General features: G+C 32.8%; 10 protein-coding genes and 1 long non-coding RNA gene across 12 annotated transcripts in view; 4 read left to right on the top strand and 7 right to left on the bottom strand.

Annotated features, from left to right (window-relative positions):
• LOC129949383 (glycogen phosphorylase) overlaps window positions 1-14103 on the top strand; it is a 17527-nt gene extending 3424 nt beyond the window's left edge. Inside the window, exons 2-4 of the mRNA XM_056060812.1 lie at window positions 11587-12115; window positions 12179-13785; window positions 13847-14103. Of these exons, the coding sequence (XP_055916787.1) occupies window positions 11587-12115; window positions 12179-13785; window positions 13847-13999 (2289 nt within the window). The 3' untranslated portion in view covers window positions 14000-14103. The remainder of the gene's footprint in view (window positions 1-11586; window positions 12116-12178; window positions 13786-13846) is intronic.
• A 9436-nt stretch (window positions 14104-23539) lies between these two features.
• Window positions 23540-61250, bottom strand: LOC129948803 (NF-kappa-B inhibitor cactus). Its single transcript, XM_056059848.1, has 6 exons — window positions 59440-61250; window positions 56558-56735; window positions 55168-55378; window positions 33401-33489; window positions 33077-33337; window positions 23540-24316 (listed from the first exon to the last, which is right to left on the bottom strand). The coding sequence occupies exons 1-6, from the start codon at window positions 60258-60260 to the stop codon at window positions 24245-24247; spliced, it is 1632 nt and encodes a 543-aa protein (XP_055915823.1). The 5' UTR covers window positions 60261-61250; the 3' UTR covers window positions 23540-24244.
• A 3802-nt stretch (window positions 61251-65052) lies between these two features.
• On the top strand, window positions 65053-66065 carry LOC129951534 (39S ribosomal protein L4, mitochondrial). The gene is made up of 2 exons (XM_056063741.1): window positions 65053-65762; window positions 65824-66065. The coding sequence occupies exons 1-2, from the start codon at window positions 65131-65133 to the stop codon at window positions 66038-66040; spliced, it is 849 nt and encodes a 282-aa protein (XP_055919716.1). The 5' UTR covers window positions 65053-65130; the 3' UTR covers window positions 66041-66065.
• Window positions 66038-79787, bottom strand: LOC129951535 (uncharacterized). Of its 2 annotated transcripts, XM_056063743.1 has the most exons (3): window positions 79733-79787; window positions 69290-69763; window positions 66038-66505 (listed from the first exon to the last, which is right to left on the bottom strand). In XM_056063743.1, the coding sequence occupies exons 1-3, from the start codon at window positions 79770-79772 to the stop codon at window positions 66330-66332; spliced, it is 690 nt and encodes a 229-aa protein (XP_055919718.1). In that variant the 5' UTR covers window positions 79773-79787; the 3' UTR covers window positions 66038-66329. The 2 variants fall into 2 exon arrangements, with proteins under 2 accessions (XP_055919718.1, XP_055919717.1); XM_056063742.1 differs by lacking the exon at window positions 79733-79787 and having other exon boundaries at window positions 69290-70097.
• LOC129951533 (protein chiffon) lies at window positions 69951-81494 on the bottom strand. The gene is made up of 2 exons (XM_056063739.1): window positions 80832-81494; window positions 69951-74236 (listed from the first exon to the last, which is right to left on the bottom strand). The coding sequence occupies exon 2, from the start codon at window positions 74218-74220 to the stop codon at window positions 70123-70125; it is 4098 nt and encodes a 1365-aa protein (XP_055919714.1). The 5' UTR covers window positions 74221-74236; window positions 80832-81494; the 3' UTR covers window positions 69951-70122.
• Window positions 79508-80830, top strand: LOC129951537 (uncharacterized). The gene is made up of 2 exons (XR_008782198.1): window positions 79508-79847; window positions 79979-80830. It is a non-coding gene; the product is annotated as an uncharacterized LOC129951537 (long non-coding RNA).
• Window positions 81495-84507: 3013 nt separating the features above from the next.
• LOC129951536 (uncharacterized) lies at window positions 84508-85494 on the top strand. Its single transcript, XM_056063744.1, has 2 exons — window positions 84508-85007; window positions 85133-85494. The coding sequence occupies exons 1-2, from the start codon at window positions 84968-84970 to the stop codon at window positions 85489-85491; spliced, it is 399 nt and encodes a 132-aa protein (XP_055919719.1). The 5' UTR covers window positions 84508-84967; the 3' UTR covers window positions 85492-85494.
• Window positions 85495-95272: 9778 nt separating this feature from the next.
• Window positions 95273-97249, bottom strand: LOC129950992 (protein disulfide-isomerase A6 homolog). The gene is made up of 2 exons (XM_056062972.1): window positions 96938-97249; window positions 95273-96875 (listed from the first exon to the last, which is right to left on the bottom strand). The coding sequence occupies exons 1-2, from the start codon at window positions 96951-96953 to the stop codon at window positions 95590-95592; spliced, it is 1302 nt and encodes a 433-aa protein (XP_055918947.1). The 5' UTR covers window positions 96954-97249; the 3' UTR covers window positions 95273-95589.
• Window positions 97250-106008: 8759 nt separating this feature from the next.
• On the bottom strand, window positions 106009-107121 carry LOC129952534 (juvenile hormone acid O-methyltransferase-like). Its single transcript, XM_056065151.1, has 3 exons — window positions 106649-107121; window positions 106321-106595; window positions 106009-106240 (listed from the first exon to the last, which is right to left on the bottom strand). The coding sequence occupies exons 1-3, from the start codon at window positions 107029-107031 to the stop codon at window positions 106080-106082; spliced, it is 819 nt and encodes a 272-aa protein (XP_055921126.1). The 5' UTR covers window positions 107032-107121; the 3' UTR covers window positions 106009-106079.
• Window positions 107122-108105: 984 nt separating this feature from the next.
• LOC129952535 (adult cuticle protein 1-like) lies at window positions 108106-108926 on the bottom strand. The gene is made up of 2 exons (XM_056065152.1): window positions 108809-108926; window positions 108106-108749 (listed from the first exon to the last, which is right to left on the bottom strand). Exons 1-2 carry the CDS (start codon window positions 108812-108814, stop codon window positions 108201-108203), a joined length of 555 nt encoding a protein of 184 aa, XP_055921127.1. The 5' UTR covers window positions 108815-108926; the 3' UTR covers window positions 108106-108200.
• A 989-nt stretch (window positions 108927-109915) lies between these two features.
• Window positions 109916-111234, bottom strand: LOC129952533 (juvenile hormone acid O-methyltransferase-like). The gene is made up of 3 exons (XM_056065150.1): window positions 110646-111234; window positions 110299-110579; window positions 109916-110234 (listed from the first exon to the last, which is right to left on the bottom strand). Exons 1-3 carry the CDS (start codon window positions 111017-111019, stop codon window positions 110056-110058), a joined length of 834 nt encoding a protein of 277 aa, XP_055921125.1. The 5' UTR covers window positions 111020-111234; the 3' UTR covers window positions 109916-110055.
• Between the last annotated feature and the right edge of the window lie 32945 nt (window positions 111235-144179).

The following is a 144179-nucleotide window of genomic DNA, read 5'->3' as shown; positions in this document are numbered from 1 at the left end:
TCTGTAGTCCAAACTATCAATTAACTAGAGATTGTGTTTAAATTTAAAAAAAAACCTTTTCAGTTTTATAATTTTGTTTACCCAGAAACATTGCACACATATATGTATGTAGTTTTCCAATGGGAAGATTTATTTTGAATAGCCCGTTATTTGAGCAGCTGTGATTTTTGAATCCGTCACCTTTTGACAATTGACAAGTAAAAGCTATGCCATTGCTCGTTTTTAATGAAAAATAAAAATGAAATATCTAAACAAAAGACATCACTTTCTATAACAGAAGTAATGCAAATATAGGCATACATAAATCCATCAATTTAAAACTATAGCCTGCCCCCATTAGTACCCAATGTCCAAGTCAAAAGAAATTTAGCACTCTGCCTTATGCCTAATTGAATTTATTAGAATTTCACAAAATAAATTTGTCCTTCTCCAATGTCAACAATAAAATTTAAGGCACCATAACACAGTTCTATTTCTTCTCCACCACTATCATCATAAACGTTTATAAGAAATACATATTTTTATTTTCCTTCAAATCATTCTCATGGATATTTGAAAAAAAAAGAAAGCTCTGTTTACATGCACTAAACAAATATGTGTATTTTTAAATTTCTCTCTAAATTTTGGTAAATTTTTATTTTTTTCCACTGTCTCTAATAAATAAAATTGCTGTATATTCAATGCCTTTGGTTTTCTTCTTCAATTTTCTTCTTTCTATTAACTTACTTAATTTCAAGGTCACCAGAGGTCATTGAATTGTGGATCTCAAGCTGAGAGATAAGAAAGAGAGAGAGAGAGGGTAAGAGATTGTCAAAAGGAAAAAAGCTTTTTTCTTTTTGTAGGAGTAGCTTTTTATTTCTGTCACCCAAAAAGCTGCACAAGATAAGGGTGAAATTTTGAAAAATTAAATTGAAAGAAACACACAAAAATAAAAACAGCTCTAGATAGAAAGATACAAAGATTAGATGTTATCCACTTGTTGAAACTATCTAATTTAATAAACTTTTGAGAGTGACAGTGCAAAAATTTGCAGAAGACCACGAAATAGACAAAAAATAGAAAGAAATAAAATTGGCAAATGGAAATTTTTATTTTTCAGTCGGATTATTTGTGAAATTTATTATGAAGATTATTTGGCACATATTTTAAATTTAAAAAATATACCTATTTTCTGACAAAAATGTTTAAATTCTATAAATTCAAGACAATATTTATTTGAATTTAAAACCAAATAATTTACAGCCAAAGATTAATACATTTAATTGAAAGTAATTTATGTCATCTTTTTTATAAAATTTATTATAAAAAGACATCAATTAATATTTTTAAATTTTAATTTGAACCATGGTATAAATTTAGGATTTTGGAATGAGGGTTTTATAGTTGAATGAGTCTTTAACTGTAGTAAAACAAAATTTAAACCTTTCTGCTAATTTAAGTTCATATATGTAGCTGTCCATTAGATTCTTTTAACTTGCTTATACATATATTCAAATGTCAAATTTTCTCGAATTTGCAACTATATAAACTCTATATTTCTTTCCTAATGAAAGGAACAACTATATAGCATAAGCAATTACTTTTTCTTTATTGTTACATCTGTCAAATTCTATATCCCATGAAAGCAACACGACTCTTACAACAATTATTTATTATTATTAAAAACACTTTATAGTAATCCATTCAAGCTAAGAAAAATCTTTAAATTCAAATTTCAAAACTTCAAATTATGACAGCCCTTTGACATATGATCAGTGATGGGACTTGGAAAAATCAAAGTGGTAGTAAATAGCCCAAAAAAAAGTTGGTAGAAAGGTGGTGCCAAAAAACAAAACATAATCAGTCCATTCAAATTAATTTTATAATCACATATCTTGCTTACAACCTATAACATAATATTTTAAGATTGATATTTCGAAGCATATTTAAACAACACCTCTGAGGGATCAAAATGTTCCCGTTGACCAAAATTTCTCTTGCAGCTAAAATGTTAAGTACAGTTTTATGAAATTGTTCATTAAGTTCAACTTAAAAGATTTCATACTTTCGGCTAAGAGGTGGATTTGTGTTGTCTCACATTAAAATATTCTGTTCAAGTCGTTAATTATTTTTAAATAAAATAATTTGTTTGTATTTTCTAAAAAAAATTTTAATACTGGTAGCCTTAGGATTAGGCTCTTCAAATGAACTTAAAAAGAAAAAAATCAAATAAGGGATTCCACTGCTCTATATACCATTTCTAAAAAAAGCCACCGAGTTTGACAAACTTTTTAAATTTGATGTTCATCGACACCAAGTGCCTTCTGAAAGTTTATGAAATCTTTTTGATTTTTTTATCTATGACAGAAGTAAAAATATATGTCCCCAATACAATGATATTAAAGAAAATTATTTTTATAACAAGTGAATGGTAAAAGGTGGTAGATTTTGAGTTGTAGGTGGTAGAATTTCAGATACAAAAAAAAAGTGGTAGAAATACCACTTAAGTGGTAGAAGTCCCATCACTGCATATGACGCAAATCATAAAAAGTGTTCATAAATGCAGTGCGTAAAACAAGTGCGTGAATATTTGGTATGACATTAATATGATTGATTTATGAAAACCCTTTAACTTCTTCAGTTGCATTTTAATTAATTTGTGAGTGTGACAGACCTTTTATTGCGAAATATTTTTCATATGAATTCTTTTTAAACTTACTTAAAAAAATATTGTGAAAGCAACATTTCATAATTTATTTGTTTAAATAAAAGACATTGCGAAAAAAAATACGTGCTTTTTAAAGAATAAATTATATTGCTGATTTTATTGCAAGAAGGCATGCAATTTGATTCGTAAAGGTACATTCACATCATTAAACGTGATAAACAAGCCGTCTTTTCTTTCTAGTAATTGACATTTCTGCATTATAATAATTTATTTGAATTGAATAGGAACCATTTTTGGTGTCATTTTAGTTTTTGACTTTAGTTTATATCGTGGGCGTTGATTTCTTTCAACAAACCATAGAACAGAAATTTATTCCCTAAAATAGGTTCCTTACAATATTTTTTGTGATACAGATTTTTATAAAACAGAATTCTGTCTTTTTCAATCAGGTTTTTTTTTTAATTTGGAAAAGAAGAAAATATTTTACACCACATTGTCTCATTTTATATCATATAAGGGGTTTCATTGCATTTGCAACAGCTTTAGTTTGCCAATTTGGCTAATTACCAAAAGTCAGAATAATTAAACCCTAAGAAATTCTTTACAAAAGGTATACGATAAAGACAGAAATAATCACGTATTGTTTTATATGTATGTACAAAGTATTAAAATAGAAAATTTGTTTTCTAAAGATTATACAAAGAAATGGTGGTGATTTTGGTAATAGAATGTTGATTTTTTAGTCCAATATGAACTTAGTCTTAATTTTTATTTACCGACAATACCAAGAGCATAATTATTTTAAATTGTGGATGGTAATCCTAAATTATTGCAATTTGTTTATGCAAGGGAACCAAAATTTGTCTAATACTTGTCAAATGACTGCTTCAATAGTGACAGCTGCCAAAACAGAGGGCTATTAAAAATAAATATGTCATTCTATTCGTGAATTCATTGAAAGTGCAAAATATTAATTAAAAAACACTAAAAGTTTCCTTCTATTAATGTCAACTAACATTTATGACATTTTTTGACCCTTACTTATTCTTCTACAGCGGAAGATATTATGGTAAATTCGAAATAAATTGAACAATAATTTGAATATATTTCATAGACAAATTAAAAATGAAATACCAACAACATAAATTAAAATAAATTTAAGCGTAGTAGGTATATATTTTAGAACCACTCAAAGAAAAGATTTTAATGTCTTATTTAAGTTACATGTATTTCATATTTCGCCCCACTGTTAAGCTGTTACAAATGTTGCGCAATCTTTAAAATTGTGTTTGTTTGCAAACCCATAATGTTTTATTTTTGTTAAAACAAACAGTCCCAGCATCACCAGACAGTTTGACATTCCCTTCTGTCAACAACAAACAAAACTCAATCATTATCACGAGTGTTATGTGATATTTCCATCATCTGGACTATGAGCAATTAAAGAGCAATAACTTCCAAAATATGGCATTATTAATTGAAAGTCAAGGAATTTGATCATCTTCAATGGCCGGCAATAAAAACAAAACACTCCTCACAATCGTGATAGTGAAATGAAGCATCAAGCATCCCCACAAAAGGGCAGTTGGTTATCGATGATGATACTAATCATTCCTATGATATTGTTTATTTCATAAAAACAATAAATATGCCAAATGGGTTTTAAGTTTCAATAAATGTTATGCAAATATAAATAAATGTTTGTTTCTAACTGAAAGTTTATTTTTAAAATAACTTTATGCAATTTATTGCATCGATTATTTCATACTTATTAACAGTTGACCTGGTTTTTCAGCAGAGCAACAAGATTTATTTTGTAATCACTCTGTCGCCAAACTATTCTCGGATGAAATATTGTTTTTTTGTTTTTGTATAGTGTAATCATATTTATTGGAAGCTTATTATCGCTTGAGCTAATTATGGCTATATTGTTTTGAAAAATATTTTGAAGAAAATTTTCCAATACTGCGAAGAAGACCCTGAACTAAAATGATTGAAAATAAATTAAAGCTAAGTATAGACGATTGTCTGATTTTACAATATTGACAGATGTCAGCAGACAATAAGCGGTTTTCTTTGTAAGTTCAAAGCAGGGCACTGATCAAAGCCACACCACGTCGAGTACGGGCTGAATGGAGATTAAGCAAAGCTCTCCAATTTATTTAAGAAACACACTGCACAACTGAACTGTCAATAGTTTTAGAACTATTCATTTTTCTCTTTGACAGATGTAAAATACATTGACAGATGTTTTAGAATTTGACATTTTTCTCTTTCATACCAAACAAAACAAACGTGAAGTTAGTCACGCTCAGCTGTTTACCCCATTATGTCTGATTTTTTATTTAGAGCTAATAGAGAGCGCTTCGAGCTAGCTCTGATTGAAAAAAGAAACACAAACTGGGCGCTCTAAATGTCTGAGTTAAAAAAGAAAAAACAGATCTTTTTTGACACCTCAGTTTTCTGCTCTGAGTATAGAAAAAAAAAGTCTAATATTGTACCACAATAGCTGCGTTCAATCCCGTGTTAGATAGGTTAACTTGGATAGGTGAATTCTTAAAAACTTTGTTGAAGTAGTTGGATATATAAATTGAGATAGCAGGCCAAAAATAAAAACAACTTTCAGCTGTTCACAAAAGTTTACAAAATGGATAATTTTAATAATTTCCTGAATTTTTACCAAAAAGAACATGAACATTTAAAATAGGTTTTTAAGTTTTTTTTTCCAAATTAAACCAAATGTTGAATCAGCTGCTCAGTCAAATACCATATAACAGAAATTATTGGACAGCTTTGAATTTTGGATTTTTTTAATGAGCTATATTTTCACGTAAAACAATAATATAAAGGCATGCGGATACCTTTTCTGAGATTGAACACATCCAATATTGCGAGAAACGTCATTATCAGCAAGCATCATAGCCGTGACATTTTAAATTGTCAAATGTTGTTTAATAAGACAGCTAACATTGTAAAATCTGTCAGCAAATCGAGAAAACCAAAATAAATGCAAAAACCTTACCGAACAGAAATGTCAACACAGTTTGACCAAACGCAAAAACCATCGAAACACTCTTTTTGTTGTTAATTTTAACGGAATATGATATACAGCTATGAGTAATGACTCTCAACTGTCAAAAACAAACCATCTGTCAGATCACATATTAACTGACATAGTTAATAAAGCATTGCCAAACCGTTTGAAATAAATACTTCTAACTATAATATAACGATTTTTGTTCCTCAAATAATATTTATTAAATTCAGACCTATGAAGCCAGTAAAATATCTATCACAGATTGGTAGATAAAGTAAATAAAACATAAATTATAATCTTTAGTTACTTAATTAGAGCAAAATTTCACACCGAAATGATAAGAAATCCCGTCATTCATTACCAACGTGGTACCTAACCTATACCTATGTACATATATTGAAGAGATAACAAAAAACAAAATTTAGTCAAAATAAAAAATAAATAAATTGTTTAACAGAACTTATTAATACATATGTTAACTAGCAAATATTGGCAAAATCATGATTATTTTCACGTAAATAGCGTGATTTTTAATAGCTACCCATTCATCCATCGTTAAAAAAAGAAACGATTCAATGCCAAACAATATAACCTTTTCTATCATAAATTATTTGGACAAATTTTGTTTATTTATTTTCCTTTTGTAGTACATTATTATCTGACCTTTTGCAAATAATAATCTATGTTAATACTTCCACGATCGAAAAAAAAACTAGGTTATCAGGTGAAATTTTGATTATTCTTGGTTCCTTATTTTCTGTTCTCTTAAAAAGTGACTAATAAACATCGATTTGGAATAATTCTGGTTTGGTTATTTAAATACGATTTTGATAAACAAGTGGATTGATTAAAAAACATAATACAAATTTTTAAAAACAAACATAACCAGATATCTAATCTTCGATATTGAAAAAGCTTCGATTAGTGACCTGTCAAAATGACATTCACATGTGTTCCCATGTCAACACCTATATTTTCGTAATTCTTAAGGTTCAGGTCAGACATAACGTTTTGGAAGAAGAGTTAAATAATTTCCCCTCCCTACAAATTCTGGCTAAGAAGGTCAGGTGTCATATTGCTGTTCGTAAATTTAATGTTTTTTTAGTTAGTTTAAAAAGTTGGAAAGATTTTTTTCCAAGAAAACGTCTAATACATACTTCTTCGACAGTTTTCCTCTCTCTAATACAATTTCATGACCACTCTTAAAAATTTGACAGACCAATATTTTCTGCCCAAAAAATGTTAAAAAATGTTGGGAACAAATCTATTTATACCTATATTCAGCTGAAACAGTACTCGTAGACTTAAAAATGACAAAACAAATGTCAACTTGACAAGTACAACAAATCCTCTGAAGAATGTGGATCTGTTCGTTTGTAATTTTCAATGCTGCTATACTCTGCAACTTGTTCTGTATACTCGTATGACTGCAAGTTATATTATATGTTTATAAGTTTTGAAAGTATAAAAATTTGTTTTCGAAAACATTTTTAATTTTGTTTTCTTGTTATCGCCAAATTGTCTACGAGATGTTACATAAATTGTCTTCCTTTTCTCTACACTGACAAATAAGAAATTCTTAATCTAATTTTAAATCTCATGATCAAGTGAAGAGCAAAAAATAAAATATAATACAAATCTTGGCACCTTACTAATAAGACGCATTGCACTACACAGGCTTTATGTCATGGTCGAAAACAAAAACAATACCAAAAATTACTATCTAAGAAAAATATATCTATCTAGCTACAAAAATGTATCTAATCCAATCTAATTGTTTCAAATGAGTTATGAGAATACAACAAAAATAAAAAAGAAAGAAATTTGTAGCGGAGTGTTAAATAAACTGAACTAACAAACTGATAGTAAAAGTTGCTTGTTTAAATGTCAAAAGAAACATACATTGGATTTGAAATAGTCTGAAAGATAATGTTGTGATTTTATGATATTCTATGTAGATAGAATCACTTAATTTATTTAGGCTTACTTTTAATCTTAAACTTTAAAATCTGTCAGAATTGATTTTAAGATTATCGGAAGCAGTTATTTAAAAGTTTATTCGTCTAAAGATGGCATTATTTGATTTTTATAAACAATTTCTAAGATCATAACCAATTTACAAAAATAATTTTGATTTTTATGATAACTGGCTAAAATTTCATTTAAAACTCAACTGAAATTAAATCAAATATTAAACGTTCGTTAGTTTACACGCCTAAGCATTTCCTAAACACACCTTTTCTGGCATAACTACGCAATCAATTACTACCTATATTGTATGTTCCAATAAGAGGTTTTATATTGAATAGCATGCTATTTAGACAGCTGTCACTTTTAAAGCTGTCATCTGTTTACATTTGACAGTTAAAAGTACGGCATTGCTAAAAATGGAACCACACATTCTTCAGCAATGTATCGATACTTTCAAAACTCTCTACAAAAATGGTGAAGAGTTGATAACAATTCGCCACCCAGATCTTCCGATTTAACACTTTTAGATATTGGTTTCTATTGCTTACATATGTCATACCTTCCACTTTACGATTTTGTAGATTTTCATTTCTCTCTTAAAAAATACTCATTTTTCAATGTCAAAAGAAAACTTTTCATTAAAAAACCGTATTTAATATAGTTTAAGGTCTTAAAGTCTCTAGAATCTTCATACTTACATTTATATTTTTTAATTATAATTTTGTTTTAGTAGTAATTTTTTCGAAACATTGAAACAAGAAACTTAAAATACAACCCTACCTCCTTGTCTACTGAGACTTAGTCTCTTGTCTTGATAAGATTTAAAATTTAAGAGAATCAATTTAAATTTAAATTAAAAAGAGATTATAAAATCTCTCCACTCTCTTTCACATTTACACATGCAAATGCATTTTTGTTTTATTTGTAGAAATATTCTCAATTTTTGTCTTATTCCTTTTATTTTTTATTTTTTGAGGTTTTGTTGTTGACCTTATTCTAGATAGAATTATTTTACTTTCTTATACTTATTTTTGTTCTCAAAAATCTTGTTTTGAGATGCAGCTTTGTTTTCGTTTGGTAATGATCTTGATTACGATTAGGTACAAGTTGCATTGACAAGATCGAAATATATATTGTATGTCACTGCCAACGTCAAATTTTTGGATCTATTTTATGCGACAATGAAAGTAAATTCGATGTTTTAATTTTGTGTTGCACTGTCATGTTGGTATAGATCAAGGAAAATAAACAAAGAAAAATGAAATGATTTTTATTTTAAGAAAAAAAAAGTTACGTAAAATGTTGTTCTTTAGTAACTCTCGTTAGTTTTTGGAAGACATTTCTAATTTGCTAATAAATTTTATTATTAAGCACTCGCATTAACAGCATCTTAAACATTCTCATTCATATTTGCGTTGTTTGAAATAAATATTTGAACAGTATTTTAAACAGACATAATTTGCCAGTTTGGAATAAAATCTATAAAATTACAGCCTTTTTCTCAATGATATTCAACAACGCACCTGAAACAATTCTTAAACGCAACTTTTTTGACATAAGGGCCAAGTTTATATCGTTGTCATTTTGTGGAAAAAATGGTTATTGTGTTTGTTCATATCACTTTGCACTTTAAAAATTTGTAATTGATAGAAAAGATATGTTTAAGAAGTTGTTCACAAGTGCTCTGTTCATTTTTTAACCATGCTGCTACCCTGGATATGTTGATTTTTAAATACCTTATAAAAGAAGTTGGATAGCAAAATTGAGACTGTTGGACAACAACTATCAGCTGTGTACAAAATGTAGACAAACATTTAGATTTCGAGATCCTAATTTATTGAACAACTTAATTTTCAATTGATAATTTTAATAATAAAAATCACCGGATTTTTACCAAGAAACATGCAAATTTTAAATCAATTTTAACATCCCAGTTGCTTTGGATCAGATGTTCTTTTGTACGTCGAACACCAACAAAAAGGCAGTCGGATAATCTTTCTGTCTGAGATTGAACACAGCCATTGTGCAGGTTCAGACGACATTAAGGACTTGAAAGTTAGGCAAGTTTCAAGTATCTAATTGGCTAGCTGCCAAAAAATTACCTTCCAATTAAGGCAACTTTAATGGAAAGTCCACTGGAAAGCTCGTCAAGAAAAATCTCCCAAGTCCCCTATTACATGTTGACTCATGACTCACGACTCACTTTTGACTTTCCTTATAAATTTGTATTCGGTGAGGCAAGCGCTATTAGATACACGTTGACTCGTGCCCCATGCTTCAAATTTGACAATTATTGTTTGTTTTGTTTTGAGTGCTCCTTTTTGTTGGCTTTAATTTTTTGATAGTTTTTGATGTTGAGTACAATTTATAGAACAATATAAATAGGATTTTGGAAATGGATACCGAAAATTTACTAAAGCTGTTGAAGTTACGCACTTTTCTGGATTTCAAACAAATTCGGTGTTGTTTATCCCAGAAACAAGAAAATCGAATGAAAAAGAACAGCATAAAACGAATATGAGAAAAAAGAAACGTCAAAGTGAGTCTACTAAAAATTTGCCCGAGACTCACCAGACATTTTTTTTTGATCTCATTTTCTCACATCTTCTTTCTTTTTCGGACTCATGTGAGTCGTGAGGCATCGTGTAATAGCAGCCTAACTATTAATTCAAATGTACATACTTCTATCAAAATGGCTGTTGATCATGTTTTTTCATTCAACTTAAAGCTGAACTTTATTACTCTTTGATTATTTATTTTCTGCAAAAGGGTTCCTTGTCAATTTAGAAAAGAAATAACTAATATTTCTTAACAATACAAAATACAAATCTAAATGGACTTGTAGCTTGCCTGAGGAGTGTTTTGTAGACAATAATTTATTTGTTACTTTTTGTATTATGAACTTGAGATTTGCCAAGTAAAGTTCGGAATTTAAAATTCATGACGCTTGAAAAACTAACTAACCTTGGTCTAAATGTACGTTCAAAGAATGAAGTTGACTGCAAATGAAGTCCCCTATGTTTCCTGAACCTGCCCATTGTTACCTATGGTTGTTATGTCAAAAGAATTTGTTCAAGTGTTATTGTTACGAATTGTTGAAATTTGTTAGAATCATTTAGGAACGACAATTGTTAGAAATTGTTGATTGTCAATCTATCAATATGAAAAATGAAACAAATTATATATCCTGAAGAATAAATAACTGCACATTGAAAAATTAAAGCTGCTCTTAACTTGTTCAATAGTTTTAATAAAAAATAATGAGGAAAATAAAGAAACAAGTTGTATATATGAATATATGCGTTTCGCCCGCCCGAATGTAATGGTTGGGTTCATCAGAAGATGACCATTACACCTTGTCTTGACGCATATTTTCCCGAGAAAAAATTAAAGATTTTGAGAACCCTACCAATAATGGAAGTTTTCAATGACTTTGGCGCTATATTTGAACGGTGCCATAGATTATATTGTCTTTGATATGTCAATGGTTGACAAATGATAATTATTTGACACTCCAATTAGTCTAGGTTCGATTAAATCACGTCTTATTGTTACAAAGCATAACAAACTAACGCTTAGGAGAGAAAATAGTTTACGATTGTTAACAATAGTTAAAAACAGTAAAACTTGGAAATTCTGGAAGTAAAAGAGAATTTGACAATTCTTGTCATAAAGTCATTTCAAATTTACCGACGATGTATAATCTCACGTTGGGCGCCAACGCTGTGTAATATTAATATAAACAATACAAAAAATGGCAATCTTGAAAAAGCAAACACTTCGTTAAAATTTAATTTTGTCCATGGATATTAGTTGTTTCAAAGAAAAACTAGGTGCAAAGAACAATAATCTAAATTCACTCTTTAACAATTATAAAGCAATGCTTAATTCCCAAAACTTATTAAATTTGTATATTTATTTCTCTTTTTAGCGTGTCTACTATCTCTCTCTGGAGTACTACATGGGTCGTTCCTTACAGAACACCATGATTAATTTGGGAATTCAGAGTGAATGTGAGGAAGCCATGTACCAAATTGGTTTGGACATTGAAGCCCTCGAAGAAATGGAAGAAGATGCCGGTTTGGGTAATGGAGGATTGGGCCGTTTGGCTGCTTGTTTCCTTGATTCCATGGCAACTCTTGGTTTGGCTGCCTATGGTTATGGTATTCGTTATGAATACGGTATTTTCGCTCAAAAGATTCGCAATGGAGAACAAGTGGAAGAGCCCGATGATTGGTTACGTTATGGTAACCCATGGGAAAAGGCCCGTCCCGAATTCATGTTGCCAGTTAACTTCTATGGTCGTGTCATCGATGAAGCCGGTGGCAAGAAATGGGTTGACACTCAAGTTGTCTATGCCATGCCATACGATAATCCAATCCCTGGATATGGCAACAATGTTGTTAACACTCTCCGTTTGTGGTCGGCTAAGAGTCCAATTGACTTTAATTTGAAGTTCTGTAAGTAAATTTAAATTCTCGTTGCAAGGGTCCCTTGTCTGACTTTTTGATTTTCTTTTACAGTTAACGATGGTGATTATATCCAAGCTGTGCTGGACCGCAACTTGGCTGAGAACATCTCTCGTGTGCTCTATCCCAACGATAACTTCTTCGAAGGCAAGGAACTCCGTTTGAAGCAGGAATACTTCATGTGTGCTGCAACCCTTCAAGATATTATCCGTCGTTACAAATCATCCAAGTTCGGATCACGCGAAGCTGTTCGCAACAACTTCGATCACTTCCCAGACAAGGTTGCTATCCAATTGAACGACACACATCCTTCATTGGCCATCCCCGAATTGATGCGTATTCTCCTCGATGAAGAGAGGTTGCCATGGGACAAGGCATGGGAAATTACCACCAAGACATGTGCTTACACCAATCACACCGTCTTGCCAGAAGCCTTGGAACGCTGGCCCGTATCTTTGTTGGAGTCGATTTTACCACGTCACTTGCAAATCATCTACCACATCAACTTCTTGCACATGGAAGAGGTTAAGAAGCATTTCAATGGAGACATGGAGCGCATGCGTCGCATGTCCTGCGTTGAGGAAGATGGTGAGAAGCGTATCAACATGGCTCATTTGTCCATTGTTGGTTCCCACGCTGTCAACGGTGTGGCCGCCATCCATTCTCAGATCCTGAAGGATGCCCTTTTCCATGACTTCTATGAAATGACTCCCAAGAAGTTCCAGAACAAGACCAACGGTATTACCCCCCGTCGTTGGTTGTTGCTCTGCAACCCTGGCTTGTCCGATCTGATCTGCGAGAAGATTGGAGACGAATGGCCAGTTCATTTGGAACAGTTGGCTGCTTTGAAGAAGTGGGCCAAGGACCCCAACTTCCAGAGGAATGTTGCCCGCGTCAAGCAAGAAAACAAACTTCGTTTGGCTGAACACCTCGAGGCCGATTACAAAATCAAGGTCAACCCCGCTTCCATGTTTGACATCCAAGTCAAGCGTATCCATGAGTACAAACGTCAACTCTTGAACTGCTTGCACATCATTACCATGTACAACCGCATCAAGAAGGACCCCTCAGCCAAGTTCACCCCACGTACCGTGATGATCGGTGGCAAGGCCGCTCCAGGTTACTATGTAGCCAAGCAGATCATCAAGCTGATCTGTGCTGTAGGAAACGTCGTCAACAACGATCCAATTGTCGGAGACAAATTGAAGGTTATCTTCTTGGAGAACTACCGTGTCACCCTGGCTGAACGTATCATGCCTGCAGCTGATTTGTCTGAGCAAATTTCCACTGCTGGTACTGAAGCTTCGGGTACCGGAAACATGAAATTCATGTTGAACGGTGCTCTGACTGTCGGAACTCTTGATGGTGCTAACGTTGAGATGGCCGAGGAAATGGGCAATGAGAACATCTTCATCTTCGGTATGACTGTCGATGAAGTCGAAGCTCTTAAGAAGAAGGGATACAATGCCTACGATTACTACAACAGCAACCCAGAAATCAAACAGTGCGTTGACCAAATCCAGGGAGGTTTCTTCAGCCCAAGCAATCCCAATGAATTCAAGAACATCGCCGATATTCTTTTGAAATATGACAGCTATTACTTGTTGGCTGACTTTGCCGCTTACATCAAGGCACAAGACTTGGTCTCCAAGACCTATCAAGTAAGAAGAAAAAAGACTTAAACATTTTTGAATGAAACTTAATTTTCTGTTTTTTGTTTAGGATCAATCTAAATGGTTAGAGATGTCAATTAACAACATCGCATCCAGCGGTAAATTCTCATCAGATCGTACTATTGCTGAATATGCCCGCGAAATCTGGGGTGTTGAGCCCTCATGGGAGAAGCTGCCAGCTCCAACTGATGCAGCAAACTAAATTGTTATGTAATTTTTTATTTTAATTTATAGTAAAAGCCATATAATAAAACTCGAAAAACATAGAAGAACTGCCAAAAATTAAGCAGGTTTCGCAAAATAAAACAAACTAACGTCCAACTAAATACTAACTGTTTTAAAAATAATTTGAAAATAAATCAACTCGGTTAAGTTACTATTTTAAATAAAAAGTAATAATTTAAAAAAACGGTCGTTAAACGCAACACACCACCTCTCGAAACAAACATGACCTCAGGCAACCAATTAAAATATACCTATTTTTATAACATACAAAAAATTAATTAAAACAAAATATAATCGAAATTTTTAAAGAAAAAAGAAGAATTATATTTACTTTTTTAGGAAAAATAGAAAAACACAACACAATTAACTTTAATTTTTTTTTAGAAATTTTAGATTAGATGCTTTATTGTTAAAGTTATAAAATAATAATAATTATTAAAAATAAATAAATTACGAGATGATTCTCGAAAACAAAAACAACTATAAAACAAACCCTCAGCACTCTTGTTATTGTTTTATTTCTATTTTTCAAGGCACATAAATTAGATTTTAGAAAAAGTCTACGTTTTTGAAATAAAGAAAAAGTATTAATCAACGTATCTCCTCAAAATTTTGTTTCGATTAATTGTTGATTGTTGTTATATCTCTAAAATGTTAAAAATAAAACATTTAACTAAAAAGTGTGAAACAAAAATGTTCTTTTATTTTTGGCTAAAATTGACACAGATCTGGGGATAGGATGTTGAAGATAAAAAAAAATGCCGAACGTAAAAATTACTTAACACAAATTAAGTTTAAAATACGACCAAAAAAGATTCAAGTTTAGGTTATAAAAAACTTATTACTATGTCCAGAGTTGAATTGAAGAGTCAATTCATGAGGATGAGGAAAAACGAAGATGTTTTCCTAAATGATCTAAAGCCTGATACGAGGCTTTCTAAGCCGTTTTCTCTCTGCTCATGCGATCTAGATGACTTACCAGCTGTTGTTTCTTTTTTGGTGTATTTCCATTTGTCATTTATGTGACAGTTCGAGATTGACTAGGAGTGTGGTTTTGTGATCATAAAGCTCTTTGAATTTTGACTACGTAGTCACTAGCTTTAGGAACTCGCCCAATCAAGTCAAGTCTACTTATTTTAAAATGACAGCTGATCATGTTTTTAAATTAAAATAAATGCCGAACTTCAAACTCAGTGATTTATTTATTTAGAGCCAAATATTATTTAAACTTTGGGTTAAAAGGTATCCTTGTTATATTACAAAAACTAATAAGTACTTTTTCTTTACAATACAATGTAACCTGTGTAAATGCTTTCCAAGTAAAGTTCCTAGTATCAAATTTATGATACCCTATTTTTCGTTAAAAAAAAAGTACGACTCCAAACGGAAGCTCTAGTTCAATTATCTTAACATTTGCTTTGTCTGACAGCTTAACAGCTGTAAAAAATGTCAACAAACAAAATATTTGCTCTTTGGAGGGATGAAATAATAGAAATGTCCTTCAAAGCAACCTCGAAGCAGGCCCACCGCAACGCAGACGAAGCTGAAGCGTGTTTATGATTCAGCCATAATGGTCATGACATTTTTGGCAGAAGGTCGATACCAACTTGGTGTTAGTAACGAATATGAGGTCTGCCCATTTCTCTGTATATTCTTTTGTCCTTGTATAAGAAACGGATCAAAAGATAAAGATTAAATATACAATGTTTTCGTGTAATATTTTCAGCAATATTTTCCGCATGATTTACTCCGTAGTACTTCTCTGTTTTTGAATACAAAGTGTTTTGCACCTATACATATATCTACTTTCTTCAGAGGTAGGCAATATCAGAAACTTGAGTTAAAACCTGTTTTTGTCCATAAGTGCCACGATCGGAAGACAAGGACTTTTTGCGCTGTTTTGAAAGACTCCCAATCCCAGCGGAGATACCAAAACCAATAAAGTATATTTGTGTTATTCCTAATGTGGAAGTTTGATGCGGTTCTGTCAGCTTAATGACTCCTTCCTCCAGCTTCAAGAAGGAATGTTGCCGGTACACCCCGCCAGCAGTCTTTTTTGTTATCGACCTGTTTCATAGTAGGTATATAAGGTTTTTTAATTTTCGTGTATAGATTTTGGCGCCCCTTGGCGGCCAATTTGTTTAAGTAACATCTGTCAAATCTTTTGTTTATTATTCAGTTGATTATGCACAAGAACTCGGCCTTCGCAGACTTTAACTTGGCGAATTTTACGTTGGAACTTGAACCTATACCCATACAAGATCCAACTAACCCAGGAGCTCAAAGTTCATGACCATAGACACACCCTTTATAAAACTTCCAATCCAACCAAACTTTCCAGATGGATTTGAGCATGTTTTTTCTTTAACTAAATCTGTCACCTACTTTTACCCTAACCAAAGCTCCTTTGGATGGTCCCAAGAGCGTTTAGAACATATTTGACTTATTCCCAGAAAAACTTCACATCTTCTTTTCTAGTTTTTATGCACCCCAATGCCATTTCAAGTTTCTCTCAACAAGAATTGATAAAGCCTTTCCTATTGTACCTTATTTGCTGTTTTTGCAGTTTTGAAGCAATCAATTATTTTAAAAAGCAAAACAAATGTATAAGAACTTAAGTACATATTTATTCAAAACACAAACGTTGTTCTTTGATCCCGACACCTGACATTATCGTTGAAAAAAGGGAACATTTTAAGTTAATTCGGTAAATTCGTAATAAATCCTTAGAAGATATTCTACGATGAATTAAATTGGTATTGATAATTATTCTGTGTTTCAATTCAGTGAATTTTATTTTTCATCTCTATCTGTATTGGTTTTAGACATTTTTTTTATTTTGCAATGACTGGACAATTCAGAGTAGATTATTGTAATATTCGTGGGCTAAGGGCAAATTTTTTGTTACCATACCGCCATACTGTTTCATACAGGCCAGCTGTTTTGGCACTAAGTGAAACCCAAGTAGGTGAGGATTCCGATCCTGCTGAATTTTTTATTCATGGGTATAGCTTGGTGCCTTTATTCTTTTCCCACCATGGCCTCGCCATATACATTAGGAATGATGTTGCTTATCAGCTCTTACCACAATATGGTCTTTGCACCAATTCCTTTTTTAATTATATGTGGTTTAAATTCTCCGTGAATAAGCAAATCATTCACTACTGCTTCCTTTATCGAAGCCCAAATTTAGACAGAGTATCAACTTCTCGTGAATTTGATGCTTTGTCTGATTCCATCCAAAGAATTGTTTCGTCCTATCCTCGCACTGAAATCGTTGTTACGGGCGATTTCAATGTACACAATTCTTCATGGCTTCAACATTCAGGCCAGACAACACCCGATGGAGTGTGTGCAGAAATCTTCGCTGAGTTGAACCACCTAACTTAGCTTGTCAACGAGCCCACCCGAATATCGGACGTTGAAGGTCGAGCAGAAAACACTCTTGAATTGTTTCCTACCTCTGACCCTGATAAGTACACTGTTAGTGTTCTATCTCCTCTAGGCACATCTGACCATTGTGTTATATCAGCAAATTTATCGTGTCAAAACTGTTCAGTTAAAGAAAGAGCTCCTATGAGAACCGTTTGGCAATACGAGAAAGCCAACTGGGACGGCCTCAATAATTACTTCAGGATCTTTAACTGGTCACTATGCTTCCTCGATAGTGACGTTGACGCCAGCGCTGATATGATCACAAGTTTAATTCTCCTGGGAATGAGAACTTTTATACCAAACAGGGTTAAAAGTATCAGACCCAAGGGAAACGCTTGGTTTGATGCGAGCTGTAAAGAGGTTATTAGGGCCAAAGAGGTTAGTTTCCGTTTCTATAAAGCCAACCGTACTGAGGAAAGCCGGAAAAAGTTCAAACAAGCCAGGAAGGCCTGCAACGCCCATATTCGACGGACCAAATTTTTACATGACCAAAATTTACGGCAAAAAATACTGTAATGTCCCAAAGGCAGTAAAAATTTTTGGTCATTTGTAAAAAACATGAGGAATTCTTCCTCTTCTTCGGTTCCTACGCTCGTTGATAATGACACTCCTTTTGTTAGCTCTTTAGAGAAAGCTAATCTCTAGCTAGGCAGTTCGCCGCCAATTCTACGCTGCCAGTGAGTGTTATGACTCCGCCTGTACTTGAGCGAGTTAGTGATTCTATGGGACCAATCTTTTTTCGCACTCGTACTGTGGCAAGAGTCCTAAGAGATCTAAATACACATACATCCGCTGGTCCGGATGGTATCCCCGCTATTGTTTTGAAGAGGTGTTCTTCAACGCTGGCAAACCACTGCGTAAGCTTTTTTATCTGTCCTACTCCTCAGGTCTCGTTCCGAGCGGATGGAAATATCTTGAAGATCGAAAGCTTCTTAATGACCGGCAATACGGCTTTCGTAGCAATAGGTCCACTGGTGATCTCATGGTTCATCTCACCGAACAGTGGAACAAATCTTTACATCGTTTTGGAGAAAGTAAGATTATTGCACTTGATATTTCAAAAGCATTTGATAGGGTTTGGCATCAGGCTCTCTTATCGAAAATGCGTGCATTCGGTTTTCATGAATCCCTGCTTCATTGGATTAGTAATTACCTTTCGGATCGTTCAATACAAGCAGTATTGGATGGATTCAAGTCTGAAAACCATAAAATAAATGCTGGTGTGCCCCAGGGCTCTGTTTTATCTCCAACACTCTTTCTCATTTTTACTAATGATCTTCTGTCTGTAACATCTAATCCAATACATTGTTTCGCTGACGATAGTACTCTTAGCTTTTCATATTCGTTTTCAGACTCACATCCCTCTTCTTCGGATGTGGAACTGCAACGACAAAATATGATAAGCTCATTAAATTCCGATCTAAACAGCATTGTTCAATGGGGATTAAAAAACCGCGTGGAATTTAATGCTTCGAAAACCCAATGCTGTCTTGTATCGTTAAAGCGATATATACCCCCATTGCCATTATCCATGGATGGCACTTGCATCAATGAGACTGAACACCTCGATATTCTCGGTATGTGTGTCACCAACCACCTCTTATGGAATGATCACATACGCGATGTCGCCAAAAATGCCGCAAGGTGTTTGGGTTTTCTTAGGCGATGCAAGAAATATTTCACCCCTTCTGATCTGGCGTCCTGCAACTTACTTAAGCCTCTTGGATAGTATTGAACGTAGAGCATTTAAATTGATAGGTGATAATATCATCATAAATTCATTTACTTCGCTTGAACATCGTCGTAAGGTCTCTTGTCTGACCCTTTTTTACCGTTATTTTAACAGCTTATGTTGTAGTGAAATAGCCAGTTGCATTCCTCCCCTTAAACAGTTCAACCGTAATACTCGCGCTTCTAGGAATGCTCATCAGTATACCCTCGAGCCCAACTTTGCTCGTACTGTCAAATACAGAGATTCGTTCTTTAGCCGTACTACGCGAATGTGGAATGCCTTACCACACTCTGTCTTTCCTAGTCATTGCAATATTCAGGAATTCAAAACCAATGTGCACCGACATCTCCTTTTAAACCCTCTCTCCTCTTCCTAGTGCTCACACTGTGCATCTTCATAATAAGGGTAGTAATATCCCCTTGAGTGTGTGTTTATTATTAAAAAAAAAAAAAAAAAAACATTGAATCCATCAACGAAAACGAAATTATTTCAAAACAACACACTCTCCTTAAAGTAGGCAGCGGCGTTTTTATAAAACTCAACTAAATATAGACTTCTTCCATAATTATGATTAATTTAAAAAATTGGCTTCCAAGATCAATTCAACTCAACTTAAATTTTGATTATCGTTAATAACACACACTACAAGTAATCTAGCATGTGTATAGTATAGTATATGGGATATGTAAGTTTATAGCAGTTAACATTCAAACATTCCGTTATATTTGAATTAATAGGACGAAGCACTTAGGCGTATACTTCCTTTTTCTTACTTGATCAATATCCGTCTAAAAGAACATTCAAAAATGTTGTTAAAATTAAATTTCACTCAGTGTTTTATTTTCGAATTTTTAACACGATATAAATATACATACAAAGGCATGAACATTCTACAAATGTACGTATGAACTTTGTACACTTTAAACAAAATACGTAAGACTTTTATTTTTATTTAAACGCAGAAAAACCCAATATAAAAAAATATCTACAGATTAGGTATGAATATTGAACAATCAATAATAATTTTGATTGGGTAAACCAAAATAACTGCCAAAATTGTTTCAATCACAAGAAACTTAGCTATAAAACAATATTTTTTGATAATGACTAAGCAGGTTTTTTGTTATACCCAGACAGATCATAAATTCAGAAAATTGTTCCTTGAACAACTAGCACACCACCAGGTATACTAAATTGTATAAAAATGGACCTACATACACAGCTGGAAAAAAAATAGGTTTGATAATTAATTTTGTATTCCTTTTGTATTTTAAATATTAATTTTACGTATATATTTTTAAATCTCTTATATTAATTAAATAAAAAACACTTTAAGGCTTTGAAATACATTACAATTATAGATAATATAGCTCCGAAACTGCATATGGAGGTTTTTTCACTTCGACAACAAAATAGGTGCGTCTTCCCAAATTAGTAATTTTATCGTTTTTAACAATAATTTCTGTATCTTATCACAACTTTTGTTTTACTTACTTTAATAACCTGGGTATCCTCCGTTATTATCCAAAACTTGTCACGGCATTGACTCTATTAACTTTCGGCATTTTTACTGGGGTATGGAATGCCTTTCTCTTTGAATCGCTTCCCACAGTTGGTTTCCATTAGTGAAATATTGACCCCGTAACTTAAGCTTAACCCTGCAGTCGTCGCACACTAAAATAAAGGGTGATGAGGTTAGGATTTTCATGCATTAGTATTTGACAGATCACGCGGGATTTCAGACATGGTGTCAAAGAGAAAGATGCTCAGTATGCTTTGACATTTCATCATGAACAGACTTACTAACGAGCAACGCTTGCAAATCATTGAATTTTATTACCAAAATCAGTGTTCGGTTCGAAATGTGTTTCGCGCTTTACGTCCGATTTATGGTCTACATAATCGACCAAGTAAGCAAACAATTAATGCGATTGTGACCAAGTTCCGCACTCAGTTTACTTTATTGGACATTAAACCAACCACACGAATGCGTACAGTGCGTACAGAAGAGAATATTGCGTCTGTTTCTGAGAGTGTTGCTGAAGACCGTGAAATGTCGATTCGTCGCCGTTCGCAGCAATTGGGTTTGTGTTATTCGACTACATGGAAGATTTTACGCAAAGATCTTGGTGTAAAACCGTATAAAATACAGCTCGTGCAAGAACTGAAGCCGAACGATCTGCCACAACGTCGAATTTTCAGTGAATGGGCCCTAGAAAAGTTGGCACAAAATCCGCTTTTTTATCGACAAATTTTGTTCAGCGATGAGGCCCATTTCTGGTTGAATGGCTACGTAAATAAGCAAAATTGCCGCATTTGGAGTGAAGAGCAACCAGAAGCCGTTCAAAAACTGCCCATGCATCCCGAAAAATGCACTGTTTGGTGTGGTTTGTACGCTGGTGGAATCATTGGACCGTATTTTTTCAAAGATGCTGTTGGACGCAACGTTACGGTGAATGGCGATCGCTATCGTTCAATGCTAACAAACTTTTTGTTGCCAAAAATGAAAGAACTGAACTTGGTTGACATGTGGTTTCAACAAGATGGCGCTACATGCCACACAGCTCGCGATTCTATGGCCATTTTGAGGGAAAACTTCGGCCACCAAGATCGTGCGATTTGACACCTTTAGACTATTTTTTGTGGGGCTACGTCAAGTCTAAAGTCTACACAAATAAGCCAGCAACTATTCCGGCTTTGGAAGACAACATTTCCGAAGAAATTCGGGCTATTCCAGCCGAAATGCTCGAAAAAGTTACCCAAAATTGGACTTTCCGAATGGACCACCTAAGACGCAGCCGCGGTCAACATTTAAATGAAATTATCTTCAAAAAGTAAATGTCATGGACCAATCTAACGTTTCAAATAAAGAATCGATGAGATTTTGCAAATTTTATGCGTTTTTTTTAAAATCACCGTTTATTAGACCAATGGTCACGTAAATTACATATGTAATCCATTTTAAAATTAGAACAATACCAAAATGCTTTAATTTTCAAATTTATTATGGCTTTAAAATGTAATTACTTGTTATATTAAGTTAAGTTAACTACCTGTTCTAACTATTTACCTGTAAGTACTAAAAGGGACGAAAAATCCCCACCACTAGTTTCTTAGCAATGCTCCATTTTGTATGAGTGGATTACAATAGTAATCAGGGCGAAGACCGCAGGGTTAAGCTCATTCCACAAGTTCTCAATAGGATTGGGATCAGATGATTGACTTGGCCATGGCACAACGGATAATTGTTTCTCTCGAAAGCAATCTTTCAAAAGACCTGCAATATGTTTAGGATTGTTGTATTGGTCTAAGTGCCATCGCAGGCAAGTTTTCCTCAGAAAACTGTAACATGACATCTTCCAAAATATCACTATATCCGTATTTTGTTAAGAACTTATTCAAACGGAATATAAGACCTACACCGTACCAGGAAAAACAGCCCCACACCATTATATTCCCTCTTGCGTGTTTAATAGTTTTCGGTGTATAGCGGTTATGTTAGTCCCTTCCTCTTGGTTGCCTTAAATTGAGCCCAGAATCCGATAAAAAGAAATTTACTTTTGTTTCATCACTCCTTAAGATATTTCGCCATTTTTGTACGCCAATAATTTTCTGGACCTTATATTGCTAGCCCCAAGGAATGGAACTTTCCCGGTGATTCTTCCTGGGATATTCGAGTTCTGAAGCCTTCTTCAGATCGAGCGTGCACTGACCGCATTATCAATTTGAGCACCTATAGGCCTTGACGAAATAAAAGGATTAGATTTAGCTAAAAATAGTTTGAGGCGGTCAGTGGTAGCTGATGTTTTCTTCGGCAGGCATCTTTTCGCGTATTCCTATTTGCTTGAGAGCATTTGTTATTAAATTTTGAGAGCTGCCTAGGACCTCCGCAATAAATTTGTAGGTCTTGACCTCATCTGAATAAGTATGTATGTATATAATAAAGACGCTTTGTTTGAAGCCAGTACATCCTTAAAAAAGAACTTTGATTTGAAATACATACTTACGATTTAAATAATTACATCTTTTGTTAGTTAAGTTGCCTTTGCACCTTCTTCTTTATAAAAATTATATTTAAATATTTAATTTACAACAAAAAAATAAGTATTTTTACAATGTTTATTATTTAATTTCTATAAATTAAGAATATTTTGATGATAAATTCCCTTTTTCTTCTCGAAAAATTGAGTTATTTTATAAATACAAGAAAATATAAAAACAAAGTTGTACCTGTATAAAATGATATATTTATAAATGTGTGTTAGTGATTAATGAAACAAACAAATAGAAATAAGTAGAATTAAGTTCATGAGCAAAGAAAAAATAAACATAAATAAATAATAATTAACATTTTTGTGTTCTCCTTTAATCGCATTTATTTTAAACAAAATTTTTAAAATACAACATCAATATTTTTGTATTGGCAATTAATTTGACATTTTTGTTTTTTCCTTAAAATTTGTTTAATTCAATATTATAATCTAATTTACTACAAAATACCTTACATGATTTATAAAATGTTTTATTTTTTTTTTAATTTTGTTGAACACATCATTTTCACGCCATTTATATAAATGTAGAGATATTTATTTTTGTTTTATTTTGTTTTTAATCGAAAAATTCGAAATGTTTACATTTTACATTTTAGTTAAGAAACAAGTTCATTTTAGATATAATATAATATTTTATATATGTTTTTTTTTTAAACTGGTAACTGCGTATATAATTTTTATTTAAGAATATAATCTTCCTTTGGAGAAATTGTCTGGATTGTTGTTAGTTTTAAATACTGATGTGCTCCCATACTACTTGTTAGGTATACAATTTTTGTTTGTTTTTTAAATTTAAAATAATATTTTTTTTTCGAAATTTTGGATTCTAAAATTATACATATATTCGTTGAATTAAAAAACTTGTTTTAGACAAATTTTAAATTCTTTTGTTATTTTTTTCTATTTTATGTTTGTATTGTTTTTGAGAGAGAGTGTTGTGTTTATGGACACTTTTTCGGAAAGAAGAATTTTGTTTAACGTCATTGAAACAAAACATTATAATTTATGCGACATTAATTGGATTTCCTCCATTATATTGGGCAAAATAACGTGGATCTCCAAATCGACTGTACATCTGAAAAATAAACAAAAACAAATATTTTATTTTACTATTTTTAATGCAAATTTTGAAAAAAAGATATTGAAAACATTTTAAAACGGGGTCATTTTCAGAAATTAATATACTAACACTTCTTTCAAAACCATGTGTTGTAAAGTTTTTAAAGACTATCTGCATGTTCTTTCAAGTCTAATTATGATTAGGAAATCAACTGTAGCCAGTACGCGTTTTCCACACCACTAAAGAACTTGGAGTTCTAAAGATCAATCAACTTTCAAACTACTGTGATCGACACACACTTCCAACATCATGAATGACCTATCTTTCGATAACATGGACTCTAAACAATGCCTCGTTGTAGCACATCGGGTTTCAAGGCCTTAAGGCAAAACAGGGTGATGCTACGAGAAAATATAACTTCGAATGGCCACAATCAGAAGAGATCTCCAAATCCTTCTCCAACCGAGTCACAAGTTACGTCTTTCGAAGTTCTCTGCCGCCAACACATTGTATCGAGAACAAGTGCCAACATTGCCAAGATGCGATCAGAGAAGTGCTGAGTTTCAAAAATCCAATAAGAAGAAATCCCTGGTTTGATGAGGAATGTCGCAAGGCAAATGGAACCAAACATCAGGCACACAATGCGTCGCTTAACAGAAGGTCGAAAGCTGCTCACGAATTCTTTGGGCAGAAGAGGAGCGACAAAGACTGATTTCCCGGAAAACAAATCAAGAGAAGATGTTGAGAGATTCAGAAGTAGATATGAAGTTCGAATGTTCTATGAGGATGTGGAACGAAATTCACAACTTCGAACCAAAGGCTACAAAGACGAAAGTGGAAACATCATATTGGAACCACAGTCAAAGCTGAGAACGAACCGAATTTCGTTGTCAGGAAAGATGATTCAATATAGACGACGACATCCAACAATCCTGGCTTCGCGACTGAGACAAAGTAAAGAATGCTATACCTATGTTAAAGTCTAACAAAGCTACTGGAACAGGTGGCTTCAATGTCAAGAAGTTGGAGATAATTTGGTTAGGAGCGTGCACCAACTTATCTGTAAAGCATGGTGGGAAGAAAGCATGCTTGAAGAAGGGAGACTCTCATGCTTATTTTGAGATTCGAACGAAACGTTGATTCGAGTGACTAGATCTATTCGTTCGAATGAATTTTGATTATTTTTAGATTCGAATGAAAATATTCATTGCAGAAAATGAACCGAAATTAACCTTATTTTGGAGATCAGCTGTTCTAAATGATTTGACATTTTGCTTTGATTTAGTGTGACCAACCTGACTTCTTTTGCAGACTATTTAATTTTGTTATAAATGTTCGGAAAATTAATCTTCCATATTCCAAAAGCATAAAGGGAAATGCATTAACGAAAAAATGAATTTATTTTTTTTGAAACCGTATTACAAGTTTATTGACATGAAAAAGAATAAAATAAACTATAAAACATTTGTCTAGTTTAATACTTAAGTTGATTTGACTATTGGAGTCATTTTTGTTGAATCAAAGATTTTCAATAATTCATCTGGAATCATCAAAATGACGTTTGCGTATTAATGGTTTCACTATTTATTTCACACACATCTAGTCACACCTGTGAATTTTTAAAAAAAACAATGGTTTACAGAAAACCCTTTGCTACCTTCGGATTCTGCTCCATCAACCTCTCTACTGTGCCCTTTATAAAATAACAAAAAAAAATCGTCAATATAACCAATTTTGTTTAATTATCGTATATAAATTGTTAAAACTTATATGTTATTCACCAGAAAATATCTGAACGACACAAAAATGGCATTTAATTTGAATCATTCAAAAGTTAAAGTTGAATCAGTTTTTTTTTTAATGAACTATCGATTGAATCAGCAAACTTTCGAATCGATCGAATCTCACAATGAAATCTTCTTGAATTCGAATAACTTTCGATCAAAAACGAATCTCAAAATAAGGTCTGTAAACTGCACAAACTATAGAGGTAACATAGCTTACAAATTCTTCTCAGCCGTAAAATGTAAACATCTAAAGCCGATCGTCAGCAACCTGATATATCCTTACCTAAGTCAACCATCGATCAAATATTCACATTACTACCGATCTTGGAAAAACATAAGAACATCAAATCGACACCCATCTTTTCATCTACTTCAAGGCCGCTTATGACAGCATCTATAGGAACGAACTGTGTAGTCATTTCTATTTTTGGTATCCCTGCACAAACTTGTTCGGAAGAACTCATCTTGATGTCAATGGGACTTTAGTGAATATTGAAAGAGAGGAGGCAAAAAAGGGTATAAAAGTTTATGAAGACAAAAGAAAGGACCTACAACACCGACGCAACGTCTTGGTCAAAACGTCACCATCTACGGACGTACCATTGAGGTACCTGGGTTCCTTTATGAATGTGGAAAACAACACCAACCGCTGAGATTTACTAACCGCTGTTTCTTTGGGCTAAGACTAAGAGAGCAGTTATAATAAAGCTTTCTCTCGTGCAATTGAAGTATCGTTATATAAGAGTCTCCTTATCCCCGTCCTGATATACGGTGAAGATATCAGATGAAAGGACCGTGTGTCGTTTTGAAAGAAAAGTTCTTCACGTGATCTGATGCAAACTGTACAGCGACGTAGACTTAGCCAAAAGGATAAGTCCAACCCCTGAGATAGGTGGATGTGTCTGTGTAGTTTGTAGCGCCATCTTATTAACATTTCAGGCCAAATAATTGTATTCCGGGGTAAAAAAATGGGCCATGGGACCTAAACCAAATGTCAATGAACTTTATAGGTTACTCATAGATAAATTGATAAAATCCTGGTGGTAAATTTTGTTAGCAGAAAAAAAGAATAACTTTAATTTGATTAATCATACCTTTTTACTTTCACCTCACACCACAAACTCATAATTATGGAAAAGCCACGAATTGATGAGTAAAACAAACATATCGTTTATAATTTTTTAAGCCAACTGTTTCAAATTTTAACCTGGTCAAAAGTTCCCAAATTATACATAACTCAGATTGAATCATAAATTTGTTCTCAGGAATTTGTCTATACACATCGAAAATTCATCAAAATAACCCAAGAAAATCTTGAGGTTAAATTTACCAATAAGTTAAATGAGTTTTGAATTCTGGGCAATCATCATTGGTAAAATCCAAAAAAAAAAATACAATTCTGCAAACAATTCACTGAGCCGGGGGTAAAAATATAAACAAACCCAATTTATGATTATTCATAAAACTCCTAACTAAGTTGAAATTATTTCTTGATGTTATGATGATTATGCAGTTTTATAACTAGAGTGGTTAGGTTATTAATTCAAGAATATTAATGATATGTTGGTATAGTTCTATTTTTAAATAGAAAAGAAACAAGTTCGTTCTTCTAAAAATAGAACATTTCTTCTGTGTTTAAATGGCAAGACGTTGAAAAGGGAAAAACATTGTATTTTGATAGGAATTTATTATAATTATTAAAATATTGAACCAGAATAACTCAAGAGTGAAATATATTCTATCTCTTGGAACTTAAAGGGTAGGGTTTTTTTTGCAAATCCTCACAAATTTCCTATTTAATCTTTTAAAAATGTTCATGATATTTTGGCTGAATACTTTAGCCAACAAATGGTCTAAAGCTAAGTAGGTATACACTATTGGAAGATTTTCCAATAATTGTAAGATTTTTTAATATTGGCCAAACTGTCGAATTAGGTGAAAATTGCCAATTTTTTTATTGAAAATCTGCCGACGATTGAATGTAAATTTTTTTTCTGTCACTTTTGACAGATGAAATTGGTTTGTTACATGGTTGATTTAAAATTGGTTGAAATATTTTGCAAAAATCTGTAAATATTGGAAGATCTTCCAATCGTGTGTACTTTGCCTTACTATACTCAGAAGACAATTCTTTCGCTACACAAGATAAGAATTAACCTAAGATTGTCATAGTAAAACTTGATCTCAACGGTCGAAAATGGTCCCTATCGCAAACGAGATTTCCCTGTAAATATTGCCCATGTTCAAAGATTTGTACCATGAAAGTTGTTAGAAATGTCCCTCGGAATTTATCTAGAACAATTTTACAATGAAAAGTTTTGTGTCATTTCTCGTAAATCTGTCCACATTTATTTTTAGCCATATAATAATTAAGAGAGACGCAGAAATTGGCAGGTGAGGACAACATAAGGGACTTCATTCCAGTCAACTGTTTTTTTTAACGTGCATACTTTTAACCAAATTAAATAGTTAATTATTTATCATGTGCCACAAATTTCAAACTCAGAACCTTACTAACCTTTAGTTAATAGAGTAATAAAGTTCAGCTTTCAGTTCAATACAAGAAAACATGATCAACTGTCATTTCGACATAAGTAGACAAGACTTTGTAATTAGGAATGGGCAGGTTCAGACGACATTATAGACTAGAAAGTAAGACAAGTTTCTAGTCTCTGATTGGCAACCAAAGAATTTCCTTCCAATTAAGGTAACTTTATAGGAAAATTGTCCCTAATTATTAAGTCAAGTCAACTGATGTCAAAAATACAAAATTACAACAGAAAGCTGAACTTAACTACTCTATGATTTACTTATTTTCTGCACAATTCCTTTTAATTTTTTGTGTAAAAGGGATCCCTGTAAAATTGGAAAAGAAATAACAAATATTTCTTAACAATACAAAATGCAAGTTGTGAAGGGATGGAGGCTTGCCTGAGGAGTGTTTTGTAGACAATAATGTTTGTGATATTTTTTGTACGATGAACTGAAGGTATAGGTAAGTGTAGTAAAGTTCCAAGTTTAAAATGTATGTCACTTGAAAAACTAGCTAATTGCCTTGGTCAAAATGTACGTTCAAAGAATGAAGTTGATTATGTTTTCTGAACCTGGCCAATATCTTTCATAAATAACTTTCCAGCCAACTTTCCAATAAAGTTATCATCAAATAATAATGATTTGCCAACATTTTGGAAGGAAACAGAGCCCGACCTCAATACTTTTGGTCCACGAATCAAATCGTCTCTTATTGGAAAAATGTGATAATAAATTGTTAACAGAATTATACTGCTTGGAACTCTAGAGTCGATGTTTTTTATACAAAAAGAAGATTAAACATATTCGAAATAAAATATCAGAAAACAATTAACCAAATATTCGTCATCGCTTCCTAATTGAAAGTTACTTTTAGATTCAATCGAGTAAGATGCGATATCGTCTATAATCGTTGAGTCAATCTGGTATTCCATTCGAAGGTTACTTTTGAAAAATATGGTGTTTTCATAAACGTCGAAAATCTGCGTGAGAACAATCATCTCTCAGCTTTATTACATTAATGAACGCAATAATTCTGTGCAGGCGCTCGAGTACGATTTCAAATAGTCACAGAATATTCATAAAATTCAGACAAAAATCAAAAATTGCCGCCACGAGATGTCAAAGCGCGACGTTGATGTTATTTATGATGTTTATGGCAGAAACACAAACGCGCTTCAGCTTCGTCTGCGTTACGTTGGGCCTGCTTCGAAGTTGCTTGGAATGACACTTTCAATATGACATTTCTAAAATGGAACTTCTGTCAGCTGTTTTTTTTTCTCAAAATAAAAAAAATGAGTTTTGAAATCCAAAAAATTAAATTTATCGCGGAAGTAGCTTACACAGCCTATTGTAACCAATGGGAATCTCTCCAAAAGCAAATGTATTTCGTTTGTTGACTTTTTTTACAGCTGTTGAGCTGTCAGGCAAAGGAAATGTTCAGCAAATTTGAACAAAAGCTTCCGTTTGGAGTCACATTACATTATTTCCTCACGATTGTCAAATGAATCATGAGGTCAAAGCTTCATTGTGATAGCATGCATTGAATTCCTATGGCTGAACCCGTAAACGTCAGGCGAAACCGAAACGTGTTTGTGTTTCTGCCATTATGAACATATCGTCTGCAAATAATCTGAGTTTGTTCGATCCCAAAGCTGACTTTATGAACATATCTAACGCAAGTGTAAGTTAGGGGCTAGTTATAGCTATCATTGAAATCGATCCGAAAAAAGTTTTCGAATCGATATTTGACCGTGTTTCCCTTTGATTAGAAATGAAAATTATATATTGATCGATCGGAAACCACACAAAGAATTTTTTTTGGAAAAAAAAGTGTAGCTGCGCATTTATTTTTCTCTAAACATTTATTTTCCTATTTTTCAAACGGAAATTAATTTTCCTGAACAGCTGATACTTTTATGTTCAAAAGTGAAACGAATCGTTCCACTGATTTGGGTTTTGATTTCACACAATTCCAATGACAGATTTCTGTCAGTAAACATTTTTCGGAAGATTTCAATCAGCAAATGTTTTTCAATGACAGACATTTTTAAGGATAGCTATAAACGACTAGCCAAAAAAAAAATTGATGAAAACCAATGAAAGCTATAACTGGCCTCATAACCTGAGGCAGACGTTTATGAAAACAGCCATATCTTTTTTGATTGTGACAGTTCGAAATGATCTCCGAAAAGTTGGTAGTTTTTTTCCCCTGGAAAAATGCATTCCGTGGGAAATTGAAAAAAATTTGTATAGGAGACTCCCCAGCTCTATTATGGATGTGTTAACTAGAGATTCCTTAATATATGAATGGTATTTCGAATTTTTTTTTAGAATTAATTTTTGTAAAAGTAGCAAACGCCTTACATACACATATCAGAGCGTTAATAGCAATAAGTAAATATCATGTCATTAAATTAGTGGCATTAAACAACCATGAGCTTCAAATCCTAAACAAGACAACAATAATTTATTTATTGATGCTATCAAAACAGTAATTGGAACGACAACAGTAAAAATACATTGATTTTTCAGTCAAAATCAAATTTTATCAATAACAAGCTATGCAAAATTAATATTTGTTTTTGGCGCACAAATAAAACAATGTTTTTTTTAAGAATTAAGATGTTCTGAATTTGAATCTGACCTTTAAATTTGTCTACTACATTAGGTTATTAATATATGCCATCCAAAAAATGCAGAAGACAACCAAAAACGGGTGTTTTCTTCCGCAAACAATAAATTGTACCTATGATGATTTTGAAAAGTACAAATCATAATCTTCTAGAGCAGTTTCAAGGAGTACCTTACTCTCTCTCTCTAATTCGTTATGAGATGACTAATGGGACTATATTTGATTCTATCTGAATGTTTTTTAAACTTTGAATGTAATTCCTTTAAGTTCATAATTAATTCGTTTTAGAGTATTTTAAGTGCTGATTCCGAATTTAAAACCTGATTAGCTATACTCGTATATGCTCAAACTCAGAAATACTTGTTTTCCAAATAATTTGGTATATTTGTTTTGAATATATTCCAAAAACCTAGGGTGGAATCGAATAAGATGGTTTTTGATAGTTAAATGTATGGCTTTAAAGCATACTTTACAAGTATGTTGTTTCTGAATAGAGCCACCAGACGCTTACACAAACGATTGATAAAATTTCTTAGCTGCCTTTTTTTCGTTAAAACAAAAACTTCACATTGCCTAAATGTTTGTTTTTAGGCACTAGGTACACCAGCTCCCATATATATAGGGTAACGTCAATGGGGTAGAAAAAAGTAATACAAAAGTATTTAAATTTTAAAACAATTGACATTTGGCTCAAATCTAATAAAACTCTTAACTTTTATCTAAGATTTACACGATTAATCTTACTTTAAAAATTTGACAAGAACAAAAGAAACATATACCTACTTTATATTATTCAGCACCATACGCAATCCAACCAAAATCATCAGCTGAATTTTGTCCACAAAACAAACAAACATCACATCCACGTTTTGTTAGTTTTTAAATTTTAGGAAGGAAAAAAAAGCCCAACACCGTTTTTTTGTTTTTGTTTTAAATATTTTTTGGAGTTTTTATTGATATACATAATTGTAAATTTGTCAGTCAGATTAAATAACAATTAATATAACATACGTTTTTCTAAAAATTAAAATTTTAACTATTTTAGAGGTACACATACATTTTATTTTATTTTTCTATCTCATTTTTATAACTTAAATACAGCAATTTCTTTTTTTTTTGTTTTTGTTATGAGATTTTCTTATACAACTTACACGCACATATAGGATACAAACTACAACATTTAATATAGACATATAATTAAAATATATATTTAATGTTATTAGGTTTCCCTCTTCTTTTTTTAATTTATATTTATATAATAATTATTTTATATTGTAGACGACATTGATTTCGTATTTAGTTTTTTAAATTGTTTTTCTAAATAATTCAGTAGACGACAATCTTGGTTGGCTTGACATGATGTGACATATATAATACAATGACATTAAAAACATTCAATGTTTTATTATTAACTATTTTTTTTTCTCAATTTTGTATGTAAGTTATAACAAAAAACAAAACAAACAATTCTACTAAAACATAGAATTAACATATTTTGAGCATTTCATTTTCTTCTTTTTTTGTTATTGTTTTTTTTTTTTTCTTCTAGACGATAAGCACACAAATAGTGGAGGAGGGGTAGGGATTTTATTTTGTGGATGATACAAAATAAACACTACATTTAACTACTTTTTTTCTTTTGTTTCTTTTGTTCGATTGGTATTTTTTGATTTGATTTTATGTAAGATAATCGAATTTTTCAAAAATTTCTTTTCTCTTAGGTTTTCTTTTGAATAATGTTTCTCTTTTGATTTAATTTACTTTTTAATTAGATAACAAATTTTGTTTTTTTTTGAGAGATTCTTATTTAACAGATAAGCTCACCTGCGAATCGTCTAGATCTGTTTCAATGTCGCTACTATCATAATCACTATCCGGAGGTGTTAGGATCTCAGCCCCACGTTTTTCTAAATGATTTTGCATAGTTTGATTGTCAAGAATGCAGGCAACTTGGTAAGCTGTTAGACCGGCATATGTTTCAGTTTCAATATTCAATGTTGAACATTCTTCGAGAAGGAAATTTGCTAATACTTCATTGCAACATTCAATGGCAATATGTAATGATGTACGTCCTGATTTGCCTTCCTGCAATAAAAACAAAAGAATTAGTAAATGAAAGGTTGGTTGTTGTGATTATAGGAAACTTACTCTTGCATTGATATCAGCTCCAAACCAGACCAAATGTCTCAGAATATCTATGTGACCACCTTGTGCCGCCAAGTGAACACATCTTTCACCTAAAAATAGATTAAAATAAAAAAAAAATCGATTAGTTCTTGTATTTTATTGCAAATTTATTTAATAAAAATATGAAGGTAAGGAAAACATGTTTTATTGGAGTATGTATTTCCTATCCGAATCAATAAATCAGCATATAAAAGTTAGATAACGGTCTGTAGGCGCCTGGTATCAAGGTTTTAAAGGCAATTGATCGAGGCACAGATAAGAGAGAGTTCAAAGTATTTGGGAAATACCAAAGGCATTTTGTTTACCTACTACACCATCCACCACTCCCATTTTTTTATTTGAAACAAAAAAAGAAGGTAACACCATGCGGTAAGTTTTATTAAAAGTATATTTTCTCGTGATTTGGATAAAATCTGTACATAATACAGAATCCAATCGAGTCATGTCATAATATAGTAAACAATTTTTATTTTTTTACACACTCTTTCTCTATTATGCCTTTGTTTTGAATTGGAGATTTTTCATTCAGAAAAGCTTCGATTAACCAGTTTTATAAACTCTCACTACAACGGGTTTTGGGAATCAGTAAGCTACAACAATGAAAATAAAATAAAGATATTCACATGCGCCAATAGAGAGTATCAGTTCGCAGTGGCAGTGGCAGTGGCAGTAGGTACCAGTATAGAAAGCTTTTGGCATATCTGACATCTGCCAATGAAAGGTATCTTAATCCAAGTTAATTACCAGCAATGATCGGAACGAGTGTTGGCATTTTGTGTGTATAATTTTAAAATTTCAGAAAAACCCAAGAAATTCCCACAACCCCATAAAATAAAAAATAAAAAACGTGGGACAGGTTGTACGTTTCTTTTTTAGCTGTTGTTGCTGTTGTTATTGCTGCTGGAACAAACTGTAAATGTGGTATTGAGAAAGGTGAAACAATAACCAGAAAGCAAACATCAAACGAATACGACACGACGACGACGACGGCGGCGGGCGATGAACAATGCAAAAGTTAATATTTACATGTCTTGGGTCTATCGTTGGGTATGAAAAAATAATTTTAATTGCGTTTCATTGCAAAAAAGTCGTTGTTTTTTATTGGGAGGGCAAATAACAATCCGATACCTACAAAGCCCCTCTGCCTCTAGACTAATTCAACTAAACCAATTGGATGGGATTATGGCATAAATAAAAATATCGATTACAAGACTATTTATGGTCACAGTTGGATAAAATAAAAACAATATAAATAAATAAATAAAGATATATCACATATCTCATCACAGACATCATAAAAGCTTTTTTTTTGTTTGCTTGACGTATTAATTTACAAGAAATTAATGATTGGCATGCTGTCTTATTGTAAGAATTGTTTTTAATGTTATTAGAAAACAAATTGTTTTGCAATTTGTTTTGTACCTAATTTTTGTTGGAATCAATAACAAATTGTTTGAGTGCATGTCATGATTTATTATTACGATGCATGAATGTTATTTAAGGTCACTTCCGGTTCGATAGAGGTAAATATTGTAACTCTAGATATAATGCCGACAATTTTGCAGGTGGCGGAAATTTTAAAGTCAAATGTGCCGGCGGTGGTGGCAGTTTTCCATGATTTCGTTCTTGCTGTCAATTGCATAGAACTATTTACTTAAAGTGCGATTCAAATAAATTCCATTGAGATATAAAATGATTAGGTAAACATATTTTTATAACATTGTATGGAAATGCAAATAGGTATGACGGAGGCTTCCAATCCTTGAAGTCGATTTCTTTGGCTTGGGGGTATTGTTGGTCGTTGTTGGACTTAAATGAATACAAATTCTACAGTTTATGGACATGAAAGTCAAAATTGTGCATTTGAACCAGTTTCTTTATAATTTTCTGGCTTGGTGGGTCTTGCCGGTCGTTAGGACTTTAATTACCAAAAATGCAACTCTGTGTGGTAATAAAAGTTATGCATTCATTAAAAACGAATCCTTGGAATTATTTTATGGAGTTTTGTCGGACATCGAGGTGACTTCCCATGCCACGTTTTATTATTCAACTTTATCAAAGAATCTGCCAGAGGAGATTCTTACTACGAATACTAGAAAAAAGTAAAAATTCTTTCCAATTAGACTTAATTTATGATACTATTTTGTCCATATTAATATTAATGGTCTCCGATATAATAAGTCCAATTAGATTTGGGAAGTATTGGTTTAGGATACGACGGAGTTTTTGTTTAAAGAAGGCGATAGAACCATATGAACTTTCAATGAGCTAGTTTTTAATTTCAAAACAAAATATAAAAGGGAGTGCCAACTATCTAATTATTTGTATGTTGAATTGCTCTTCAGATTCTAATTCTATCGTATGGGGTCAGAACAGTCGCCAAACTAACTTCCAATTTTACATTGAGTTAAAAGTTGAGTTCGAAGTATAACCATAAGAAAAAAGGATTGGCTGTTTGAAGAAGGCAGTGAACTAAGACTCGAATATTAGCTAAAGGGTCAACACGGAAAAATAAATATTTTTACGATCCACTTAAAATTTTGAGTTAAAAAATGGTGCCATTCATACAAATTTCAGTGGCAGGACGAAGTTTTTAAAATGAGATCCAAATGAGAATATTTTGTCCCATAAAGAATTTAAAGGGAACGCTCTTAAGATGATTAAAACTGTGGTTTCAATGGTACTGCCTCTTACGAGGAATTTAAAAATCATCCAAGAGAAATTTTTATCATGAAAACTGTTTCTAAAATTAATTACAAAAACCAAACGCTCAGAAATTCGATTTATTGAAAATTGGTGCCACTAACCAGGATTTTTTTTAAATAAATCATTTTCGCTGATTGATTAGGTTGAAAAGTCGTATTAGAATATTTTATATTAATTTTCGATTTCAGGGAACCTTTTTGTTTTGTGGTTAAGATTCCAATTCACCAAAAAGGTATACCAAAATACACCTCCAAAAACTCGCCCGTAATAAATATAAATAAACCAGTGCATTAAAAACAAGTCTCTTTTTATGGCTTAAAACATTTCTTAAAAAATATCTCATAAATTACAAAAAGTTATTCCAAAACGACCTCTAACTAAGTTTAACTGACATACCTAACTCAGTATAACTCTTTTTTAGTATTGTATAATATCATTTTATTTTATTAGACTTTGAACTTAATAGGTGGAATTGGAAAGTCTGTGGCATCATCTACAAAACCACAAAACAATTAAAATACTACATTACAAAAAATTTTAATTGATTTCTTGAATTGCACTTGAAATTGATGTCTCGGTCTCCTAAGAAGCAGCCGCTGCGCTGTTATTTAGTTGTAAATAACAAACAACTTTGGGAAATTCCTCTTTTTTAATGTGTAACTATATTCCAAAGCCTTACACAATGGGCGGCGGCAGCGACGACGGCCGGTTCAGGTGTGAACTCATCATATTTTTTTTCTTTATTTCTTTTTTTTTTAATTTGCGTTTATTTTAGTTACGATGACTTTTTGATGTTTCTGGTGTGCATTCATTTTCTCTCTTCTCCTGCTTATGCTTGGTCACGTTTTTTGGAATTTCGTTTTTGGGATTTTCCTACCTCCCCATGTGAATCGCATATGGATCACATTTTAACAAAAAAAAAAATGAGTCCCCACGTACGAACCGAAAGGAAACACATTCCATTCAACAGCCAACAAAGATCAATAACACTTCGGATTCATACATGACCCCTGGTTCTGCCTTTTTTAAATCTTTATTAAATCATCTCGTCTACTTTTGACGTAATTTTTGGTTTTATGTTTCGATTCGATTTGAATATGGCTAAATTTCTCCAAAGTTGTAGATTTAAATTTAAAAAAGAAGAATTACTATGATTATTTAATGAAGCGGTTAAGTAGTCTCGATGAGAAGAGCATGGTCGCTAGCTCGGTCGGTGGTTGCTGTGTCGGCAACAACCACAAAACGTCTATGGGTATATGGAAAACCAGTTAAGATCCGAATGACATAATCCAGAGCTTGGAGGTAGTCCCTCAAGGTTTTTTTTTAATTCTGTTTTTCAATTTTGTGATCGTTGTCGATCGCGAAAAACCCCATTGGCACAGCCAGCCAGAGCTTGCGTCTCGTGCTGCTTTGTTGTGTACACATTATGTTTCTTTTGTAATAGGTTCGTGATTTATGTTAAGTTTACTATGTTGGGTTAAGCAAAATGGGTGTATAAAATTTCCATTGCGGTTTTGCACTGCTGCAGCCGCCACCGTTTAAAAATAATGACAAACGTCTGCTTTTCTAAAATGAGAAAAACAGCACTTGCATTTTGGATCCGAGTATGTTCCACTTTATTTTTTTTAATATATCACAGCTTTATTTTTAATTCTCTCACATTTTTGTGTATGAATATTTTAATTTAATACTTTTTGTTCCCGTTTTGTGATTGTGTCTAAGCTTTTATGGAAAACCCAAAATATTTAAGAAAGTGGTAACACAAAAAAAAGATTATACAAAAGTTTTAAACAAAAACTTGTTGGCTGACTTGACTTGAAATCTTGAATTAATAATACAAAGTGGGTTTGCTTTTTTCTTTGTCTCTTAGCGAAAAACTGGAGATGATGAGATTGGCAACAGCTTAAAAAATACATATATTTATGTAAGAATGTACTAGATGGAAATAGAATAAAGATAAAGCACTCGGATTTTAAGCCAATAATTAACATAATCATATATGAATATGGAAAATTGGATTTTCCTTAAATAAAATAAATAAATAAGTACAATAAAATTTGTAATGATTTAATATACGATTTATTTTGCTTATTTAAAGGAACAACGCATTTAATAGTGTTGAAATTGAGCATAAAAATGTTTGTGGAACGTATTGGTTTTTATTTTAGAAGAGATGAGTATTATGATTAAGTGATAAAACAAATTGAATGTGATGAACTAAAACATTTCTCACGCTTTTTAATCAACAATTTATTTGAATGTGTGAAAACTAAGCGTGAAAATGAGTGTGGAACGTATTGGTTTTTATTATCAGAAGCCGTAAATTGTTGGACTTATTGATAAATCCACTTAATATGACCAAGGGAAACATGTTCCAAACTTAGTTTCAATTTGCGAAAGTCTTTTTATCATTGTGAAACATAAGAACAACATTCCACTGCATTCCAAACACTCCAAGTATGCAATTAAATTAGTTATAAGAATTTTTGTTTTCAATACTTTCCAGTAAAACAAGAACATTAATCAATCAATCAATCATTAATAATTTGTCTATTACTGTCTTTATATCTATATTATGTCTCTGAGATCTCCCGTAAAAAAGGAACAATACTCAAGAATGATTCACAATGGGAATTCCCAACTTATTTTTCAATACATTCTTCATCTTTCCATATTTCTTGATTTATATGATAAATCTATGTACATATGTAAGATTACTATAAATAGTAAATATTTATTTTTATTATAAGCTTCAGAGAATAAAAATAAAAATACAGAACTACAAAACTGCGGACTGGTTTTTTATATTTGTTTTACTATAAATCAAACTTTCTCAGAATTTGCCTAGATGGATTCTCTCAGATAAGCTCGTATGAAATGAATTGCAAGTATCATTGAGGGTAAAAACAAATTATAAAGTTCATTATAAAAACTTAACACTTTCACCTTATTGGATCGATTACAAATTACCTTTACATAGCAAAAAAAAAACATTTAATGTCAATATAAATATGAAAATACAGGGGTTTCCGCCAGAAATGGTGGGAAAAATTGTAAATGCATTTTAAATACATAATTTCGATATTGTAATCGAGATTAAGATAAACAAAATAATTATACACTTAAAGGTAAATTCGTATGGTGTCATGTTTGAATAATTTAAAAACTAAAGGAAAACACTGTAAAAAAGTATATTTGTTATGATATTAAATGGAAAGCTATGGGGAATCACCGGTAATATATTTTTTAAAATGTATTTCTTAGTGGAGATTCCAATATAAAAAATAAAAACAATTTTATAGAAAACCACACAAAAGGAGCATCAACTGGGGTCAAACACCGGACCTTCTTCTTTGCAGAATACCCCACAAAAATTACAAAAGATCTTAAACTCATAAGTGGACCCCAAAATATTTTTAAAGTTTTTTTTTTTATTTCATAGAGTTTATTTTTTTTTATAGAACAAGGACCCTAAACATAAATAAGACAATTAATTAGATCCCAAGGTATATAAGTTCTGGTTGAGTGAAATTTCCAATACCCCTCAACATGAAATACACAAAACAAACTATGTTGGACCCTATTATATTTGTTTACCGTTTTTTGTGTTTCGTATCAAAAAAAGAAACATTTTATATAAATGGAAATTGTTTAACTTGTGTTTAAAATTCTTAGTCCTTATAATTGTATCCTAAGAAGTACGACCTCAACAATACTCAGTCTTTGTGTGTTTTCTCCAAAGGATTAAGGGCCCTTTCAATACATCCATAGAAAAAAGTATTGAACACAAAAATAATTCATATAGCATTTAGATTATTTGTTGTCTTTTTTAATAAAAATAAGACCCTAAAAAAAAGTCTAAAATTGAATTGGACCCTACATTTTATTAAATAGAATTAAGACCCTAAAACACAAGTCTAAAATTGAATTGGACCCTAAATTTGATTTACATACTTGAAGTCTTGCTTTCCTTATTAACAAATTTCATATTGATAATGTTCAATATCTTGGACCCTATTCATTTACAAACAAAAATGGAATAGGGTATTATTAGGCAATTAAGTTTTTTAATGGAAATTTATCCGAAAAGAAGTAAGACCCCAAATTTTCCTGGATGTTTTTGTTTGTATTTTCCGAAAGGATTAAGAAAAAAATTGCAATATTTTAAAAATAGTTTACAAGTTTACTTTGAAGAAACTTGAAGTACAACCAAATAAAAGCAGTCCAAATGGAAGCTTAGTTCATTCTTTGCGTTTTTCTTTATATAATTAGGACCTTAAAATACACAAACAAAATTAAATTAGGTTTTATTTAATTTAACTCGACCAATTTATATTTTTTTTTAAATGTATGCTAAAAATAATTTCTAGGACCCCAAGAACTCTTTGCATTAACTAAAACCTCTTTTTCGGACCCCAAAAAGTGATCCGACCCAAAATTGTATTCTTTCAAAGTTAACAGTGAATTACTATTCCAAAAAAGGTCTCTGATACAAGAACAGAGTAAAGCAAATTCAGAGCAAATTCCTGAGAATAATTTTGAGACCTTATTTTATAAAATCTTGCAATTCATACAAAAAAAAAACTAATAATATTAAAAATAGTCTTGTGATAATTTTGTTGATGACTTTCTCTACGAAAATGTTTTAAAAAAACCATTCTACAACAAATGTTTATCATTTATCTGGTCTTCCCGATCTTTGTATACAAGTTGTTCGAGTGCGACTTAAGTCAAGCATATTTCATTGGGAATTCCCCGATTTATGAATACAGCTTTCGAGTTACGTTTCAAATGACGAAATCATATGTTCCGATGGTGAAACAAACATTTTATCAGTTATGGAAACAAAATTTTTAAAAATTATTGACCCCTATGGCATTGAAGTCCCACATATTATAATCTTTTAATTTTTGTGAGCAGCAAAGCAATCAACATATAAATTTTTTTTTACTTTGTTTTTTTTAATTTTTATTTTTTTAACAAATACAAATTATTTAAACAAAAAAAAAGAGAAAATATAAAAACAAACTCATTCGTTGATTTGGCAATTTTTGTTTTCTTTGTCAAATGTTTAAACACAGATGTTTGAATTTTCCCAATTCCAATTGGGAGTTTCCTAAAAGTAGTTAGGTAGGTGGGTAAGTATACATATGATTAAATTTAATTTAAAGAAATTCAAATAAAACAAAAATGTGGTACACTATTGACATTCAGAATTTTTTGTTATATGGCACGTGTGTAGTATAAAACTTAAAAAAATAATTTAATCGATTTAGTTCAAACAATAAAAAAGACATCATTGAAACTTGTATATTGAATTCTGGTTGATCTAAAACTGGACCAAAACATCCTTTTTTTACATTCAATTTTTATAATACATCTATTTTTTATATAATAATCTTACTAAATAAATGAATGCACGAATGACCAAAAAAAAACAACGATTTAAAAATAAACTATGATTGAATAAGGCGGAGTTAAAGAAGATTAATTAATTTATTTGTTGAATTTTATTACCGTCTCAATTCTTCAATTTCTTCGAAAGTTTTTAAACAAACTTTTAAAGGAAAATATGTTGAATAGCAAATCTTTTTTTAGGCTTTATTCATACAACTTCTTTCTAATTTTGTCATAAATTAGAATTCGATTAAAAGTGTAAATCAAATCAAATCTTTCTGTGATCTCATACCACGATCGTATCGAGACGATCACGATCGATAACAAAAAAAGTTACTCATACGCCACCTTTTCTTTTTTATGGTCATATGAATTTATAAATAAATCTTTTCTATTAATATAAAACAATCACAGTTTCATAAGAAAAGGAGATTCAGTAAATTATAAAACTCATTGAACGCTTCGTTCCACATAGGTTCCACACTTGAACGACCAATGACTGTAGCTCCTTAAAACAGTTTTCAAATTAATATACAAATTCTAACCTTTCTTTGTTCATAATATACAAATGCCTGCATTATGTTTATCTTGTTCAATAATTCTTAATGAATAACTGTAAATACAATTTGTATTAAAACAATGAAAGTAATTGAGAATAACAAGCACATCGCAACCTTCACAGCATCACAGATTGTGCGATATGATGCATTGGAATTCTGGGAAATCCAATTTATTTAAAGGGTGTTTCTTTTTGAGTAAAAATGTAGGACAACTAATCACTTAGAGAAATGAACAAAAAAACAGCATTTATAAGAAACCAACTTTGCTTTTGTAAGAAAGGCGCTTGATGCTTTTTTTTATTAAGTGGAATTCCCAAAATGGACCACCCACAAACTAACAAAAAAGCGTATGACTTTTTTTAAAACTCTTGTGATAATAATGTTGTTTTGCTGTTCTTAGAAATGAGTCAAACAATTCAAAGAAACCGTATATGGCATTTATTAATTTCGTTTGACATCCAACTCAGATTACTTCTTAAATGAAAGTACATTATTTCTAAAAATTGATTATTTTTAGAATTGACTTAAAAAGAACTTGAAAGCCAAACATTGTTGATAGTATACAAACAAAAAGATGTTGATTCACAGAATTTATTAGTTTATAGCATCTAAATCAATGTTTTTCTTAAATAAAATCCTACGATCCACATAGATTCCACAATCAGTTTTAATTAATTTCAACATATTTTAAGTGTTCCATGTGATAAATTTTGTTTAAAGACATATTTCCGCTTACGATCGACATAAATTCCATAACAAATTGTGTACGTTTCTAAGAAATTTTAATTTTATCAAAACATATGTAGGTTTATTTTTTATAATTGTTAAATATTTGTTTTACACCATCAATCAAATTTTTTAAATTTCCTACTATTGAATTAAGAGCATGAGCATGTGTCAAGTATTTGGTATGTATATTTTAAGAAATTCTAGATCTTAAACAGGTTAACAAAATTGTATGTTTATTTTTGTGTTTCTTTTTTTAACAAACAAACAAATAAAAAAAATACAAATTATTTGCTAAGTTATTAAAAATACGAGTACATATTTTTCTGAATAGGAAACTCCCTCAATATGGGGAAATTTAAACTGTTGTTTAAACATATAAGAAACAAATCGAAAAATGAATAAATAGAAATAGTAAACAAAATATCTCGTTTATGACCAGATCACAATTATAATTCTAATAATGATAAATTATTGCGTTTCAATTTAAGGTTTGTAAAGTATTAATGGAATTTCAGAAGGTAAAGTATTTTGGTAAATTTGGGATTTGAGGTCACATTCTTAGAATATTCTACTGTGAAAGGTTTCAGGTTTCTCTATCTCTCTGGTGACAAAGCAACATATCTATAAATTTGTTTAAAGGGGGGTTTCCACATATGGTTCAAAATTGATCGCAAGTTAAAAGCAAATTGAAATTCACATTAATCGATGAGTGAAATCATAAATTTGTATGTTTTGACAAAGGCAGCACGTACACGTAACTTTTTTGTTTGCCTAAAAATGAGATTTCTAAGAATAATAACTTTAATTTCAAAACTAACATAGTTGTGGTGAAATTAAAAGAATTTGACATACGTCAGATAAATTACTGCCATCTGTATACAAATTTGACAGCTGCCACTTTAAAGTTGGTTAAAATTGAGCAGAAAACAATACCACGCAATTTATCATAAAATGGCTACTTTAATGTTGTTGATATTTCAAATGATAAGCTACGCTTCCTAGATTTGGGTCTGTTTGTTGTTTTTTAGTTCAAAGTGTCACTGTTAAGAAGTACTTTCCTAAATAGCGAATAGCTAACTTCAATAACGTTTAAAATTAGTAGTTTAACAATATCTGAACAATTACTTTACAAACAATATTACTATCATCTATCAAATAGCTCTTTTTTAAAAGGATTAACAACAATTGACAGATGTCAAAATGTCAAAAAAAAATTGATGAAAAACTTTTAAAATAAATGAAAATTCACAATCTCAAAATTGTACTCATATATAAATTCCCAATAACAATTATTTTCTTTACCTTAGGAAAAAAAATAATTTTATTTGTTAAAGCAATATTTTTAGGGTTCAAAGTTCTAATTGGATAATAGTTAATAATTTATCCCGAAATATAATGACAGAAATCACAAACAATGAGTATTTAGTACTATTTTTATTATGATTACTATTTTATTTTTAATGCATTCAATGACTTGTAAAAATAGTGTATTAAATGATTAAGCCTCACATTCCAAGAAATTTAATCGATTCATCAGTCGGGGACAACCAATTTGTTATATATTTATTAACTATGGATAGATACATTTATACAGTTCATTTGCTATAGGTACATTCCTGAGCACATGCAACATTATAATAATTAAATTATCAATCGTTCTCTTAACAACTATTAAATAAGTTGTTTTTTTATTTTCTCTACGCAAATCAAAAACGTAATCATTATTTCCGTTTTTCTATCATTTTATATAAAAAAAATAACACAAAAACAAAACTTAATTTTAATTGATAACATTATTGAACTGCATCATCATTGAAACTTTTAAATCTAATCACTTGCTTCTTTGATGTGGGATTCTCATCAGTTCATTAGTTAGCTAAAGTTAAAATAACCCCTCATTGACTGTCACACTAGTTATAAGGTATATTTAAAGTTTCCATTAATAAACAATAAATAATAATTAGTCCTGATTCATTTGTTTACTTCTTTTTACAAATGGGAATGTTTGTTTTCTTCGATAGTACACCAAACAAAAAAAACCAACCAACATTAATCGATTCCGATTGACGTAACAAGAAGTACTTTCCAAAGTCCATTGCATCATATTATCCACTATGGAGAAACGTCATAATTTCGCATTTAAAAGATGTCACACTAGTTTTATTTGGTATTTGGAAACTTTGAGTGGTCTTTTATTTTTGTTGGATTTCTCATGGGTTAAATTACGGAAATGGCAAAAAAAAAGAGATTCCCAAATTTGGCATGTCATTGTGACACTTGAGCCATTAATACTATTACTTTTTTTTGTAGTACAACAAACAAAATGTATACAAAACCAGAAAACGTCAGAATTAATTTATTTATTGTTTTATTGTATTATTTTTGTTATTATGTTTTTTAATCACCGGCACTGGTATAGTATGACGTTAGTTCTTAACCTTTTTAGGAGTTTTGATGGGGAAATATAGATTTAGATTGTGGTTTAAAGCAAAACGAATTATTTATTGTTTATTCACGATAAGTATCTTCAAATGATAAGAATATAATCGTGAATTAAGAAATTAGTAAATTTCCAAGAAACCTGCGTCTGTTTAGGTTTTTTAGGAAAATCCTTTCACAAAAAAATTACATATGTACATATAAACAAAAATTCTTTATAGAAATCTAAACAAAAATGATTAGTCAGTAATTTAAACTTTGAGCTCTATTGTGAAATGAAAAATGAATGTCATTCTCTTCCTTTCTCAAGTCAAATTTATGACATATAGTTATTAGTTATTAGATGTGTAAGTTGTGGATTGTTGAAGTTTAATCTAATAATTAACTTCTAAAGAATGAAAGAGATCCCATGGATTCTAAAATAATAAAATAAATTGCATAATGTTAGCATTTTTAACAGAAGTTAATAGAAAATTGCACGAAGCTGTCCAAATAAAGCAACAACATTTTGAGTGATGGCAGATAATGCTCTGGTAGAGTTATCATTGGTTTTCATGATTTAAACCAATATTTGGAGTTTGTTTAAAATGTCAGTTATATCGATCATTGAAAATGTCACTGTCAAAACAAAAATTAAATCCAGAATCGTTTTCTTAGCTAAAAAAGGAAAACGCCTATAAATGGAATCAGGAAAATAGAAAAATAGATGTTTGCAAATAAAAGAGTTAATGGAGATTTTAATTGTTATAATTTGTCAATTGATATTTTGATATAAAACTGTCAAGATGACAATATATTCTTTCTTCGGTTTCCGTTAAAATCCTTACAACACAAAATATTAAATCTAATTTTGCAGAAAGTAATAAAGTTCAGCTTTTAGTTGAATGAAACATTACGAACTGTCATTTTGACATAAATGGACTTGACTTGATAGTTAAGTAGATTTTTATTTTTCATTTCATACTTTTTAAGCACTTTTTTGACAGCTGACCCATCATATACTAGAAACTTGCCTTACAGGTTCAGACGACATAAGGGACTTGAAGTTTATGTCGTCTGAACCTGCACAATATAAACACAGATTTCCTGAAATATGGAAACAACAGTTTCATGTAACTTTTTTCTTCACAAGTGAGTCAAACAAATAAAAATAAAAATTTGACAGCCAGCAGTACAATGACAGAAAAATTTCATTTCAAACGATTTCTATTGGTCACGAAAAATCAATTCTCTTGTAAATTGAAAATCAAAATGACCAATAGAAAAATAATTGATCTTTTGTAATGCGAATTTAACAATTTTTTCATTGTTAGGGTAGATTTTGCCTTAATTTAGAAAATGCATCCAAGAGAACTTTTTCGAATCATCAAAAACAATTTTTGAAGAAGGTCAGCAAGTACTCGTTTACTGGAATATCTTTTAGAACAAATACTTAAGTTTTGATAGCCTCATAGGTACTCTATGATATACGCATTATCTTAAGTGTTAGTGAATTCTTAAATTTTGATTCAATCGTTTTTGTTTTAAGGTTTTAATTGTTAAATATTTTTTCTAAAAATAATTTTCAGAACAAAACATCTATTTTTATCTTTTTTGTTAAGTCATTTTGCAATTATTGACTGTGTATTTTTTATTTGTATATATTTTTTGAAATATGGGAATTCCGTTTACGTTTTTAAGAGCTGTATTTTCCCATTTTGATATCAACGATAAGATATAAATTTGTGTTTTATATTGCAGGAAAAATAAAGAGTTTGTTGCCTTTTGCGACACATTGTTGAGTTGTTGCTATGTTATGTTACTATTTTTTTATTTTTATTCTGTAAGAAGGTCAGTAATTCAATTAAATTAATGTGAATAATCTTTAGAAATTCATCAAGCGATAGATGCGTGTGACCATTGTGCGTGTGTTTTATTTTGTAATCAAACAATTTTCTGAGGGCTATAGATCTTGATAAGATTTTTGTATTATCATTTATTTAGTTCGATTCCATAACTGGAATTTTGTTTTTATATACATTTTAGATAAATTGATGAAGTACTGATTGAATTTGATTTGTTATCAATTGTGTTTTCTATATAAGCCTTAAGTTACTTCATACCTCATACTATTCACTTAAAACATTTTAGATTTTGTATATAAATTGCATTGGTGTGAATATATTTGTATCCATTTTCCCAACACAGCTGGAATTGAAACACATATAAATTTCAAAAACTCATTGAATTCACTTTTGGAATAACCCATTTGAACAGCACGAAAGGCTATTGACATTCTAATCTCATTCAAAATCAATTTAATTGTATCTATATGATATTTAGTTCTATTTGTTTTTGACTTGAAAGATTATTTGTCACTTTTGTTTGAAACTTTCCTATCATTCATATTTCTACTTGATTTTTATTTAATTTATATATTTTTAATATAATATATAGTAAGCGTGGCAGACCGGATAATCATATCACTTAAGATAGGTTAACTGACAATGCTCCAATAGTTAAAATCTATTTTGTTTCAATATACAGATAAGTTAAAATTTATAGCTATTATATACTTATTATTTTATAGTACTTGTGAATCTATTCAAAAACAAACAATTTTTCCCATTTTTTCTTCTGCGATGAAAAATATTGAAGAACTTTTTCAAATTTTCATTTTATAAATTGTAAAAATCATCTTTCTTCAAAAATGTGGTCATCGAAATCGATTTTCGCTCAAGTTTGACCTTAATTTCATATTTATTAATAAAACACTAACCAAATAAATCTTCTTAAAAAGATTTTGTTGCCTGGATTCAGAACTTGTCTCATAATTTATATGTTATGTCAGATTTTTAAAATATATTTTTTTGAAAAAGGCACAAAATAGTTCTTAACAAACAAATGATGTGATAATTCTTCTAAGTACCAATCTTTGTCTTTTACATAAATAAAATTAAAATCTTTTCAATATCTCAAGTATTGTATTTAAATTTTCATTTATTGTGAGTATTCTAAATATTGGTTTCATAACTTAAACAAATTAAATTATATACTACTTATATAGGCATAGGTTCCAACTCATTGATCAACATTTATTAAACTCAATTGTTTTATCCTTTGAGATATTTTCTAAATTTATATTTTTGCAAATATTGTGCACAATATAAATCACATGACCCATGGCAAATAAGACCAACCACAAAGAAAGACATCATTGGGTCTCCCCATAATGATGATGATGGAGATCAACATCATTCTCTCTTTTTTTTATAAATATAAAGATGAAAACCAAAATACATAAACTCATCCATACATTTTTACTTAACCAAAGGCGAATCAAAAAAAAAATATACTTCATAACTGGCACATGGATTCGAAAATGATTCAAAATGATTTAAAACAACAACAACAAAAAATATAAATATTAATTTTAGCAACGTCCATCGCTTGTCTACTGCAAATACGCACATAACATTAGCTCTGTCCATTTATAGGCGGCTCTGAAGGAGAGAAAGCATTTCTAGACACTATTTAGACAAGAAGAAGAACATCCCTCATGGCGTATAGACAGACATGGCACAGAAGAGAAATGAAATGGCTAAAAATAGTTATATTTTTAGAATTATATGAAACAACACATGAAAAAATATGAATTTTCAAATATTTTTCATCCACATAAATCAGTTTTCAAGAAAATAAATTTAGTAAATGGTATTTTGTGAAAAAAAAAAACAAAATGCTGTTGCTACTGGAAGGAAAAGTTCTAAAATTATAATAAAATGCAATAATATTACACTAAACAGCTTCATATTAAGTTATTAAAATATTGCGAAAGGTAAATTCTATCCATATCCACTTTAACAAAAATCAAATATTCCTTTTTAAATTAATTTAAATAAATAATAACATATTTAATGTTAGATGGCACAACAATCCGTTCAGAACTAGGGCCAAGTTATTTACAACTCTCAACTCTCTTTACTCGAATCATGTCAGGAATGGAGGTTACCTGCAGTTTTTATGCCGAATCAGAACGGCTAATTTGAGAAAGTATTTTTTATGACAAGAATTACTTCTAGAGGTCTTATCAGTTCCTCGCAAGATGCAGTACTATTACCCTCTGGCATGACAGTTCTAAGCATTAAATATCACTCCACGGATACACCAATAAGAACTTAACTTATATAATATAATTTAAAACACAATAAGAACAAATATTTTTCTAACTTTTCTAAGAAATGATTTTAAACATTGCAAAAGATATTTTTATTTTTTATATATTCTAAGATATATCTTATAACGTATTTTTACTTTAGAAATTACAATTGTTACATAAACTATAATTCTAGTTAAAATGAATTGTGGAAATTCACAGTTTATAAATATAAAATTTATTAATTAGCAAACATTTTGCAAAGTCATATCCAACTCCATATCAAATTTCTCTAAAAGAACAAAACAAAAATTTACAGAAAAGTTTTTAACAAAACAAAATCCCATAACATTACGGCACGTGTACGAGTTGTAAATATAATATTCTATTAGAGTCATTTAAGATGATTTATCTGTTCTGGGAATATCAAAATAGTTTACAAACAAAATTTACTAGAATTCAAGTCAATTAAAGAGCATCGTTAAGTATAGATTTTATTTAAATTAAGCATTGAATTCCCAACACTTTAAGTTCAACAAACCCAATAATAATTATTTTCTATTACCACAATTTATTTGTGTGATATAAATCTTGGTACTTAGTATTTACCACGTACTGAAAAGTGAATTACTATGAGTTTTTTCTAAATTTAATTTTCTAGTTCAGTGATTGTAAAAAAACGAAAACGAAAACATCAGGTTTCAATTTTAATAATTGCGACTTTTCTTATTTAAAACAAACACAACAAATCTTAAATCTCTAGAAAACAAGCGAAATCGCGGAAGCTTAAATAAAATTTTATTTTATTTTATTCATGTGATAGACTTTATGTTAACATAATTTTAATCTGAAAAAAAACCAAAAGACTAGGACTAGGAGTTTTTTTTTATTCCTATATTGAACGTCATGACGCTTAAACATATTAGCAAAATCTAAGAATAGCTTAAACTTAAATCTTTATCAATAAATGGAATATTTATCCAAAATCCAAACATGAAACTAGATTTCATTTTTTTATGAGAGAACCTTCCCGATGTTTCAAAAAACAAAAAACTTTGGCTTAGAAATCAACAATGAAGTATTTCGTCAGGGTGCTGCTTCATAACATTTCCTAAATTTTAACCTAACTCAGATTCAGATTGTAACCCATTTTGGTTCACTCGACTTAAAAAATAAAAACCTTGATTTAAAGTCTAGTTTGTGAATAATCTTAATTTTTTTTTAAATTCTTATTTAGATCGATTTAAGATTCGCCTACACATAGAGTAAGAAAAAAACACCACTATAAACAACAAAATACTAAATAAATTAATATTTTTGTCGACTTGGGGCTTGGCAAAGTTAAAAAGTTAAGGCAAAAAAATTCATTGAGAACATTAAAAATAATGTTATCCCATATTTATCACCCGATTATAGATTGTATTCTATTTTCTTTGCTTTATTTGATTTTTTTGTTAAATAATATAATTTATTCAAATGATGATCTTTATGGTTATATACAAAACTAGAATATAAACAACATTTTAAAAGCCAAGTCCAGTCCATTGTTGATTTTTGAAATTGTTGTTGTTTTTATATCGTTTACTTTCATAACATTAATGTTGACGATTTTGAAAATGATTAACGAACAAGGGGAAGTGGGGTGGTACTGGGTAAAAGAACTATACCTACCCTACTACTCTATACACAATTATTTAAATACGAAATAATAATAAATACAAAAAAGATATTGTGTATGTATATTTATTATCTTGTTGGGTTTTCCCAGAAATTCAAAGCCAAAAGCTAGCAAAACAGAGCAACAGTAAACTCAAATTGTATATACATAAGTATACACAAGAATATTTCATCTATATATAGAACTATAGCTCTCAAGCCAAGCAAGCTTCATAAACATTTAAACATTTGACTATATGTATAAAGAACCGACTGCGACGAGCTATATTATAATCATTTCGGTTGGTTTATATTTAATGTAGTATGTATAAAATGTAGATACAAAAATACCTACTTATAAACAGAATTAACTCAAAGTTTATATATTTGACTTCTTGACTATTGTTAGTCTGGCCGTTACCGTCAGGAAAGCAGACAAATTCGAATTCAAATTTAGCGCGCAATGCTTTCGAAAAGGTGGATTATGATGATGATGATGGTCTATGGCGGGTGAAATATTTTTATATTTTTGTGTAAGAGGAAAATGAGAGAAAATGTATTATTTTTGTTTTATTAAGCTTTGCAAAATTTCATATACACACGAACAAACTATGACGTTCATTTTAACCTCAAAATTCTTGAAAAATAAAATTGTTTATTTGATCTAAAACTGAACGTGTGCCAAAATAAAATTTTATTTTTCGACAAAATTTTAATTTTTATATATTTTTTTTTATTTTTGAATATAAGAAGAAAATACTAAATATATTATGTGTGAAGACATAATGTATACTTATTTTTAAAATGTGAAAGCTATTTAAGATTTTTATTTTGTCTCTTTATTAAATGAAAAATGAAAAAATATACATTAATTTTTGGCGAGACAGAATTTTAGACATTTCGGAATTTTTCATCTTTTAGTTTTGCTTTGAAGATTTCTAAGATTTAATGTAAACATAAAAGAAAATAGTGGAAATATAATTAATTTTGATTTTTTTGTTTTGTATTATTTATAAATTATGATGAATAAACAGTCCTTCATCCCACAAATTGACGAACCTGATTCTTTGATCATTAGACATGAAAAATAAGGGAATTCCAACAATATTCGGTCACATGATGTTTGTTCTTATTTAAAATTATTGTCAGATATTTTCAAAATTTAAGGTCAAATTTATAATACAAAGAGTCCATAGTGTTTATAGAAAGTAATCAAAAAACCCACCAACTGAATTAAATGTTTTGATATGTTATGATTTCTTTAAACCAACGCTTAATTCAATATGATTGCATTTCCCAAGTAATTTTACATTACTTTACATTACACACTAATCAGCACATAAATGTACAGAGTAAACACAGCACCTTGAGCGACTACTTTTTGTAAGGTGATAGCAACACAAGACATTAATACTAGACAGAAGGACAGAAGAGAAAGAACAAACAAAAAGAACACATGACAACAGCACGCGGTAGGTTACGAAACGGTCTCCATCTGTCTACTAACCACATTCAGATGCTTGGTTTCGGTGATCGAAGGGAACCGAAGCTTTATCAGTGACTAGGCCGTTGCTTCAAGTAATTTTATTGAAGAGTTTTGCAATGGTTAATTTCAGGATTCGAGCTCAATCTCAGAAATTTAAAATTTTTGGGCATTATTCATACTTGATAAATTCAGAAATGTTTACTTACTTGATAAATTCAAAAAAGTTTTCTTACGATGTTCAGTAAGTGGTTTATTATTAAAGGTCCTATAAGGGCTCGTGAATCGCTAGAAAAATAGAGCAAATGTGAAGTTTAACCAGTATTAGCAACCCTGCAGTTTTGAACAGCGGCTTTCCAGAGACACTCAGTAGTAATACTCCTCTGACATGTCGAGCAGATTAAAGGCTTATATCTACCGCTGTGTTCAGCACATTCTCAAGGTTCGATTAGCACATATGATAAGAAATGTTGTGTGAACCCTAATTTGATACTTGGTTCTACATTTTAAACTCGGAAAATGTTGTTTGATCTTAGTTACTTCAGCTAACAATTGATTTTTCAAATATTCGCCTTCAATCGAAGTTAAATTGACTACGTGTTTTTTTTTGGGAAAGCAAATTAAGACATTTTTTTATAATGTGTTTAGTTATAGCTCAAATCTCCTCAAAACAAAATTTATAGCATGGACTTCAAGTCTATAAAAAGAAGATAATTACAAAGATGATTCCATCAATAAATTGCAACGGAGTCTCTCAAATCTCCTCAAAACAAAATTTATAGCATGGACTTCAAGTCTATAAAAAGAAGATAATTACAAAGATGATTCCATCAATAAATTGCAACGGAGTCTTTTATTAACCGGTTATTGACACGTTTTGTTAAATATTTTAATTTTTTATAGGTGCAATTTACTTGTAGAACCACCGGCAAATGAGACTTCTGTGTATCTAGCTTCAACACTCCCCCCTCCCCATGAGGGTTTAAGCTTTTCGAACTCATCAACAAACAATAAAAAAATACCTTCTTTGAAGGTCAACTATTTACTAGGCAACATTTACCTACAAAAATAACTCAACTTTATATTTGTCATTATTTTTTTGATTGAAATGACAAACGCTTATTATAATCAATTAAACCTTCGCATTTCTTCATTAACCTCTTAATAACTTGATAATTAACTTTTTAAGCTGTCGTCGTCGATCGTCATAGTCATCGAACGATGCATTCTCGTACCAACAAGTACAAGTAACACTACAACAACTCTATTAAATACCATTAGGTTGGGGACATGGAGAGGCGGTAAAAAAAATATAAAATAAGATAACAATCAAGTTATTCCATTACATTTTGTTTTTGTTCTTATTACAACACCAAAAACAGGTTTCAATAAATTAACTTATAGGTAATATCTATTATTGCCCTTCGATTCTATAAATTTCATGATTTGTCGCAATTTATTACAAAACTAAAATAAAACCTACTTATACTTGGCTCGTGTCTATGTTGTTGGCTGCACATATGTATATTTATATTTACGTCCTTGACTGGATTATTCTAATTACTTTAGGAGGGGATTGCGTGCCGTAGAGAAACTTAATTTTGGTCGCGACCTTTAAACCTTGTGAAAGTCTTTTTTTTGTCTATACAATTTCCCTTGCATGGATACAATTATTTTTTCATTTTCAGGAATTTCCATTTCTATAACGTCAGCAAGAACCACCATTTCCACCATCCACCCACCCAGCCATTGTTTGAGCTAACAGCAACAGCAACAGCTCTGCTCCTCGACAGGCTATAATTTTCATTCTATTTTTAAATCGAAGTGAAATAAACAAACCAACAACGTGTGATGCGTGTGAAACACCAGCAACGAAAAATGAAAACAACAAAAACAGAAAATTCACATATGGTGGTGGTTCAATGAAATCTCGCACATGCCTTTCACTTTGCCTGACTGGAAAAACCCAGGAAAATTTATCCTTTTCTATAGATCTAGGTATGTTGTATAGATACCATAATTACAGTCAAAACCGCCACCCATCCATACCCATCATCATCATCGTCGTCGACGTCTGCTTTCAATAAGAACAACAACAATATGCATACTAAAAAAAGAGAGATAGAGAATAAAACTAAGCGAGAGAGACGATGACAAAATAGCATGTGACCCGGAGTTATTTTTAGATCCAACTCTCTGGTTAAAAATGAAGAATTTCTTTGCAGAACATGCGCTCTCAGCAAGGTTTCTAAATTTATGTAGTTTCTAAACTATTCTTATTCTATTTTCATTTCAATTTTCCTCGCTTGCGCTAGCCTTTTGAACACGCACTAGCAATTATGTATTGTTGAAACAATTCAAAACATTTGTCAGCCTCAGCAGCCTAAGAACACTCAAGCTGCTAAGGGATATTTTTGTGTGTAGAATGTGCAAAAAATAGATTTTCAATTTATTCGCACAGTAGGAATTCCTCTTAGTCTGTCTTCGGCGCAATGATAAAAATAGATTTTTGACAAAGAAATTTCCTACGAAAAATTGCATTGTTCTATTTTGAAATACGTACAAAATTATCTTTAGAAAAATAGACAGAAAATAAGGATAAAATAGAAATTCATAAACTTACCATCATAATTACGAATTTCCAAATCAGCTGGTAAACGGGCGCAATCGAGGTAGGATGTTGTTTTGTCACTACTTAAATGACCATAAGAACGATGGGCTTCATTTATTTCAGATGCACTGATTGGTATTGTAAGGGCTTTGACGCATTGTGTATCGCCGGAAATGCAGGCTAAATGGAGAGGAGTATTGCCATGACGATCCCGAGCTGTTGGCTGAAATAATAGAGAGATTTAAGATAATTAGTTAAGTATTCAAAAAAAAGATAAACAGTTATATTTAGGTTTTTTAGCTTTAAACTTTATCAAAAACAATTTATTATTAAGAAGAACCGAAGGATTTTGTTTCTAACTGGTAAGAATGCCTTTTGGAGAAATTCACTAAGGTGAAGGTGTTTTGGAATTACCATCTAGTCTTTCGAGGTTTTTCACAAATAAGTTTGTTTTTTCATGGGAATTATAAATTATTTCTTGTCGGAAATGTGATTTACCATTTTTGCGTTTTTTTTTTAAGCCATAGGAGCTTGAGAAAAGTAATTGTGAGATATTTCACAACAAATGCATTAATCTGAGGCTTTCTGGAGTAAAATTTAAATCCAACTTTTTCATATCGATGCAATTTGGAAATGCCCATAACTTTGTACTTTTCTTAGCTGCATGTAAACTCATGCTAAAGCGAGAAACCATAGAGAAAACAAACTTGAGGTGGAATAACACCACCACATGTTTAGCGACAAAACTAATTTGGCCTAATCTTAGCGCTAGGCGCTCAAAACAATTAATCTCTCTGAGTAGATTGCACATTAACTACGATATAGGTGTCCTGACTGGGCACTGCTTAATAGTAAAAGGCATGCTATTCGACTTGGAGCACCTGCAAATGATTTTTGTAGGAGTTGTATGGACGAGGAGGAGGAGGAGACAATCTCTCATCTTCTGTGCACATGCACTGCCTTATCACAAAGACGTAGAATCCACTACTTCAACGATACCAGCGATCCAAAAAAAAATTCTGACATTATTTGTCTCCTACGCTTCATTCGGAGCTCCAATTGGTTCAACAAGTTAAGCTGATCAACTGATCCATGTGGTATCACAACGGAACGGTCCATACTTTGGTCTAAGTGTGTAGGACTTCCCAACCAACAGCAACTTTAACCTAACCTAACCTAACCTTGTACTTTTCTTCTTGAGTTTAAATCCAACTCAGTTTAATAGCTTGGGTAAACCAAAAACTGAACTCTTGATACAAAGTTTTTTACATTAATCACGTTTCTATTTTTCAAAGATATTAAGACATTCAGTGGAAAATTTGTATTCATTATAAATGCGAATTTTTCAGTTCTCGATTAAAAAGATACAAATCAATCTACAATAAAAAACAACAAGACTTACCTCAGCGCCTGCAATTAAAAGCATTCTTAAAATCTTAGGTTGTCCATAAATAACAGCCAAATGAAGGCTAGTTTGTGCTTCATCATTTTGTATATTAAACAGACATGGATGTGGTGCCATACGTATTAGAGCTGCAACAACTTCAACATGACCAGTTATACATGCCAGGTGCAATTGTCTATAAGTAAATATAAAAATAAAAGATAAAATACAAAATATAAATTATTTTCAGAAGAAAAGGTTATTTTTCTAAGAAGGCTTAAAAAGAAGGCACCGATTGGGCGCATACTAGTTAGTTGAAAATAAACAATAAATCCGAAATAAAAGGGGATCTAACAGGTGCATCTGGGATTAGATCATAAAAAGAAACTACACTAACTCGGGTTGCCTTTTTTTTGCAGGTAGGAAGACTTGTTAATAATTACCTGTTCTTAGGAATAGCTTTAAACGTAGGTAGACTTAGAGGTATAGTTTATTTGCAACAAAGAAGAAGGAAAAAGTAATCCTTAAATCTTTCTTATGCCATAAATAAGATAGAAAATTGTATGAGGAGATTCCAGAGCAAGCTCAATGACTTTGAATTCTTTATTTAAAAATCTTTAGGTTTTTCTTTTAGCAATATGAATGACAATCCCTATTTGCCAAAAAAAATCCCTAAAAACTAATGAAAGTAGCTGCTTTTAAACAAATGCAATATTCTACAAAAGAAGGGCTATCAAATCAAAGGCAATTTAGCTTTTTTAGATTAAAAAATCATTCCATTTGTCATAAATCAAAGTGCAGGATTTTTAGATACAAAATGTTGTGATTTTATCAAACTTTCTTTTGGGCTTCTACCACCACCGCAACTTATCAAAACGATTTTTTGATAAGGAAGTGACAAAATTGGTTTTCCCTAGAAAAGAAAAAATATGTTTCCGATAAGATTTACATTTTTACTTATCCTTATCAGTTTATATGAACAATCATTAAAACATCAACAAATGTTTGTTTTAGGAATGGATACTTCAATTTTATTGGCATAGGGTCGAGCTTCATTGGGGATTTTTGTTTGAAAGCAAGGTAAACTCAAAAATGTCCAGCAGACAACTATCAGACGATGAAGAGGAGCTCATAACAGAAACAGCTAATGCCGGACAACTTTTAGTCAATAAAACATCCAGGACTAAAAAACTAAATCTAAGATCTTTTTATACCTATGAACAGAAACACCTAATATCGGACTACTCTAATCAATTAAACATCAACGACTAACTAAACTAAAAATTAGATCTTTTTAAACCTATAACCAACTGCTGTGGACAAAATTTGATAAGAGTGACAGGCTTTCATGTTTTGATTGAGATTTTAAAAAAACAACTGGAAATCATTTTAACATCTTCCATCTAATAATAATCGTGTTTTATGCATAAATTATTAGCCTCAAGCATTTAATTTGTTATGTCAATAGATTTATTTGATTTCTTTTCACTTTATAAAAATTATGGTGGTTTTTAATGAAAGTTATAAATTGATCTTAATTATCTTTTTTTTCCAAAATTTTAACCACAAATGGACTTCTACCAAAGTTAAGATTAAGTTTTTTTTTTTTTAGAACTTTGTGGTTTTTAGTAATCATTATTTTGTTAACATAATTATTGTCTTTAAAAGGTGTACAATCTCAGGAATTTCCACAAAAATCCCAAAAAAAGTAAAACTTTTTAAATTCTGGTTTAACTTAAATCTTGAACTTCTCTTGCTGGACTTTTTTACTTGCATTCTTAAAAATCCCCTATCAACGCATAAGGCCTTAACGTGAACAGATATAAAATCAAAGGCAAAATGTGGATTCTTTCAATTGGGTCTTTTTGAGTCAGATATTTGGTTTCTTTTGGAAGGCTTCAAAAACCAAGTATCAAGTACAATATTGAATTCATAGATTCAGTTTCTAGTGTGTTACCTGTAACTCTACAGAGTAAAGCTGTACCAGTGACATTCAATCATTTTATTTTAGGTACCTACATTAAAAGTCCAAATATAACAGAAGACCAAGGTATAACAGCTCTTTAAAATCAAAGACAACTTAATAGATTTAACAAATGATTTAACTCAGAAATACAATGGAAGCACGTGAGGATCGTTTCTATACGCTTAGGCTTTTATCAGGAAAATGAACGTTTGATTTGAGAAACTTCGTAAACTTCAACTTTCAATAAGAGCAATATCTACTTTGCCAAATTTTGTATTTGAATTAAAATTGGGACTCTCGAAATCAGCAGTTCAAAAACTTTCGCTTTGAGTCAAAAATTGGAATCACTCTTCGCTAACCAGGACTTTACTTGCCTCGGCCATAAATTTATACCAGCAAGCTCAAAACAAAAACTAAATAGGTATAAAATAAAATAAAACATTAATGGCCTTCTCCGAGTTTATCGTTAGATGAGAACATGAAAAGGTAATGCAAAGCTATTTCCCTTCAAAAAATCTGCCTTCTATTTCATAAATATTTAAAGATGAAAACAAAAATCATTGAATTAAGATCAAAACCGTAGAAGGTTCAAGCACTCAAACATTCTTTTTTTTTTAATCACAACTAAAACAATAACCAAAGAAATTGAATTCAATGAAAATTTCAAGGACAAAACTAAACCTATGTGGGTTTGGATATATTGATACATAAATCCTCAAAATAAAAATCTGGTCACTTTTTCGTTAACCTTAAGCTTATGTTAATTAACTCAGAGTAAGTTCATTGACCAAAAAACCCCAGTTAAACCACTTCACAGAGCTCGAACTAATTTGTTTAACTATCAAGTCCTATCAAAGAGCTTATAAGTCTCTGTAGGTTTTTTTAAGTAGTTTCTTTTAAGAAAAAAATATGTTAAAGAGAAAAATCAACTTACGTATCGCCTTCATTATTTTGTTGATAGTAAATTTCCCATGGAGCCATATCACCACTGTTACTGTTATTTGTTGAATCTGCGTTTGTCCTCTCCGATGATCCCAAATTATTCACCGATTGATTTGGATCCCTCAGAGTTAGTTTACAGAACCACTCCGATACACCAGAATCTACGCCTTTATCCAAAATCATTTGATCGTCGTCTTCCTGTTGGTTATTCGATGATGAACCACGTTGTTGTGGCGAAGCAGCTGTTGTTGTGATCGAAGGACGAGAATGTAAATGTCCTTGTTGTTGTTGCTGTTCGGATGCAACGACGGCAGCAATTTCTTCGTCGTCCTCCTCAAAATCCTCGTCAATGCAACCTGAGTCTATGTAATTCTGTTGGCTTGCAGCAGCAGAGGATTGTTTCTTTTGTTGTTTATTGTGAACAATATTAAGTTGAACTCCACCACGAGTTATATTCTGCTGGCTCTCTCCACCCTCACCGGTGGCTGTTGCAGAAGAAGAAGAAAAGCTATTGTCGTAGTCTTCAGATAGCTGTGGACCAGATAAAAATCCCGAATCGGTTGCCTCACTGCAGCTCGTGTAGTTGTCCTTGTCCTTGCTGGTGGCACAATGACCCAAATTATTGACACCGCCACCACCACGACCGTTGTTCTTCCCGTTGTCGCCCGCGCCGCTCGTCGGCAGATGTCGCTGCGAGTGTGTTCCTACAACAGTTTTCTTCTGTTGATCAAAATTGTTTGTTGTTGTCGTCTCAGCAGCAACAAAAACATCCTTGGCTGTTGTCTTATCACTGAGTTGATTTTGGTTCCACATTATATACAATTATTTTTCTGTTTTGTTTTTTTTTGAGTGATTACTTTTTTTTTTAAATGATGTCCTTTTCTCTTTATCGACGACGTTAAGCAGAAAAGATTTTTATTTTTGAAATTTAACTTTTAGCACATTAACAAGCTACCGAACCTGTGTTGGAAAGCTGAATAAGTTTTTGAGACTAAAATCTGCGTGAGAAACATCTATCGCGAAAAATTTGCTAAAAGATGATTGAATTTTTAATACGAACGTTTTTTTTAATTATAAAACAATAAGCTGATCTCACACACAATTCACGGAGGAACGAATGTGACGTGACCGTGAGAGCGAATAAAATGTGGAGTGGAAAATAACACACAACTCTTCTTGAAATTAACAAACGAGATAAACTTTATTTTCTCGATTTATTTCTTTATATATTTTTTAAATTCACAATTTGTTAACAGAACACTTGAAAAATACACAATTGATTGGTATTGACACAGAGATGGAAAAGTTTACCTACTCGAATTTTCTTTTCTGAGTTTTCCCACTTTTCTGCTTTTTTTGCAACACGACGACGATAGACGACGACGTATGATGGAGAGGGGTATAAAGTATAAAGAATGGAATTATGGAATTCAATTAAGTTTTGTTGTTTAATATAATTCCAATATGGCTACGAGTTGTTTCGTTTCTATTTCTAGCTTTTGGGTTTAGTTAAGTTAGCAAAATTTAATTCAAAACTTGTTTTGCACGGTGCCAGGAAGTTGATTTTAGATTTTTGGATTCTTCTTGGTTATTTTTTTGGTTATATTGTTTTGGAATTTCAATTTGGTGAGATGATGATTTTTATGCAAATTGGATTTTAAATTCTTCTATTTTCTGTTTCTTGTTTTTGTTTTATTATCAGTTTCAAATTTATTTTTATAAGTTTTTAAAGGGGCGATGAGAGCACTTTTTAAACAACACTTCTCAAATCGTTCGCTGTCTCGTTCAAACTGATGATTTCGATTTGGTTGGTTGGAATTTTGTATTTGGTTGAAGTTGAAAACAGGTAGCGTGTATTTGAGCGGGTGGAAGTGGAGTGAAGTGAAGGAAAGGAAAGTTGTTGTTGTTGGAATTCAAGTTATCATCAAGTGGGTTTTTTTCAGGTTATTTTAGTTCGCATTCAACAGCTGCTATCAAATGGTGGCGCTTAAGTAGCTTAAGAGAAAAGGAAACGTCAAATGCAGGTAAGCTCTGTTTGAATGGAAAATTTCGATGTAGTCGGGATGATGTAAATATTTAAAAGATTACATATGTACATATTTTTTAAAAATAAATAATCATGGTGGTGGTTTATTATTAATCCGTTATAATGCAGTTTTAAATCAATTTTTAATTAATATTTCTACATAAGATATATTAGTGGACTTAGTTAATCAGAGGATTTTTGTTGATGAGCTAAAAATATTTAGGTCTTTTTTTAGTAATCATAAATATATCATTTTTGCGCATATTCTTGTGTTAAAATTCTTTTATGACTTTTAATATAAATATGTCTTTACGCATCTCGTGCTTAAAGAAAGTTCATTTTTGTTCTCCAAACTTTTGATTAAACCTGAACTTAATTTTGGCACAAGAATATTGTGTGGAAAATGCAATTAATCTTGTGAAAACTATCTTCCAAGCTTTAGACTGACCAATGTTGTTCATTAATATTGCCAGATTCTTTTTGTGGTCAGAATTCAAATTTCTACTTGTTTTTGTGTTTTGTGACCCCTTTTTTCGGCTTCAAAACACATTCTTCCCGAAATAACTTCTTAATATCCATTTTATATAAGCACAGCACAAAATAAACACAAAAATTCAACGTATTTTATGACAGAAACATTTTTAAAATAAAAATACACTAGCTCTCTAACTCAATTGAAATAAGTCATTAGTCATCCTATCAAAAATCAAATTTGGGAAAAATAATCATATATTTAAAGGATCAAAAATAATAAACCATAAATGTTAAGTCCAATTTTTTATTTTAATCCATAAATGGTTTGTCGCTTATTGATTTCAATATTAAGGTCATAGCATGTAACATTTATTAATAAGAATGGATAGGAAATAGAACAATTCTATACAATTTTTAACTTCAACAAATGAGGACGGTCCAAATTTCTCCGCTATACACGACCGAGCCACAGCCACTTTGACAGATTGATTATTTTTATATTTTTTATTTCGAGAACAAGCAAAAATATTTGTATCTGGATGACAATCAAGATAAAAAAGTGTCTTTATAAATTAAATTAAAAAATTATGAAACTTGTAAGCAGAAAATCAATCCCGAAAACGATAGTTCTTAACTAACCCTAAAATAAAAAGTGGAAAAAGATGCATTTGTATCCTTGAATTATTGTATAAATAGATAGTTTTAAGACAAGATTGTGTAATTTGATAGAACTACTTGGCTCGTTGATTTTTGATTTGCTGAAAATCCTGATGGATCGACAGCACCAACACGATCCATCTCTGTTTTCCCACACTCGATCTTTGACTCTGTCGTGCGGTACGTGAATATTTACCTCCGCCGGTTTACCTCTGCCAGTTTACCTCTGCCGGTTTACCTGCTCTGGAGGTATACCGTCCGGAGGCAAACCGGCGGAGGCAAACTGGCGGAGGGCACGGTGCAAATTTGCCGGCATACATGAACGAGCCTCAGACACATTGACAGATTGATTATTTTTATATATTTTTCATTTCGAACACAAGGGTTTTTATAAAATAAATTAAAAAAGTCCATTCCCTTGTCTAAAAAAATATGTTAAAATTACGAAACTTGTAAGCAGAAAATCAAAACCCCTAAGAGAATTTAAAGAAATATAATTTTTTTAATTTCTCTAAACAGATAATATAACATACATTTGCATCTATAATCGCAGTAGTACCTTGATGGTTAATGCGAATTACTGTCATGTTGTTCAAACCCTGCCTTTTTGACACCTAGTTTTTTTTGGGAATTAACAAATCCTCCAAAAGTAATTCTTGTCATAAAAAGTGTTTTCTTTGAGTCCCCTACAAACAAGTAACTTTTGAATCCCTGGATGCCATTATTTAAGCCACAATAAGTAGAAATGAAACGTAGATATTTCAAAATGCAGAAAATAGTTGGGTTCTTTTATATTGATGGAAAGCCTGCTTAAACTAAACGACGACGGGCGCCGTTCAATTAACGCAGCACGAATTTCCTTCTGATTTTTTTACAGTTAGGTAGGGATCTCAATAGAACATGCATTGACATACTATACATGGACAGTTAGTGGTGTGAGTTTTCCATTCAAAATTTGAATAAAGTCCTTTCAGACACAGTGGAAAAAAAAGTTTGTATTTAGTTGAGATAAGCTTTTTCTGATATAGAAAGTATTAACATCTAGTATAATTTGTTGAAGACAAACGATGCCATGTTTTTTTTGTATGTTATTGAAAAATGTTGACAGTTCGTGCAAAGTAAAGCAGGAGCAGTCTGTGCGCCATAGAGAAATATATTTACGTTTGCATATTTCTCTATGCTGTGCGCTGTGAGTATTAAATGTTAATGTTACACAGTTTTTCCACATAGCCCTCTTTGCGCTAGTGTTTTGTACATTAAAAGTGGAACATCGTGAAGTTGGCTACTAGCAGTCCATGTATAGTATGTCAATGAGAACATGTTTTAAATATTAAGGCGAGGAAACGCCTTTAAGTCATAGAAAAAAATATTTTCTTTTTCGGACTTAACCCTACTATATTTGTATTGATAACACACACATGTGCCTAAAACATGTTTTTTTTTTAATTGATAATACGGCGTACTAACAGCAAGGTATGGAACCCCTCTGCTTGGGATCACTATATGATTTGAGGTGTGTGAGAGTTTGGGTATATGCAAAGTACTCTTTTCATTTGAGCACTAAAATCAAAGAAATCCCCAACAAAAAAAAGCAAGTATGGCAACACTAAAAAACAAAGAAGAAATGTCAATATAACCATTTAAGCGTGTTTTGTATGTAAAAACGTGAACTTTGAAAATCAATTTTAAATAGAAAAAAAATGTCCTTGCTCTAAAATTGCTAGTTATTATTTATTTGCACAGAATATCAATTTATATCTATCAAATCAAAAAAAACGCTAGTCGAAGTTTGTGCTGCGGTATAATATATTAACAGTCTTATAAATATAAACAGATGAATAGTTATACAGTGAATAAGGATTTATGTAGGCTCTATGTAACATTGCGAAAATTCCTATTTATAAAAAATTCTGCTATAAATTTTAGTTATACTATGCTTATATCAAAAAAAGTCCCAAAATGTCTATAAAATCAGCTTGTAGTCATAACAACTAAAATATAACAAAATAATTTCCAATTATTTTTATGATATCTCTTTCGAAAATCTATATTTTTTTTAAATTCTTCGTTTCTTCGGCTCACGAGCTAAACTGGAGAGGCATTATTGTTTTTATTTTAATTTCAAAATGAAAGGAGAGAAATCAAAATGACATTTACGAAATAATAATAACAATAATTTCCTTATGTAGGCTCTATTCAACCTCAAAACGCGTTTAGCTTATTATGGGACTATGCAACCTTGTATAAGTTTTATAAATAGCATTTTTGCGTTTAGAGGCATTATAGAGATTACATAACTTTATGTAGGCTCTATACAGCGTTTTTAAATAAGACTGTAAATATATAAATTCTTACACATAGGCTACGGTTTAAGTTGAACGTAGCCATTCTTTTTATTGAATTGAAGTTGAACTGAACACACCCATTTTTACCTGTCACGTAACATATGACAGTTCTGTCACATTTTTCGATTCGATTTTTTCGACTCGAACAAAAATAAAATCTTTTTCACATCTCGAACTCACGATGTTAAATTTATTAAATAAAACAAAAAACCTTATTATTTCGGTGCGGCAACTAACCACCACTGCTGCCACTGAAAGTGTTAAACCATCCACACCAGCCCTTATCATCCCACTAAGTCAAAAATCCGAAATTCCAACAAATATTCGTGCCAATCGACAGGCATGGATTGAAAACACCGACACCGTTGAAGAAAAGAAACTCGGTCTGATTGAATTACATCCCGATGTGTTTGCCACCAATCCCCGAGTTGATGTCATCCAGGAAAACATCGAATGGCAGCGAAAATATCGTTATGTAAGCTTTGCTCATACCAAATCACGGTCAGAAGTGCGGGGAGGTGGTCGTAAACCATGGCCACAAAAGGGCGGTGGACGTTCTCGACACTCGTCCATTCGTTCACCCCTCTTCAAGGGTGGTGGCATCGCCCATGGACCACGTTCCCCAACAACGCATTTCTATATGTTGCCTTTCTATAAGCGAGTCATGGGCTTGACCTCGACTTTGTCAGTGAAATTGGCTCAAGACGATTTGCATATTGTCAGAGATCTAGATATACCCAGTCGAGATCCAAACTTCATCAAAGACCTGATCAAGGAACGCAATTGGGGACCATCTGTCTTGGTTATTGACAAGTAAGTGTGAATATTTCGAGATAAAAACTATTTTCCTTATTTTAAAAAACTCATTTTCCAGCAATGATATCTTCCCCGAGAACATCTGCTACGCCACCAATGACATTGGCTATGTCAACCTCATGCCTGTGTATGGCTTGAACACCTACTCGATGCTCAAACACGATACTTTGGTCCTCACAGTCGCAGCTGTTAAGCAAATAGTTGATCGAATTCTCTATCAACTCACTCGCCGCGATGCCAGAGATTTAGAAAATAAATTCAAAACAGATCAATAAAGAAACATTTACACATTTATTCAAATCCAAAACAATTATTTTTTATCAGATTTGTTGTTTTGTTTTTGTTATTATTACATTTAAACATAGGTATTTAACTATTAGCTACTATCGTAATAAAAAAAAGAGTTGAGTTGGATGGCAAAGTTTCATCGTCCGCCTTCTTCTTCTTTTCGTCTTAAATCAGCTTGAGTTATCTTTCTTTTTTTTCTGACTCTAGATTTTTAGTTTTGTTAAGTTTATTTTTCTCATGTTTTGTTTTTCTGTTGGAACTAAGTAGATTTTTGTTTTATGGTTCTCCAAGTAGTTTGTGTCGAATCTGCCAACGTAGTTCAGAGCGATTACACTCGCCGGGAAGATTTGTCTTGAATTTGTCCCATTCGTGTTGATAGTATTGATACAATTGTACAGGGTCCATTCTGGTGTTGTGGGCAGCGTGTGGAGTTTTTGAACGTGGCCGGATCCCTGTGGTGGAGATAAAACAAAAATAATTTTCACTCAAAACTTAATAAACTGAGATAAGTACATATTTGGGACTATTGTGAATGAAATCTCTCTAGAAATAAATTTTTTGGAGGGATATGGGAAATATTTCTAGGCGATGGACAAATTGGGTCTAAAAGCCCCCTTGTTTTAAATTCATGTATTTTGCAATGACTGGGAGAGGCAGAACTTTGTAGGGTATTCCACATTCTTGTATCACAGCCGAAGAAAGAATCTAATTACTTCACAATAGAGTTAAAGTTGGGTTCAGGGTTTTAGGACTAAACTTTATAAGGAAGAAATACAACTGGCTATTCAACTAGTGCAAAGTCCATTAAAATAAGGTTAAAATCTTAGTTATTGATTTAAGGATGTTATTGACATCGATTATTTTAAAAGCTTGTTTTTATACTTTTCAAAAGGCTTAAGTAAGTAAGAAATAGGAGTTAAACTTAAATGTTGGACGTATGTATAAAGGTATTGTAAATTGTAGCCAGATCAGGAGACACAAATTTATTTCATCGTCTCAGAAAAACTTTTCCGCATACTTGGCAAAATTGATTGCGTATGTGATAGCATTATTTTTTCGAAGCATTTAATGCCGCTCGGTTGCTTATTCACTATAGAACAATGTTATGTAGGTCGGAATGTAATGAGCTTATCATATTTCGTCGTTGCAATTCCACATTTGAAAAAGAGGGATTTGAGTCAGAGAAACAACTTATTTAATAAGAAGTTTCCGATACGACAGAATTAATAAAAATAAGAAAGAGTTTTGAAGAACAGAGGAACAGAGCCCTGCGGCACATCAGTTTTTGTTTTATGGTTTTTAGACATTTAACTACTTTTATTGAACGGTCAAAAGGTAAGTTTTAATCCAACAAAGGAGGGATTTAAATTGGTGTCTAACTCTATCAAATGCTTTTGAAACATCAAGAGCTTTAATATAACATTCTCTAAAATGATGAAAAGATTGGTTAAACTGTTTGATGAGATAAACCATGAGATCAACAGTTGACCTATTTCTACGAATGTCGTACTACCTACTGGTCATTAAGAAGCCTCCAATCTTTAAGATATTTCTTAAGCTAAGAATTAATAAGCATTTCCATGACCTTGGAACGCAAGGAACGCGTTCTACCGTTGCCAAAATAGTAGCAAAAGTTATACTGGAACGCATCAGAGAACAACTTGAAGCCGCACTCGATGCCAAACAAGCAGGATTTCTCGCTGGATCCTCCTGTATTGATCATATTAACACCCTGCGGATCATTATTGAACAGTGGGTTGAATATCGATCACCACTACACCTGCTACTCATCGACTTCGAGAAGGTCTTTGATAGCGTTAACAGGGAGTATATCTGCTTAGCTTTGCGGAGGAGAGGTGTCCAGAAAAATGAATTGCTTTGACATCCTATTTAAATCACTTGGATTACGCGAACTATGTTTGCCTATTTATCATAGGATCATGGATCTCCATCAAATGAAAACAAGTGTGGAGAGAGAAGCAGAAGTTGTGGGTCTGAAAATTAATTCTGGCAAAGCAAAAATGATCAGCCTCGGAACCCGACCATCCTCTCAAATAAATATTTCCTCACAACCGGTGGAAAAAGTGGAGAGCTTTCAATACCTTGGAAGTATAGTCTCCATCGAAGGCGGAACCGAAGAAGACGTCATCTGCCGCATCCGCAAAGCAAAAGCGGCATTCGGTATGCTCTCAAAAATTTGGAGGAATAACTCTATCAGCTTAAGAACAAAGCTACGATTGTTTCGCACAAATGTCGAATATGTGCTTCTTTATGGGTGCAGCACTTGGAAGGTTACTTCAGCCATAACAAGAAAGCTGCAAACCTTCGTAAATAGATGTCTTCGTAGCATCCTAAGGATTTTCTGGCCAACCCAAATGAGGTCCTTCATAGAAGGACAGGTCAGGAACCTATAGAATCTATAATATGAAGACGTAAGTGGCAATGGATTGGACATAGGCTTCGAAAATGTAACGACTGCATTGCAGGCCAAGCAATGCAGTAGAATCCGCTCACACAAGAAGGAAGAAGAGCTGGTCGACCGAGGAGCACATGGCGCAGGACAGTCGAGGCGGAATCAGCCTCACTAGGCAAGAGTTGGAGGGAGCTGAAACACATCTCCGGAAACCGTACACGATGGCGCGTAGGCGTAGTGGAGGCCGTATGGCCCTTAAGGGTTTCACAACGAACTTAACAGGTCTGAGGAACTAAACAAACATGACCTTGGAAAGCTGAGACGTAAATGCAATCGGTCGATAATTAGAAGGGTACTGGACGAATGTTGTTTTCTATCTACTCGGAACGAGGCCTCAAGAATAGGATAGATGAAAAACCTTAGGCAGTGATTTTGCCAAAATTGAAGAACACTTCTTCAGAACAATAGCAGCGTTTCCATCCGAGCCAGCGGATTTGTGTTATGAGATTTTTTATGACTCTGCCTACTGCACGGCTGCGGAAAATAATTGATCTCATACAGTCATTTATGCCTTTAAGAACAGGGTTAGGGTCGGAAAAACTTTCGAACACTCGACCGTCTGATATTCGAGTGGGTTCGTTGGGACCTGAAACTAACTAAGAAGACTTGTGTACATTGAAACCGCACGTAACAACGACTCCTACTTGAAATGAGCTCAGAAAAATAGGATAAATCTTATGAAGTGAAGCTTATTCTTAGATCATGTTTGAAACTGTTGATTAAAAGTTTTAAAAAAAACGTCAATTTTTGATAACATACTCACACATTGAATTTGATGACTTCTCGGTGGCACGGCTTGAGCGTGCTGTACTTGTTCCTGCAGTTGACTTTTGTGCCGTTGTTGTTGTTGGAGCATTTCTTCTTTTCGATGAAGTTGCAGTCATCGTCATCTTGGTACCTGCAGTGTTGTCTTCTTTGAAATTTGGCTTCTGTGGTTTTGGTAAATTTTGTTTTTGTTGTTGATGTTGTTTTTGATCACGCAAAGCACTGACGCCGCCACTTTTACCTCCTTTCTGCTCCCGTTCTCCTTGTTTCTCCACAACTCCCACAGCTTTTCTTTTCAAATTATTCTCTCCAGCAACTTCTCTGTCTCTCTTCTGATCCAGTCCACTATTTTCATCTGCATCTATTTTAGCTCGAAAACTGGCCGTAGTTTTGCGATAAAGATTATCAAAATAATTCTTTTGATGAACATCAACTCCCAATGATTCTTCATATTTGATTAATTTTCGTAGATCTACAAAAGATTTGTTAAGTATTTTTGTTTCCTTCTTTCTTTCCTTCTTCTTCTCTTTTATCATTAAGTATTTACATTCCTTCATTTGTTGCATCATCATTATCATAATTCTCATTTTTATGGTTTTTAATACCTAACATTTGTTTCATGATTACTTTTTCTCCTTCCTCCTCTCGTCCTCAACTCTTTTTTTCTTCTTCTTTCTTTTATTTTTTAATATTTAATTTCTATTTACGTTCCATAATTTTATTTTGTTTGCAGGCGGATTATACATTACAGATACTATTTGAAGTTTTGTTTTGAAAATTTTACTCGAACATGTCGTCGTCATCAATATCGTCCTCACAATAATTTATCAACTACCTTTTCTGACGAAACCTTCGGAACGGAGTTCGCAGACGTTTGCAGGTGACTTTGACTTCCCTCTTTATTATGCTCCTCATAGCCAGGGTTAGATGGTTCTTCCCCGAGGGTGACGTCTTGACTTTCACCACTTTTTCTATTGGACCGGGGGCGGGAGTGGGTGCTTCGACGACGGTTGGTGGTGGTGGAGGTGGTGGAGCGGCTAAAGTCGAAGATGTCGTGCACTCATCATCGACGTCAATTTCTTCGGTTTTGATTATTTGATTACAGCTTACGTCTAAGTCCGTATCCAGTCCGTCGGAGGAAACCGTGAAAATGTCCGAATTGTCGGCCTTCTCGCTCGGACTCATGCAACTATTGTTGAGGATGTCCTCTTTGCACATAACAGAGACCTCCTCCTCCATTTCGTCGCCATCGGGCACGGAACTTCTTGTGCAATCGTCCTTGTCATCCAAATCGGTATCGGGTGGTGTCATTGAAGTTGCCGTCGTCGGCGGCCCCAGGAGGTGGCCCTCTGGGTCTCGGATATTTCTCTGGCGGGTCTGATAGTCACTGAAGAAACGAAAACGTTCTGATTTTTGTAAGAGGTGGTTCTGCCGCGTGTTGGCAGCGTTTCTCCGCCTCGTCGTTGGCCAACCCGTCTTATTGGCTTTGTTGGTTTTTCGTCTTCGCGTGTGCGCCGAAAACAAATTATACACAGTATTGATGGCAGGTCTGTATAAGTCATTTGAGTTATCATTTCCTCCTTCGCCTCCTCCTCTTCCTCCACCATCATAGCAATCGATAAGGTCTATCAGATCGACATCGCTGGTGAAATCATCGACGAAGCCCGACGACGAGGAGGACTCCTGTACGGGTAGAGTTGGCGTCAGTCGCAGGGATTTCATTGAAATGCGTCCCAAGTACGCATCGATCTCTTGCTCGAGTTCCAGCGCGCTCTTTTGCTTCACATCGAGACTCTTCAGACGCTTTTCGTCGACCTCAAACTCCAGGCCACCAGCCTTTGGTTTTCCGGGCTTCTTTTTATTACTTTTTGGCGATAAGGGTGTTGTTGTGGGTATGAAATCGTCGAATTTTCTCTGCCCTCGGCGCAGCCGCTTCACATTCTCACTGATCTCCGAAACGAACTGCAGCGGCTCGGGGGTTTCATTGCGAGGAGTGAACGCCACTGGCGAAGGTGTTTTTCTCTTTTCCGGAGTCTTTTCTTTCGGCGGCAATGCAGGCGATGCAGGTGGCTTCTCGTCGATCTCAGAGTCTTTCCGTTGTTTTATCAAACAACTGAGAATGGCCAGAGTAGACGCGTGCTCTCGCGGTGATTTTCTCGGCATAAGATCACAGCTTAGGAATGTTGCTTTGTTTAGGTGCTTGTTGTGAGGCGGTGCTTTGCTGCTGTTTTTGGAAGCCTTCAAGGTAGACGGCGCCGCCGCGGGCTCCGGAGTGTTGCTTTTACTTTTACTTTGTCTCTCTTTTTTCACTTTTTTCAATTTCCCCATTCGCTTTGTGGTTGGCTTCGTGACTGGCTCTTGTTTAACCTCCACCATTTGGTGCGGAGTGCATATTTTACAGTTGGGCAATTGGCGTACCGGTATCGCGCCGATTTCGTAGGGCAGTTTTCGATAGGACGTGCTGCCCCAGTATTCGAACATCCTCTCTTGGCAGGCATCTTGCCGGCGAAACACCTCGAACCAGAGCTCTTTCACTGGCAGGCGTTCGAAGGCGTAGGTTTGTTCTTTGAGTCGACCCTTGGTTAGGTCAAAAGCCGCCGGACTCTTATGCACGTTTTTCACCTTCGGTGACTTTCTTGGACTGTCGTCGCTCTCGATTGAATTAGAGTCCAGAATCTTGCGTAGTTCTTCGTCATCATCGTATTCGCTATTTCCCTCTTCCCCCATCCTATCCTCCGAGTCCCATCGTTGATGCCTTCGATTTCGGGAATTCCTGCTTGTGGCGCGTCGCTTGCGTCCGCTTCCTACACAGCGTCTCTTTCGCTGTGTTGTCGCCGCGAGTGGTTTGGTTGTGACGCTGCCGGTTCTGTTGTTGTCAGGAGTGTCCCTAGATGTGGCTTGTGATGTTTTGTTCGGCTGGATGGGGGTGTTTGGAAAGCTCTGGTAGCAGACAGAAGTCGCTGTCGCTGTGGCTGTGGCTGTCGCGTTGGCTTTGTGACTATTGTCTGCTGTTCGTCTGCGTTTGGCAGCGGCCGAGTCCGGTCTGTCTGGCACCTGCGGTTCTTCGGTCAGATGCGACTCGCTAGATATGCTGCTGCTCGAGATACGATTGCTATCGGTGCTGGTTTGGCGGTCAGAGTCGGTTGCACGATCGCTCGAAGTCGGTCGGCGTGGAAACATGAAGTTCTCCGCTTCCCCATTGAGAAGGGACAACTCCGTCTGACGAATCTTACGGAACTTCACTATTATAGAGGATTTCTTCGGCGAAACAGGATCCGTTTGTGCTTTGCTATCGGCAACAACTTTGTAAATTGTCGACGTGGGCAGAGGATGGCGTATTGGAGGTGAGTCCAGAGGCACGTTTAACTTGGCGGCGGACTTTTTCGCATTGTTGTGAGAATGTTTCTTCTCCGTCACAACCTCGACCTCCTTGAGTTTTGTTTTGATTTTCAATGCTGACGCCGGCGGTGCAGGTTGCGACACCTGCACTGGAGGCGGAGGACTTTGCTTACGCGATGACTTTCTCGTTGGCCTGGTCGACTCCTCTTCGATTTCCATCGGTTCCACTGACTCCTCTTTGGCTTCGTCTTTTGAGGTGTCTTCCAGAAACTTATCCACACTGGCACTGGACTTTATGAGCGAATCCAAAGCCAGATAATTGTTTTGATTGCGGGCGAAAAACTCGTGGTCCTTGGTCTTCAAGTGTATCGTCAGAGTGTCATATTCTATTTTGCAGATCTCACAAACTCCACATTGCTTCTCCGATGAATTATCCACCACGGCAGCAGGCTTCTCGGTGGCTTGTTTGGGAGCCTGTTTGGCCTTCAGACGCATGTGATTTGGGTTGTGTTTGGACGACGAACGACTTTTGCGCGTCATGGCATTCGTTTTTGATGGCTTATCTTTGGCAGATTTCGATGATTCCCTTTTTGGTGTGAGGCGAAACGCTCCGGCCTCTCCTCCCAGTTGAATTTTCGGCCACTCGATATTGCGAAACACCGAATAGTACGGTCGATGGGAACCGCTTATGGCTTCGATTTTTATGAAATGTCCCTTAAGTTGGATCGGTTCGCACGCCCCTTTGGTAGGTTGCTGAGCTTTCTTGGCGTATTGCTTGACGTCGGCTGTGACCTTCTTCAAAAATCTTATAGCGTATTCTAGGCTCCAAATCCTATAGGCACCGTGTTCTAGATTTGGTCGCTTCTGTTCTTCTGGTTGCTGATTTGCTGGATAGTGTTGACTTTGTTGTTGGCTTTGTAGCGCTCTATGGAGCATTGCATCTGCACGGGAGATTTTTTTCTTATTATTTGGGGTGTTGTTTGTTGTGGATGCCCCTTTGATTCTTGAATGACTACTGCCTACGCCATCTGTTGCTGAGTCACCAGAATATGTTTGATTTGTGTATGGAGTTTTTGGTGTGGTCGGGGTTTGTGGGGATTGTAAGTATGGTGATGGAGTTATGGGATATACGCCACCTCCACCGCCGCCTCCCACTCCGCCACCGTTTACTCCGACTCCAGTTGAAGGACTATTTAAACAATGTCCGTTATTATTATGACTGCTATTGCTATTGCTTTGGCCTTGGCCGTGCCCTGTGGCTGTTTGACTACCCGAAGGTGCAGCTGGTAGGGATCGATCTGTTATAAAATGTGTAACACTTTTTGTAAGAAAGAATTCTAAATTGCCACCTAGTTCGATGATTCGTTCCTCGACCTTTTTCGATATCTGATGATCTTTGATATCAAGATAGAAATTGAAATTTACTAAAGGTCGTCGGCCTTTGACTAGCTTGCACAAGCTTGGCGATTGATTGTTTATTTTGTTATCTTTACTTGTTGTTGCTGTTGTTGTGGTCTTTGGAGAGACAGAATTTGTTGCTGTAGCTGATGCTTTTTTAGTTGTGGTTGGAACTTCCGAGTGTGGTTGCATACTATAAGCAAGCTAACTGCATGTTCGATAAATACAATTTCAAAATAAAATAAGAGTGGAAGAGAACAAGAAAAGAAAGAGAAAAAAACGAAGAGTAAGTTTTCGGTTTTATTTAAGTTTCCTTGTTTTTTTTAAATATGAAAATATTTATTCGATGTTATGTTTTGGTTTGAAAAATAATGCAACAAATGAAGAATGATAAAAAAAATATTAAAATGATTTTAAGAAACAACAAAATTGATGTTAAATAAATAATACAAAAATAAACAAGCAACTTTCTTTCTAATAATTGAATTCGACACTATTTTAATTTGAGAGAAGACAATTAATTAAAAAATTAAATTTAAATTCTCCTTACATTTTCTCATTAACAGATGATAATTAAATTCTTCATACAAACAAATACTGATAATGTTGAGAGTGAATATTTAATATTTCAATTTACATTCAAATTGAGCACTACATCTTTTTTAAAGGAAAAAATTAATCCATTTTGGAAGCCCTCTTTTTTCTGATTAAAAACAAAGTACCAATATTTGCTAAGCTGGTGGGGGACACGAACTTCAACAAGTTTCTGCTCCATAGTGGGTTCTAAAATTCCGTTTTTCGAAAGAAGCTCAACGTACATATTGAGAACAAATTTTGACTTACTAAAAGTATAAACAAAACGAAAATTTATATCTTATCTCTTTACTTTTTATGTTTGAGGTTGAAGTACAAACTAATAAGGGGTTGAAAACTGAAAGTTAAGAGATTTTTTTAAAAATACACAAAGACAAGTTGAAAATTGAGATTTTGGGTTTACGAATGAATTAAAATCTCTTGTAATTTATTTACTCATAATCATAGTGTTCGTTGCGTGATGATTAGATGTCAGAGGTCTTGGGTTCAATCACTGTCACGGGTACTGCCTCTTCTTTTCATTAATGTAGGATTCGGCATAAAAACTGTAGGACCTATTCATCTCTGACAATGAATCAGGAATGGCTGATAGTGTTTGCGACATCTAATTTATTTTTATTTTATAATGACACAATGTTTTTTTTATTCATAGAATGTTTGCCACAAGACTATTGCATTTCTAACTTCTAAAAGAAAAAAAAAAGTCCTCAGATACTTCAACATAACAAATCAGTCATGCATTATAAAAAATACTTCTAAAAAATATATTTTCCAAGACACCTATATTCGAAATTTCAAGTCAATCGTTTAAAAGTTGTCTGAATTTTAAGTCTGGCTAAATATAAGGAACCGAATTGAACATTTGTCAGAATAATTCATTACAATGTTGTACAAAATTTAGCAAAATACAGACCTGAACTATATTTAATTTGTTTTCAAGTTTTTAATTTTTTAAATTGAAGCTGAATGAAGAACTGCATTAAAGAAGTTTGTTCGTAGATTATGGTCAACTGTGCGTTGATCTTCTAGTTTTGGATTTCCTGCCAAGCTAATGCACCTAAACAAAATAACGTTCAAAAATGATAGCTGCTCTGTCAAAATTGGTAGAAACTAAACAGATAGCGTCAAACCCACAAGATAATTACGACAAGGTGACATGTAGCTGTTTAAATATTATTCATGAAAGAGTCGCATTCAACTCCACGGCCAATACGAAATGTAACATCTTTTAAAATTCTACACAGTATCTTCTAGAGGCAGATGATTTTGATATTATGGGAAGCTTTTCGAGTAAAGAATCTAAAGCGACGAAAATGGGTCTTAACAGTCTCGTTTTCCATCGTAGACTTGGTTAGGACGTGACCATTGATAGGTATAACTTCGAGGTGGTCAATGCATTGGACTGTCATGCCAGAGGTCTTGGGCTCAATCCCTGCCTGTGCCATCTGAAGTTCTTTTCACGGGTAATGCTTGACTGACAAATCCTTCAAGAGTAATTCTTGTCATGAAAAGTGCTTTCTCAAAATTAACCGTTCGGATTCGGCTTTAAAATGTAGGTCTCTTCCATCCCTTACAACAGTACTCCCACACAGGAATGGTTGAGAGTTGTAAGTCTCTATGCACTAGTTCTCAACGGACTGTTCGCCACCCAATTTATTTAATCGCTGTTTCATTGGACTAAGTAAGCAGTTTAGAAATAAGGGCCTTTCGCGAAGTAGCAAAGAACAAAACCCTCATCATTCTAGCCTTGGTGTATGGTGCTGAAATATGAACTCTCTCTCTCAGGCGGTATTTTCTAGAAGACAGTTTTACGTACGATCTACGATTTATGGACCGATTTGTGTCGACTTGCAAAATAACACCTGGCGAAGACGATACAACCATAAATTGTACGAGCTATTCAGCGACTTGCCTCGTTAAAAAATAATGTGTGTTCAATGCGAGTTAATATCGAAGCCTAAGCTCTTAAAGTATTTAACACCAAGCCAGAGGGAACTAAAGGGTGATGTTTTTGGCTATTATCTTTTTGCCAACACTGGTTTAAACAGCTTACGCACATTTCGTGTTTTGTTTCACTGTCAAACATCTTCAGATTGGTCTGTACTTTTTTATTATCAAAATGCCAGCTTTTGGAAAGTTGGCCGAAGATCCACTTTTTTATCGAGCAATTGCGTTCAGTGACGAAGCTTATTTTTGGCTCAATGAATACATAATTGTCGATTTTGGTGTGAATGGGAGCCAAAAGCATTGCAAGAGCTACCAATGCATCGAGAAAAACTTGGACTTATTGAGAGGCGAGTTTGGTGGACATTTTATTTTACTTTCGGGACCGGTCAATTGGCCGCCTAGATCGTGCTATTTAACGCCTTTAGACTTTTTTTTGTGGGGCTATGTTAAAGTTCATGTCTATACAGACAAGCTCCCTTCAATAGACGCATTGGAAGATAACATTGGAGCATTTATTCGTGAGATACCGGCCGAAATGTTTGAAAGAGTATGCCAAAATTGGACTAAGTGGATGGACCATTTGAAGCGCAGTCAGGGCTGAATCACAAACACGCTTCAGCTTCGGCTGCGTTACGTTGGGTCTGCTTCGAGGTTGCTTTTCTCCAAAGAGCAAATATATTGTTTGTTGACATTTTTTTACACTCAACAGCTGTCAGACAAAGCAAATTTCAGATAATTGAACTAGAGCTTCCGTTTGGAGTCACATTACGTTCTTTTCCTTACGATTGTCAAACGAAACGTGAGGTCGAAGCTCCATTGTGATAGCATGCATTGAATTTCCATGGCTGAACTCGTAAACGTCAGGTGAAGCCGAAGCTGAAGCGTGTTTGTGATTCAGCCATCAAGGTTAACATTTGCATGAAATAATCTTTAAAAATTAAATTATATGGACTGTCCTATCGATTCAAATAAAGATTTCATGCATTTTTTTTAAATTGTATTTCCTTTTTTTTTCAAAAATCACCCTATAGAAGTAGAGGTAGACCTCATCTCCGGTGAAGCGACCAAGTTGAGGTCGATACACGCCGACTTGGCATTAAAAACTCGAGACAGCCAGCTAGATATAGAGTAAACTAGCGGAATCTATTACTTGAGGAATAGGACCACACCGCGCTGTAGCGCCAATTAAATTAAAGCTCTAATATTTTTCTTCTGACTGTCAAAAAACTGTATTCAAAATGTAGAACTTTCGGGACTTGTAGGTACAGTCGATATTTTTTTCAATGAATTTTAAAAAACATCAATTTAGGTCTTTCTTTAGCATTTCAAAGCATGGTATCGTCTATCATTCTTATAAGGTACTGGAAGTGTTCGCTTTCAATAACAGTTATTTTCAAGCTCTGCACATAACACGTAGGTAAAATAGTCAAGTAAAATTTAATACCAAAATGATTATAAAGCTTGGATTAAACCACAGTTTTAATGTTTTCCTTATCAATAACAAAATCTGAAATGGAAACTTTAGCTATTTTAGGCACTTAGATACCCAGATTCAATTTTTAGATACACATTTAAAACCAAATGCATTTCCGCCACCAATTAAAGGTTTTTTATTTTTATATGTTCATACATGAAATGAAATTACCACCTACCTATGTTGTATACTTATAGGTAAGGTAATATATGCAGCTACATAGGTATTAACATGTGTTTTATATATTTAATCGAACTACCTATTTTCTTTTTTGTTGTATTGAAACTGATACAAAATATTGAACATACTTTTGTACATAACACATGTACATATAACCCAACATAGGCACTGGTAATAGCCTTTAGGGTTATTTTTGTACAGTCTCCATACAATCTGCAGTTCAAACTACCTATGCTTTTACCCCCCACAAATAATGAGCACATAAACAATAACTCTATACCCAAACCACATACTATACCTACCTAGTTGCTGGAACAAATTATTGTTTTTATATTTTATCTGGGGGTGAGTAACTTCCTCCATATCTTATATGCAGATATTTTATATGAACAATTATTATCGAACTGAAGTTAAAATGGAATCATTTCCTTTAAAAAAAAACCATAGGTAATAAATGATCTAGTTCGATTGAAATCAATTAGAGAAGAAAAAAAAAATAAAAATCCATTTTGGCGCCAAAATCAGTTCACCTTTCATTTTTCCTTTCCCATTCTCTCAAGATTTCGGCACCAATAGGTAGAATCTTTCGAGAAGGAAATCAAAACCAAAAAAGACATGTGGTTTATTGTTTAGTTGCTCGTCCATGAGATAGAATAACAACAATGACAAGAACAAAAAAAAAGTTGTTAATAATATCAACTGATGCCATATGCGCACAGAAGCATAAATTCTCATGATGGAGAATTTTTTCTTTTGTTATAAAATGAAAAAACCAAACCGAAATACGACCAAATGCATGCAATGTTCTACCTATGCCTGATGCCATACCTCTAGCCCTCCTGCTGCTACCCTAACCCCCCCTTTGTTACCTATCAACCCCTATATTTACCTACCAAACCTAACCAACAGCACCAGAATGAAAACGAAGCAGAACTCAACACAACAGCATAAACATAAGCATAAGCATATTTTCAAATTGAAAAATGAAATATAACCTAAAAGACGAAAAACCTATAGGAATCGCGGCCATTGTTGTTTTTGTTTACACCAACAAAACCAACAAGAGGCAACGAATAGATACACAAAAAGGAACTGACAAATTTTGATGTATCAAAATGAATAAAGTAAAAAAAAGGAAGAAAGAACAAAAGAAAAAAAAACGCGCTCAGAATAGAAACAAATAATAACAAAACTCGATTCTGCAAGTTTTTTTTTTTTTTTTTTTAATTATTTTCTTTTTGTATTTGTATCGTTGTCTGTCGGTTGTCGTCGTTTTGCCGTACCGCAGCCGCTACCCGCTGCAACTGAGGTCGAGATACGTTTTTGTGTAAATGATTATACTTCATGCCAAACGAATGTGCTCAACAAGAAGACAAACATTAAAATAAAATAATTAAATAAATCTGAGCACTCTCGACGACGAACGACGCAACGTCCGACTGACGACCAAAGACGAACGACGTTGTTGTTCTCGAGAAGTTAAGAATAAATACAAATAAAAACACCAACCGCACTTAAACCGAATTGACACGAAGCAAAAAGAAGCCATTTGGAATGGAAAAGCTCGCAAGAATTTGCCAAAACAACATCCAAATCGAAATTCAAACCAGCTCGTATTCTTGGGGTATGACTGTTTCACCGCTTCACAGTAACCAGAAGTAGGCTCGTAGACTATTGTTTTGCTTGCAATTTTTCGCACAGAACATCAACTTCCACACGAAACAAATGAAAAACTTTTATAGATATTTATTTCAGTTTCAGCCATTTGTTGAAACAACGAAAGAAGAAAAAATAAAAGCAATACCGATCCGAACGAGGGAGAATTAAAATCGAAATAGATACAAAATAAAAATAAGCTAAAAAATAAATAAAACAGAAAACACTACGAGTACGAGTAACGACTAACGAGACCGATATGACTATAACACAGCAGCACCAGCACAAGCACCACGAAGCATGAATTGAATCACTAGCCAGCCCCAGCAAGCAGCAGAAAAAGCAGCAGCACCAGCAATAGCACCACCATCTAAACCTCGAACTCGGGAGGAGAATAGAATTTTGCTTGTTTTTCAGTTTTTTTTTTTATTTGGTTGTTGTATATATATTTTCGTTTTAGAGAAAAACGCGTACCGAATGAATTAACCTAACCAAACCATCCCACTGCAGCAATCAGAAACAAGCAACCAACAAGCAGCAGGCCAGGCACAGGCAGAAGCATGAGGCTGGTGGCTGTTTGGTTTTGTTGGCTGGCAGGCAGCACCAGAGCACACGGGGCATATAAATACAGAAAAATTGTATGTACGACAAAACGAATATACACGAACATCAAAAAACAAAAAAAAACTTTCCACGAAATGGCGATTCAAGTAGAAAATTGAATATTTTCTCGATGTTATGAGCCAGCTAGGCATTCAGCAAACTCTTCCATTAGATAATAAAATGGCACACAAAACGATTTGTAAACCAAAACCAATTGAATATGAATCGAGCCAGGCCGAGCCGACTAGCCAACGACAACAAAATTTCCATTTGAAAAACTTGCTGTGAATTTTGCAATCATTTCGAAAAATCAATCGATTAAAAACAACTTAACAATTTAAAAATTTACCTTTCATGAATTCCTTTAGTTGTGCAGCGGTAATATTGCGATAACCCAATTCATTTAAATATTCCAAAATTGCTCGGGCGTCCAATGGCAGATGAGACATTTTTTTAATTCTCTACTATCGCTATTGAATCGAGCGTCGTCGTTGTCCCAAAATCAAAAGCACGGTCGTGGGTTTACCTCCTCTTTTTTTCTTGTAGTTTCCAAAATCAATACTCTTTTTTTATGGGCTCCCGACGAAGTTTGCTAAATTCGATATTGATGAATTGTGGACTTTTAGAAAAGTTGATTATTTAATAAATTGTTGCGATGGGCGAAATTGATACACCATTTTCTTCTTTTTCGTATTTCAATGGAAAAAATAAATCTATCACGGCTTCATGCTCTGCTCTGAACTAATAAGCAACTTACTGTGGGGGATTTCTTGATTCCTTTTTATGGTTTTCTTTGGGTTTTGACAGTTGAAATTTAGTTGTGTGTGGCTGTGGTTTATAGGAAATGTTGAAATGTGTGGAGGGAGAAGTGTGTAGAATGGAGTGTGGTGGGTAAATGGGTGGGAAGAAAATTGAGTGAATTTACGAAGGAAGAGGTAGAGAGTACGAAAACGTTATGGCGATTTGGCAGGTGTGTTCGTCTTTTGGTGAAAAATAGTGTGGATGTGTTCAGATAGTAGTGAGAGGTTTGTTCGTAGATGCTGAAATAAGTGAAATTTGTTAATACATTTTTAAATACTCCGTATTGAAATATCTATGGACTGTTTGTTGACTCATTTTTCTATAGAGAATCAACCTTAAAAATGATTCAACGGAAAGTTGACTACTTGCACTCCTTATCTACTGTATGTTAATGGTCTTAAGTTCCAATGGCTGTGGTCATAGAGTTGTTTCAAAATATAAAACACTTTGAAATAATTTAAATTAAAAAAGGATAAGTTTTCATATTTTGACCTTTGAATTTTGTTCAATTAATCAATTGTAAAAATAAAAAAAAAAAACACTTTCATGTTTTTAACTTATTCTCATACGAAACCGCCCTTCAAAATAATTTCAATCCTTTTTCTTAGCTTGCCCTTTTATAGATTTCACCGACAAAAATTATATTCAATCTCCAAACGCCATCTGTAGTTGTTTTTCAAAGAATCTAAGGACATGTATTATTATGAAGTTGGTCTAAATTAACAAAATACATAAATGGCGTTCAAAGGTTTCTCCATATTTACACCGAACCTAAAGGAACAGATGACACCAAAGCGAAGTTGGCCAATATCTTGTAGGTTAATGGTTTGTAAGCTGACTGGACTAAGTTTTTTTTTTATTATTATATGGAAATAGGCAAAGGCTGTATTATTGTTTTACTTTTGTAAAAATAGGGTCTACACAGCATTTTACTAAGACAATTGTTTTTAAATTTAATTATTCCAAAAATACTTAATTGTACAACTTTGAAATGTAAAGACCTGACTGCTTTGTATTTTTGGCCATTTTTTACTGAGCTGAATCCTAATACATGTATTGAGTCCTGCAAGCAAGGTTAAAAAAATAACCGAGGCTAAAAAATAGCAAAAGTCATTTAACCAAGGTTCAAAAAGAATTAATTAAAAAACCAACTGAGGTTAAAAATAATTAAGTAAAAAAAATAACCAAAGACAAAAACTTACCCAAGGTTTGAAAATACTACTTGTCATTAAATAACCGAGGTTAAAATTTTAACCATTTTGTAAAATAACTTATGTGAAAAAATAACCGAAGAGTTAAAAATTAACTGCTTTATAAAATGACCAACCTTAAAAAATAACCTGGGATAAGAAGTAACCAGAGTTAGAGAATAGCCAAGGTTGAAAAATAACAGAGGTTATAAAACAATAGACATACACGACCGAGCCAAATTTGTCAACAGAACCAAACCAAACCAGTTTCCCCACACACTGTCATTTTGGAACGTCTCTGGTCTATTTGGATTTTGGCTTTGTCGTATATGGCCTGCTAAAGAAGAATGAAAAATATTTATTTGGACCATCAACAAAACATTGCTTTAAGAGAAAAAAGGTAGCTATAATTCTTTGGTGTTAAGGAAAAAGGTTTTAAGTCTCAAGATGAGACTTGCATGAACCACACAATTAAAAGAAAATGTTAATAAAATTCTTGCTTGAAAAAAGGTGTAACAAAAATTAAAAAAAAGTAACATAGTACTAACATTTAAATTAGTACAGGCAGGGATTGAGACCAATACCTCAAGCAAGACATTCGTAGGCACTTTTTTTTTTTTTTAATTCATTTTATTAATTCTTAAAGCTAGACAAAAATTCATAAAACTAGCCTAATTATCCATAACTTACAACTAACTTAATGGTCCCATACGGACACTCTTAGTTAAACTATAACACTAACTACTAATGCCTTTCGGCCCTAAGATCTATTTTAACTTCAATTCAATTTTATTTATTATTGTATTAATTAGAAAATTTAAAAAAAAACTAATATAAATATCCTTTTTATTTTTGCTTAAAAACTACTTAAATAAGGTCCCTAATATAAAACTTAAAACTAACTTAAACTACCTATTCTACCTATAAACTACTTAAAACTAGAACAACCACAGCAGCAAATGTAACGTTTTTTGTTTTTATATTTTACTGTCTTTTGTGTATGTTTTTTTTATTTTTTTTTATATTCCATGTATTTTTTTCTTTTTTTTAATTTTTTTTTTGTTTTTTTTTTTTATTTTTTGATTTTTTTTTTTTATTCTTTTTTGTGCCACCATGCCTATTCCACTTAAAACTAAACCCTAAAACTATAAAAGAAGTATGTAAGCCGGCCAAGGCTTAAACCCCATCCCGACTACCCACTATCAAGTGCCGATTGAAGCCACCAAAACTGGTTCTCCTGCTTCACCCTATCAGTTTGGTCCCGCTCGGACACAGCCCTACTGAACCGAAGGAGCTCTGCTCCACCTTGTGCCATGACGTCCCGATTGTACAGGAGTCGCCTATCCACGGTTCTTCGTCTGACGTGGTAGATTATTCGTAGACACTAACCATCACGCCACGGGCTCTAAATGCAATTAATGTTGCTAGAAACTTATACAAAATAAAACCAAATTTGCAAAAAGTAAGGTTGAGAAATTCAACAAATACAGAGATTACAAAATAAATAGTTTTATGTATCACTTAGTTTTATGTATCACAATAGACTATAAAATATGTGTGCTTTTTGTCAAAAATATCCGCAAGCATTGTGAGAACTTATGAATACATCATTTGACTGTTTACTGAATTTTTGTAATTTCATTTTGTACCTGTAGCCAAACTCACAGGAAACAAAAACGTGACAGAATTCAGACATCCCGTTTTTACCATATATATATCTAATTCTTTCTGCCCTTTTAAATCTGAACAGAATAATATGCAAAATATGGAAATGACATAGTTGGATATTCATAGTAGATCAAAAATGCAGACATCCCGTTTTTACCATATATCTAATTGCAGATGGAGATATAAGGCCGCATTCAACTAGTTTCCTGATGTGAAAGAGGGCTAACAACTAATTGATTATGTCACAACGTAACCAACTTCATCCTCAACCTGCCATAAATTCCCAATTTCACCATACTCTATTTTCACCTTTCTTATCCAAAAGCAAAAGAAAATACTCAAAAAGGAACAAAAGAAGTTTGCTCAAGAAAAGTCAACAAAACAGAAGAGGGAGAGCAAACAACACAAAAAACATACACTTCAAATTCTCCATCTCCGTCTAACCTAAAAACTACATCCTGATGTTATTTCCCTTGCACACTCACCTTCGTCAAACAATTCCAGTGATTCCTTTTTACATTTTATTTTCTTACCTGCTTTTTTCCACATTATTCGATGTTTCTCCATCTTTTCTTTCAACATTCAACAATTTATTGTTTGCCTTGAATTGAGTTCGATTCGAGTTGTTGAAAAGCGTCTCCGTTCCGTGCTCTGTTCTCTCCATCGTCCATCGTCATCTCGTCTACCTTGCCTGCTGTGCCCTGTGCTGCTGTGCTGTTGCTGCTGCTACTGTTGTGTTGCACTCAAAACTCAACTCAAAAAAGATCACACAAAAATCTAACTTAATATTTCAAAATCATTTTTAAATAAAAATTTGATAAGAAAAATGTTTAAATTTTCGTTTCTTTTGATTTCTTTGTTGCTCGGTAAGTTTTTGTGTTTTTGTTCGTCTTATCTTTGATTTCTTTGGTTGGGTGGAAAAAGTGTTAAAAAGACGTGTTAAGTGGATATGATCATGTAATTTTTTTTCATCTCTATCTCCTCTCTATAGCTATCCATTCATCGGAATGTGGTGTCTCTGGACGTGACGGTCGATCCGGTTTAGTGGGACGTCGTTATAACAACCGATACAATGTTCCAGCTCCACCGCCACAGCCCACATTACCACCAACCCCCAAGGAGTACCTTGATGCCAAATCGAGCTTCTCGACCTTTGGCATCATTTCGATTATTTTCGCCATCATAATGTGTGCCCTTGTCTTCTACTACAGCATCATGTGTTATCCATTCTTGTGCGCGTCCGAGAAGAAGTACCATTTTATGGATGTTTCCTCAACCATGACCACAACTACGTCCAGGTCAATACAATCCATTGAGAATTTTCCCGTAGACCAAAAACATCCAATTTAGAGAGTAGTGTAATAAAAGAAACGTTGACTAAGGGAAGGAGGAGGTACCGAAGAATGAAGCAAAGCGGGGGAGGGGACACAAAGAATAAGAACTGGTTTATTAATAAAAAAAAATGAAGCAGAGGTAAGCAAAGCAACATAATATTATATTCAATTGCTCATCAACAAGAACAACAACTCACCGACAGAAGTCAGGAAATTCCTACCTATACTTTCTACATCGAAGAACTTTTTAAAACAAGATATAAAAGAGTCATCAAGGTAATTCGCGATAAACCCTTGGAAATTCTAGGAAACACGACGCAGGAATCATCATTCCCAGTAAGAGATTATGTTTGTCTATTTTTATAACTTTTTTTTAAGTATGTTTTTTGATAACTTAAAACTTACATTCAGTGGTCAAAAATAATGAAACTGCCTGCCATTAGGTTTAATAAGCCGTATGGTGTAATAATAAATCAACATAAGACAAAAACAAACATAAATATAATAATTGATATCAATTAGCCTCGATGTTGTTGGCTATGAGATTCTATTTTTCTATTGAGAGATTGACACACATTCAATTAAAGTTCCATGACTCAATTTATATCGAATAAAATAAGTTTAAATAGTTTCTTTTTTTTATATTGTTACCTCCTTTTGGTCTTTTAAAAAATTGTTGTTGAACGCATCACAATCAGTGAATCTTTTTTTATGTTTTTTATTAAAATTGGCCTAAAACTTTAAAATTATTAAATTTTTCAAAAGGGTGTTTTTTTTAAATTTGTTTGTATGATAGAACTTTTAATAGACTTTAGGTAGTTTGATTAAACTCAAACATTGCTCTCGAGTAATCTTGAATTGCCCGAAATACTTTGAGGGTACATAAGAAAGACCTTTACCGACTTTGTTCAAAAAGATTTCAGTAGAATTATTAATTAGTTTTAATATGAGGCCTTATCGTAGCTTTTGTCGGAGAAGTTTTAAAGGTTATACGAATTGTAAAATTATCATAACACTATCGTCTTAGAGTCGACAGCAAGATTTGTATATAAACAACATTTCTGAAACTACAATTGTAGGGACTAACACCAAGAAATACGAAAGTGGCTTTGGTTATTTTTCTTATTGTTTGCCGTAGGTGAGGTGTTGAAAGTTGGTAGTTTTGGCAACTCTTCAGAATTGCTATAACCAAAATAACGATAGTCCAACAGTGGTGAACAGGAAAATAGCAGTAGTTAAAAAATTAAACAAATAAACGAAAATTTAAAACTATCTAAAAAAAACAAAACAGAAACATATTTAGGAAAGTCAGATTATATGGAACTTAATTTAATTGCAGTACTTTTTCTTAACTTAAAAAAAAAAAAAAACAACAATAGAAAAATTCTATGGCTTAGAACTTCCTTGGGCTCAACTTTCCATTACCGCAGCACGAATTTCGACTCGCGCTTTTTCTTATTTGATGGATGTGCAAATAAATAATAACTATAGCAATTTTTTGGTCAGTGTTGCCATACCTGATTTTTTTGTGTTGGGGATTTCTTTGATTTTAGTGCTCAAATGCAAGAAGTACATTGCATATACCCAAACTCGCACCTACCCCAAATCCTAAGTGATCCCAAGCTGGGAGGTTGCATACCTAGCTGTTAGTACGCCGTGTTATCAATTAAAAAAATTTCTTAGGCTCAAAAAATGAAATACAAATAAAATAGGGTTAGGACCAATATATTTAAAACATGTTCTGTGGAAAAAAAATCAGAACGAAATTCGTGCTGCTGTAATGGAAAGTCGCCCCTTCGTTGAGTTTACCCATGGATTTTGAACTGATGCCCAAATTCGGTTGTTAATGGCTGGCAACTCTTTTAAGGTCTATTTAAAGATTTTTAATGGAATTCAACTCAACGGAATATGTTGGCCAATCCATAACAGGGTCCCTATTGACACGGAACCACTCTTGCCTTTCAACTAGTGTGTTTCATTATCCTCCCATATAAGAGGCATTTCTTCTTCTGAGTGTGGTTACATTACAATTCCCAAGATGTCAAGCTACTAACATTTTAGTCCATAATTCCATCGACTTTGTGCATTGAGCCTAATATGAGAAACATCCCAATATCATGAGCGATACACAACCATGTTTGACATTTTTTGTTGTGTAGGGTGTAGGTATTTGGTGCTCACGAGACGCCGAACAAACTGCCATAGAACCAGTGGTACCACACAGAATAATTTGGACCCTTCTGTCTATAAAATATTGTCCCTTTTTTCCACAGCCGTTTTTCTTATGTTTTTCTGTAAGTAAAGACGTTTTTCTTGGGCTACTTGCTGTTCATTTTTCTTCCAATAGTCTTCTTCAAACAATCATGTAAACTCAATTCCAGATTTAGCTTTTTCCTGATATGAACAACTGACTTTTTAGGTTCTATTTTGGTTGATCTCACAATTCTACTGTCATCTTGCTAACAAAATATCTGTTAAAATGTTGAGCTTTGTTTGTAATTTGTCTCACCTAAAATTTTGATATTGAAAAAGATTCCAATTCTTAGGATCATAGATATGATACTTTTTGTTTAGCATAGTACGAATTTTCCCCCGACAGGTTTTGTGACAAGGCCCAGCACCTAACCTTATGCACCCCCCATAGGGAGTTTTTAGTATGCACTTTATTTAAGTTGCCATTGGGCAGGTTCAGGCAACACAAGGGACTTCATTTGCAGTCAACTTCATTTTTTGAACGTACATTTTTCCGAAATAAACTAGTTAGTTTTTCAAGTGTCATTAATTTCAAATTCAGAACTTTACTTCGAAAACATCTACTTTAAGTTCATAGTACAAAAAGTACCAAACAAATTATTGTTAACAAAACACTCTTCAAGCAAGCTACAAGTCCATGACGATTTGTATTTTGTTTTGTAAAGAAATATTAGTTACTTCTTTTCAAAATGACAAGAAAATAAATAAATCAAAGAGCAATAAAGTTCAGCTTTCAATTGAATAAAAAACATGATCAATTGTCATTTTGATAGAAGTAAACTTGACTTAATAGTAAGAGAGATTTTTCTTGACTAACTTTCCAGGCAACTTTCCATTAAAGTTGCCTTAATTGGAAGGTAATTTTTTGACTTTCAAATCCCTTGTGTCGTCTGAACCTGCCCATTGCTCTTTTCTTTCGAATAAGTTGATTCTAGTTTGTTTTGTTTTTTGCTTATAAAATTGAATCTAAAAAATTTCATCACATTTTCAAAGGAAAAAAAACACCCTTTTTTGCAAACAAAGACTATAAAACGATCACATCACTAGAAAAAAATATTTGCAATTTTTAGTTAAATTATTTAAATAATTTTTTGTTTGTTTTAATTTTTTAAGCACTCGTTATACAATTCGGCATATATATTTATGAAAAAAAAAGACATAACAAAAAAGACTTTATAAATATACTTTTTTTAAACCTTAACTAACGTCCTACATATTCTATTGGTACAATAAATCATTTAATTTAAGAAAATGATACAATATTATGATTTGAAAGTTAAGCAATTATTCATTTAAGAATGTTTCTTAAGACAATTTTGTTGTTTATTTTTTGTTGTTACTTGTGTTCTAGGGACAGGGAGCAGTTTCATCTTTTTTTCATGTATGCATGTACATTCGTATCTAACGAGATATTAAGTCAAAAGCTTTTGAATTTAAAGAAACTGCATTAAGTAGAAAATCAACCCTAACATTTTATAAATCTTGTATACACATTTACCTATTTAGAGCAGTATCTAATATCACAGAGATAAGAATGTAGTCATTATAATCTTTTTATTTAAATCAGCGCATCTCCAGTTGAATAGTTTTGTGGCTATTCTAGAGACATAATGTGCGTACTGATTCTTTATGAGGTAATGCTCATTTAACATCATTGAGTAATAAGTGAACTGAATGGAATAAACGAGTTGATGTTCACCCTAGGGAGAAAAAAGTCGCATGTAAAAGAACAGAATTTTGTAATATCAGAATATTTATATCCGGTGATTTTGATTCTTCATGAAATAACGACAGTTCCATATCAACCAGAAAAGCACAATACCTGCTTTGTACTTTGGATCGTTGTTTTGGTAGTATGGAAAACTATTGCGGACGTACAACCAACTTCCCCGTATTTCTTAAAATACGGACAAAATTCCGTTCCAATCGAATACTTTGATAGGCCCCAATATTTTATTCACGGCGCACTTCTCTCTTTGTCTTTCAAATGATTTTTATAAACAAATATATTTATTATAAAATAAAAAGTGAGCATGTAAAGTAAATGTTCTAAAATTCGACACTATTTGATTAGAATCCAATTTTGTTTATGCGCTTCTAACACTTCTAATAAAACAACAAAATTGTCCAGGGTTTAAAAAATGAATACTTGCTTTAACTATAACTTTACTACTGTCAATTAACTGTTTTCTTGTCGGTATAATAAAAAGTTGTTTCCTCAAAGTTAATACAATTTTAAATCTTCAATATTAAAAAATAACACTTTAAAAAACATAAAACTGTGTAATAAAAATCAGAAACTAGTATTTAAATAAAACAAAATAATATTAGAAGCTAAAGAACTTAAATTATGGTTTACAGTAAGAATTTTGTATCGTTTCATCCTCAATCGATGGAACACATTCTTAGAAGCTAACAAAATTATTTTAATATTAATTATTGCTCAGCGCACACTAATTTCTCGAATAACCCTCCATTCGTGAACCATGATTAAAGTTTTAAAGAATTCAATCTGCCAATACGAGAAAAATTAGCATTTAAATATTAAAAATTAAGTCAAACAAAAATATTGTGATTTATATTGAAAAAAAAAAAAAACAAAAAAAGACGATGAAGTTCAAAAATACATAAAAACTTTGTGTATATTTTGTATTAATCTTATAATAAAAAAACTACATATTTTATACATATATTTTATACAATACATTATTATGTATATTACATATTTTTTTATAATAATATCTACATACATTTTACATAGTTTTTTAAAATTAACATTAAAATTAATTTTTAAGATTAATAATTGTGCAAAAATTTTATAAGATAAAGAAAACAACAAGCAACAAAATTTTTATATTCATATAAATTAAAAATATAATATTTTTTATACCATCTTCATGAGTGTCAAAAAAGAGAAAAATTGTGAAATAAAGAAAATTTTATTAAAAAACTCCATGTTTCAATTCTTTGGTGTATATTTTTAGAAAGATTTTTCTTTTTTAAATTGAAATTGTTTTTCTGTAAAATAGAAATTTAAACCGAAAAGTGATAAAATTGTCAACTGAATTTTCTTAGGTTTTTGAAATACATAATATGCTCAAAAAATGAAGAATGATTTTGAAATAGTAAAGATTTAGATGGCGCAACCAAGATAAGTATAGACTTGATGTAAATTGTAGGCAATCAATGAAAGGTACATCTTTTAAATAGCGTTTCTTGGGCGTTTCTTCTTTCTGACGAAACAAGCGATTTTTAAATGCTTCAAATGTTTAGAACTACGGATGAAACCAAGCACGGCTAATAAACTTGGCCAAAGCCGGTCTTATCCCTTATCTTACTTACTTAATGTGGCGCTAGTCCTGTGTGAACTAGGGCCTCAGCCACCAAACTTCTCCATCTAGCTCGGTCCCTAGCAAGATGTCTCCGGTTTCGCGCTATAAGTTGGGTGAGGTCACTTTCCACTTGTGCGCTCCAGCGCCAGCATGTTCCTTTAAAGACCCGTGTAGTCAAACATGGAGCTGCACCTTGGCTGAATGGCGACACCACTGCTGCGATGGCACGTCGGGATGCCACCTACAGTCAATGGAGGCGATACAAGCTGGAGGAATTCCACAAATCTTATTGCAGACTTCGCAATCAAGTCGTCGTAATGATCAGAACGGCAAAAAGGATTTACTACGAACACAAACTTGGAAATTCTGCATCTGTCAAAAATTTATGGAATAAGTTGCGGGAAATCGGCATAGGGAAACCATGTAAGAGGTTCGCTGAAGACATTGATTGTGACGCTCTCAATTCAAAATTCACCACCTCACCTCCGTCCCTGGATGTAATTTCAGCTATTGATTCTCCTATTAAAGAGGAATTAACTGGTATAAACAGCTACTTCAACTTTATTGGAAGATATTGTGGAGGCAATATTATCCATCAATTCGAACGCTACAGGCCTGGATTTAACGGAACCTAAGTTCGTTAAAATGTTCGAAAAGACCATTTTGAAGCAGATACAAAAATACCTAACAATTAACAACCTGTTAAGTTCCTGTCAATCTGGTTTTCGTTCAAAGTGCAACTGCAAATCAGCCTTACTTTTCGTGACTGATGAAATAAGAATCGCAATGGACAATGATTATATGACACTGCTAACGGTTTTAGACTTTTTAAAGGCCTTTGACACTGTTAGCCATCCAATTCTGTGTAAAAAGCTGCGGAGAAGTTTTGGGTTTTCCTTAGAATTCTGTAAGCTTGTTCATTTGTACCTTAGCGGAAAACAAAAATAATGCGTGGTGACAAGTGAACCTTCTTCTTCCTTTCTCAATATCTTAGCTGGAGTGCCTCAGGGATATATCAATCCTCTTCTCACTATATGTAAACGAGCTTCCACATGTTGTTAAAAACTGTCTGATTCATCTTTATGCTGATGATGTACAGCTCCTTATAAGCCGACCCTTTGTAGCAAAAAATGATGCCGTAGATTTAATGAATGAGGACCTGCTCCTCATTCTACAATGGTCCAAAAAGAACCATCTTTGCTTAAATCCTCTCAAATCAACAGATCTTTCGATCTATCGCAAAACCTTTGATTTTTCGGTCCTAAATCCCTTGAAGACGAAGTCATTGACTATGTCAGTACTGCCAGAAATTTAGGGATAATTTTCAATCGTACCCTTACATTGAACGACCACCTTAATAGTGTCATTGGAATAGTCTACCTGAAGAGCACGAAGACTAGTGCTCTTCAGGTCATTTGAAGTTTCATCCCTACTAAAACTAAATTGCTGCTTGCCAAAACTCTTTTACTACCTGTTATGTTATATGCATGTGAAGTTTTTTGCAACTTGGACTCTGCCACTAGCCGCAAATTAAATGTTGCATATAATAACATTACCCGCTACGTCTATAATCTGTGACGATATGAGCGCATATCGAAGTTTGCGCAACGTAAATCTGGGTGCAGTCTTGACAGTTTACTAAACTTCCAATCGGTGAGCTATCTGCATAAAATCATTCAAACTCAACAACCCGATTATTTACATAACTTTTTTCCTTATACAACCTCGTTTTAAATATCTCACTATTGGGCGTCAATTTTTTGTCCATGTTACACGACTTTGGAACTCCCTGCCCACCGCGATGAAATGTATTAGAGGTGCGAATAGGTTTAAATCTTTAGTTTTTAATTATTTGGCAAATCGTTGATAATATTTATTAGGTAAGTCCTCATCTTTTTAATTTTTCTTTTTTAATTTCTCTTTTCACATTTTTATATTTAAATTATATATTTATACATAGACCCTCTCTTTTTTTAATTTAAAATTCAAATTTTATTTAAAATAAATTAATTTAAAGGCTGCAAAACATTATAGGACTTATTTCCTACTCTGTAAGTGATTTTGAAATAAATACATACAAATACAAATATTTATTAAGTATAGATTGCTATATTTAAGCTGAAGTCTAACAAAGCCGCTGAATCAAACTATTTAAATGCAGAGCTTTTAAAGCACCTGGAGATAATTTTGTTAGGAGCATGCACCAGCTTATCTGCAAAATATGGTAGTTCGTGTTGAAATAAGATTATCATTTATTATTATAACATTGAGCTTTAATTTGAATTTAACAACGTATAATGAAATCCATATCCAACTCAATTAATTATAATTTATTATTTATTTGAATTAATATACATATACTTTAATAAAATATTGTTTTTGGCATCACTTTTATTAAACTTCATTTTTAATAAAATGTCTGGCTCCTTCTTCTCTTGCCAAATCTCAAACGAATAAGTTGTGTGTCTCATTAATTCTTCCTCCTTAAATCATAGATATCCGCCAAAACTCTGCAACAGTTCGGAAGAAAGCATGTCCGTTGAATGGAACCTCATTACGGTTTACCCGATACTGAAAGAGGAATCCTTTAAACTGCACAAACTATAAAGGAATCAGTCTTCTTAACATAGCTTACAAAATCTTTTCTGCCATAATATGTGAATGTCAAAAGCCTATCGTCAATAACCTGATATTTCCCTATCATTTTAGCTTTAGACCGGGATAGTCTACAGCAGATCAAATATTAACATTACATTAACACAACCCAAGATCAACAAGTCGACACACATAATCTCTTCATCGATTTCCAGGTCGCATATGACAGCATCTACAATGACGAACTGAAAAGAGCCATGTATCTAGTTTTGGCATCCCTTCCAAACACGTTCGTTTGTACAGTATGAACATTAAGGTTTCGCGCTGCTTCATATAGGTTGGATACAACTTAACCGAACCTTAAGATGTAAAAAAAAGGCTTTAGGGAAGATGATGCGCTGTCATGCGATTTCCTTAACATCGTCTTTGAAAAAATATTGCAGATCTTACACGTCAACACAAGAGGCACTATCTTTCAAAAGTCTGTTCTCTTACTGGCATAATACTCGATTACAATGGGCAGGTTCAGGGACTTCAAAGTAAGTCATTTTTCTATTATCTGATTGGCCAGCTGCCAAAAAATTACCTTTTTAATTAAGGCAATTTTATTGGAAAGTTAGCCAATAAAAATCTCCCTAACTATAAAGTCAAGTCAACTTGTGTCAAAATGACAACTGATCATGTTTTTTCATTCAAGTGAAAACTGACCTTTACAACTCTATAATTTATTTATTTTCTGCACAATTACATTTAATGCTTTCTGTAAAAGGGTTCCATTTCAATTTAAAAAAGAAATACTTAATTCTTGTCATGCAAAAAAATGATTTCTTAGATTAGAGTTCGGATTCGGCATATAAACAGTAGGTACCCTCCATCCCTAACAGTACTCGCACACAGAGTTGTAAGTGACTAGACCCTGGTTCTCTACGGACTGTCGCGTTACCTAATTTGTATTTATTTAAAATAAAAAAAACATCATTAGAGCACCATTATGATTAAAAAATTACAGGAACTGTGACTTCGGCCGTGGACATTTAAAAAAATGGAGACGTTATCGCACAAACGTAACCGTTTTGTCATCTCGATGTCTTTTCTAATATTTCTGAAAAAGGATTATTTTTTGGTATCTAGGATATTTGTAGTAGATTTTCTTTTTGCCCGAAACGTGGCAAAGAAATAGCCACGAAAAATCTTCCTCGCCACAATCTTTCAAAATAGATTTCCTTAATCATCATGGAGTCAGTTAATTCCCCGAATAAAATCGTGTTCGCTTTGAATTTATCACCATATTATAATTCATTCATAATGCACAAGATTTCCAGAGTAATCATAAAAATAGCTCACAACAAAAAATCTGTGTTTGTCAAAGATAAAAATAAACATGAAATATTTGTTTATCTTTCAAATGCCCATAAATCAAACCCCCCCGAACAACTTACAGTAGACAAGCATAAAACATGACCAAATTAGGACAAAGCAATCTTTTATCTAACAACTCCCCGTCGTTGTCGATAGATTCTTCATACATATGTACATACATACATAAATCAATGACTCGAGAATCAAATCGAAAAATTGAAAACTTTTTGCTGTCTAAGAAAAAAAGAAAACAACAAATTTTGAAATGTTTTGTTTGTTTGTAATTAACTTAAAATTATTATTACGCTACTTTTTTATAATGATTTTTTTTTGTTTACAATCTACGATTTTTTCCCTTAACTGTTTTTTTAACTGCATTTTTCTTAAATACAAAAAAAGATAACACACACAAGTATCTTAGTTAGACGATTGACATGACGTGGAATTTTTTGTTTGTCCAAATAAGAGGAGTTGATTTTTGTTTCACTTCTCCTAAATGGGGAGGGCGGGGGCGATCGTAGGTGGCGGCAGTCTTCGATGAATATCACATCACCAACCTTTATTTTTTAACTTATCTACAGCTCGTCTTTACCGTCTTTCTCATCTTCTAAGTCAATGTCTGATAAATCAATATCTTCCTCTTGTGGCAATTGACCATCTTTGCCGTCCCATGGATCTACAGTGTTGATCTTTGGTTTCTTGGCACCGCGAACTGGAGCAGTGTGTCCACGACCATAGGAGATGTCACGTAGGAACTCATCGATACCTTCCTTCGAGAATGATCCCTTCAGAACTGAGAACTTCATTTTCTTGAAGTTGACCACAGCCATTGCTGGATAACCAAAGCCGCCAATTTCCAGAGATTCTTCCAAAGCAAGTTGGGCGGCACCTTCAGCCCAAGCCCATCCCCAGAGCTTCTTCTTGTACTTCTCACCGGCATCTTTGAGTGTCTTTAGGAATGCATTACGGCACTTGGCGTCACAGTCGAGAATGTGTGGCAACACCGACACAATGCACAGAGGTTTGCCTTCACAAGCTGTGTCAAATGTATCCTCGTTGGTGATTTCAATGAGTTCAGGAGCAGGCACACTATCGCTGTGCTTTTCCAGAGCAAATGACACGATATCAGAGGCAGTTCGGCCGCCATTGTAGTCTTCGGCGTCACTGGAAGATTTCTTGCCAGCTGGGAAGAATTTGATTGTAGGATAGCCACGTACTCCATACTCTTGAGCCTTGGCTTGATGAACGGTTGCGTCGAGAGCTCCCAATTTGACTTTGCCCTTAAGTTCCTTGGCTGCCTTGGCCCATTGTGGTTCGAGATTCTTGCAGTGTCCACACCATGGAGCGAAGAACTCAACCAACCAAACATCATCGCTATTCAAAACCAATTTATCAAAGTTGCTGTCAGTGAGTTCGATGACGTCATTCGATGATGATGATCCGCCACTGCTGCTTCCACCTCCGAAAGCGGCTTGAACCTTCTTCTTGGCCTCGGCCAAACCTGCCTCAGCCATAGCCTTAGCTGTGCGCTGTCCATTGAAGTCGACTGGGGAACGTTTGTTGGCGCCAAATATCTTAATAGTTGGGAATCCCTTCACTCCATATTGACCACCCAAGGAACCGTGTTCGTCAGCATTCACCGAACCAACTTTGATAACTCCCTTCACTGCCTTGGCCAATTTCTTGTACTCTGGAACCAAACTCTGACAATGTCCACACCAGGGGGCAAAGAACTCGACAATCCAGACGGCTTCATCGTTAATCACAAGTTTGTCGAAGTTGGATGGAGTCAGTTCGACGACATCATCCGACGAGGAATAGAATGCCCAAGATGATTGGGCACAAAGCACCAATGCTAGAACTGAGTTCAATGAATTAAAAGTTAGTTTTTAGTTTAATTGCAATCAAGATAAGATAACTTACAGGCAAATAGTTTCATATTAAGTAGTTTTTTTTTGTGTAGGCGTGTTCTAGAAATTCACCAGAAGCCGGCGATGCTACGTTGACAATTTTTGTGTCTTCTCTTCAACAATCTGTTGGTTGTTTTATAATTTAAAAGGGTGTTTCCATGCACTGGCTAGGATTTAGCAGGGAAGCTTTGTTAATGAATTTAATTTGTATCTTGAGTTTTGATCCTCTTCGATATTAAACAAAGGAATATTTTTCAATTTTAATGTGAACTGGACAACTGGTATTGGAAGAGAACTAAGCCGAATGTCAAATTGTAATAAAGAAGCGAGATGCGATTTATTATATGGAACCCACATATTTTCGTGGAGGATTTTGATTGGTGTACGTGGCCTTTTTAACGATTGCAGCGACATCTATGAAAAAATAAGAAAAAGAGATAACAAAAGGCTGTTATTTTTCAAAATAATGCGTTTCTGTTGATATTTAAATTTTTGTATATGGAATGGAGTTGTTTAGAAAATTAATAAATCATAGAGTAATAAAGTTCAGCTTTCAGTTCAACTAAAAAACTGATCAACTGTCGTTTTGACAGAAGGAGACTTGACTTAATAGTTAGGGAGATTTTTCATGACTACCTTTCTAGTCAACTTTCCAATAAAATTGTCTAATTTAAGGCAATTATTTGGCAGTTGACCAATCAGATACTAGAAACTTGAGCTGACGGCTATGCCAAAGATTTATAAAATTCTTTATATTTAATCAAACTGTATTAAAATATTTATAAATAAATGAATTACTTACTAGAAACTTGTCTTACTTCCAAGTACTTTTTGTGGTCTGAACTTGCCCATTATCGTTTCAGGAAGATTCGCAGCATAAGATTACATATATTGAGGGAATTGCCAACCGCTTTTTTGTGCAATTTGCGCAGTATCTCAACTACAATTTAAGTGAATTTGAATTTTAATATAGATGATTGATTAGTCCCACAGAAAAACGTCTAAGGGTTTCCAATCGCATGATCTTAAAGCACACTTAATGTAGTCAAAACGTGTAAAATCACTTATCCAAGAAACTTTTTAAGCAATAATAACCCATAATTAGTCGTGTTATTTAGGTTGTTGACCCGTCTTTTAACTCCATTATCAGTCACGATCTTTACTTGTCGGCAAATAGCAGTTGACTTTAACAGGTGTCAAATATTTCCAACTATAAACTACGAAGTAAATAACCTTTTATGAGAGCGCGGCAAAACCATTTGTAAAGAAATAAATTCGTTATTAAAAAATAACGAATTTAGAAAACAATTAAATATCAAATCGCTCTCTTAAGCAACTTAATTCTGCCACATGTAGGATGCCCAAAATATAATTTAAGTGAAGTAAATAGGTTAGGACTTTCATCCAGTCTTACAAGCTTATAAAATTTTATTGCGTCGTGTTGAATTGTATCCACTATTTTCGATTTCATTACGATGGTGAATGAAATGCAGAATAGCTTTAGGCTGCTTTGAAAAAGAAGTTTGGATTATTTGTTGCCTCATCTGCATAGGTAACAAGAACGACTGAGGTGGCTGCGTCAAGTAACGAAGAGGAACCCATTTAACTTGTTAATATAGAATCTAGATACAAAACTGAAGAAGCTTGTTAATTATAAGTTCAGAGCTGGTACTCCAACCCTGACTATGAAGCGCCACCTTTACTATGTTAGTATATCTAAAAACGATGGTAAACACGGCTTAAAGCGCCACATGAAAACAAAAATAGACAAGTTATTGACATAAAACCCACCACAAAGTGGTAGGCAAATAAAGTTCACGGTAAAAATATTTGTACATCATATGCAAACATTTGTTATCATTTGACTTTAATTTCAGGGTTAAGTAAATTCACAATATTTTTGTTAAAAATTAAACGTTGATACCTATGGACATACAATACATACAAATGCATATAAAAGTTATTGTTCAAACAAACAACAATTTACAAATGTTTGTATTTATGAAGAACAATAAAATGTATGACAAATTCATATTGTTTTTGTTGCTAAAATAGAAAAAATAATATATTGCACTTGTAACAATTGGTTTCTTTTTGAATAGCTATCGTTTTTGGACAGCTTTAACTTTTGAAGCTGTCATTTTTTGACATTTGACAATCAAATCTCACGCTTTTCCTAAGAATAGAACGATGTAAGTTTCAGCAAACTGTTAAAATTTACAACAAATTTTGAACATTTTGCAATCACAACGCAGTTTTGCAAGAAAAGCTTCCTAACCTTTTGACAATTTTATAATTGAATTTTGACATTTGACAAGTAAATCAACAAAAACTTAAACATAGTAAAATACATTACAAATGTGAAGTACATTTGAAACATCTTGTTTTTGTTATTGTTAATAGCTTAGGTACCATTTTCCATCCAGTACCTATAACTAAGAATTACTTAACTGTTATTATTATTACTTAACTTACATAATACTTCATTATTTTAACATTAAAGAATAGTACCCAGATTGACCTTAACCCTAAGCTAATACGTGAGCTAAACATTGACAGAAGAACGTTGTGTAGAAAATAAAATTGAATTTGTTGAAACTATCTTTAAAGTTTAAATTCGAGGGATTTTGTTCTTTTTCTCTTCAGAATTTAAATCAGGATTACTTTGTTTTTGGCTCCGATATTAATTTTTTTTAGAAGTATCGGTCAACATTTAGGTCGAAATAAATAGGCCGAGCAATTAATCTGTTCTTCAAATTTTGACAGCTCAATAATGTACACTATGAAAAAATATGCAATTTTAGGTACCACTAAAATACTTTTCTTGATTTTAGCTTAGCGTTTTGGTGATAATTTCGCTGCATACCATGCTTAAAAGTTTATGAAAATAGCTCAAAGGTGTGCTCAATTCATTCCAAATGTCATTTTCGTGCATAAGCAACAACCAATTTGTAAGAAATTATAAACCTTTGGCCATTTATTGTAGATTGACTTGAATTAAGTTCAATTGTACGATTAATTATCTCATCCATAAACTCTTCATGTAGCTCTATTGGCATACGATTAATAAAAGGATTCACTGCTCTAGCATTTTCTACAAAAAAATAGAAATGTCAAACCAGAATTGTTATATGACTTCTGTTGGGTGTACTCACCTTTCATGATCTTTAAACTGTCAAAAATAAATATTTTATCACGAACTTCAACACTATAGTCAACAAATCCTACATCTTGGAATATTTGACCAAATTCATTTTTATGATCTTTGTTGGAAAGCAATTGAGACATCATACCGGAAGTATCCTTCATGTATGGTGCCCATTTTGGGATGTTGGAAAGAATGTTGTAAATATCGGCAAATTGATGTGATGCCAGGAAGACCAAAAGACAGTCTCCATCTTTGCCAAGTATCTGGTAGATGTTGTCCATGGCTTGTCTGTGGCAGACATATTTATAACATGGAATTATTTTATGTTTGAAATATATAACCACTTACCGCTGACTTTGAATCCAATGAAGACAGTAAAAAGACGTGACATGATCAAATTTATTCAGAAACTCCTCTGGCAGATCCTTCGTTTCAATGTCGAGAATTTTAAAATCAACTTTGTCCATGTGCTGAGATTTATAAGTTTCATTGCAATGTTGTACCATTTCCGGTGAAATGTCAGAGCCAATTATTTTTTTGAAATTCTTTGGTAAAATCGGAAGGACAAAATCCATTAGAACATCACCGCTACCAGTGCCCACATCTAACAATGAGTCGTTGCCATCCAAGCGAAAATGTAAAATCTTAGAATACTCTTTTATAATTTCCTGTGCGTCATGTCGTTGGACCATATTAGCCCGCTGGTAAAGATTCCACTTCAGCATTACAGGCTACCTTTTGGCTTGGAAATTGAAAAGCTTCTGGTTTAATGATAAACAAAGGTTGTGGCTTTTTATAAATATCTACTTGTAAATAACAAGCTCCGTTTATCTTGTTTTTCTCAAAAATTCAAGTCTAACAAAATATTTGTGTATATTTGTTTACCCTAATTGTAAAGTAGTGTTTTTAAAAAAGAGACTTTGAAGGCTTTTATTCATTAATTTTGTTTTGTATTTGTATTGTATTGTATTGTATTTTACCAACCTAGTATAAGTTTAAAAGTGGAGAGGTATTAATTTTATTAGCTAAGTAACTGAACTAGCTGGAAAAAGCTTGTTAAATAAAACCAAATCTACCACCCCAGTTCAGACTGAAGAGCCGTCTTAATATAGTTTGTATCTGAAAACACGCCTGAAGCGCCACTTGAAAATTAAAAAAAAAAACTACTTATTGACATTAGAACCGTCAAAGTGGTAAATAAAGTTTATGATACAAATATTTGCATATCAAATGCAAACATTTGCTTTCATATGTAACTTTAACTTCAAGGCTAAGTAATATTACAATATTTTTGTTAAACATTACACGTAGACATTTACCTATACATATGTAAAAAGTTGTCATTTATGAAAAAACATTTTCGTTGGAAAGTTGTACATCTGAATGATTTAAAGTTGCTTACGATCCAATACTAAATCTTTAAGATCGAGTTCCCATTTGGAAAATCGACCTTCGTCGATCAATGAATTTTTGCAGCAGCTTCATCTTTTATAAAAATGTGAAAAAATTCGATTTTAGTTTGCAATTGCAGATTAATATGTCAAAATGCCCTTTTTATCTGCTATTTTTTCTCATTAACGTGAATTTATATTTAATTAAAACATTATAAAATTTATTAATTCGTCGATTGAACATTTTCTTCATGCGCTAAAGTGAATATTGACAAAAATCATCTCAAAATATACACAAAATATAAATTCAGAAATGCTTTAATTTGATTTCGATCAACTTTTAGTTTCTGCCATCTTAGCTTTCCGGTGGGCAAAAGTTTAGGATGTGAGCTGATGAAAAATTATGCATAAGTTATTAAAGAATATAACATTTTTTTTTTTCAAATTCAGACAATTTGGAACATCGTGTGAAAATAAGTGACAGTTATGTTTCTGTCCATAATGCCTCACAAAACTGTTCAAACGTTGTAAGACATTTTTGACAGTTTTACTATAGACAGATCTAACAAAATCATGTAACGGATGATGACCACCATAGAACTGCTTACCCTATTTCCAAAATCTCAAGCGATTTGAAATAAGATCTTCAAATATTAAAATCATAAAGTTATGCAACAAGATCAATTCACCAATCCAAATGCCTTGGTAAAATCCAGTAAATGAACAATAAGTCTTTACCAATTATTATGGCATACTTTGATGAGTTTATTTATAGTTAAATGTATGTATGTATTTAGCTACGTTTAAATAAATGTAAGATCTGATTGGTGCTTCGTTTAAGGTAAAAAAATATATGTATGATTGTATGTATTAGCACAATTTTTATTTGGCAGTTGACTTTTTTCAATCTTTTTTTTTTTAAAGAACTTACTATATAGATCGCAATTGGCTTGAAACAAAATCATCTGGAGGAAGGTTTGGGTTGAAAATTATTGCCAACTGATCTGGATATCTGGATCATGCGTGCTGAGTAACTTTCTACAGACTTTACGTTATTATGAGCTTTGAACTTTATAAGGGTTGAAAAATTACTTATTAATTAATTCGATATAATATATTTTGTTTGAATTTTGATTAAAGTTTCTAAAGAAAAATATTTGACAGTTCGATCGATTGTCAATTTAAGTCATAATTTCATAGAAAAATGGCGGCTTTTGAAAATTAAAATTACGTTTGTTTATAGATCTTATGAACTTTTTTACACACCTCATTTTGACATTTCATTATTTTATCTCTCTCTCTCTAAGTGATATCAAAGAAAAATAATTGAACAAGCGGTTCATCTTTTTTTATCTATCATGTAGGAAGGAGATGTCTATGGGTCCCCTCAGAAGAATTAAATACATGAGTTTTGTTGGAAAATCTATCCATATTATAGTACGATTTTACACGAATAACAAAAAAAATATTCATAGTATGAATAACACCGATAAAAGTTGAAATAGATACTATGGATGGGTTTTTGACATTAATACGAGTCTCGAATGGATCTTATGTGATTTCGTTTTCAAATGTTTGTACGTTTGATTTGCATTTGTATTCGATGGCTGTGTTCGTTGAGTAGATGTGCATTTGGAATTATGTACGTGTTTTCACTTTGGGAAAAAAATCAATCTTTTACTATGCTGTGCTCCTCCAAACAGGTTTTTCTTATAAAATGTTGTCTCGACACCGATCTCCGACTGGAATCTAGTCAAATGTAGTTCATTTCAACTAGATTCAGGTATATAAAGAATTGAGGCGATCTTCAAGCTCGGTTCAACACCACAAGCAATTGTTAAATGCACTTTTTTTTATAGAATCTCAATTTCCAGATTTTTACTTAACATTTCTTCTTGAAATTTGTCCATTTTATAAGTTTTAGTTTGTTTTTTTTTTGCTATGTTAATTTTAACTTTTGATTTTCACAAGACTTTCTTCTATTTGTGTGTTTTTTTATTATTATACTGACAGATTGTAACAATTTTTAAATACACAAATCTGGCTACTGCGGATCGTTTTATTGGCAATTTCTGACTGTACTATATAGAATATCATAAAAACCCACTTAACGTTAACATCGTCCGTTGTTTTTAAAATCAATAAATGAATAGGTGTCAATGTCGAGTTTTAAGTTTATGAATTTGTGATTACTTCTGATTTCAAATCCAAAAATTATCTTCTTTTAAAAGCAGAACTGTAATTTTTCTATACTCAAACATTTCCAGATTGCCAATAAAAACACAAAATGTCAAATTCCCAAGAGCGAGTGTGAAATTTTTTCTAAAATATACGGAAATACGATCCATTTCAGACATACTTATGTCCACAAAATCACAATATTACGAAGTATCTAATTTACAGGTTGTGTTTAGTTTAAACATTTTTATTTCAAAACTTATTGATATAAATACCACCGGAGTAGACGCAAACAATAATAATTATGTGTCAAGGTATAATATTTGTACAGACAAATATTTGTTTTAAATTTTTTAATGTGTTTAATATTTAAGATTAGGCACGCATAAATATGAATAATTATAAGAAATGTATGAAAAAAACCCAACTGTATCACATCTAAAAAATAAACAGAGCTATATTCGTTTAATAGAATTTGGGCTTTATTTCGTTCGTAATAAAATGCAAAAACCCTTGCAACGCAATATTAAATAACGGAAAAGAAATTGATAATTCTTTGCTCAGAAAAGTTTATAAATCAAGGACTTTTCAAATTAAGTACCGTATTTAATTAAAAATAATAATGGAAATAACAATATGATATTTCATTCATATTTTTTTGATACCATTCAACAATTTTCTTTATTTTATAATTTTAAATATTTTAATAATAGTATAACATTTTGAGTAATTTTTCTTCAGGATATGAAACAGCTCATTAACGAATTATTTTTGACGTTTATAAATGTCAAAGTGCAACATAAATGGTGTAAGCAGCCATTTTTTTATTTGAACTGTACCTTTAATGTTACACGGTTATGGTATTTAATTACTCTCCTTTATCCTGGTATCATCTTGACTGAAGTTTCCAGCCAAAATGTCTTATAACCCGGAGGTTTAATTATTTAATATAATATACATACTTCAATCATGATTTAATTTAAAATTATTACTGAACCAATCACGATTATGTAGTAGACCCTTATAGGATAAATGGTAACTATGGTTCCACTACCAGATCTAACATTTATTCAATGAAATACACTTTAGGCGTTTTTTATTGGTAAATTTATACGCAGCACAGCAAAATCTTACACACTAAACAACAACAAAGAAATAATATAAATAGTTCAGATAAGGTTTTGGAATGCTTGGAATAGAATGACAATTCATCCAGTTCCAGAAATATTTTTTACTTAAAGGTTGGCAGGATTTTATTATTTGGGGATGCGTTCGTATTTTTCTTTTGCTCTGTTTTCGCTAGAATAAAAATAAATTGGTTTGAAATATTAATCGACGATTAGACTGTCAAGGTAAAAATATTCAATGCATTGACTACTTGACATCACCCAAAAATCATCAATAATCACAGTGTTATCTCTAAAATTTATTGACGTTGTGGTTGCAACAAATTATTCTTGCAGCAACACCGTCAACAATATGCTGGCCAGCAAACTCTTTGCATTTGACAAATTGAGCAGGTTCAGACGACATAAGGGACTTGAAAGTTAGGCAAATTTCTAGTATCTGAATGGCCAGCTGCCAAAAAATTTCTTTCCTATTAAGGCAACTTTATTGGAAAGTTTACTGAAAAGTTATTCAAGAAAAATCTCCCTAACTATTAAGTCAAGTTTGCTTTTATCATAATGACAGTGGATCATGTTTTTTCATTCAACTGAAAGCTGAACTTTATTACTCTATGATTTATGTATTTTCTGCACAACTTCATTTAATGTTTTCTGTAAAAATATTCCTTATCAATTTGGAAAAGAAATAACTAATATTTCCTTACAGTACAAAATACAAATCGTGATGGACTTGCAGCTTGCCTGAGGAGTGTTTTGCAGACAATAATTTGTTTGGTGTTTTTTCGATTAAAACGATTGGTGACGTTGCTGGTTCTGTCTGTTATAGGTAAAAAATGTTTCTTTCTAAGGTTATAAATAAGGATATCTTCAGATTCCTTCAAAATTGTTTTTTTCTCGTGGCGCATGGAACACGATTTTAATTATTTTTTGGTTGTTGTCATTGCATTAGTGAGACTTCATGTATGGATATGTTAACGAGTGCGGTAAACTCGTGAAATTACCAGCTCAAAGTTTTTTTTTAAAGTGTAATATTAATGCAAGGAGAGGTAAATCTGCCAGAAAATCCAGATCTGCGGATTTGATCGTAGACTAAAAATAAATTAATTTATTTTGTTCCATGGAAAACCAAAAAAGTGTTAACTTGGGAGATATTTTGTTTGAAGTTTAAAAAATATAATTGAAACACTTATGTATCTTCCATTTTTTTAATATATATATTAAATCTTTGTACCAAAATACATCAACTAATCACTGACTGATGTTTGTAAATTATAAGAATAAAACACTTGAAAAACCACTGTACCAAAAAAATTACTTTCGTGCATAAATAACAAATAATCTGTAGCGAATTATAAATCTGATGCCATCATGTAAATTCAGTTCAATTATATGATCAATTATATCATCCAGAAACTCTTCATGTAGTTTTAATGGTATACGATCAATATAAGGATTTACTGCTCTACAAAATTCTACAAAAAAAAAATGAAATCATTTGTCAATTAGAAAATAATTATTTTAACATCGTGGTGAAAAAGGTAACTAAACTCACCTCTTAAAGCGTCCAAACCTTCATAGGCATATGATCTGTCACGAATTACAACACTACAGTCAGCAAATCCGACATCTTTGAGTATTCGTCTAAATTCTGCTTTATTGCTGCGAAATAATTTCGAAGTATAACATTTCATATCCTTCATATGAGGTGCCCATTTGGGAGTGTTCGAAAGAATTTCGTAAATGTCAAAAAATTCATGCCACTCCAAGAAGACCAAAAGACAATCGCCTTCATTGTGAAGCATCTCATAGATATTTCCCATGGCTTGACTGTTAGGAGAAATATTCAAAATATCACATGAAAATTATACCTCTCTATTTACCGTTGATTTTTAATCCAATGAAGACAGTAAAACGATGTGACATGGTCAAATTCATTGATAAACTCCTTTGGTAATCTCTCGGTTTCAATGTCAAGAATTTTAAAATCCACCTTATCCACATGCCGAGATTTATGAACTGCATTGCAATGTTCTATCATTTCCGCCGAAAAATCTGAACCCACTATTTTCCTGAAATTCCTCGGTAAGCTCGGACGGAGGATATCCATTAGAACATCACCGCTACCAGTGCCAACATCCAATAAGGAGTCCTTGCCGTCCAAACGCCAACGAAAAATCCTCGAAAACTCTTTCATGATTTGATGGGCATCGTAACGTTGGACATGGTTAGTCTGCTCGTAAGGTTTAGCTCTGAGCCTAAGCATATTTCAATTATTGAACCTTCTGTTTGGCTGTCCGAAAATCTTCTGGTTTATTGTTCACCAAAGTTCGAGTATTTTACCTAATTTATTTAAGTTAAACGTGTGCCATACACATTCACAACACAAAAAAAGAACGCAAATACCTATCTGTGTTGACTTTTAAGCGTTATTAGGTGTCTGCGCTTTAAAATAACATTTTTAGCTCTGGAATTAAATGATTCACTTTTAATTGAGTAATTTACCAGGCGTTACACTTGAATTGATACGTGTAACGTCCGTAGTACGAAATTCTACGAATCGTAAACGCGTGGAAAAATCCATGTTTTTACACAAATAAAAAAGGGTGAAGTATTACGAGTGGGTTTACTTTATAGGGATCTGGAAACGCATATGGTGAAAAGAACACATGACATTCCTTAACTAAAATTGATCTTTATTTTTGTAAATATATGCTCAGGTGGCTGTCGGCGAAATAAAATCTCCTATGAAAGCGATTATGATATCATTTATCATTTTGAAATCGTCTTTTTCTTTTTTTTTGTTAGTAAATATTAGTAACTAAAAATGCAACAATATTGTAAATCTATTGATAGTTTTTCAAAGTTCTTCCATTAGTAAAATAAATCAATTTGCCTTTGATTTATATCTGTCGACTTTCCCTTTTTTGGCGTTTTATTTGAAAAATCAAACTGACAGATCTAAAGTTTTTCCTTCATGCACAACGATCAGCATACATTTTATCTGTCAGTTTGATTGGTGAGTTTCATTATGAGATTGAGCTAAAAAATAGTTATAAATTAATAAATTTTGAAAATTTGACAGCTAACGACTTTAATTCCACTCGCAACAAGAAACATAAACATAAAGCATACTGTTATTTTTGACATTATGGACGCAATTATCTGATTATTTTTTGAGATATTTTACAAGCCCAAGAACACATCGAAAATTTGAAATAGTCACCTTAACTTGTCAACTGTCAAATTGCTTTTTTTAGGGTCTGTTAAAAGCTTAAAATAAGAATGCCAATAAATTCAAATATTGCATTAACTTAGAATGACAGAAGAACAGTTATAATAGTTGTTGTTTACAAGAACACGATTTATTTAAAAATCTTTAAGAAAGTTAATATTTGTTGTTAAGTTTTTCATATTCAATTTTTCAATTTCAATTCAATTTTTGTATTGAGATCCCGGTGCTGGTTCCAAGTTCAACGAAGTAGCTGAAATACTATGACCTGGTAGTGGAGCAATATGTTCAACTCCAAGATTTTTAGCCAAATAGGTGGCTTGAGTTGGCAGGACAATGGATGCTGGTGGTTGAACAATAAATGAAGAATAAGTAAGAGGAATAACTGATCCATGTACAGCTACAGATGGCGCTAGTGATGAACTGGAATATTTGATAATTTTGTTTTCGTTAGTACTGATTCCTTGTGCTTGTTCTAAATTGATTGAAGAAGATGAGATGAAATGTCCAGGAAGTGAGGCAATATGTTCAGAACCAGGAGTTTTCGCAACATAGGAAGCTTGAGGTGTCAAACCAACTGACGGTACAATAAGTGGTGCATTATAAAGATGGACAGGTGATTGAGCTGAAACGACAACTGGGCTTGATCCAAAAGCGGCAGAGTATAGAACTGGATTTAATGCTAATGGAACAATATTGGCTTGGGTTCTTGACAAAGACAGCGCAAATAAGGCAAGAATGCAAATGAAAAACTGTAACAAAATGAAAATTAGTTAAGGGTGTTTTGTAAAATCCTTGATAAGAGACGAACCTTCATGGTGTTATCGAATGTTTTTCTTTGTTGTTGTGAACTTGAAAGGATCCTTACGATGATAGATGCAAACAACTAATGATGTCTTAAGATCAAACTTGTATAGGCTTTTATATCAATAATTCACAAATAAACATCCAAATAATCAACTTTCAAAGTAGCATAATTAATTAAATTAGATATTGCCTTCGGCATTGCATAAGTTAGGTTCACAATATTTAAACTATTCTTGTTGCAAACATTGACCTTAGCCCCTGAGGGCTTAAAGCAATGCTATTCATTTATATTTTGTGCTCGCACTACAACTTATTCCGTAATTAATGAGTTACAACTTTATTCGAAAATTATATCAACTATCTGCTCAAACTTTTACTACAATTCAATATTTTAACAAACAAATATTTAAATGTCATACTTTGACATATGAGAACTATACGGAAATTATTGCGTTCGTAAGAATGTTGAAGTCGAGATTTAAATCATACATGATCAACCTTTAATGAAGGCATTTTAAGCTTAGAGCATTTATGGGTAGCTTACACTTTTTTAAATATGGATTAAGGTAACGCTAAGTAGAGCTTAAACATGATCTAAATATTTTCCCCAATTGAAATATGTATATTGGAGGGAATTCTGTATTAAAAAATGTGTAGTTCTTTTTTTTTTATTTTTAAACTATTAGGATGACAATTGGGTTGTGTTAATTAGTTAACAATAGAACTGTCATTTTAAAATGTCCTTAAAGTTAAAATTAAAGTATGGCTACTATGTAATCAATAGTATCAATATTCTGCTACAGTCAATTTGTCGCAGTTTTTATTTAGTGATTTTTCATTCAAATTAAGAACGGGATGATCGCTTTCATATATTTTTTAAAGTTTGAACACATCTAAAAATGACATTTCAAGTTTTATTTCATTTACATCAATTCAATCCTTTCAACTGTCACAATCAATTTTAAGTTGTTTTAGAGTTCTATTTTAATTCAAATTGTAATAAATTCGATTTTGGAACCGAATGTTAAAAAAATCAAAAGAGATGCATGGTATACAACGTTCGGTTGAATGCAACAAAGTTGTATTCATCCCATTTCGGTTTATATGCCACCAAATGTCACTTTGACATTTATAAGTGTCAGAAAAGGTTTCGGTATACAATTTTTATATTAAAACTTTTTTATTTGTACAAACAAAAAACATATTTAAAAAATAAACAAATAAATAAAAATTACAAATACTAAAATAATATCATTTTCGTGCATAAGCAACAATCAATCTGTAAGGAGTTATAAATCGTTTGTCATCAAGTGTCATTGATTCACTTAATGAATATACCGATAGTGCGATCTTTATCATCTCATCCATAAATTCTTCACGTAATTCTTCAGGCATTTGACCAATGAAAGGATTCACGGCTCTTAAATTTTCTAAAAGTTAATACAACGAAATCAAATGATTTTGTGAAGCAAGAATTTATTTGAAAATAGTCACCCCTTAAAGTTTGTAAACCTTCATAAACGAATGTCTTATGTCGAACTTCAACACTAAAGTCAACAAATCCTTCATCTTTAATAATTTGACTAAATTCTAATTCAGGGTTTTTACTGCATTGAAAAGGTGAAATATGACAGTTCATATCCTTCATGTAAGTTGTCCATTTTGGATTTTTCGAAATAATTTTGTAAATATCATAAAATGGATGCGATGCCAAAAAAACCAAAAGGCAGTCACCATCAGAGTTAAGGATCTGATAGACGTTTCTTACAGCTTGTCTATTGGAAAAAGAAAAATATTTGTTACAAACAGAACAGTTAAAAAGTTTTCTAAAAAATATTTACTGTTGATTTTGAACCCAATTGAGACAATAAAACGAAGTTACATGATCAAATTCACTCACAAACTCTTTTGATAATTTCTCAGTCCCAATATCGAGAATTTTAAATGCCACTTTATCCTTTAAAGATTTGTAGGTTTTATTGCAATGTTGAACCATGTCCGAGGAAATGTCGGAACCAACGATTTTTTTGAAATTCTTCGGTAAAACCGGAACGAGGAAATCCACTAGAACATCACCGCTACCAGTGCCAATATCTATCAATGAGTCGTTACAGTCCAAACGCCACTTAAAAACCCTGGAAAACTCTTTGATGATGTGCTCTGCATCGTGCCGTTGGACTTGGTTGGCTTTTGCGTTAACTTTAGCCTTTAACATTGCTATCACTTTGAGTTTTAAACTTTCTGTTCGAAAACTAAAACACTTCTGGTTTAACGGCCATCGAAGGTAGTGGCTTTTATACTTCTTACATGCATCAATTACATTCTAAAACAATAAAAATCCCACAAAAACTTTTTATGCGGTTGATAACTTTTTTAGAGGGCTAATACTAGGTATTTAGTACGCAAAAAAATTGCTTTATTTTAGTTTAATGCCGCAGTTACTCAATTGGCAGTAAATTAACTTATGATTAAATGAGACTCGATACAAAAGACTTAGTCTAAATAAACGTCAATAACTTTAAGACTTTTAAACAGGTTTGTTCCATTGAAAAGTAAATAAACACTTTTGCATAAATGTTTGTATTTTGATTTGTTAATGTACATTCTACATTAAAGTTTTAAATAAATACGTATAGTTGTTAGGTAAATGCAACTCTTGGCGGGCTCAAGAAAAGACGGACGAACGTTTTCAATTGTGCGGACAATTGCATCACCTAAATAAGAAATCAAAAAATTCAACCGCAATGTCGTTCAAGTTTTGACAAAAAAAATAGAAGATTTATTATCTTAAGCTAACTGATTAAGCGCCTACTGCGAATTTTTATCTTTCAATTATGAGTTTGCAAATTCTGTCACAACACTATTTTATAAAATATACAAATAATTGACAGTTTTGATTCATTGTGTAGAAGGTGCAACGTCATAGAAAAGGGTTCCAATGTGTAACTGTAATTGTCAGAAGCATCAAAAGTCACAAATCACAAAAAAAAAACTTTGCATAACTGTCAAAAACACAGGTGAACCAAATATATCCTTAACCAAATAAAAACGATCCTTCTATTTGTTTTTGCATTTCCACTGCAAATGGTTCAATTTTTATAAGTTTCAGACGCGAGTATTCCTTTCCTTGAAAAAGTGAAACCTAACGAAACATGAGTAAAATTAAGGGTTCAACATTTAAACAACATAAAATGTTAAAGTGGCTGTCCATGATGGAATCGGACACACTTAGGTCAGTTTAATGGCCAACATATTTTTAGTTTGGCTATTCCAAAATTTCAATCTATCTCTAATTTTAAAGACGTCTAAATAGCGACAATCTATGAACGAAAAAAACGATGGAAACAAACCCATAGAAATTTGAGTCATATGTAAGTAAGTAAGTACTAACAAAATCTTTTAAAATTTTTGCAAAATATAAGCTCAGTAGCTATAATAAAATTGTACTTAATTGATGTCCAAAAATAAATGTGACAGCTAATTCCCCAAAGCCTAATTTTTAAGCATGAATCATGAAATACAATGAAATGTCAAATTAAATAAATAATGATGTGAATTGCTTAAGTCATTTTATACTGACATTGGACTGATGTGTGTGAGCTTAAAAAAGAAACGGTTCTTTTTTTGTTGTTTCATCGTTTTGACTTAAAAAAAAACCCAGAATTTGACGTTGGTCGTCACTGTGCGTTCTACATGTGGATTCCGCACTGCATATCATTATAATCTTGGGATTTTTCTCAGAAAGGAAACTTATAAGTTGTAAAGTAAAACGATTATCCCTCATTAAAGCCATGAAATTTAAACTTTAACTCAGTTGATGGAATTATATCTACTTTATATGTGATGTGTGGTGTGGCCATCATGTGTGAATGTGAGTGTTTGAAAAAGATGCAACCTAATGTCACTGTCATTTAAAAAAATATACATTCATATATTTAGTTTATTAGTTTTGTCATTGTTTATTATACATAATTAATCTGTTATGTTCTTTTAAACATCCAAAAAACAAGATACAATTCATTATAACATTAGACTTCACATTCAGTTTCAGGACCATTTAATATGTAAATTGATTTACATTCCGTTTTATGATTTGTTTCATCATCGTTAAAAATAAATTAAGTTAAAAATTATTTGCGCCACAAATAATTTGTACTTTATAAAAATATTTATAAACAAATTATAATGTAATAAAATAACCCTTAACCAACTGTGAAAAAGTGCTTAATCCAAAGGTCAGGGCTGGGAAGCACCAACTCAAAAATTAAAACAAAGAATCACGTAAAATCAAAGTCGTTTACGAAATAAGATAAATAATAAACTAATTATTAGTCTTTTTTTAAAAATGCAATAATGAGTTTGTTCTCCTCAATGATTTAACGATTGAGAAAAGCATTTTGGATTCGATAGTGACGTTTTATTTATTTGTATGGAAAACCAATGTATGTATTATGTATTGCATTGGATCTGTTCGTTTAAACAAGATCCACACGATGAGTGCTGTCGTCCAACTTTTAACAAATGGAAATCTTTGAGCTGTTAATGTTAAATTTCATAATTGTTTTATTTGGTGTGCCTAATCACTTATCTTGAGTTCCAAGTTAGTCACTAACATTTCGACTTTAAGACACCGCTTTAATAATCGAGGTGCAAACTGCCACGCCTATTTTTCTTAGTTTTATTTTTCGTTATAGCCTTATGTATTTTATTTTATAATTACGTACATTTTTTAATTACATACATTTTTCATTTTCGTTCAAAAAACCCGTTCCAAGAACATTCTCCTGATGTCTTTAAGAATTGGACGTTTTACTATGAAGTGAAATACATCTTCCCTCACTTGTAGGTTACATAAGGAGCACCACGCACCCTGCAGCTTTAGCATCATCGAAATCTTATCTACGCTGTATTCATCCCGGAAATATTTCTTCGCCTCCAAATTATGATTGAGTTGACTGTAAATTGCTCTGTGCAGAGACCCAGCTGCTTCATTAAGGCATTTTTTCCATAACATATCATCCACTTTTGCAATTAGGTGGTACAATGATTCTTTCCATTGATTGAAATCAAAGTTATCTATGTTAAGGTCACAGTCACTCTTCCTAGCAAGTTTCATCTATTCTTCATACCATCCCGACCTCTCCCGAATAGTTTGATGTGGCACTATCTTCGGTAACCGGTAATTATCCATATTGATGATTTTGAGCACAAAACCAATCTGTTCTCGAAGTGGCTGCAGTCCCGTTTCCAACATAACTTTATAGCTCGGCGTTATTTGGTGGCAGCCGGAAGATCCTTTTAACGTAGAAGCGTATCAATTTTTCGACATCTTCATATTGCTTCGCTCCCCACACTTGAGCTGCATAGAATAAGATTGATTCTGCTACTGCCTTAAAAACAGTGTGCTTACTGCTTTGTGCGATATTTCTGTTTGAGAAACACCTACTCCAATATGCGCTGATGGCGGCTTTTGCACTTGTAAGCTTTTCTCTCAGATGCGTTTCCATATTTAAATTTATTGTCAAAATCACTCCAAGGTATTTGAACTCTTTGACAATCTCAATATTTTCACCATTGTAGTTCCATTTTTCATTAAGTCAGTTTCTACCTTCTCTGTTCTTGAAAATCATGATCTTGGACTTTTCCATGTTTGCTACTAGGATCCATATTTTACAGTACTCAAAAATCCGGTTTATTATAAGCTGTAGTGATTCTGGAGATGACGCGAGAACCATAATATCATCCACAAACAAGAGTGCTTTAATTAACTCCTCCGCGAGTTCGATACCAGCAGGTAAGAAATCTACTAAGTCTTCGATAAATAGAGCGAATAGGCTTGGGCTCATCGTACAACCTTGTCTAACGCCTGATTCAGTTCTAAACCAATCCGACCTTTTTGTGCCATTCCAAACTGCTGCATTAGTATCCAGGACTCTTCCAAATTTTAACGACATTTCCATACCAAAGAGCTTTTAGAAAAGAGCTTGCCTATTCACCGTGTCAAATGCAGTCTTAAAATCCTCGAAAAACGCGTATAACTTTTTCCTTCTTCTTATTAATGAATCCGCAATGCTTTTCAGAACAAAGATGTGATCGATTGTGAGTAACCGGATCTAAAGCCTGCCTGAGATTCTTTCAACAGCTTATTTTCTTTTATCCATTTATTGAGCCTTGTTTGCAGAACAGCTGTAAATATTTTATAACACGAATTTAAAAAAAGATTTTCCTTGATAGTTCGATATCACAGCCCGGTTTCCTTTTTTGTGGATCGTAAAAATGATTGATTCCCTAAATTCTTGAGAAATCATTATTTACTCAACGGTTCCATATTTAAAAAAATCCGCTGGTATCCCATTGGAGCCTGCCGCTTTTCCATCCTTCATTTTTTTCATTGCTGCATCTACTTCTTAGTTGGTTATGTTATAAATACCCCAATGTGCAAAATGAAAGTTGTTTCCTTCATGAATTGCGTTAAGAAAATTTTTAAAATGGTCTGCAAAAAGCAAAGGACTCAACTTGGGATGGATTTTAAAGGTTTTACCATTCAAATTGTTCACCAACTTCCAAAATTTCTTCGAGTTCATACAATTTGATAACCGTCTAGGTTCTGTCTCAACGTATTTTGTTTTCTTTTGAAAACACAAAGTCTTGTAATAGGTGTTTGCTTGAAGATATTGTCTTTTAAAGTGCTCGAGGGATGAGCGACGATAAGCTCTTAACCATCCAAATGATAATTTTCTGGCCTTTTTACACTGTAGATCAAACTAGTGCGCTATAAAGCTATCGTGTGCTTTCCTAATACTGCACAACGTTCTCGGATATGATGCTTTCATTACCTCTTTTAACTGACTCAGGTTATATTGTTGATAACTTTGGAGGGAGGTTAAGATTTATTTGTTATTGAACTCTATTCTTTTGGTTCCACCTAAGTTTTGGTATGAGTCTCATAGGGTTTAAGTCCTCAGTTGCCATCGAAAGTCCACAAGTTACAACTAATGGAAAGTGACCCGAAAAGAGCACATTTTTAAATTTGAACTCAATTATTCGGTCGTTCCAATTACCACTAATAAGGCTGTAATCAACTATCGAACTACCCTGATTGCCGACAAAAGTAAATTCGCCTTCCTTATCCGCCCAGCTGGTTCCATTGACAATTCGAAGACCATAAGAGTTACAAACATCTATCCCATTTTTTAGATCTAGAACCGAATGCGTGTTATGGAAATATACTCTTTCTTTGATGTTGTTTAAAAGTTAAAAGTCTAAAGTGATAAGTTCTTTAAGAATAGTAATCAGAAAACAATAGCGTTGCATTTTTAGTGATGACGTAGTTTTTAATTGTCAAATATCAAAAAACCACAGATTCAAAATGTCAGCTGTCAGAAGGAGCAAGCTATTCTAAATTAACCATTTTATTGGAAAATCATTCATTTAAATGATATTTTATATTAGCGCATATTTTTTTTTATTAAATAATAGAAGCGACGTAATACCAGTAACGTGATGGTTAGTGCGCTTTACTGTCATGTAAGGGGTCTTGGGTTCAATCCCTGCCTGTGCCACCTTAATTAAAAAATGTTTTCGCGGGTATTGCCTCTTGCGAGAAATTGACAAATCCTTCAAGAGTAATTCTTGTCATGAAAAGTGCTTTCTCAAATTAGCCGTTCTGATGCGGTTCATGAACTGTAGGTCCCTTTCATCTCTGACAACATTACTCGCACACAGGAATGGTTGAGAGTTGTAAGTCACTAGGCCCTGGTTCTTCATAGACTGTTGAACCACCTAATTTATTTATTAATAGAAGTGACCTACAATTTTATGCCAAACCATAACGACTAATTTGGAGATGTATTTTAAAATCTTTCAAAACTTAGAATGCTTCCGAAATAAACTTTGGCAGTATAGGGTAGGATTGATTTAATGCCAAGCTCTAGTTCAAAAAAAGTTAAACACAAAAAACTACGCCTTAAAATTTTGTTGTCGACAGTTGTTATTCTCATAAAGCCTTGAAAAGGTTCTTGAAAAAGGTTAATAAAGCCCAGTAGACATAAAATTTCAGAATTTCCATAGGTGTTATTTGAGCTCGTAAGAATTTTCAACTTTAAAATAAATATCATTCAATGTTTGTTTTGTTTTTGTGTATAAAAAATATATTTACATTAAGAATAGACCCAGTTGTTTTCTTAAAAAAACTATGAGAAAAAAAGCCAGTATTACTCTAAGAAGCACCAAACACACTCATTTTCTTCCATAAGCTACAAGCAATTTGTACGGAGCTATAAATCTATAATCATCATTATTTGATTCACTTAAATTAAGACCAATTATAGTTTTTATAATGTCATCCATGAACTCCTCATGCAACCAAATTGGTATGCGTTCGATAAAAGGATTCACTGCTCTTATGTTTTCTAAAAATCAAACAAAAACAAAATACAAATAAAAATTAAGTAAAATTAAAAATTGACAAAAATAAACTTACTTTTCATAGTTTCCAAACCTTCGTAGACAAATATTTTATCCCGGATCTCAACACTAAAGTCAACAAATCCAGCATCTTCCAGCATCTGACCAAATTCCGTCTCAGGATCTTTGCTATATTGCAAAGGAGAAATGAAACTATTCACATCCTTCATGTAAGTTGTCCATTTGGGATTCATCGAGACAATTTTGTAAATGTCGAAAATTGGATTTGTTGCCAAAAATACCAGAAGACAATCTCCATCGGTGTGAAGCATCTGATAGATATTTTCCACAGCTTGCCTGTTAAAGAAAAACCACAGTAGAATCTTCTCACTACTCGTAAATCAATTTTTTAACCACTTTACCGTTGATTTTGAACCCAATGAAGACAATAAAACGAAGTCACATGATCAAATTCACCCACAAACTCCTTCGGCAATGTTTCGGTTCCAATATCGAGGACCTTGAAGTCCACATTGTCCACTTGAGAATAAGTTTTCTTGCCATGTCGCACCATTCTCGAAGAAATATCAGAACCGATGATTTTTTTAAACTCCTTCGGAACAATCGGATATAGGAAGTCCATTAGAACATCACCGCTACCACTGCCCACATCCAGCAACGCGTCCTTTCCATCCAAACGCCACTGCAAGACGCTCGAAAACTCTTTGATGATGTGCTGAGCATCGTGCCGTTGAACATTGTTAGCCCGTTCGTAAAGTTTAGCCTGATTCATTATGCTTTCTCACCCGGTTCTTCCGATAGATTGTCACGTTTTGGAAATTGAAAAACTTCTGGTTTTACGATCACCAAAGTTCCGGGCTTTTATACCTTTTTCAAAAAACATGCCTCGCACACCTGAGAGGAAAGTTTTTTCTTTTGTTTCCATCCCATCTCACCAAAACTCCTATTTTCTTTTTGTTTGTCATGTATTCCAAATTTGGAATTCCACAAAAAGTCATTTTTTAATGAATGAAGCATATTGTTGTACTTGGAAGATGTGTAAATGAGTCCCTCGTCCGTCATCTTGATCTTCAGAATAGAAACACATTCGTTTCGTTAGAATTAGAATAGGACACAGAAATATGTACACAACAATGGGGAGACGGAAAAATTGTGTGCGATCATGAAAATAAATTAGAATAAGAACAAAATTTTCATAATCAGTAGTTTTTGACAAAAGATTGTATATGCGCTTTCTATAACATTTAGAATATTGATGTTAGGTCAGTCTTGATGTCAAGTTCGTCATTACATTCAAGAACTCAAGAAATAAAACGTAAAAATGGTATTGAGAATAATTTGTGTTGTTGTGGGGCTTAAGGACGGAAACTTTACCACCTGTTGAGGAAATTTAAAAGCTTTTCAAAGATAATATTTACATATTTATGTAAAACTTTGAAAGATGCATTTTAAAATGTATAAAAATAGATTTTTCCGACTTTAAGGGAGACACGAGCCATCCGTTTCAGAAATGTACACAATGTAAGTAAATGAAGGGTGGCAGAAGAAGAAATCTTGCATAGAACCCGAGACTGAAGCTTCAATTTTAGTGTAAACTAATTTTTATTCATACAAATTCTTGGAATGTTCTTGCTTTTCATGTATAGCCATTTGACAGTAAAGTAAATGGAATATGTCAGATTGTGATTTTCAGATGTACCGTTCAAATGTATAAGACTGTCAATTAATCACATTTGCTATCTATGACCAAATGGAATCTCCTTTTTTAACATGATTTAACGACACCTGATATCGGAGATTAAGTAACATCTTTTTTTTCTGATTATAAATGACGTTCACGCTGACGTTGGTTATCTCAGACTGTACAGCGGTTTAATTTTTAGTAGTCCGCTTTATGGACAGCCGTCATATTTTGACATTTACTAAATAAAACATACGCCATTACTAAAAATTAAACAATACACTCTTTAACAAAGTATAGTAATTGTTAAAACCCATTTCTACAAAAATAGTGAACATTTTGCAGCCAACTTATGCAAAGGTAAAGCACTTATGGCTCATCGATGATTTTCTCGCAGGCATGGCAGCAATGAAACTGTTATTCTGGTGGTTTAAAACCTTGAGGAGATGCTTCACAATTGATTCAAGACCATAAAGATGCAACTTGTGAAATTATCGAAGACGAACAGTCACAAATTTGCGAATTAGTCTTGGAAGTTTTGTATGAAAAGGGTAAGGTTCTACTACTGTAGTCGTGTCATCCATTTGGCTGATATCGTTTTCCTCTTTTAATAGAATACTTTTCTTCTTCCTCCTTATAAAAGAATATGTTTTTAATTTAAAAATTAAAACCTTTATTCTAACGTCTGTTGTATTTTATAGATTATACTATTCTATCTCTACTGTCATTTAATGACGTTTTCTTTTATAATTTATATTTAATGACATTTGATAACAGAAACTACCAAAAAATAATAACAGTTTGCTATTTTTCAACTGCAAAAACGAAATGTTTATTATAATAATTTATTGACGTTTGCAACTATCAGAAAACTCAGCTTCTTTTTAATTGAGGCATTAATTTATTGAGATCTTATGTTTTAGAATAAAATTGAATGACTTTAGGTATTTAAGTTTGATATTTTTATTTTAAGCAAACAATTTAGTTTTCGTGGCATTTTCATTCTTAACTTGTTTTGTGGTGATTCTTACTTTTTTATATATAAATTTTAAATCGTCTTACATTCCGAAAAAATACTTATTAGTTACATCTACTGGGCTAAATTGCAAATTAGCAACATCTGATGCATGCTATCCCAACATGCAGTTTAGGGACTTTCGTTTTCCTCAGACAAAGATTTTTTACAACTGATATTTGAAATGCAATACAAATCTGAATCAACGACATCGATATTGTTACTTAAAATCTTGATTTCGTGACACCTTGATTGAATAACTTGCTGAACAGCTTTTAGCACTCTAATTGCGGCTGCAGCTGCCCCAAGAAAAGTTTCTGTTCATTCAAATAACATATCAAATAACAGAGGTGCAGTGTTCAATAATTTCTATAGCTCCTATAAGAGATATGTCCATTATTTTGAATAAATAAATTAAACAACGCAGTTGGCTCTAAATGACACAAACTTTAATATATAATTTTTTTACAGCTTTGTTCTTTTTTAACTATGTTTCACTTGCTACATCAGTGATAGATTTAAATGACAGCTTGTTCTACTGGCGATTTTTTAGCTGCAGCTACCTCTTACGGGGTATTTTATTTAATATCTGACATTTAAAGACTATAATAATAAAAGAACATTACACTTTATTGTTCTCATTTGTCGTTTTTCTTTTGTAGTTCAGAGCAGAGCTCGAACTGTCAAAAAAATAATTGTGTTTCTTCAAATTCGTGTTTCTTTTTTAGTTCTGAGCATGTTCATGTGAGCATGAGAATTAAATAACGGCGTAAAATGCTGAACACAAACAATTTGATGTTTAAAAGCAGGGAAATTAAGAATCGTCAAAGCAATAAAAATGGCGGAAGAGGCTGGTAGCTTTAGCGCAGAAGGAAAGATAATTTAGAAAAAAATAATTGCATATAGCATTTTTATGAGTCATGATAGTTTAGTGCTCAAGTTGTTTCATTTTTAAATCACAAAGCTCTGAACATACTCTGCCCAGAACTCTACTCTACTCTACTCTGTTCTTTCAGACTCTGCTCAGTTCTCAGCTCTGAACTAAAAAAGAAAAACGCCAATTATATAAACAAACACACTCCATTTTTGCAGACCCGAAACCAAGCTGTCATTCTAGTTTGCTTAATGCCTACAAGCTAAATCGGCAATTTAAACGAACACATCTAATACCAAAATTAATTTTTCGCACACATTGAACGCTTGTATCAATTTTCCGCGAATGTATCAAAAATTCATGGCAGTGTTCAGAAAGTATGAAAATAAGAAATACGAATTTTAAAGTGCTTACCTGACCTTAAATGTATAAGTTTTTGCAACAATTTGTTTATAAAGGAACATTAATTAAATTATATTGGAATAAATTAAATTTTCTGTTTATTCTATGATTGTTATATATGTACCTAATGGAGTGTATTTGAAATCAGGAAGTAATTGATTTTTCGTGATAATTAAAGTGTCCTTAAAGTACACATTTTTCTATCAGACTTTCTAAAATTTGTATATTAAGTACTTAAATTCCATTCCTTATCGGAACCATCCAACAGGTCCTTTATTTCCCTTTTTATGAACATATAAATTCACAAAAGGCCTTTTCAAAATAATATGTAGCTTTCCTCTTTTATTTGTTGGGCTTCAAATTCTTGGATTCTTATAGGTAGTACATAGGAAGATATATTTTCAATATGAGAAAAGAATTATATATACATAAGTAGCTATATAAATACAAAAAGAAAAAAGAAGAAGAAAGAATTATATCCTTTTCTTATATTATTATATCCTTATAATGTTTTTTTCCATCGCCTTTTTGCATTTATATTTATATTTATTTTCATTTTATGATTTATGCCTATCTCATATTGCTTTCACTATTATTATAGCAAAATGTAAATAAATTTCCCAAGGATTATAATTGCACAACGGGAAGAAACCAAGAAAACAAAGGACGTCGACGAGCGACGGCAGCGCCAACGCCAACCAGCGTTAGGATATTGTTATATGCGGGGGTAATTACATCGTTCTTCAGCGGCGGCAGCGTCCTTTCCTTCGTGGTTTTCTATAAAGAACAAAAACAAAACAAAAATTACAATGAAGGATGAAACAGTTGGTCTAAATGTGTATAAATATAAATATTTCTGGTGATTCCTTGAAAAACATGGAAAATTTATTGAAATGGTTTTTAATTAAAATCGTATTACAGATTATTTTTCTTTTTTTTTGTTCTATTATGGTTTTTGTGGGTGTATAAAGTATTTATATAAAAGAACACCTGAGATTATGGAAGATAGGTTTATACCATAAAGAGGAGGGACATTATATTATCTATTTCTATATCCATGATGGGATTTGAAAAATTCTTCACTTTTATAATGAAAGCTATTTTTAGTGATGCATTTAACTCAATGATTGATGGATATAATTTGAATACGAACACCTTTTTCAGCTTCAACTTGTGCGGGAAGATGAAACGAAGGAAAAAACATATCTTTGTGGAGCTTCCCCAAACTGGAGAGCATTGACCCATTCCCTGAAACAAAACCGAAAAGATTTTTGAGGAGAACTTGCATTCACAGAAGTCTGAAGACTGATGACTTTCGTAGTGTCTGTGATGGGATGCATTTAGAATGGTTGGGTGGGATTTACGAGTAGGTGTACCTTCCTTAGCTTAGTTGTAAGTTTCTTAAACTTAAGGTAGGTCGATGAACTTTCACTTTGACTTTTATAAAAGAAACTCAAAAATAAATATTTGAATGTCTTTTTTTTATGTTTTGTGGTAAGAACAATGTTTTGAAGATATTTCGGGGTTTCTTATGTTGGAATTCACATTATCAATTCAGATTGGATGTTGAAAAAAAAAATAAAAATGTGAATGTCAAATCAACATGCAAACAGAACCTTACAAAAATTAGATCTGTTTGTTTACTATATTTAACTTCCCATAAAAAAGTTATTTTATTCAGTCCAATTTGTTGAATTAAAAATTTTGACATTTTTTGACGTTTTAATAATAAAAGTTTTTGATTTTTTCTAAGAGGCGTGCGAATTTTTATAAATAAAAAAAGCAGAAAAAAACGCTTTTGACATCTGTTAAATTTTTTTAACATAAAAACCTTAAAAAATACCACTAAAAGTTGGTAAAAACTGATGTTCCATTCGAATAGCTCGGGAGTAGATGAAGATGTTGAAATAAAAACTTTAAAAAAATGCTGCTTTAATTGATAAAAAATTGGTTTTCGACTAAAAATTTCGGGAACAAGAAAATATATTGAAATCATACTTATTTCAATATTTGTACATATGTAACAAATTTTGCTAACTCTGAGTTAAGTTTTTAGAAAAATCCTTTTGACAATTTTTTATTTATAAAGAAAGGAAAACCTTCAAAAACAACTAAAACTGATAAGAAATGGTTTAACTCAAGATATGATGAGAAGAAAGAAAGATATTGACTTTAAATTTGTTTATTTAACATAAAATGTTGTTGTCATTGTTTTGTTAAACTTTAGAAAAAAAAAACAACAGACGAGCACGGATGGGAAGTTATTAGTGTAAGTCGCATTCCAGACTCTTTTTTGTTTTGTTTTGGCAAAAAGAATATATTGGCGTTTCTCGAGTTCCACAAAGTTTTAAAAGATCCACAAACTTGCACAAGTTCCATAAAGTTTCACAAGTCTGATTTTAAGACATGAAGAGGGGGAAGACAAAAATGAAATAATCTTCTTTTCATCATTGAAAACAAACATTGGAATTTTTTTACATGTCGTTTATAGCTATTCTCAAAAATTTCAACAAACATTGGAATTTTTTTGACATTTCGTTTATAGCTATCCTTAAAAATGTCTGTCATTGAAAAAAAATTTCTGATTGAAATCCACCGAAAAATGTTAATGACAGAAATGTGTAATTGGAATAGTGTGAAATTTGAACACAAATCAGTGGAACGCTGTGGGAACTACAGCGAGCATACAAGTCAGGTTGAGGTGAAATCACTCGAAGAAATTATAGACATTGTTGGCGACCATGATGAAACCCTGTGTTCCCAAGCACCATTGGATATGCCAGTCCTCCGAATTCCGAAGCTTCGACCTCTAAAAGAAGAAAACTGAGGAAGCGATACTCTGATGATGCCATGGATGAACCGATTGAGCGGTTCGTGGAAGAACCCGATGGAGATATTTTTCCAGAGCATTGCCCAGCAAGTGGAACATTTCAACAAACGACGGCAAATAAATTTTCAGAGAAAATTTTTGGACTTGGTGGCTGAAGAGCTTCTGGAAGATGAGCAATAGCTAAAAGCCATGTGATATTTTTGTGTTTTTCTCGAGAAGTGATTTTTTTTGTATATTTAAATAATTTATAGAAAATGAAGTTCCTAATTTTGTGTTACTAGTTTTAAGATGAAAAAATGTAAGTTAGGCTTAAAAAAATGATGTTCCTATTATATATGTCACTAGCTACATATAAGATATTAAGAAAAAAAAATAAAATAAAAAAGGATGAAGTAAAAATGGTAAAGGATTGAATTTTTCGTTTTTAGAAAATTTTGTGGTATTGAAACTCTACGTTTCCTTCATTAACCATCGAGTTGACAAATTTATTTCTAATGTTAACAGCATTTGAAGCTGGTTGTTGATCCTTGTTTCATGATCAACAAGTGGCAAGTCGCAATGCTCGTGGGCTGTGGGTTCGGCTTGCAAATAATTGTGCAAAATGCATTAGCACAATATCAAAGGGTTCGCAACTGATGGTTGTACCTGGAGGGGTTTTAAGAGAATTCTCCAAGTATAGGCAAGGATTCCAAATATGATTTCTCTGTCTCTACTATTCTTCTAGCCGTGGAATATCTGAAAACAACAAAGTAATTAATTTGTATCTACAAATTTATTTTTTCTAATAGATAAATGCTGAATACCTATAATTATAAATAAGCGGTTTTTAGCTCAGAGAAGTCCCAGGATACGGTGTAAGCATATCATATCTTAAACCAAAAGCTTCATCACCAACAAGTACACATGGTTGTGGCTCAGTTGTGCCCGGTAATGGGGTATCAGCTGGTACTTTCAGTTTAACTGGGTTATTTATCCAGTGATTTCCTATTTTGGGAAGAAGAAAATTTGACCCATGAGCTCCAATGCTAACCATTTCTGTGATTTGCGTCCACTAAAGCCATGAGGATTGCCAGAAATTGTTTAAATGATGCAATTTCAAACAGTTTCGAACAGTTGTTTTTCCCATCAAAAATCGGAATGACAAATCGGCAAAACTGGCTCCAGTAGCGAGGAATCTGTTAGTAAATCAAGCAATTAAATATGTATTCTTAAATAAAATATGCGTACAATTTGTTTTACCGTAGTGTGAGGCAAAGTTTTTCCCTTGAGCTTATAAAGTCCATCGTTTTTCCAAAAAGATTATTCTATGTTGCAATATCATCATGGATTTCATTTAAAATAAAGTAAAATTGTTCTTTAGCAATGCGAAAATATTCTTAGAATTTCATTGGGTATTTTTCTGAACACTGAAATAATGTAAAATATTCTCCGTGAAGTTTTCGGGCACGATATAAAGGATGTACTTGGTAAATTATTTTTCGAAAACGGTAACTTTTTCTATTTTTTAATGCATAGTATATTGTCAAAAGCAACAATAATTTCCTTCTTTTTTGTACATTCATAATTATTTAAAAACACTTTTCTTATTTTCTAATATTTGTTGCAATTTACATATTTATTGAGAACACTAGAAAGAAACAAACAAATTTAATTCATTTGATGTATTTCACTGACAGAAATTTTCAATGGAAGAAATTTCCAATGACAGAAATTTTCAATGATGGCTATAAAGGACCTGTCAAAAAAATTCCAATCTTCCTTTTGAATGAATTATAAATAAAGCTCAGCATTGACATTTTGACACAAGTTCTCTTAGATTCTACAAGCTATTTTTATGGTCATTGAATTTTTTTTGCTATTGGATTAAAAATTGTACGATCCACAAGTTCTTTAAGGTTCCAAAAGGCTGTAAGGAAGTGAAAGAAAATTATAAACCCTGAAATTTAAATTTTTGGTAGATTGTGGAATTTTGAATTGGATTTGACTGTTTTTTTTTATATATTGGTGCCTATAGGTTCCACATACGTTTTTTTTATGTTCCACATATAACAAGGAATATGATTGAAAAGTTGAATATTATCTTTTTGATGACTCTTAATTATTTCCTTATCATACATTTTGTATTTGAAGCTTATATTTTCTGCATTGCTCCTAAAAGGTTCTACAAGTCTGATGAAAAATGAAAGAAGGAATGTAAAAACTCTTACTTCTTTCTTATGAAAATATTATAATTTTCCCACAATATAATAAATAGTATACCCTTATGTTTAGATATCTATGAATGGCAATTTTACAGTAATTTTAAGGTAAATAAGTTGTTTTTTTTTGCGTCGACTACAGCTATGTAAATAATAAAAACACACACGTCTACATTACCTGAGATGACTAAACAAATTTAATGTTCAAATAAACATTTCAAATGTGTGTAAAACAAAGATTTTAACAAAGCCTCTTTGTTAAAATGTTTAAACATCAAATTGACAGACATAATATAAATACAATGGATATATGTACCTAAATACAAAAGAACCTGCTGAATAAATAGTTTCTATAGACTAATAATAAGATTTAATGGATTTAAGGCAAATCATATAAAAAGTAATTTGAAATCTCTTATAAAAATCACCTCAATTTTCTTTGATAAAATCACAATTATAAACCTTTTTTTAACTGCTTACGTATTATAAACATCACCTATACACCAAAAAATATAAAGCTTCAATCTTTCCCTATCTTAAAACACATTAAATTGTAGATACAATATAAAATCACAAAAACTTAAGAACATTTTAGATTTCACACCCATGGATTATTATCTAGGAAAACAATCTCCGCTTCAAAATCATTACAACGCACATCCTTAAAATTAAATAAACATTTCCCTCCCCCTTCCCTCTACAGAAAACAACCAACTTAAAAACCCAAAAGGAAATATTCTAGGAGAAAACTAGAACAAACAAAACCATCATGCTTCTTCTTTTATAAGGATAGGATAGGTACGAATAAACTCGTATACCTTTATCACTCCCAAGTTTTAAGTTCCGCAACAATCCTATCCGCATCCACATTTACATCCACATCCAGTTCCAGTTTCAGTTCCTTCGTCATCAGATTAACGAGCGTGAACCATTTAATGCTCCAATTCATATTCAGATTTCATTCACATAAACAAAAGCTAAAGTGTGGAAGGGTGAGTTAGAGTCAGAGCTAGAGTGCGGGAAGGAGTGATAGAGAGAGAATTGTCCTTTTTTTAACTGGCGCCCCACGCGAGCTATTGTGATGTTTTTAAACATATTAAAGATGAGTGTATGTTTATCCTTATGGAAGTACCTTTGCGCCCTCTATAATATAACGGCGGTAATTCCATTAACATTTCATTGGGTTTGTTGTTTTGATGGAATACGAGCTCAAACTCGAGACCCAGAAAATGTGCGGAATAACATAACAACTCATATAAATACAAAACAAAAGAAGATATGGTGTATCCTTTTTGATTAGATTTGATTTGATTTGATTACATCATGCATACATAGGACGAGTATATATGAAAAGGATTCCATTCCTCCTCCATCCACCATATACCGCACCGCACCGCTAAACAAAACAACCAGTTTCCTCACCCTACACACTTTCATTATTTTCAAAAGGAATTAAAATTTAAATAAAGTTTAACGACTTAACGCACATCCTGTTCCTGTTGCTGTTGCTTTTTAACATACATACATACGAGTACACCCACATTCCTATTCCAAGAACAAGAAAATGTATAAGATAAAAGGATGTGAGTAATGAAAAAGAAAACAAACGAAAAGAATATATAGAATTGAAGGATGCACAATATAAGAAGATTGTATCCTTAATTGGAAAATCGCCTTGGTAATTTTCATTTCGAAAGAAACTTTTCTCAAAGAAAAAGCACGCACAAGGCGGTTTAAGAAAGGCCAAAGAGGGGCAAAGGACGAAGGACGAAATACATAAAATAAAAACAAATATAACAAAACTTCAGTTAACATTTCGAGGAAAGATATAAGATGAAGAAGAAGAAGTTGGTATTCTTGGGAATTGTACCATCACCATCACATCAGAACAAAGTGACGAAAGGATATTTACAGAACGTTTATGCGTGTAGCCGAAGACAACTAAGACGATGAGGCAAGAAGGTGTTGAGGGACGTTAAGCTATTTAACAATTCCGCATTTTGGCCAACGAACAAGAATAATATACAAAAAGGTCTATTTGAAAGGCATCACACAGGTCCTGTTCCTAGTCCCGCAAACACAACAAAAACATCATCAGGGGAATGAGAGTACGGAACTGCAAAGTGGGCTGAATTCAGAAAAAGGATATCCAGAGCAGAGAAGAATTGGTCCTTTTGCGCCTTCTGATTCTTCATTAAATTTAAATTAAAATCAAATGAGATCTGATGGAGTTTGCTGTTGTTGTTGTTTCCTTTGGTTGTACCTATATTGTGGAAAAGGACTTTTGTTTGCTTTGTGAATAGCTAGCTACTTACTGTTATTCGGTTGGGCAGGCTTTCGTCAACATTTATAATATTTAGGTACAATAAGAAGATCATAAAAAAAACACCCATCATAGCCCCAACAAAAAGACACGTTGAAGACGAATAAGAAACAACAAACCCTTTTTAGCTTCAAATTTAAGATGAGAAACCTTTGCTTTTGAGGAAGTTACTGTAGTGCACTTCGTATTGTGCCAGAAAAGGAGGTGGGGAAGAGAGGGTTGGAGGTGAATAGCTTTTATTATGTGTTGGTTTGGATTAATAATCCGTTAATAATATTATCTGATGGCACATAAACTGAAGACAAAAGACTACAATTTTGAAGCCTATTACGAAGGGGTTAAAGATTCAGGAAAAGAATTAAAGAAGGAATATTTTCTTCTAGCGGGGAAGAAGTTATCTTTAAACACCAGAATTTAGAATTTAGACAGAATTCGTTTAGCAGTGATTTCTATGGAAAGTCTTTAATAGAAATACTACAAAGTTCTCATATTCTTGAGAATTCATTAATTTTAAGTCAAAGTAGAAGAATCAAGGCTTGGACTTCAATACTCAGATATTTTTGTTTCTAAAATGCCCATTACCATATAATTTCATAAACTTTTATGCAAGAACCGAGTAAGTTAGATTTAAAGTACTTAAACCTTGTGCTAAAGAAAGAAAAGACCAAGTACTTGAAGTACTTCCTGATTACTCCAAGAACTTCTGAATTATTTGAAGTACTTCCCAATTACTTGACGTATATCTAGAATACTTAAAGTAGTTCTGAAGTAAATTGTTATGAACTGCTCAAGAATTCTAGGACCTGATGTTTTGCACGTGTACCCAAACATTTAAAGTTATCTCAGACTCAGGAGTAAAGATATATGATTCGTTAAGAACACACTTGGATGGAAAGCGTTAAGGATCAACAGCGATGAAAGTACAATAATGAACACCTACACCAGTACTGGTACTGACCATTTTTATTTTTTCAATCTTAAACCTATCTTAAAGCTAGACAAAAATTCATAAAACTAGTCTAATTATTTATAACTTACAAATAACTTACTGGTCCCATACGGACACTTTAAGTTAAACTATAACACTTAATACTTATGCCCTTTGGCTTAAGATCTATTTTACTGTAATTCATTTTATTTATTTTTGTTTAATAGAAAATTTAAAACAAACTAATTTTAATATCTTTTTTATTTTTACTTAAAAACTATTTAAAATTAGGTCCCATCCCTATTCTACTTAAAAATAACCCTAAAACAATAAACAAGTATGTAAGCCGGCCAAGGCTTAAAACCCCATCCCGACTACTCGTTATCAAGTGCCGATTGAAGCCACCAAAACTGGTTCTCTTGCTTCACCCTATTAGTTCGGTCCCGTTCGGACACAGCCATACTGTACCGAAGGAGCTCTGCTCCGACTTGTGCCATGAAGTCCCGATTTTACAGGAGTCGTCTATCCACGGTTCGTCGTCTGACGTGGTTGATTAGCGGAACTGCCAATCTATCCTGTATCAGACTGCATCTATCTAAAAAGAGGAATGCCTCTGGTGGAATGAAGCCGCTCAAGCATGCACTCTCAAAATACTCGTCGTTCGGATAGAACGCCTCTAAAATTAAATTGTTCGTCGAAGACACAACTCTTGCAATGTGACCTCGAACGATTTTTATCAAAAAATTGTCAATTCTGTTGATTCGAGCCCCGTTGTATAGGACCTCGTTGGAATAGTAATGTATGTAGGAAGATTCGGCTGTTCGATAGAAGAGTCGTAAACACTGCCGCTCGAACACCCGAAACTTCTCCATCTGGAAAGGGGCCACGTTAAACCACACTGGACTGCCGACTTCTAAAAAAACAGCCGTTTGGTCAGAGTGAAGGCTCTTCCGGCCCTGGTCAGAGCAGCATTTATATGTCTGTCGAAACTTTTGCTCGCTAATCGCTGCCCGTGAAGATCAACGATGACCATCTTGCGCCAATTCTTGCACGTATTCCTCGTGGCTCTAGCCAACGGAGTCCTTAACAGAATTGTCTCCGACTTCTGGACATTTATTTTTAATTTCCAGTTGTCACAATATCGCTGAATTTTTGAAATCACGCTGCAAGAGAATTCTAATAATCTCAACCTTTCGGGCCATTTTGTACGCAATTCGATCGTCGGCGTATGCAATTGCCTTTGTAAGACTACATATCAGATCGCTGCTGGTGTAAATGCTGAAGAGAATCGGCGAACTCACCGTTCCCTGTTGAAGACCATTTTTAATTGAGAATGTTGTGATAGAAGTTACATTGCCACTTTTGACAACAAACTTTCTACCGTTAAGCATACCATAGAGTATATACAACAATGGCTTGCTTATGCCAAGCCTGCTCAGTTTTAGGTAAAGATTTTCTAACCATACGGTGTCAAATGACGTTTCCAAATCAACCAAAACAACACCTGTGCATTGTTGTTTTGATTTATTCCATTGGATATCAGAAACGAGTTTAGACGCAGCATGAATTGTGTCATGACCCGCCTTGAACCCGAACTGATAATCCGGAATTATTTTGCTGTCCGCTGCCCACTAAGTCAGAGCCCTATTAATGATTTTTTCGAAAACTTTGCTGATGCTCGGAAGAAGACTTATTGACCGAAGATTTGACGGGTCGGAGTTGTCCTTTCCCTTTTTCGGGAGAGGATGAACCACAGCGGTCTAACAATACACTGGATAATATGCATTATTCAGTGCATTATTGAAGAGTGTGGTGTAAATGTCAATTGCTTCCATCGGTAAATGTCTTAGTACAACGTTGGATATACCATCGACACCTGCTGACATTTTGTTTTTTATTGAGTTGAAGATGAGCTGAAGCTCCTCTTTCGTCAGTAACAAGGGATCACCCGTTTGCTCGGTGATTATGGCATTTGCCAAGGAATCGTCATTAAACCGCATGAAACCGCATGAACCATTTTTTATTGACGACTTCAGTGTCCTAACCTCCAAGTCGTGTGGGTCTGTAATTCGTCTGTATAAGTTTTTCAGTCTTGTCAGTAAGCCTACGTGCGTCAATAGTGGCGTTTCTGTAAGCGTCCATTTGGTCCCGTTCTTTGTACTTTGGTACTGTCCGTTCCATCGTTCGTTTTATTGTTTCATCCATCTGTTGTAAATGTTGGTCAGTTTCTGTATTTGTCAGGTTTCTGTTGTTTGGTGGGCTATATCACTCGAACGAAGTTCTATCGCTAGGGCGTTAGTTAAACGAGGCCTGTAATTGTAAGAGTGCGTTGAAACGTATTCCTCCAACTCCGTGCGTTCGTTTGGAATCTGCATTACTGCATCCAGTCCGCAGTGATCACTGTCGTACTCGACTATCTGTAAGCAGTTTCCAGGGTGATTACCAACTTTGTCTGTAACTGTAACTGCAAAAGATCCGGAACTGAGTCGCTTCTTGGATACTATGGCTTTCTTAGTAGCCAGCAGGTCGACGCCATATTCAACACTGTGAAGATTCATCAAATTAAAAAGATGGTTACCTCTGGGGATCATTATGTTGATTTCCCCAATCTTCATGTTTTGCCGTAAAATCACCGCCAAGACGAAATAGTTTTCTTCCAAGCTCTGTTTAAGTTCCCTAAAAAGAATCTCGAGTTCTGAAGCAAAGTAAGTAACCTGCGTGGCTCCAGCCGCATAAGCCGCAATCATATACATCCGCTCCCCTTGAGTGATAGAGATGCATGCAATGCAAACTTCTAGCGTCTTGAGCTTTCGCAGCGGTGTTAGTTGACCTTGAATGCTTTACAACAAGGCTTTAAAGTCAGGCTGCACCTCTGGTGTCTTAGGCACGGGGCCCTGTCTCGTGTTCAAATTCCCTGACACCATTTGGCCGTAGGAAAATGAACTCAAAATATATAAACTTAATCGAATGGACATACATAGCATAGCATTTTAGGGAACTGGCCAAGTACTTGAAGTACTTCCTAACGACGTACTTAAATTGTTTTTTAATGATTTAAAGTAAAACTCAAATAATAACTCGAAGTATTTTCACGCATGTTTGGGCTGGTCAAGAACTTAGCTACATGATACTTGGTTACTTAAAAAACATATACTCGAAAAATACTTATACTTTACAATAAAAAGGTGTCAATTCACAAAACTATAGAATAATATTTTTGAGAAATGACACAGTAAGGAATTTTTTTTGTTAAAACTATGAATTGTGATTGCAACATTTTCTATATTTTTGGAGTTAAGTTAAACAATTTAAATGCTTGTTTCGTTTGGCGTTATTTTGCTTTTCATATGTCAAAGTGTCTATTTAAATTTAAATTGAGTACATTGAGTCATTTATTAAATACTTCGATGAAATTAAAGTAAAATTATACAAGTCCCGATATTGGGAATTACTTAAAATTTTTGTTCATGATAAAAATATAAACTTTTTTGGAAAATTGTTCTTCCGAAAAAGTGACTACCAAGCAGAAGAAAAACAGTAAATTCCTATCTTCTATCCCTGAACTTACTTCTATGTCTATTCCCTAAAATGGGACCTAACCTAAGATCTTATAGAGATGGCTTACACCACACAAAACTTATCCAACATTCATAATCTACATCCGTATAAATAAATGTCGAGGCGAAAAACTTTTGTTTCGAACTTATTTTGTGTCCTCTTTTTCTTCTTCTTTGATGTCCTTTCAACCGAAACATATTGAGTTTTGAAAATTAAGCAAAATTTTTGAAATTCGAGTGTGAGGTTTTGATTACACTTCTCATTTTATTATGATAGTCAAGCACTGTGTGTAAACGAGTAACCAGTCACAGTGCCACTGGAAATATTATGTAATTAAGACCAAGAGAGATAGAAAGAGTGAGAAAGAAACAGATAGAGGAAGAAAAATTAATCAAAATTACAGTTCGAAACGTTCGTAAATTGTTTTATATTCCCGAAAAATGCTACCAAAAACCAATTTATATGCAAATGTGGGATGTGAGAGACAAAAATACACCATAGACAGTTTGTAATTATAACACTTGTGTCATATTTTACTAAAGAATCATAAGGACTATGACTTTGTGTGTGTTCCACAGTACCAGGCAAGGCACTATCAATGTTTCATTTTTATCATCGTTATCGTATCTAGTGTATAATAATATCCTTTTGCTGATGCATTTCAAACTGAACAATTTCCATCTCCAACATCCCAACTTCCATAAGTCCCATCTCACTTCTACGCTTTGGCTGTGGAAAATTGAAACAAAATTTTAATGTCAAAGGGTTTATATTCTGAACCAAACATTGAACTTGTTTTCTCATCCCTTTTTCATATTCACTTCATAATATTCGTTCGCCGACTCTGACAGCCCGACTCACCAGTGCTGCTGAATTGATTGCGTAAAGTTTCTTTTTTATTGTTGTTCTTGTTGCTGCTTTGAAAAAAGAAAGGGGACTCTTCTAATCATCATACAAAGTGGTTACTCTGCATTCTTTTGATCCTTTTTTATTTCGATTTTAATGAAATGTTAATAACTTGTATTGGAAACAAATTTACATTTCAAATGATTTAGTTATTTTGAATTCAAATAGAGAATACAATTTTTTTAATTTTGAGATTGGATACAATTTCCGGTATACATTGTTTTATGTGCAAGAGACATTTTTGGAAGTTTATAAAAGTAGCAGAAAATGTGAAAGTAATGTCAATTCAACAAATGTCAATGAGCTTTGACTTTTATTTAGCAGAATCATCTAAAGGGGTTTTTGACGAATGAAAGTTAACAGACTGCAACATTATCTTAATTATCATTGGTCGCATTCACAAAGCTAGTGGCTACGAATGCAAAACTACACTACAAAGCTAGTCAATCTGGAACTGTCATATTATTGACAGATGAAATACATAAAATAAGAAACATTTTTGAATTTGATAACTTTAACTTATCTTTTGTGTTTTTAAATTCAATAAAATCAAATTTAAGACACAATTTAAATGATTTACATTTGTATTTAAATACTGAACGATTTATTTCATTTTGAATTCGTGTGTTTTTACCGAGCAGCTGATTGTGAAACGTCAAAATCATTCTCCACTAGTTATATTTAGCCAATCAGAATCCTTTGACTACGTAGCGACTAGCATTGTGAATGCGACCATTCCCTTCTGAAAAAAAAAACATTCTTGTAACCGGCAAAAGTTCAGTGTTAGTCACATTTCAGTACCAAAATTTTTGCAATCATCATCTTTGCTGATTCCACCCTAAATTTCAAAAGGAACATAACAGTTTTAAGGATTTTGGAAAATGTTGAAGTGTTTTTAGTTTAGCTAAAAACATGATTTTTCTAGTTTTACACAATCAATTGAACATTTGACACTTAAAATGACGAAAGCACGACTTATATCAACAAACACCCACAAATGGCAAATGAAACCGTTCTCGTTTCCTACAAAAATATAATTATCTATATTAAAATGGAAATTTTAAATACAAGAAATCCGTTTACATTTTTGGATAATATTTCTTAAACGTCAAAATTTAATTTACCACCGAAATTTCACAGTGGTTGAAATTTAATTATTATTGGTTTTACGGGTTAAATTTGAAGACATTCATGTCGTCAAGTGTCAATTTCTATTAAATGATTGTTATGTCATTGACAGATGATCAACATATGGCTGTTATAAAAAATGTGTCTATTTATGAAATTCATGTCACAGAGTTTTTCATAAGGCAATCGAAAATTGATTGACAGTTCTTAAGGCTGAAAATGTAAGGCGTTTTCTATTTATTTTAGGAACTCTAAGCTTTTAGTCTTTGGATTTGAACTAAATACATTTGAGAATTTACCTGTCATGAGTTAACATTACTGATTACTGATGTGTGGTTATCTCCTTCTTCTTTTAGGGTTAATAGAACGCGGTCAGTATTCAACAAATTTCAGTGTTCATTAAACACAGAAAATTTAAGGAATTTTTGTGCAACATTTTAGTTTTTCGTGAACAGGATGCAGCCTTTCTTGTTTTCTTTCTTGTATCAATTAAAAGATAAAAATTGGCTTACGACGTGAGCACACTATGGTGAGCTCCATCGTTTTTACAAATATCCTGAATGTCTCGAGATCAATTCGAGACAATGCACACCATTTTGTCTCCAAAAATATTAACCTATAAGTTTAAGTTGAAATTCAAAAATTAATTGGGGAGTAAACATAGAAAATTACTAAAGTCGTGATTTCTTAAGATCAATTTGATCTGTCAATTTTCCTGATGTGTTTAGTAAGATACCAGTTAAAGGTTGTATTCTACTACAAATATACTTCAAATGACAGTTCAAAGCATACAAAATACTGTTATATTTTCAAACTTGTTGTTTTGTGCTGTCATTCCTCAAATTGGATGTATAATATAATAATAATATTAAAAAATGTGACTGTTTCTTTATACAAACTATATCATTCTTAAAAATTCTTGTCGATTAATTCAAAAGAATTTGAACCGTGTTTTCTATATTTTTCTTTTTCTTTGGGGCATATTTTGCAGATCACCAAATAACTCAAACTCCTTTAAGAGATCCATATATTCTTCAATTGCGGAATTAATCGACATTTTTATTGGATATAATTTACTTTTTCAGCTTTTCAATTCACAAACAAAAATCAAATATAACATTTGGTTGTGATAATAACAACTTAAACACAGCAATTGCGCCTAAACTTAGGTTTAAATTTATTTATCAATAGCCTTAACTCTGGACTTGACTCTTGACTCATAGAGTTAAGCAAACATCTATGAATATGCCCCATTGTGTTTGGTTTTTATTTCTATTTTGACGTTCGTTTTACTGGGGACGTTCTTTGTTAAAACCTTCAACTTTCATTTGATCTGCGGTCGTGTTCCATTTTTAACCACGTTCTATTTGAACAACAAAGCATAATTCTATAGAAGACTGAAAAAGCGACCGGCAAAGTTGTTTTCCATCCCGACGGATTGCATTCTGTTTTACCAGGCCTTTATCTTACTCGCTGACATTTGTTGTATTCAGTTTTAACTTTTAAGCACTGAACAATAAAATATAAACACAATTTGACAGTTCAAACTAGGTTCAGCACTTATAAAAGAAAAATGACTTTTGGAACGAAATTTGAGGTAAGACGTCAGAACCATTTGTTTTAGACGTCTAAGCACAGCTTAAGCAGGTAAATGGCATTCAAGGTATTTTTTTTAAATAAATTGTTTTAAGTCCTCCCTTGTTGCTTAGCTTATACGTACATGAAGAATCTAAAACTTGAATTGAAAAAAATTTGAATTTTTGACATTTAATGTTACATTACATTACTTGGAGTTGAGTTAAACATTTTTTTTGACGTACATTTTTATTTCCAGTCAATTTGGGACATCAATTCAGGTTTTCCTCCCTAATTTCGGTTCAGTTTAAATTTTATTTAAGATACCTATACTTTAAATAGCAAAATGGTAATGTTACACAGAAAATCTTATTTAAAAACATCGAAATTCAGCACCAGTTTCCAAAAGTCAAAGAAATTTCAAATCTGTGTGACGTTATTTTGCCCATCCCAAAAGTACTCTTCATTTCTATCTTAATACCTAAGGAAAATATAAATCCCAAAAGTATACATCAATTTTATATCCATTTAGTTTTTCAAATTAACTCCTAAATCCATGAACAAAATTAATTTTCTTTCAAATATAAAACGTAAAATTCTATCGCCAAAATCATTCTCCAGCATCCAAACTACACAAAAGATTTGAAGGCATGAAGACAAAACTATTTAAAGCACCTGCTGCACTTTTCTTTTCTAATCGCTTTCTTATTCATTAACTATTTTCCTATAGGTTTATAGAAACCTACCTTTGTACAACGTAAACGACGTTGTTATGCAAATCAAGTTGAAGCTGTAGACATAATAAATACCCTGCACCTGGAATATGAAGCCCTTACCATAATATAAATTCAATCTTAAATGTCTTCTTCCTTTGCCATGGTAATCGTTATTATTATTTTCATTTCTAAGCTTTTGTAGACAAAAAATAAGCAAAAAAGAAAAGTAAAACATTTAAAAAACGTTAAGTTTCCTGGAACAAATCAAGGACCACACCCAATAAATATCTATATGCGATGTTGTATATGTATCCTCTAGAATCTATTAACTTAAGCATGGCTGACCTGACATCAATTTAGGAAATCGGAAAATAAATAAATATTAAGGAGGCAACACGCCGCTAGCGGCCATCAGACATCCCAAAAAATTATCTACGTTTTTCCAGGACCAAAAAAAGTACTTCCAATGTATAACAAACTAACATAAATTTCATCCAGAGGACAACACACACAGAAAAATAAATGCTATTTCACTCATAGCATCGAAAGTACATATAAGGACATCCTGTAGACGGGTGGCCGACTAACGAAGCGGCGGAGTGTTGATGCGAGACGTGTTAACATCGCACTCCTTAAAGATCCTGCCAACAAGCTGGAGCTTACTTCGGCTGAGGCTGGACATGGCACAACCAAACCAGGACACTGGAGTCTTATTTTATTGCCTGGATTTTCTTATATCTACCGCAAAATAAAAACTATTGCGTGCGAGCTATGCGGGGCTTTGATGATGGACACCATAAATAACATTTCGATAAAATTCAGTAGAATGGGTTACCCTCTCCTTGAAAAAAAGAGATGCTGGACGATATGGATCCCCACATTTACTCGTCCTGGTAGAAAGAATCCCTTCGTATATATAGATAAATTATGTAGTCAATTAAGCTTAGTTTTGGGGTTTTGCGACTATGTTTTTGGGGAATTCTTTTCTTTGGTTCCTTCAGATATATTTTATGTTTGTGGATGTTGAATAAGCTTAGATACTTTCTTTAAGAACCGCAGCGAGATTTATGATTCGATTTTATTTGGTTTGTTTTTATGAAGTCGGTTGGTGGTTCTCGAAGGATATTTTCAATTATTATTTGAATTAGATTTATTCTTGACACACACAAAAGCTTATTTAGGTTCAGTGAAATAGTAGACCTACCTACAGAGGGAAAATTAGATAGGTTTATGTTTTCACTTTTCGATTAAACTTAATTGAGATTGTGATTTAATTGAATGCATATCTTCGAGACTTTATAGAGGATACAATCCAATGACATTAATAATTAAAATTAACTGAAAACAATAAGAGTTAATTTGAGGATATATTTATTGTGTAGAAAATTTGGTTTGACATAGGGCTGGTAAGTATACACAATGTCTAAAAAAGGTCAAACCTAATAGATCAAATATATGTAAATACTTAGTGTTTTAAGAAAATGTATAACAACGTTCCAAAATTAACAAAAGAATTTTCCGCCAACTAAATTTTTTCAAAACCCAAACATTTAGAAAAAAAAACTGTGTAACTTTTCAAAGTTTTTAAATATCCAAGCGATGTAAAAGTGACTCCTTCTAGCACCCAAATGAATCTCATTAAAGTAACACGAAGTTGATAGAAATCAACTTAATTTCTTTTTTTGTATGACTTATAAAATAAACGAAGGAAGATCATCCCTATGTGGTTTGAAATTCAAGTTAAGCAGTTCTCGTCTTGCACTAAAAATGGTTGATATGTTGAAGGTACTATCCCGAAAATAATTGGATTCATTTAAGTCATATTTAAGTGCGCAGTAGTGTCGTCTATAAAGAGATGACTGCCTTCTTGAGTCGTGTCCGATAAGAGAACAATATCATCAGCATACATGAGCTAATCCTCCTTCCGGCCCACAAAATTCAACCACAAAGCACATCATTCAGGTCGTCAAGAAATAGAATGAACAAAAGAGTACTTAGAACACACCCCTGTTTTACTCCCATGTTTGTTGGAAACCGTTCCGAAAGTATCTTTCCATTCCAAACTTCTGATTGTGTATCTGCGTAAAAGAGTTTTAGAATATTTAGCATCTTTGTGGACAATCCCATCAAAGAAAATAATGACATTCTATCGATAGAATCAAAAGCTGCTTTAAATCTGGTCGATTGTTGAATGATTTTGCCTAAATCCAGCCTGGAAATCACTAAGCAGGTTCTCCTTTTCAGTCCATGTTGTAAGTTTTGTGAAAAGAACAGATGAAAAAATCTTCAATGAACAGTTCAGGAAGGAAATTCCTCTATAATTCTGGGCTAAAATTATGTCACCTTTTTTATGTAATGTAAACAAAATCGCCTTTCGGAAGCCTTGTGGTAAATTATTGAAGTTAAATATGTGATTAAAAGAGTAAGTCAGCATAATTAAAGCCTCTTCTGTAAGACTCTTGTAGCAGTCAAAAGGTATTCTGTTTTGTTGGGCTTTGTTCAACTTTGTTTTTGCGATGGTCTCTTTGACTTTCTCCAAACTTAGGCAAAATGTACTATTGGGCCGTTGTTTATTGGGCTGAGAAGTTTGAAGAATTGCTCCTTAACCCGCCAATGCATGGTGAGCTAATAATCTGTGAGACCGTGTGTGCGAACAAATGTGAATAAATTTCTTCTCTGTTATTTTTTTTTGTGGAATTTGAATTTATGTATTGTAATAAAAGAGCTTCTGTTGATCTAATATCATTGTTTTATTGTCAAGGAGAATTTATTTAAAAAACAAACACGAATTGATCAAAGTCAAATTTGCGTCAATAATGGTTAAGTATATTAGGGTGTAATTTAACACCAATTGTGAAGGATCGGCCAGATATATGTACATCTTATAGCTTTCCAAAACTGTTTTGCATTGGTTGCGCTTGAAGCTTTCTGCACTAGTTGAGCAAAATGATTTTTCTTCGAGTTCGTACAAATTAGACTTAGATTCTTGTTAGTTTCTAAGTTCATTTTCTTGAACATATCTGTATGGAATTCACGGTATAAATCAAGCTGCCGGAATGCCTTCTCTCTCGCTTTTCACACTCCCGATTGAACAATTTATTTTTGGGTATGCAATGCCGTCTTTGAATATTTGTTGGCGCACTTTTGGTAATCATTTTATCAAGTTTTATTATTTAAAAGAGAGGTTATTAAAAAAATAGGGAATTTTAAAATTAATTCAATTTTCAAAATAAGTGTACTAAACTTTTAGTTAATAAAGATATTTTTTTCACAAAAATGTAGTGAAACTAATATGACGGATGATAAATGGAAGGATATCACATAGCAGGCAAAAGGTTTCATAGCAATGGATTCAAGCAAGGAGACTGGAAACCCCTTCGAGATACTACTTGGTAAAATTGGAAAAAACAACGATTATAAACTTGCGACATTATCAGTTTCACATTACATATATCGTTTATCATTTTAGGTCTTTTCATTGTCAACACTTGACCGCAACTGACTTTCATGTCAAAAGGGAAATTATGTTATGATAGTTTCTTTGTGAAACAAAGAGATGGCAATTGTCGGGTATTTTAATACAATTCTTCAAAACTGTGAAATAGTTTATGGGGTAGATTTTAATATTTTTCAAGTTGTAAAGACAGAAATTCATTTTCCTAAACAGCTGATACCTATAGTTTACAAGTGAAGCGAATCGTTCCAATGATTTGTGTTCCAATTTCACAAGTTTCTAATGACAGATTTCTGTTAGTAAACATTTTTCGGTGGATTTTATTTATGAAATTTTTGTAAATGACAGACATTTTCAATCATTGCTATAAACTACCTGCCAAACCAATTGCAGTGATGAAAACCAACGAAAGCTATAATAGGCCCATAAATAGGGTTTTAACCCTAATGATACAAAAAGAAATGAAACGAATTGAAATAAATAATAGAAAAGTCGGACTATCAGTTGTCAATTTCAAAATTCTTTAAAAAAATATGCAAGGTTAGTGCAAGTAATCAAGGTTTTGCTTCTGTTATTAATTGTCATTTAAGTTTTTAGGAAAATATATGACACAACCAATATTCAAGGTATTTAAAAAGTTATATTTATATTGGTGTATCTGTTTTCATAACTTACGTACTTACTTAAGGTGGCGCTACAGTCCGGTGCGGACCTGGGCTCGGTCCTTAGCTAGCTGTCTCCAGCTTTGCACGCCAAGTTGGTTGAGGTCCTCTCCCACCTGGGTTCGCCACCTGAGTCGCGGTCTTCCTCTACTGCGCCGTCCCTCGGGATTGGATTCGAAGACCTTCCGGGCTGGAGCGTTGATGTCCATCCGCTCTACAAGACCTAGCCATCTAAGCCGTTGGACTTTAATTCTGCTAACTAGGTCAGTGTCGCTGTACAGCCCGTACAGTTCGTCGTTATATCTTCTCCTTCTTTCTCTATCTATGCGTACGGGACCAAAAATCACCCTAAGAATTTTTCTCTCGAAGCATCCTAAGACGCTCTCATCTTTCTTTGACATGGTCCAGGCTTCAGCGCCATAAATGAGAACCGGGATGATGAATGTCTTATAGATGGTGATTTTACATGCTCGAGAGAGGACTTTACTTCTCAATTGCCTTCTAAGTCCAAAGAAGCAGCGATTTGCAAGATTTATTCTTCGTTTGATTTCAACGCTGGTGTCGTTGTTTGCATTAATAGCGGTGCCTAGGTAGACAAAGTCCTTAACTACCTCAAAGTTATAGCTGTGCATGGTGACGTTTTGTCCAAGACGTCGTCATTCAGTATCCTTTTTTGATGACAGCATATACTTGGTCTTGCCCTCATTGACCACTAAACCCATCTTCTTTGCTTCCGTCGCAATGCTCAAAAACGCTCCACTGACATCACGCTTTGATCTTCCAATTATGTCAATATCATCTGCGTATCCGAGTAATTGGATGGACCTTTGGAAGATTGTGCCTCTAGTGTTGACGGTTGAGTTTTGCACAATTCTTTCCAGAACGATGTTGAAGAAGTCACATGACAGTGCATCGCCTTGTCTAAAACCTTTTTTAACATCAAATAATTCGGTAAGATCTTTTCCGACCTTGATAGAGCAGCGTGCATTCTCCATCGTCATTCTGCACAAACGGATAAGTTTGACAGGTGTGCCAAAACTAGACATTGCTCGGTAGAGCTCTTCCCTAAGATGAGTTGGTACATGCTCCCTACCAAGTCATTGCCTGCTGCTTTGAATTGTTCGGCAGCGAAGGCGTCAGCTCCAGCATCTTAAGTTTAGATATAGCTATCTTCACTTCGTCAAGGTCGGGTAGGCGGAATTGTTGATCTGCGTAGCCTAGGTTGTTTGGTTCTATCTTCTTTACAGCGGAATTCGGTTCGTCATCGCCGTTATATAATTTGGAGAAGTGATCTTTCCATATTCTCAGCATCGACTGCGGTTCTACTACGATGTTCCCTGATCGTCTTTACAGGATTCGGTTCGTGGCTGGCACCCTTTCTGTTTTGATAACATTTACCCAAAACCGGACAAGCAAAAAAAAAATCTCTCCTAAGAGGCCAATTAAAGCTATCATTTTTTTTCAGCATTGAAACTAATAATTTGTTTCGCAGTTCATTTATAGAGATCATTGAAATCCACCTACAAAAATTTTACTGACAGAAATCTGTCATGGAAATTGTGTAAAATTGAAACTCAAACCAGTGGAACGATTGGTTTCACTTTGAAACATAAAAGTAACAGTTGTTCAGAAAAATGAAATACCATCCGGAAATTAGAAAACTACACTTTTAACGAAAAATAATGGAGCAATTTAACTTTTTTTCTCAAACAAAACTCTGTACTTATTCTTACACTTTGTTTACATTTCTTATCAAAACTGTGTTTCCCATTCAACAAATTTTTCGAATTGATTTCAATGATAGCTATAACTGGTTCTTAACTGAAAATGGTCAATGATACTTTTTGCATGAAATATATGAATGTCCATTTAAGAAAACGTTCACAGTAACTATTGTGTTTTGTTTTTTGAAAAAATGCAGAAACTTGACGAAAGTACTATGCATTGGATTTTAAAATACTAAACTTATCCAAAAATGAGAGATGTTTATCACCGTTTATCCACAAAAACTGATTTTAAAAGCTCACATATGATAACCAACCTTTTTGAATATTTTGGAACCTTTGAACTTCTTCTTCGAAGTTTTACTTTTATTTGTTTGCTTAATATTTTCTACTTTCATCTTCACTCTGTTCCTGTGTTATTTAATCTACATTCCTTGAATCCAATTGCATTTAAATACCCTTATAAATATTTATATTCATATTCATTGTAAATATTATGTAACTGTTTATTTTCCATAATGTATCTTAGTTTACACAATATACAATCCAAATCCATTAAACATAAGTTTGTTCTTAAATTCGTATACACTCTTTGTGTAGTCTTGAACAATAATAAAATGCAAATCATATCAAAGAATTATGCATAGTTTCTGCTTCAAGAAAAGAAAATACAAACAATAAACTATGCATACAAACCTTTTTCCTTAAACTATCCTTTTTCATAATAATAGTAACAACCCCTCCTTATACGAGTATATGTACCTACGAAAAAGGACATTCATAGATATACGTAAAACGTATGTATGAACTTATATAACTTTCAACTAATGGCCATTAAATTGCAAACTGTTTATAATTACACTTCTACACGAAGCAATTTCAAGGATATTTCTTACTGGACAGGATACAAAAAATGAAACAAAACAAAAACCTCAAGATGTTGCGGGAGTTACTTTCGACATCAAGCAAAAAGA

The sequence above is a fragment of the Eupeodes corollae genome, chromosome 3, assembly GCF_945859685.1.
Source record: "Eupeodes corollae chromosome 3, idEupCoro1.1, whole genome shotgun sequence".
In the NCBI taxonomy this organism is placed as follows: Eukaryota; Metazoa; Arthropoda; class Insecta; order Diptera; family Syrphidae; genus Eupeodes; species Eupeodes corollae.
Note: the sequence above shows the minus strand (reverse complement) of the source record. Positions and strands in the feature narration are given on the sequence as shown.

Excerpts from the sequence above, each read along its gene's own strand:
- LOC129952534 (XM_056065151.1), bottom strand. The coding sequence starts at position 107,031 with ATGCTTAGGCTCAGAGCTAAACCTTACGAGCAGACTAACCATGTCCAA. Across the intron at positions 106,596-106,648 it reads CATTGGATTAAAAATCAACG|TCAAGCCATGGGAAATATCT; the intron begins GTAAATAGAGAG and ends TTCTCCTAACAG. Across the intron at positions 106,241-106,320 it reads AGGTTTGGACGCTTTAAGAG|AATTTTGTAGAGCAGTAAAT; the intron begins GTGAGTTTAGTT and ends TTTTTTTTGTAG.
- LOC129951533 (XM_056063739.1), bottom strand. The coding sequence starts at position 74,220 with ATGCAACCACACTCGGAAGTTCCAACCACAACTAAAAAAGCATCAGCT.
- LOC129951534 (XM_056063741.1), top strand. The coding sequence starts at position 65,131 with ATGTTAAATTTATTAAATAAAACAAAAAACCTTATTATTTCGGTGCGG. Across the intron at positions 65,763-65,823 it reads TCTGTCTTGGTTATTGACAA|CAATGATATCTTCCCCGAGA; the intron begins GTAAGTGTGAAT and ends CTCATTTTCCAG.
- LOC129952533 (XM_056065150.1), bottom strand. The coding sequence starts at position 111,019 with ATGTTAAAGGCTAAAGTTAACGCAAAAGCCAACCAAGTCCAACGGCAC. Across the intron at positions 110,580-110,645 it reads AATTGGGTTCAAAATCAACA|ACAAGCTGTAAGAAACGTCT; the intron begins GTAAATATTTTT and ends TTTTTCCAATAG. Across the intron at positions 110,235-110,298 it reads AGGTTTACAAACTTTAAGGG|AAAATTTAAGAGCCGTGAAT; the intron begins GTGACTATTTTC and ends ATTAACTTTTAG.
- LOC129948803 (XM_056059848.1), bottom strand. The coding sequence starts at position 60,260 with ATGTGGAACCAAAATCAACTCAGTGATAAGACAACAGCCAAGGATGTT. Across the intron at positions 55,379-56,557 it reads TTTTAATTGCAGGCGCTGAG|CCAACAGCTCGGGATCGTCA; the intron begins GTAAGTCTTGTT and ends CTATTATTTCAG. Across the intron at positions 24,317-33,076 it reads CAGATCTAGACGATTCGCAG|ATGTACAGTCGATTTGGAGA; the intron begins GTGAGCTTATCT and ends TTTATTTTTCAG.
- LOC129951536 (XM_056063744.1), top strand. The coding sequence starts at position 84,968 with ATGTTTAAATTTTCGTTTCTTTTGATTTCTTTGTTGCTCG. Across the intron at positions 85,008-85,132 it reads TTTGATTTCTTTGTTGCTCG|CTATCCATTCATCGGAATGT; the intron begins GTAAGTTTTTGT and ends TCCTCTCTATAG.
- LOC129951535 (XM_056063742.1), bottom strand. The coding sequence starts at position 69,878 with ATGAGAATTATGATAATGATGATGCAACAAATGAAGGAATGTAAATAC. Across the intron at positions 66,506-69,289 it reads GAAGTCATCAAATTCAATGT|GGATCCGGCCACGTTCAAAA; the intron begins GTGAGTATGTTA and ends TCTCCACCACAG.